The 144,179-nt window shown below is 45.4% G+C and overlaps 3 protein-coding genes across 6 annotated transcripts; 1 reads left to right on the forward strand and 2 right to left on the reverse strand.

Moving 5' to 3' along the window:
• The first annotated feature begins 1,940 nt into the window (after positions 1 to 1,940).
• Positions 1,941 to 7,936, forward strand: LOC120025241 (paraplegin-like). The gene is made up of 17 exons (XM_038969723.1): positions 1,941 to 2,357; positions 2,515 to 2,617; positions 2,703 to 2,795; positions 2,873 to 3,114; positions 3,535 to 3,674; positions 3,849 to 3,951; positions 4,043 to 4,168; positions 4,268 to 4,430; positions 4,550 to 4,723; positions 4,939 to 5,063; positions 5,158 to 5,260; positions 5,865 to 5,975; positions 6,090 to 6,205; positions 6,364 to 6,520; positions 6,601 to 6,764; positions 6,901 to 6,978; positions 7,136 to 7,936. The coding sequence occupies exons 1-17, from the start codon at positions 2,142 to 2,144 to the stop codon at positions 7,358 to 7,360; spliced, it is 2,439 nt and encodes an 812-aa protein (XP_038825651.1). The 5' UTR covers positions 1,941 to 2,141; the 3' UTR covers positions 7,361 to 7,936.
• Positions 7,937 to 9,205: 1,269 nt separating this feature from the next.
• On the reverse strand, positions 9,206 to 73,741 carry LOC120025052 (cadherin-15-like). The gene is made up of 14 exons (XM_038969489.1): positions 73,595 to 73,741; positions 13,811 to 13,975; positions 13,213 to 13,368; positions 12,663 to 12,807; positions 12,372 to 12,553; positions 12,073 to 12,201; positions 11,705 to 11,890; positions 11,037 to 11,281; positions 10,789 to 10,931; positions 10,458 to 10,691; positions 10,079 to 10,318; positions 9,819 to 9,964; positions 9,519 to 9,713; positions 9,206 to 9,406 (listed from the first exon to the last, which is right to left on the reverse strand). The coding sequence occupies exons 1-14, from the start codon at positions 73,739 to 73,741 to the stop codon at positions 9,206 to 9,208; spliced, it is 2,514 nt and encodes an 837-aa protein (XP_038825417.1).
• Positions 73,742 to 76,304: 2,563 nt separating this feature from the next.
• Positions 76,305 to 120,125, reverse strand: LOC120024984 (malonate--CoA ligase ACSF3, mitochondrial-like). Of its 4 annotated transcripts, none has more exons than XM_038969388.1 (10): positions 120,041 to 120,125; positions 118,609 to 119,407; positions 116,629 to 116,784; positions 99,644 to 99,798; positions 97,457 to 97,602; positions 89,869 to 89,966; positions 89,568 to 89,694; positions 79,214 to 79,348; positions 78,875 to 78,986; positions 76,305 to 77,023 (listed from the first exon to the last, which is right to left on the reverse strand). In XM_038969388.1, exons 2-10 carry the CDS (start codon positions 119,311 to 119,313, stop codon positions 76,906 to 76,908), a joined length of 1,752 nt encoding a protein of 583 aa, XP_038825316.1. In that variant the 5' UTR covers positions 119,314 to 119,407; positions 120,041 to 120,125; the 3' UTR covers positions 76,305 to 76,905. The 4 variants fall into 4 exon arrangements, with proteins under 4 accessions (XP_038825316.1, XP_038825317.1, XP_038825318.1 ...); XM_038969389.1 differs by having other exon boundaries at positions 120,036 to 120,057; XM_038969390.1 differs by lacking the exon at positions 79,214 to 79,348.
• Between the last annotated feature and the right edge of the window lie 24,054 nt (positions 120,126 to 144,179).

The following is a 144,179-nucleotide window of genomic DNA, read 5'->3' on the forward strand; positions in this document are numbered from 1 at the left end:
TGCACCGATTGAATAGCGGCCTCTGCTGGGCGGCAACATGACATGCACGGAAATGTAAGAAGAGCTATCATTGGTTAAGAGAAAAAATAAATATCCTGAATCTGTTTTCTCATTGGCTTATTTAAATGTTCGTCACGGTGATGGGGTGAGCCTTTATTTTGACTCTTTCAGAGCATAATTTGTTTTTAGGTCCTCTACAATATTAAATGGACATACACGTTGTACTGCATGCTTTTAGGAGGTATTTTTGTTTTGTTTTTGTGACATACTTTGTAAACAACAGGTGTGGACTAAAAGTGAAATGCTTGCTTACTTACGGGCCCTTCCCAAAAATACAAAGAGAAGGAAAATAGAAAAATAATAGTAAATAGTCATGTAAAACACATAATAATACAATTAATAATAGATACACAATAAGTTGATGTGCAGGGGTACGAGTTAATTGAGGTAGATATGTACATACAACTAGAAATAAAGTGACAGATAATAAACAATAGCAGCAGTGTATGTGATGAGTCAAAATACGTTTGTGCAAAAAGGGTAAATGCAGATAGTCTGGGTAGTTAACTATTTAACTAATCGGTACCGCTATTTGGTTACCAATTTAACTAATTGTTACCACTTGCCGTGTGGTAGCAGAGAGAACCGTCTATGACTTGGGTGGCTGGAGTCTTTGACCATTTTTAGGGCCTTCCTCTGACACTGCATAGTATAGAGGTCCTGGATGACAGGGAGCTTGACTCCAGTGATGTACTGGGCCTCACGCACTACCCTCTGTAACACCTTGCGGTCAGATGCCAAGCAGTTGCCATACCATGCAGTGATGCAGCCAGTCAAGATGCTCTCAATGGTGCAGCTGTGGAACTTTTTGAGGATCTGAGGGCCCATGCTAAATCTTTTCAGCCTCCTGAGGGGGAAGAGGCTTTGTTGTGTGACCTCTTCATGACTGTGTTGGTGTGTTCAGACCATGAAAGATCCTTAGTGATGTGGACACAGAGGAAGCTTTCAAACCGCTCCACTTCAGCCTTGTATTAGGCTACCACGAGTATATCATTTTTGGTATTACCTTAGTCTACCAGGCTATCAGATTGTATCTGGTATTTCTTAGGCAGGGCAGCTTTTACAATCACAATGTCATGCACAAACCTTTATGAACAAGAAAACAACAAAACTTTCCAAGCTGTTTCACCATGATTTTACTGCTAAAAGTAAAATATAAACACAATGAATCCTCTGGTGGCAACTTTGGTGGCTACAGCAGAGAAGTCCTTATAGACTTTATTTAACATACACGAGAGGCAGATACAGTAAAATACAATGATTTATCAGCGCAAATTGTCAATAATAAGTTTATTTTTGTATTTTCTGACAGAATAGATGCTAACTATGTGCCATTTTTATTTCAATAAACGTGTTTGCTGGATGTGAAAATCCTGCGCAGGTAGAACGCTCATGAAGCAACGTCGTGACGTAATCAGACAAGGGTTCAGTAATACCTTTTCTATATATATATTTAATGACAATAAATTATATATTTTCCGCAAATTGAAAGTTATGTCTATCTCGGCGTGAATATATATTCAATTCAGATATATAAATGCTCTTTGGTCAGACGAACTATAGCTCTTGGGGTTAAAGTTCGGGGTTCAGCAAATACTTTTTAATTGCGTCAGGATATGTATGTGCTTATTTATTCTCGTGGTCAGCTGAACAAGGAATTTGACCCATTTAATTCACTGACCTTGTTGTAATGATACAAAATCGTTACCAAAACAGAATGATGGGTACATCTACATTTCAGAGCATATCAAAGGATTTGTGAACGAAATCTTGTCGTATAAGATACAGAGACAGTTGTACATATACTGAGGACGGATCAGTGTGAGGAGTGATATGTCTTTAATGTAGCAAACCATCTTTATTATACTTGCCATGTTGAATAACAACATTTTTTGATAATAAAATACTGCGCTGACCACTACTGCAATCTCAAGATCGAAAGCCCATTGTCATTACTGACGTTTGCTAGCCAGGTAGTGAATGCACTGTTAATGGTGACTATGTCAGTTTTATTAGCTAGCCAGCTGTACTGTGGTTGTATCTAACCTGTGCGAACGTTAGGTAGCATAGCTTTCAGTGTAATGGCAGCTCTGCGACGTGCCAGTTCTTGTAGAAATTACAAGACCATAATATGGACCGTGTCGGGACGCAACAACTGTCAATTTGTCAACAAGCGTCCAAACAACGATTTCGCCAAACTGCAGCAATCGACATGTATGAACTGTAAAAGATTATCAGGCTCACTAAGTCCATTTGTGACTCAACCACATAATGGCCTCAACCCTGGACTCATTCAGGTTAGTTGCCTGTCTTTGTTTCCACCATGACAATAGCTGACTGTCATTAATATCACAATGGTCATGCCACTCCTCTGTTTATGTACTGAAGCTACTGTAACTGTGAGCAAAAGGAAAAGGTCCTAGTCTAATATTATGTTACCACTTCTTTCTCCAGCAACTGCTACACAGACCCATGAGTCCCAGATTGACAGCAATACGTACACTTCTGATCAAGAACAACTTGTTCAAAAACCCTGTTGGCCTGTGGAATGTTTTAGGTAAGCAGCCACCCCACCCACTAATTTCGAAGATGGTCTAATATTTCCCAGTCTGATGGCACTGACTCGTAATCTACCATTGCAGATTTCACAAATAATTTCAGTACATCTCAGTCTAACCAACAAGATAAAAAGAAGAGTGATGGACCTAAGGGGAAAAATCCAGAGGAAGATGAAGGTCAGTAAGAAACCTCCAGGTCAGTAAGAAACACAGGAGTTGTTAGCGGCCCCTCTTAATTCCCCATTGTCTTTCAGAGGAGAAGAAGCGACGGGAGCAAGAGGATCAGATGTACAGGGAACGTCTGCGCACTCTCTTCATCATCGCCCTCATCATGAGCCTCCTCAACTCCATCAATACCAGCGGGGGAAACATCTCCTGGAATGACTTTGTCAATGAGATGCTGGCCAAGGGTGAGGTGTCTCGTGTGCAGGTGGTCCCGGAGAGCGACATCGTGGAAATCTACCTCCACCCAGGAGCAGTCATCTTCGGAAGGCCTGTACGTTCCATTTCCTCATTCTAGAATCTGGACACTGATGTACAGTATACTACAAAGCAAAATCAAGGGGTTAGCCAGTTAACTTGCCTAAGTATTCAGATTTTTTTTTATTTTTAAAGATGAGCTTGAAATGGGCATGGTCTAATTGATTAAACAAATGAAAACGCATATCTAAATTTAGCTTTTTAATGAACCAGAAGATCAATAGTTATTTCTGGTTGCATATCAATGTTAGCTGGCTAACTCATTGATCCTACTTTGTAGTATACCCCTCAGTTTTTAGAGTGTTGATACATTACATTACATTAATTGATACTTTAATGTTGTGATGGCCATGTCACCTATTTATAAGCACAGGTATCTAGATGATCAGTGAAATATGCCCCCATTCACACGCTTCCTCCGTCCGTCTGTGTGCAGAGGCTGGCTCTGATGTACCGTATGCAGGTGGCCAACATTGACAAATTTGAGGAGAAGCTTAGAGCTGCAGAAGAGGAGCTGAACATTGACGCCAAGGACAGGATACCAGTCTCCTACAAGCGCACTGGCTTCTTTGGAAAGTTAGTTCCCTGACTCTCAACCAACACTTGCATCTGTGATGTGATCATGCAAAACTGAATATCACATGCATGCCATGGTTAGGTAACATGTAATATGTTTATACCTCAATCACATGTAATGTGTGTTTCCATGGCATTGGTACAATACTGCTTTTGTCTCTGTTTCTGTCACAGTGCACTTTATGCTCTTGGAATGGCTGCCATTGGGGTGGCAATCCTGTGGTATATTTTCCGCCTGGCTGGCATGGGTGGAAAAGAGGGCGGCTTCAGTGCATTTGTAAGTAGGGGCTGTTGAACTGTTTTTCCTTTGCTAATGGTCTTAGCCATTTTGTTGTGTTTCTCATGCTCATATGTGATGTGCTCGACAGAACCAGCTGAAAATGGCCAAGTTCACTATCGTGGATGGCAAGTCTGGGAAGGGTGTGAGTTTCAAAGATGTGGCGGGCATGCACGAGGCAAAGATGGAGGTGAAGGAGTTTGTTGACTATTTGAAGGTAAGAGGGTAAATTTGTAAAGAGGTGATATGTGTGATGATTATTAGCAATGTCAACAGGTACATCAGTGTCTTACTGACCCCTGATCTCTCTTGGCAGTGCCCAGACAGGTACCTCAAGCTGGGGGCCAAAGTCCCTAAGGGCTCCCTGCTGCTTGGGCCCCCAGGCTGTGGAAAGACTCTTCTGGCCAAGGCTGTGGCCACAGAGGCACAGGTGCCCTTCCTGGCGATGGCAGGCTCTGAGTTTGTGGAAGTCATTGGGGGTAAGATTGGCATTGCTTCCAATCAGAAGTCAAGTCAGTAATCAGTTAAGTTGTCCAAAGAAGACTGCAAGGTGGACAACAAGTCAAAGCAATAAAGTATATTTTGCCTGTAAGTGCAGGTCTTGGTGCTGCCAGGGTGAGGAGTCTTTTCAAAGAGGCGCGTGCCCGAGCCCCCTGCATCGTCTACATAGATGAGATTGATGCTGTGGGAAAGAAGCGCTCCAATAACATGTCTGGCTTCTCGAACACCGAGGAAGAGCAGACCCTCAATCAGCTGCTGGTGGAGATGGATGGTGAGGAGGGGGTTTGTTCTGAGTTAACCGAGATTAGGGTTACACAAATAGTTTCCCGCTACTTCGTCACGGTTATCAATCTCTTTATCATAACTGACATGTGAAGGTTTAAGTATTTTTTGGGGGGGGACATAATATACATATCTCATGTCTTTTTTTGGCTATTCAACAACATTGTTTGCACTTATATACTGTTTATTATCATTCTCCAATAGGAATGGGCACTACTGACCATGTGATTGTCCTGGCCTCCACAAACCGGGCGGACATTTTGGACAATGCTCTCATGAGACCAGGTAGACTGGACAGGCACATATTTATTGACTTCCCCACTCTGCAGGTACAGTGCCCTGTCCTCTGACAGTATCTATGTCCAGAAGATCTCCAACGTATTAAGTGTGCATGAGCTGTTTCCTTCTCCTTGTGCATTTCAGGAGAGGAAGGAGATCTACGAGCAGCACCTGAAGATACTCAAGCTCACCCACCCAGCCAGCAGCTATTCCCTGCGTCTGGCAGAGCTCACCCCAGGGTTCAGTGGTATGTACACACATGGCTGAAGTTACTCAGTGGGTCTCTCCCACACACTCTCCCACGTGTAACTCTGTGTTGTTGTTTTCTGTAGCACTGCTTTGCTTTATCTTGGCCAGGTCACAGTTGTAAATGAGAACTTGTTCTCAACTGGCTTACCTGGTTAAATAAAGGTGAAATACATTTTTAAAATTAAAATAAACACACAAATAGACTATTATAAACTGGGTGGTTCGGGCCCTGAATGCTGATTTGCTGACAGCCATGGTATATCAGACCATATACTTCAGGTATGACAAAACATGTATTTTTACTGCTCTAATTACGTTGGTAACCAGTTTATAATAGCAATAAGGCACCTCTGCGGTTTGTGATATATGGCCAATATACCACGGCTAAGGGCTGCGTCCAGGCTCTCCGCGATGCATCGTGCATAAGAACAGCCCTTAGCCGTGGTATATTGGCCATATACCACACCTCCTCGGGCCTTTTTGCTTAAATAGCACCCCGCTAAAACAACTATATTCACCTTCTTGTACGCTGTCGCTGAACATAGGCTCACAGTTTTCAGAATACATGGATTTACTAACGGGATTGTGTATTACTCTCTCAGGGGCAGACATTGCTAATATCTGTAATGAAGCAGCCCTGCACGCTGCCAGGGAAGGCTACAAGTCCATCGACACCTTCAACTTTGAGTACGCTGTGGAGAGAGTCCTAGCCGGTACGAGGTCACGACGATGTCTATGAATGTCTGCCCCCATGGAACTCGCCCGCCAAAGTTGTGATAGAGATTGATTTCGGGTCCCTTATTGACTTTCTCCAATTGTGTGTCCAGGAAGTGTGAAGAAAAGTAAGATCCTGTCCAAAGAGGAGCAGAGGATTGTAGCGTTCCATGAGTCTGGCCATGCCCTGGTTGGATGGCTGTTAGAGCACACAGAGGCACTCATGAAGGTGACACACCACCTCCATAGCTGTCTATCCACTGTCAGTGTGTCTTTGCTCAATGCGATATTGTTGAATACTATGGAGAAATGAACAGGACCAAAAACATAGTAGATAGCCATATATTGTACAAAGGTGATCTATTCACTGGTTGTCTTGTTTGCCAGGTGTCCATTGCCCCCAGGACCAACGCTGCCCTCGGCTTTGCCCAGATCCTGCCCAGAGACCAGTACCTGTTCTCCAAAGAACAGCTGTTTGAGAGGATGTGTATGGCTCTAGGAGGAAGAGCCTCGGAGGCCATCACCTTCAACAAGGTCACCACAGGTAGGGAGTCTGACCATTCATCACAACATACACACACCTATAGCATTCAGTGTGTGAAGACGTGTTGGTCTCTGCGCTAGGTGCCCAGGATGACCTGCGGAAGGTGACTCGTGTGGCCTACTCCATGGTGAAGCAGTATGGCATGTCCTCCAGTGTGGGTCAGGTGTCCTTCCCCGAGACGGTGGAGCAGGGGGCTGTCGGACGCAGGCCCTTCAGTCAGGGCCTCCAGCAGCAGATGGACCACGTAAGTCTGCACCTGCCCAAATACACTTTAGAGACGAAACAGTACAAGTAGTAGATTTCCCTGTTGTAAGTTTACCTGTAGTTCTGTTCATTAGAGATAACCTTGTGAAGTATGCCTTGCATTTTGGTTCTTGCAGGAAGCTAAGCTGTTGATAGCACGTGCCTACAGACAGACCGAGAAACTGCTTCTGGATAACAGAGACAAGCTGATAATGGTGAGATCCTCATTCCACATTTGTTAGTCATATTTTTGTGTGATGTGGTGTCTACATAGCTACCATCTTTAAACACTCATCATGCATTGTGTTCCATTGTCAAACATAACTTTGCATTCACAATTGGCTAACTGTCTTTCTCTGTGTGTATTTTCAGTTGGCTAATGCTCTTCTGGAGCGGGAAGTGGTGAACTATGAGGACATCGAGGCTCTGCTGGGACCCCCTCCCCACGGGCCCAAGAAGATGATTGCCCCTCAGAGCTGGATCGAAGCGGAGAAGGACAAGCAGGACACAGGGGAGGATGATGAGCCACGTCCACCTCCTCGTAGGAAGGACGATGATGAGGATAATGATGAACATCTGAACCTGAGGCCTGTATGACCCGGTCAGTCTCAACACTCCTCTGCAGGAATCTGTACACACACTCCTCCAGCAATATAATGTAGGAGGACCAGAGTGCCTCTCTGTGGGGCTGCACGTTTCCAGTATACAAATCACTATAAACAGTTAAGTGCCACCTCACCTGCTTTTCCTGGTGGATATCAGTTCAGTTTGTTGATCAATATCCATTCACTACAGAGTGAGGTGTAACTAGACGAGGTGTATCTGTTAGTATTAGGACTGTTATTGATGCGGAACAGTGAACTTGTAGACCTTTTAGGACCAAGGGTCCTCTTTCAGTTCCTTAGAGGGAACATTTGATGGGCCTTTTTTTAGGTTTGAAGAGTATTTCAACCATAGTCAAAGTGGCACTTACAAGGATGCTTCTGTTTGATTAACTTTGTCTGGGTCAGCCTTAACATGGCATAAATGGTATACCAATAAAGGTTGTTCATTGCTGCAGTGGATATGCAGTTCATTGTATTATGGGCAGAATCCTACCTTGAGTTGTAAAACTGCGCTCCAAAATCCCTGTGATGCTCAGGGGTGTTTAAATAAAGCTTTATTTGAACTGTCCTTGAGTTGCCAGCGCCGTCTTGTATTCTGTTTACCAAACTTCAATATGAAATTGTCCTTTATTTTTTTGAGTATTATAAAGGAATAGTAATATGAGAGACCACTGCTTTGAAACATTTTTTATGTATTATGTAAAATCTCAATTGTAAATAATTTATACATGTCAATCAAGAAAACAAATGTCACACCCAAACCATTGATTCTCACAGGAGTTTGAGTGTTACGTATGTTGGAAGTAAAACTGTCCACCAAGCCATATCTCCTCAAATGTAATGGCATTGCTTATTGGCTTCAAATGTTATAATTGTTGGTGTCAAACTGAAATGGCAGGAGAGTTAATTAACAAACTATCAAACGTGTGTATAGACCTCCAAGTGAATTTTGATTTAGGAGTTGAGGATTCATGTAATATTGTTAGGGAAAAAATTAAAGATAAATGGAAAATGTATGTACAAAATATTTATAAAAAAAGGAAAACACATTAACATCACTTAGAAAATCTAAATGTTTTCAAATGGTAGTGGTCACATACAGTATTAAACTTAAAACCAGACATGGGTAGAATCCCACAGATGTTCTGTTTCCCTTATAGCATGCTTAGCCCTTTTTGCTATCACTGTTCAATACATTCCTCCCACATAAAAAAACTTTCTACAAACCAAAAACGATTAGAAAAACCTCCAAGACAACACACCTGACTGGTAAGGCCACTGTGGTTAAAGTGACTCTATGGGTGAACTGACAGACTGGAGGACTACAGTGCATATTTCTCTTCTCTCGTTGGTATGCTCTACCATGTGTTTCCTTCCCTTCCTCTCCATTCTGCAGACACACGCATCCCACTCAGCAAAAGGTGAACCATTCATATGCTGCAGAATGTTGTCTGGTTATCTCATCAAACCTGTCAAACTCACTGAACTTGTGAGGAGAATATCAACAGTACCCAGGAAAGTCCCTCAAATGACAACGGTAAACTTTTACAGTAGCAAAGAGAGGGATTGGAGGAGGACAATATGTAGTGTCAAAAGAGCCAATAGAATTGAGCTAATGCACTGCTGGAGACAATTGGAAACATGAGAAGGAATAGGAACACAGAGATCTGCTCTAAACTTCTGCCAATCATTTCCTACCCTGTTCTACACCGAGAGGATATCAGGTTTCAGCTTCAAGCAGAATAGGGAGGATGTATGATTATGAATAGGGAGTTAGGTAGAGTTTAGGAGAAAATGGATGGCATCTGAGGATAAAAGCTCAGTAGGGCAAATCTCCTTAGCGTGGGTCGTACATGTTGGCCAGTTTCTTAAAGCGTGGTCCCCAGTCGTTGAGGTAGTCATAGTCCTGGTCGCCGTCTGAGCTGGCTGAGGCGATGGAGCTCAGGCTGCCTGCCAGGGAACCATCACTCTCGTAGTCATAGATCAGAGCTGTGTCATAGGGAGGGACGTTGGGGTCATGGTCTGCTGCCTCCAGGCCCTGAGGAGACACACAGGCAAGAAATACATTAGTTTCTCTCTGGGGATTTGGACCGTTCTTATTTCAACTGACTAACAATAGGCCAGGGCCATGATGGAATCCTCTCTCTCACATCATTGATGAAGTCCTCAATGTCAGTGGGGTCCGCTGGGGGTTTCCGTGGATATGAGGGGGAGGGCAGGTTGTCTGGGTAGTCTTTCCTGAGTGGCTGCTTTCCCCTGGGGATGCCAGAGATGGGAGGGTAGAAGGATGTTGGGAGTGGTCCCACATCCACTGGGTTCCACAGTAGGTCAATGTTGAAGGCATTCTAGTGAGAGTAAAGGAGGAGTATGAAGTGTCTATAGGACAAGAGAGGCGATGATGTCACCAGATAACTTGGTTCTGCCAGCTGTAACATGTTATGTTGTCTGACCTCATCCTCCTCTCCACCACCCTGCTCGTCATAGTTCAGGACGTTGTCACGGATGTCTTCGTCTGACTCCCCCACCAGCAGCCCCTCTCCTTTCTTCATATGATGCCGTCTGCAGTTACCCACGGCTACAGCCAGGAGCAGCAGCACTGAGAACACAGAGACCCATCTCACTGCACAGAAACATTTGGGAAAATGTGTGTGTTCATGTAGCGATGTGCTTTGTTCAGGTGTTGTGAGGGTTTACATGAGGTATAGCTTACATAGCAGGAGTGCGATGCTGGCCATGATGACCAGTAAGGCGATGAAGCTGACACCAACTCGTGTTCCGAATATGGCAGCAGCTTCGGTCTTACATTCACCGTCTTTCCCACACGGACACACAGTCACATTGACCTGAGCATATGCACTGAGACTAGGGGTGCCAGAGTCAGTCACCAACACAGTGACAGCATATTCCCCTGTCTCCAGCTCTACCAGGGGTCGCAGCGCTGCATGAGTCTCTGGAGAGAGAGAGCGACACACAAACACAGACAGAGGGCGAGGGAGATGGAATGAGAAGACATAGCGTACTACTCCATAACCCATTCTGCATGGACTTTAGGAGTATCTAGTCCTGTCCTTGCTATATATAGTCCTTACCATTGACCTGTATGATGGTCCAGTTGGCAGACACATTGATGTCTTGCAGTTGGAAGGTGAAGGGTTCAGCATGAGGGGGCAGGTCCTCATCCACAGCACTCAGGAACAGACCAGATGTCTCCCGAACTGACTCGCTGCACACCGTCCCCATCAGGGGGAACAGCTGAGGGAGGAAGTCATTGGTCTCCCGCAAAGTGATCACCAGAGACGCTGTGGTCGAGATTCCACCAGCATCTAGGAGGAAATGACATCATTATTCACTGTCACTTCCTGCTTGACCTGATGTCTCAAGTTATGTGAGGTGAAGCAGTGACTAACTCGGGATACTCACCTGTGTCTGTGACTCTGATGACTGCATTGTAAATGTTGTTCTTGACGTGAGGGGAGCGGACATTGAACGGTTTCCTGGCTGTGATTTCTCCAGTCTCGTGATTGATTATAAGCCATCCCTCAGGATCTCTGAGTATGTCATACCTGATGGAAATGACAGTAATGTTTTAGTTTCCTTTTTGATACACATACAGTACATAAACATATATATTGTTATGTATTCAGAGTTCTCCAGTGCACCAATCTTACTTGAGTTTTGCATTATCAGGATCGTAGGCGATGTTACTGGCCAGCACGGTGCCAGGGACCACAGACTCAAGAACCACGATCTCAATGGGGTCTTTATTGAAGCGTGGGGCCTCGTTCTCATTCACCACGGTCACCACCACTGTGGCACTGCTTACGGGGTCCTTGGGGGCCTTGATGCTGAGAGGGTTCACATTCTCCACTGTCAGAGTCAAAGTATACACCTCTTGGGTCTCGTAGTCCAGAGCCTGCAACAACAACAAAAAAAGGCAGAGGTTTTGAAAGACAACTTGGATAGCGTTGGTTTGACATACATGTTGAGAAATAACTAAACTACATACCGTTCCATATATTTGTTGTATTCGTTTTATGCATCAGTCACATCCTTGAAAATTCCAGCTACAGCCAGTGATATGTCACAGCACAGGACTCTTAACGGAATGTAATTATGTGACCCAGTGACTTGCAGTTCAGTTAGTCACCACTAGATGGGTTAACAGTGTCATGTTTCAAGGCCTGGCTCTGACCACTGTGTGATCACCTGCTCTATACTCTATATAGGCTCTATATAAACTGGATGAACTGATTGTCATGTTTGTCATTCTAACATGGAGCCAGAATGTCCCCCACACATTCCCTCCCGTCCTCCTGCCGGATGGAGAATAGCTTACCTTCACCACTGACAGAATACCCTCGTTGGTCACAGGGTCTGTGCGAATGGCAAAGTTCCTAGAGGGGTTGCCCTTGGCGATGGTGTATTTTGTCTCCCAGTTTCCTGTCCCTGGCTCATCATTGTCTGTGGCGTTGACCCAGCCAATCACGAAGTCTACTTTGTTCTCCACAGCTGACATAGTGTACTGTATTCAGGAAACAGAGACACAAAGCAGTTGTGTTTAGTTTATATAAACACATGTGAATGTGCATGTCTATATTTTGAAGCTGGTCTGAATGATGTGTCCATATTGTTTATATCATCTGATAAAAGTAAATTGATGGAAGGGAGCTAACAGCTTCTGAGAGATTAAACAGTGAAACTCACCAGGTCTGGGGAGAATCGTGGGGGATTGTTGTTGATGTCAGTCACATGTATGACTGCATTGGCAAGACTGGTTAACCCCATGCCTGACATGTCAGCAACCTGCAGTTTCAACCTAAAACCTTTAACCACCTGTAAGGAATGCACAGATGTTCACAGTCATTTATGGCACATACAGTATATTATTTGACATGAATTCGTTTTTTCTTTCAAACACCTTTCAAAATTTTGTGCTTCTGTTGAACCAGAAAGGGCATGACCTAAATAATGGGTCAATGAAAAGACAAAGGAAGAGCCCCTACCTCCCAGTCTAGACCCACGTCTCGTGTGTAAATGGCCCCTGTCTCGTTGTTTATGCCAAACATGGTCTTATTGATGCGGAGAGGCGGGATGCTCTCCTGGTCAATGATAGAGTAGCTCAGGATAGCATTGTCTGTGGTTGGGTCGTCAGCATCAGTCGCAGTCACAGACATCACAGATGTGCCTGTTAAAACAACATCAATCACTCTCTCAGTTCACTACCCAATCAGTTGGCATTTTGTGTACCGACTGCGTGTACATCCACAGCGTGTGTAGGTGATGCATGTGTTTACCTGGAACGGAGAATTCATAAACGGACCCAGCAAACTCTTTTTGGGAGAAGTTGGGCCGGTTATCATTTTGATCCAGCACTACGATCTCAATGGTGGAGGGGTTCTCCAGTCTCTCTCCACTGGGCGACAGGGCAAAGGCTTTCAGCTGTAGAGAACAGAAACAGGACATTACTCATATGTTTCTAGACATCGTCTTTCCATTCATAGTGTTTGCTGTTCTTACACGATTCTCAGCTTATTGACTGCGATTGATTTGGGTCTATATACAGCTGCTCATGTAGGCCTACGAAGAAGGCACCCCACTATAGTAACAGACGTGCTCACTATAGTAACAGACTTGTGCGCAACTTCCCTTCTCGCTCAACAATGACAGTCAATGTAATAAAATCGCAGTGGTAGATGTTTAGTTGAAAAACATTGAATGACATACTAACATTGATATTATGTCATGTGACATTCTTGTTACCCACACAAAAGAAGGGGTCTGGCTGACATATTATAATTTACATGTCAAAGGCAATGGTGCGCATGTCTCTCCTGTGAGTTGTACCGTGAAGCTTCTGTATTTCTCTCTGTCCAGGGGAATCATGCTCCTGATCCAGCCCGTTTTATCGTCTATCTCAAACAGGTACTTAGGGTCCTGGTCAACCCCTGGTCCTTCCAACTTGTAGATCACTTCTCCGGTGAAAATCTTGTCTGATTTGATCTGGAGGAACAAACAACACAGGAGGATGGCTGGGTGAGAATCTCATTGGAAGGGTGAGAGGAGAGTGAACTGAACAGAACAGCACATAGAGTACCAGATGTGAATGTGGTCACTGATGGGAACAGAGAGGGAGAGCAACAGCACATAACTGGTTCGTGGTTCTGGAGGTCAGAGAGGCCAGCGTGGCTCTTTCATGCTCAGTTTAAAGGGCTGTCTGTCTGGACAATAACCATGTTCACTTTAGTCTGAGAGCAGTGGGTTGTCTTGATCACATGTAACTGATCTTACATACCATGTTTTGTAAGATCAATTTCACTGGACCAAAAAGTGTCAGTGTTACCCTAACATTTACATCTTAGTCACTTAGCCAACACTCTCATCAGTTAATGTATGTATAGAGGCCCTAGCATCAGTATAGATATGAGATGACATGATTCAGTACCTGGACCAGGTTTTCGGGGACCTGCTTGCTGTTCTCCAGCACCCTGATTGGAGGGATGATCCAGTCCCTCTTCACCCTGCTCAGACCTCCACTGCTCCTCTGTCTCCATGGATACAGGACCGCTGGGTTAAGGTCCTCCCTGCCCGCTTGGCTGCTGCTCCTGACCTGTAGCAACAGAATGGGATTCATTTAAGAGCACCATTATACACGATTCATTCAATGGCAATTTCCATTTAGATGGTCTGAGTGAGGGCCATACATTTCTGGATGAATGAAGTCGTTTAAATCATGATTCATATTCTTCATGTCAAGGAGTACAGAACCCAAATACATTTTTATATTTTTGGTAGCCGTGTTGTGGCTACTAATATCAGTTGGTGAGGGTTGCAGCAGTTGGCCTCTCTCTGTGGCCTGGTGGTGGTTGAATGGTGACCCCCCCCCCGCCCGTCCCTAATGTGGAATCCACTGGGCTGCGGCGGGTGAGGGGGTGGAGAGGCATGGGTTCAAGTTTCATACACTACATCTCCAGTGCTTCATTTGTAAATTGGGAGGTGCCGGAACAAAAAGTGAGCCCTGGGTGGGGGGCTCTGAGGTATTGGAACACATGAAAAGAAATCACCTTTGTAATAAAGCAAGGTGCTGCGTAAGTTGCACACATGGGGATTTTTTTTTTGTAGCCTAGGACCCGGGAAAATGTTGGCCTTTTTCTACATAATTTTAGATGACTGGAGACTTTACCTCACAAATGATCTAAATGACAGGCTGCTTTTACAGTGAGACAGAATCTGGGATCAATCAATGACGACATTGTCTTGAATCCTTCAATAGCCTAGGCCTAGGTGTGTGGAGACATACACTGAGTATACCAAACATTAGGAACACCTTCCTACTATTGAGTCAAACCCCCCCCTTTGTTTTGGACTCAGAACAACCTCGACTCTACAAGGTGTTGAAAGTGTTCCACAGGGATGCTGGCCCATGTTGATGTCAATGCTTCCCACAGTTGTGTCAAGTTGTCTGGATGTCCTTTGGGTGGTGGACCATTTTTGATACACAGGGGAAACTGCTGAGTGTGAAAAACCCAGCAGTGTTGCAGTTCTTGACACAAACCGGTGCGCCTGGCACCTACTATCCAGCCTGGTCTCATAGACTTAGTAAATGTAAATCCTGGACACTCAAATTAGTATGATATGCTACGTTTGGCAGATGGTTACTTTAGGCAAAAATGAAATTAGGATGGTTGGTCGGGGTGGATGGGTGGAAAAACCTTAGCATTTTAGCTAATTAGCTACATTTGAACTACTTACTACTTTTTATCTACTTTACAACTACTTAGCATGTTAGCTAACCCTTCCCCTAACCTTAACCCTTTTAGTTAACCCTAATCCTAACCTTAACCCTATAACCTCACTTTTAAACTTGACCCTAACCTTAACCCCTAACCCCTAGCCTATCTAATGTTAGCCAGCTAGCTAATATTGGCCACCTAGCTAGAATTCGTAATATATCATACGTTTAGCAAATTTGTAACACAATGTACATTTTACAAATTCGTAACATATAATATGAATTGTAATTCATAACAAATCATACGAAATAGGTGATGAACATCCACAAATACATACATACCATACGAAGTGTAATATACCATACTAAATGGAGTATCTCGGATTCACGTACATAATAATATGAAATGGTCTGAGACCAGGTTGTACTACCATACCCCATTCAAAGGCACTTAAATATGTTGTCTTCCCTATGTCTTCCCTTTAAAAGTGCTTTCCTCACAATCTTAAAAAAGCATGCCCCGTTCAAAAAATGTAGAACCAGGAACAGATATAGCCCGTGGTTCACTCCAGACCTGACTGCCCTTGACCAGCACAAAAACATCCTGTGGTGTACGGCATTAGCATCGAATAGCCCCTGCGATATGCAACTTTTCAGGGAAGTTAGGAAAGCAAAGGCTAGCTTCTTCAAACAGAAATGTGCATCCTGCAGCACAAACTCCAAAAAGTTCTGGGACACGGTAAAGTCCATGGAGAATAAGAGCACCTCCTCCCAGCTGCTCACTGCACTGAGGCTAGGAAACACTGTCACCATCCGATAAATCCACAGTAATTGATCATTTCAATGAGCATTTTTCTACGGCTGGCCATGCATTCCCCATTTCTCCTTCACCCAAATCCAGATAGCTAATGTTCTGAAAGAGCTGCAAAATCTGGACCCCTACAAATCAGCAGGGCTAGACAATCTGGACCCTCTTTCTAAAATGATCAGCTGAAATTGTTGCAACCCCTATTAGTAGCCTGTTCAACCTCTCTTTTGTATTGTCTGAGATCCCCAAAGATTGGAAAGCTGCCGTGGTCATCCCCCTCTTCAAAGGGAGAGACACTCTAGACCCAAACTGCTTCAGACCTATATCCATCCTACCCTGCCTTTCTAAGGTCTTCAAAAGCCAAGTAAACAAACAGATCACCGACCATTTCGAATCCCACCGTACCTTCTCCGCTATGCAATCTGGTTTCCAAGCTGGTCATGGGTGCACCTCAGCCATGCTCAAGGTCCTAAACGATATCATAACCGCCATCGATAAAAGACAGTACTGTGCAGCTGTATTCATCAACCTAGCCAAGGCTTTCGACTCTGTCAATCACCACATTCTTATCGGCAGACTCAACAGTCTTGGTTTCTCAAATGACTGCCTCGCCTGGTTCACCAACTACTTCTCAGACAGAGTTCAGTGTGTCAAATCGGAGGGCCTGTTGTCCGGACCTCTGGCAGTCTCTATGGGGGTGCCACAGGGTTCAATTCTCGGGCAGACTCTTTTCTCTGTATACATCAATGATGTCGCTCTTGCTTCTGGTGATTCTCTGATCCACCTCTACGCAGACGACACCATTCTGTATACTTCTGGCCCTTCTCTTGACACTGTGTTAACTAACCTCCAGACGAGCTTCAATGCCATACAACTCTCCTTCCATGGCCTCCAACTGCTCTTAAATGCAAGTAAAACTAAATGCATGCTCTTCAACCGATCGCTGCCCGCACCTATCCTCTCGTCCAGCATCACTACTCTGGACGGTTCTAACTTAGATTATGTGGACAACTACAAATACCTAGGTGTCTGGTTAGACTGTAAACTCTCCTTCCAGACTCACATTAAGCATCTCCAATCCAAAATTAAATCTAGAATTGGCTTCCTATTTCGCAACTAAGCATCCTTCACTCATGCTGCCAAACATACCCTTGTAAAACTGACTATCCTGCCGATCCTTGACTTCGGCGATGTCATTTACAAAATAGCCTCCAACACTCTACTCAGCAAATTGGATGCAGTCTATCACAGTGCCATCCGTTTTGTCACCAAAGCCCCATATACTACACACCACTGCGACCTGTACGCTCTCGTTGGCTGGCCCTCGCTTCATATTCGTCGCCAAACCCACTGGCTCCAGGTCATCTATAAGTCTTTGCTAGGTAAAGCCCCGCCTTATCTCAGCTCACTGGTCACCATAGCAACACCCACCCGTAGAACACGCTCCAGCAGGTATATCTCACTGGTCACCCCCAAAGCCAAATCCTACTTTGGCCGCCTTTCCTTCCAGTTCTCTGCTGCCAATGACTGGAACGAATTGCAAAAATCACTGAAGCTGGAGACTCATATCTCCCTCACTAACTTTAAGCACCAGCTGTCAGAGCAGCTCACAGATCACTGCACCTGTACATAGCCCATCTGTAAATAGCCCATCCAATCTACCTCATCCCTATACTGTTATTTATTTTTGCTCCTTTGCACCCCAGTATCTCTACTTGCACATTCATCTTCTGCACATCTATAACTCCAGTATTTAATTGCTAAATTGTAATTATTTCGCCACTATGGCCTATTTATTGCCTTACCTCCCTTATCTTACCTCATTTGCACACACTGTATTTAGACTTTTTTTCTATTGTGTTATTGACTGTATGCTTGTTTATTCCATGTGTAACTAACTCTGTGTTGTTGTTTGTGTCACACAGCTTTGCTTTATCTTGGCCAGGTCACAGTTGTAAATGAGAACCTGTCTCCTCCCCTTCATCCACACTGATTGAAGTTATTAAGTGACATCCCTATGGGATCATAGCTTTCACCTGGATTCACCTGGTCAGTCTATGTCATGGAAAGAGCAGGTGTGCTTAATGTTTTGTATACTCAGTATATATTGTACAATGAACAAAAATATAAACGCAACATGCAACAATTTCAAAGATGTTACTGAGTTATAGTTCATATGAGGAAATCAGTCAATTGAAATAAATTCATTAGGCCCTAATCTGTGGATTTCACATGACTGGGAATACAGACATGCATACAGTGCCGTGAAAAAGTATTTTCCCCCTTTCTGATTTTCTGTACTTTTGCATATTTTTGATACTGAATGTTATCAGATCTTAAACCAAAATGTAATATTAGATAAAAGGAACCTGAGTTTACAAATAACCCCTAAAATATGATACTTATTTGATTTATTTAATTAACAGCAATGCAACACCCAATTCCTCTGTGTGAAAAAGTAATTGCCCCCTTACACTCAATAACTGGTTGGGCCACCTTTAGCTGCAATGCCTGCAACCAAACGCTTCCTGTAGTTGTTGATCAGTCTCTCACGTTGCTGTGGAGGAATTGTGTCCCACTCTTCCATGCAGAACTGCTTTAACTCAGCAACAGGGTTTTCAAGCATGAACTGCTCGTTTCAAGTCCTGCCACAACATCTCAATTAGGATTAGGTCTGGACTTCGACTAGGCCATTCCAAACCTAAAATGTGTTGCTTTTTAGCCATTTTCCCTTTATTTTGTGTTTTGGATCATTGTCTTGCTGTATGACTGGTCCGAAGAGTCAAAAGTATAACAAAAGTATAACTTTTTGGACGACACCGGTTCCATAATGCCTGGCGAAAACAATTACTCTCATGTTCATTCTCATTCTCTATCACGCACGCTCTGCCTTTATCTCAAGCACACACTCAGAAACACTCAGACACGTACACACCAGCTGTCACCTATGGATTTAGCTCCTGTGCTTTCCCACCTTCTCTCTTACTCACACTTACAGACTCCCGTTTATGTTCAACTCTGCACCTGACTAGGGGTTGGGGGGGTCACTTTACAAATCCGCTCTGATGACAGAATTCCTCACGCACACTCAAACACACATTCCTTAAGAGAAAAAGCTCAGCATTTAGTGGTAACAAGATGATCACAGATATTGGCAGATAAGTCTTGTCTATACACAAATTTGCGTGCTAAAAAGATACAGAAAAGATAACACCTTTTGTTCTCATTCAGCTTTTCATCATCAATCATAAAGTCTGTAGTAACAACTTGTAATTACAGAGTAATAACATGTTAATACAACTAAACAGAATATGGAACATTGACCATAGCCTATATTCCTCACATGGCTCTTTCCATACATAAAGACATTGATATGAGAAATACATTATTCGATTGAATCACTATTGTGTATTGTGACATGGTGGCCCTTCCCTGTCCCTTAGGCCTGGAGATATGGCACACTGGCACTTTGTCACGCTGCTGTAACGTACAGTCTGAGGAGAATGTCAACTATGAGTGCCATGTCCAGGCTGAGTTAGGAGCAGACTAATCTTAGAGTGCTCTATATTCCTGACCCCGACCCTAAGCCACTGGTGTAGTCCTCCCTACGCTCATACAGAGATGTTTACACTCACATACCAGGCTAGACAGCAAAGCCTTCTCACCTTCCACTATTGCTCTGATCACAGATCAGAGATCAAGCTACGGCCAGTCAGAGGCCAAAGGCCCTGTTCAATCAAAATCTGTAACTGGATGACGCGGTTAAGACTGAAACAACATTCCTGTTGAATTCCTGATTCAACATCTCTACTCAACAACAAAAACTTACTCTGCAACTTATGAATTCAAACGGGCTTTTTTGTTGTGGTGTTACTGGTTTTGATTGAATACCTCAACAGCTCAGGAAGAATAACTAAAGTAAAATAATAGCATATGCTATCAGAATTAGAGAAATAGATGTTGCGGTCTATCCTTGTGAACCAGAACTGACCACTGTGCTCCTGGTTAGTTTTGTGAGATCAGGTTGTTGAACGGGGCTTGAGGTCTACTTTGGAAGGAGCCTGCCACGTTCTGAAGAGGATCGGAAGACAGACCCAGTTAACATCAGTGTGTTGATCTCCTGTGGTCTCAACTCCATCTGGGTGGCAAACAAACCCAGGAGGGCTCTGTAATGTCTTAATCTCTTTTCCAGTTCAGCAGTGACTGGGCTACACCTAGGAGTCATCTTACCAATTAGCACCAGTCACCTCTGACATCTATGGTGAAGGACAGCAGGCCTCCTCTTTCTTCTCACCGATATTAACTGTTTTAGGGACTTTTCCCCAGATACTTTTACACCTTGGCCTCTCACCCTGTGGCCAGCAGTTGCCTGGTGCCTCTTGGGGGTCAACACCCCCGTTAACACAGTGTCCTCAGGAGTACTGCGCTCTGAGGTAGATAGGACTGTTCTCTGAAGTAGGTAGGTAGGACTGCGCTCTGAGGTAGATAGGTAGGACTGCGCTCTAAAGTAGGTAGGTAGGACTGTTCTCTGAAGTAGGTAGGTAGGACTGCGCTCTGAAGTAGGTAGGACTGCGCTCTGAGGTAGGTAGGTAGGACTGCGCTCTGAAGTAGGTAGGTAGGACTGCGCTCTGAAGTAGGTAGGTAGGACTGTTCTCTGAAGTAGGTAGGTAGGACTGCGCTCTGAAGTAGGTAGGACTGCGCTCTGAGGTAGGTAGGTAGGACTGCGCTCTGAAGTAGGTAGGTAGGACTGCGCTCTGAAGTAGGTAGAAACAGACGACTCACAAGTCCTCAACTGGCAGCTTCATTAAATAGTACCCGCAAAACACCAGTCTCATCGTCAACAGTGAAGAGGCTCCGGGATGCTGGCCTTCTAGTCATGGTTGCTGATAATGGGCCTCTGTACGCCTATGTAAATATTCCATTAAAAATCTGCCGTTTCCAGCTACAACAGTAATTTACAACATGAACAATGTCTACACTGTATTTCTGATCAATTTTATGTTATTTTAATGGACAAAAAATGTGCTATTCTTTCAAAAACAAGGAAATTTCTAAGAGGCCCTAAACTTTTGAACGGTAGTGTATATACATACATACACATACCCATATATATATATATTTATACACATAAACATTCAACAACAAGCTTGATATACTAACTATGCGCAGTACCTAAATAAATTGTATTTCAAAATCAGTGTGTATTTCACAATCAAAGCATCCAGGATCTTGTTCGCAGTGTTAGATAACGTTTACAGTCAAAAGGTTTGGGGCAACATTTCCACGTAATAATCGGTTGCTGTGACGAAAATACTGCTCAGACTGACCCCACACTGAGGAGCTGAAGCAAGACTGTCACACTTTCATGGATAGTGCCAGCAACAAGGACCCCTGGCAACTCTCTCAAACGGTTGTGTCTAAAAATAGCTTTGAAAGTGTGCCAATCATTTTGTGAATGAAACTTAGCTGCTAAGAGACCAACATCTGTCCCATGGAGTGGACAATTATTTACTGAAGCTTGGTAAATAGAACATTATGCTGTTGTCTACTATAGTATCCAAGGGTTAAATTATTCAAATTCATGCTGTTGAGTCAAGGGTGCTCAGTCTCTCTCTCACACCCACCCATCCACCCACCATGGGTGGGACATGGTGGGGGAGCATGACTGGATGCCCTTCCATAGAGTGAGAGTTTTATATCTTCAGAGCTATTACAAGCTTGCACCAACTGTATGAGGTATGTCATGAGAGTAGTAACTCTGTTTGAAATGTGTATTTTTGTTTTACAGTAGTAGCTGTTATGTGATAAAACACTTATTTTTGCTTAATTCACTCCATTTACCACAGCAGGTCATAGTCAGTGCAAGATACATATATTTACTGTTACTCATACATATCTAGACAGAAACATCAGGCTTTTACAATTAACAGTAAGTCATAGCTTTAGAGACCTGCCTCTCTAAAGTAGAATATAAAATAGACCCCTGAGTCAGCCATGTGCAAGCTGAGTGGAGGTACAGTCTGTCTATGTGAGCCAGCCAGAGTGCCACAGCATGAGCAGGAGGGGAGAGGGAGAGAATGCAGGCAGCATGCCTGACAATCCCTCTGGCCATGGGGTGGAGGGTCAGTGCCCTGTTCCCCTCATGGTCCTCCCCCGTCACTGTTCCAAAGGCTCTAAATGAGCAGTTCCAAAGTCTTGTAATGAGCAGCTATCTACCTCGCTTCCCACCCCCTCAGCTATGGCTGCTTGGGCCTCCTATTACTTGGGGGTGCTAGCCAGGGTTTCACAAGAGAGGTGTCTGAGCTTCATGACTGCTGACCTAATGGGGACAATGAGAGTTACTTAGGACTCCACTCCCAGAGTGTGGGAGTGAAAATAGCGCTTGTTAATTTGGCGTGGAATTGTATTAAAGCCAGAGGGAGGTTGTACCAGGACCGAATCCACTTCCTCATCTCATCATGTCCCCTTTCTTTCTCTCTTTCAGCTCTGGCTCAGGAGTCTTCCCACCACCCCTACCACCACCCCCACCACCCTTACCACCACCCCTACCACCACCAACACCCCTACTACCACCCCTACCACCACCAACACCCCTACTACCACCACCACCCTTACCACCACCCCTACCACCACCACCACCCCTACCACCACCCCTACCACCACCACCCTTACCACCACCACCCCTACCACCACCACCACCCCACCACCCCTACCACCACCACCACCCCACCACCATCCCTACCACCACCAACACCCCTACTACCACCCTTATCACCACCTCTACCACCACCACCACCACCCAACCTAACACCACCACCCTTACCAACACCACCACCCTTACCACCACCATCACTACCACCACCAACACCCCTACTACCACCCTTACCACCACCCCTACCACCACCACCACCCCCACTACCAACACCCCTACTACCACCACCACCATCACTACCACCACCACCACCACCCCTGCCACCCTTACCACCACCCCTACCACCCCTACTACCAACACCCCTACTACCACCACCACCATCACTACCACCACCACCACCCCTACCACCCTTACCACCACCCCTACCATCCCTACCACCCCTACCACCACCACCCCTACCACCACCACCACCCCTACCACCCTTACCACCACCCCTACCACCCCCACCACCACCACTACCACCACCACCACCACCCCTACCCCTACCCCTACCACCACCCCCACCACCACCACCACCACCACCCCTACTACCAACACCCCTACTACCACCACCACCATCACTACCACCACCACCACCCCTACCACCCTTACCACCCTTACCACCACCCCCACCCCCACCACCACCCCCACCACTACCACCACCACCCCTACCCCTACCACCACCACCATCACTACCACCACCACCCCTACCACCAAGACCACCACCACCACCACCATCACTACCACCACCACCCCTACCACCAAGACCACCACCAACACCACCCCTAATACCAACGCCACACCTACCACCACCACCACCCCTAATACCAACGCCACACCTACCACTCCTACCACCATCACCCCCACCTCTACCCCTTATTCACTCCAGGGTCAGTCCTCTTTCAGAGGGTCATGATAGAAGTCCAAGGAGAGACCATTACTGTGCCCATTAACACTACTGTTTTTGTTCCGTCAGCCTTGTCTGCCACTGCTATTCCCTTATCTCATTCAAAAGAAAATACATTACCTTTTGTGTCAGAGAGAAAACATCATTTGATGCAAGGCATCAGGTGCTCTGAATGAGATGGGATAACAAGTGTCCCATTTCAAAAATGTATTTTCCTGTTCCTTTCCATGTAATGTTTGTCACATCTGTTGTGAATGGAACATGAACACAAAGACTAAATGGAACCTGTTTTCTAACAACATGAAGAGTCCCTATCCGTTGAAGGGTCCACCCCTACCACCACCCTTACCACCACCACCACCACCACACATGGAACATGAACACAAAGACTAAATGGAACCTGTTTTCTAACAACATGAAGAGACCCTATCCGATGAAGGGTCCACCACCACCACCCCTACCACCACCACCACCACCACCACCCCTACCACCACCACCCGTACCACCACCACCATTACTACCACCACCACCACCACCACCACCCCTACCAACACCCCTACCAACACCACCACCACCCCTACCACCCCTACTACCAACACCCCTACCACCACCACCACCATCACTACCACCACCACCACCCCTACCATCCCTACCACCCCCACCACCACCACCCCTACCACCACCCCTACCACCCCTACCACCCTTACCACCACCCCTACCACCCCTACTACCACCACTACCACCACCACCACCCCTACTCCTACCACCACCATCACTACCACCACCACCCCTACCACCACTACTACTACCAACACCCCTACTACCACCACCACCATCACTACCACCACCACCACCCCTACCACCCTTACCACCACCCCTACCACCCCTACCACCCCTACCACCACCACCACCACCACCACCCCTACCCCTACCACCACCACCATCACTACCACCACCACCCCTACCACCAAGACCACCACCAACACCACCCCTAATACCAACGCCACACCTACCACCACCACCACCAACACCACCACCACCCCTACCACTCCTACCACCATCACCCCCACCTCTACCCCTTATTCACTCCAGGGTCAGTCCTCTTTCAGAGGGTCATGATAGAAGTCCAAGGAGAGACCATTACTGTGCCCATTAACACTACTGTTTTTGTTCCGTCAGCCTTGTCTGCCACTGCTATTCCCTTATCTCATTCAAAAGAAAATACATTACCTTTTGTGTCAGAGAGAAAACATCATTTGATGCAAGGCATCAGGTGCTCTGAATGAGATGGGATAACAAGTGTCCCATTTCAAAAATGTATTTTCCTGTTCCTTTCCATGTAATGTTTGTCACATCTGTTGTGAATGGAACATGAACACAAAGACTAAATGGAACCTGTTTTCTAACAACATGAAGAGTCCCTATCCGTTGAAGGGTCCACCCCTACCACCACCCTTACCACCACCACCACCACCACCACCACCACCCATACCACCACCACCATCACTACCACCACCAACATCACTACCACTCCTACCACCATCACTACCACCACGACCACCCCTACCACCACCCCTACCACCACCACCATCACCACCAACACCACCACTACCACCAACACTACCCACACCCCTACCACCCCTACCACCATCACTACCACCACCTCTACCCCTTATCCACTCCAGGGTCAATCCTCTTTCAGAGGGTCATGATAGAAGTCCAAGGAGAGACCATTACCATGCCCATTAACACTGCTGTTTTTGTTCCGTCAGCCTTGTCTGCCACTGCTATTCCCTTATCTCATTCAAAAGAAAATACATTACCTTTTGTGTCAGAGAGAAAACATCCTTTGATGCAAGGCATAAGGTGCTCTGAATGAGATGGGATAACAAGTGTCCCATTTCAAAAATGTATTTTCCTGTTCCTTTCCATGTAATGTTTGTCACATCTGTTGTGAATGGAACATGAACACAAAGACTAAATGGAACCTGTTTTCTAACAACATGAAGAGTCCCTATCCGTTGAAGGGTCCACCCCTACCACCACCCTTACCACCACCACCACCACCACACATGGAACATGAACACAAAGACTAAATGGAACCTGTTTTCTAACAACATGAAGAGACCCTATCCGTTGAAGGGTCCACCACCACCACCCCTACCACCACCACCACCACCACCACCACCACCACCACCACCCCTACCACCACCACCCGTACCACCACCACCATTACTACCACCACCACCACCACCACCACCCCTACCAACACCCCTACCAACACCACCACCACCCCTACCACCCCTACTACCAACACCCCTACTACCACCACCACCATCACTACCACCACCACCACCCCTACCATCCCTACCACCCCTACCACCACCACCACCCCTACCACCCCTACTACCACCACTACCACCACCACCACCCCTACTCCTACCACCACCACCATCACTACCACCACCACCCCTACCACCACTACCACCACCACCCCTACTACCAACACCCCTACTACCACCACCACCATCACTACCACCACCACCACCCCTACCACCCTTACCACCACCCCTACCACCCCTACCACCCCTACCACCACCACCACCACCACCACCCCTACCCCTACCACCACCACCATCACTACCACCACCACCCCTACCACCAAGACCACCACCAACACCACCCCTAATACCAACGCCACACCTACCACCACCACCACCAACACCACCACCACCCCTACCACTCCTACCACCATCACCCCCACCTCTACCCCTTATTCACTCCAGGGTCAGTCCTCTTTCAGAGGGTCATGATAGAAGTCCAAGGAGAGACCATTACTGTGTCCATTAACACTGCTGTTTTTGTTCCGTCAGCCTTGTCTGCCACTGCTATTCCCTTATCTCATTCAAAAGAAAATACATGACCTTTTGTGTCAGAGAGAAAACATCCTTTGATGCAAGGCATAAGGTGCTCTGAATGAGATGGGATAACAAGTGTCCCATTTCAAAAATGTATTTTCCTGTTCCTTTCCATGTAATGTTTGTCACATCTGTTGTGAATGGAACATGAACACAAAGACTAAATGGAACCTGTTTTCTAACAACATGAAGAGTCCCTATCCGTTGAAGGGTCCACCCCTACCACCACCCTTACCACCACCACCACCACCACCACCCGTACCACCACCACCATTACTACCACCACCAACATCACTACCACTCCTACCACCATCACTACCACCACGACCACCCCTACCACCACCCCTACCACCACCACCATCACTACCACCACCACCACCAACACCACCACTACCACCAACACTACCCACACCCCTACCACCCCTACCACCATCACTACCACCACCTCTACCCCTTATCCACTCCAGGGTCAATGTTTGTCACATCTGTTGTGAATGGAACATGAACACAAAGACTAAATGGAACCTGTTTTCTAACAACATGAAGAGACCCTATCCGTTGAAGGGTCCACCACCACCACCACCACCCCTACCACCACCACCACCACCCCTACCACCACCACCACCGCCACCACCCCTACCAACACCCCTACCAACACCACCACCACCCCTACCACCACCACCCCTACCACCACCACCACCACCATCCCTACCACCACAAACACCACCACCACCCCTACCACCACCAACACCACCACCACCCCTACCACCACCACCACCATTCCTACCACCACCCCTACCAACACCCCTACCAACACCCCTACCAACACCACCACCACCCCTACCACCACCACCCCTACCACCACCACCCCTACCACCACCCCTACCACCACCACCCCTACCACCACCCCTACCAACACCCCTACTAACACCACCACCACCCCTACTACCACCACCACCACCCCTACTACCACCACCACCACCCCTACTACCACACCTACCAACACCACCACCATCACTACCACCTCCACCACCCCTACCACCCCTACCAACACCACCACCATCACTACCACCACCACCACCCCTACCACCCCTACCACCACCACCACCCCTACCACCCCTACCACCACCACCATCACCACCCCTACCACCACCACACATGGAACATGAACACAAAGACTAAATGGAACCTGTTTTCTAACAACATGAGAACCTATCCGTTGAAGGGTCACTAATTGGTCAATGACTCAACTGGTGAAAATGGAGATAACACCAAAGCCCGTTACAACAGTGGCTCTTTCCCAATTCGTCTTTCCTTCATCTTCGTGTCCTTCCTCCTCACTTCACATTGGAGGAGAAGATCCAAGGCCCCTGCACTTAGATGTTTGAGAAAAAGGTGAGGCGAGTGGATGCCAGCAATCAAGGAAATATAATTGGGAAAGAGTCATTTGGAAAGATAATCTCTGGTAACAGTGCACAGGCAGAGTGGTTTTAATGTTGTCTGCCCCTGTAGTGGAGACCCTTCCTGTTCCTGAAACCCAAGTCTGTGTAAAACAGAAAGCATCCACACAGACAGAACAGGCCTGTGTTTCAGACACTGAGCATCTGTACTGAGTGATTTCTTCCAATGAGCATGAACTCAGCACCGGCTGCTGCTTTATGGACGGATTTGTCCCTGATTTCATGGTTTAGGGAGTGGCCGCCTCCTCTTTCCGCACGGGGATTACTGAGCAGGACAAATGGCATCAAGTACGCATCTGGGAACAGCTGCTGGCCAACATGACTGCCTCTATGTACAGAGCCCACGCTCTGTAGGCAGGCCAGTTCAATACAACCCTCTTTCTTTCCCAGGGATATTCTCAAAAGCAACACAGCCTTCCACCTATAGGGGTATACCGTATGTAGTAGGTGTTCGTGAAACCTCACCAGCCACTTTCCACTCACTGAGTTGTAACACATCAAACTCACATAGGTTAAACTTACACACAGAGCTAAAATAGTTATCTGATGTGCTGTATGTAACTTGAGTAACTAGGATCTCAGGTTTGAAAGATCTTGTTCTGTGGTTTTAGGTCTCTCACATTGGTCCATTCACAAATAGATTACTGGAAGTCTATGGATAATCCAAATCATGAATGTACGGTCCTTCAAGTGTAGAGTGGGCATTGGGCTATAGTCTATTGCTGGGGGTCCTGGTGTTCTTGTTTTTTGGTACGTGTTACACATTTTGTGGTGCAAGCTAAGCCCCATGGGTTGCGTCATCACATACATTTAAAGTCGGAAGTTTACATACACCTTAGCCAACTACATTTAAACTCAGTTTTTCACAATTCCTGACATTTAATCCTAGTAAAAATTCCCTGTCTTAGGTCAGTTAGGATCACCACTTTATTTTAAGAATGTGAAATGTCAGAATAATAGAAGAGAGAATGATTTATTTCAGCTTTTATTTCTTTCATCACATTCCCAGTGGGTCAGAAGTTTACATACACTCAATTAGTATTTGGTAGCATTGCCTTTAAACTGTTTAACTTGGGTCAAACTTTTCGGGTAGCCTTCCACAAGCTTCCCACAGTAAGTTGGGTGAATTTTGGCCCATTCCTCCTGACAGAGAAGGTGTAACTGAGTCAGGTTTGTAGGCCTCCTTGCTCGCACACGCTTTTTCAGTTCTGCCCACAAATCTTCTATAGGATTGAGGTCAGGGCTGTATGATGGCCACTCCAATACCTTGACTTTGTTGTCCTTAATCCATTTTGCCACAATTTTGGAAGTATGCTTGGTGTCATTGTCCATTTGGAAGACCCATTTGCGACCAAGCTTTAACTTCCTGACTGATGTCTTGATATATTGTTTCAATATATCCACATAATTTTCCTCCCTCATGATGCCATCTATATTGTGAAGTGCACCAGTCCCTCCTGCAGCAAAGCACCCCCACAACATGATGCTGCCAACCCCGTGCTTCATGGTTGGGATGGTGTGTCACGATCGTCTTTGGGTGAGAGATTGGACCAAGGCGCAGCGTGTGGAAAGTACATCTTCTTTTTAATTGGAAGAAGGACAACGAAACAAAACACTATACAACTAAACAAACAAAATAACAAACTGACGACCGTGAAGCTATAATAACAAAATGGTGCTGACACTGACCATTACATACTGACATAGACAATTACCCACAAAAACCTAGTGCCTATGGCTGCCTTAAATATGGCTCCCAATCAGAGACAATTAATGACATCTGTCTCTGATTGAGAACCCTTCAGGCAACCATAGACACAGCTAGACTTCTATACTAAACATAAACCCAACTACTCTAATAAACCCCCTAACCTTACAACCACCCTAGACACTACAAAAACACATACATTCACCATGTCACACCCTGACCTAACTAAAATAATAAATGAAAACAAAGATAACTAAGGCCAGGGTGTGACATAACCCCCCCCTTAAGGTGCGAACTCCGGGCGCACCAGCATAAAGTCTAGGGGAGGGTCTGGGTGGGCGTCTGTCCACGGTGGCGGCTCTGGTACTGGTCGTGGTCCCCACCCCACCATAGTCACGACCCGCTTTCGTAGCCTCCTCCAACTGACCACCCGCCAACTTAACCCCACTGGATTAAGGGGCAGCACCGGACTAAGGGGCAGCACCGGACTAAGGGGCAGCACCGGACTAAGGGGCAGCACCGGACTAAGGGGCAGCACCGGACTAAGGGGCAGCACCGGACTAAGGGGCAGCACCAGGATAAGGGGCAGCACCAGGATAAGGGGCAGCACCAGGATAAGGGACAGCACCAGGATAAGGGGCAGCTCCGGACTGAGGGACGGCAGCTCCGGACTGAGGGACGGCAGCTCCGGACTGAGGAACGGATCCTGGCTGGATGACGGCTCTGGCGGATCCTGGCTGGACGGCTCTGGCGGATCCTGGCTGTACGGCTCATGGCTGGCTGACGGATCTGGCTGCTCATGGCTGGCTGACGGATCTGGCTGCTCATGGCTGGCTGACGGATCTGGCTGCTCATGGCTGGCTGACGGATCTGGCTGCTCATGGCTGGCTGACGGATCTGGCTGCTCATGGCTGGCTGACGGATCTGGCTGCTCATGGCTGGCTGACGGATCTGGCTGCTCATGGCTGGCTGACGGATCTGGCTGCTCATGGCTGGCTGACGGATCTGGCTGCTCATGGCTGGCTGGCGGCTCTGGACGCTCATGGCTGGCTGGCGGCTCTGGCAGATCCTGTCTGGTTGGCGGCTCTGGCAGATCCTGTCTGGTTGGCGGCTCTGGCAGATCCTGTCTGGTTGGCGGCTCTGGCAGATCCTGACTGACGAATGGCTCTAGCGGCTCCTGACTGACTAACGGCTCTGACGGCTCGGGACAGACGGGCGGCTCTAATGGCTCGGGACAGACGGATGGCTCAGACGGCACTGGGCAGACGGATGGCTCAGATGGCGCTGGGGAGACGGATGGCTCAGATGGCGCTGGGGAGACGGATGGCTCAGATGGCGCTGGGGAGACGGATGGCTCAGATGGCGCTGGGGAGACGGATGGCTCAGATGGCGCTGGGGAGACGGATGGCTCAGATGGCACTGGGCAGACGGATGGCTCTGGCCGGATGAGGCGCACTGTAGGCCTGGTGCGTGGTGCCGGAACTGGAGGCACCGGGCTAAGGACACGCACCTTCAGGCTAGTGCGGGGAGAAGGAACAGGGCATACTGGACCCTGGGGACGCACATTAGGCCTAGTGCGTGGTGCCGGAACTGGTGGTACCGGGCTGGGGACACGCATCTCAGGGCTAGTGCGGGGAGCAGCAACAGGATGCACAGGACTCTGGAGACGCACAGGAGGCTTGGTGCGTGGTGCCGGAATTGGTGGTACCGGGCTGGAGACACGCACCATAGGACGAGTGCGTGGAGGAGGAACAGGGCTCTGGAGACACACTGGAAGCCTGGTGCGTGGTGTAGGCACTGGTGGAACTGGACTGGGGCTGGGAGGTGGCGCCGGAAATACCGGACCGTGCAGGCGTACTGGTTCCCTTGAGCACCGAGCCTGCCCAACCTTACCTGGTTGAATGCTCCCCGTCGCCCGACCAGTGCGGGGAGGTGGAATAACCCGCACCGGGCTATGTAGGCGAACCGGGGACACCATGCGTAAGGCTGGTGCCATGTATGCCGGCCCGAGGAGACGCACTGGAGACCAGACGCGTTGAGCCGGCTTCATGGCACCTGGCTCAATGCCCAATCTAGCCCTACCAGTGCGGGGAGGTGGAATAACCCGCACCGGGCTATGAACACGTACAGGAGACACCGTGCGCTCTACTGCGTAACACGGTGTTCGCCCGTACTCCCGCTCTCCACGGTTAGCCTGGGAAGTGGGCGCAGGTCTCCTACCTGCCCTCGGCCCACTACCTCTAAGCCCCCCCCCAAGAAATTTTTTGGGTTGACTCACAGGCTTCCTACCGCGTCGTCGTGCTGCCTCCATTCGCCGGTATCCCTCCTCGCACTGCGCCAGAGAATCCCAGGCGGGCTCCGGCACTCGCCCTGGGTCGATCGCCCACCTGTCGATCTCCTCCCACGTAGTGTAGTCCAGATTACGCTCCCATTGCCATTCCTCCTTGCGCTGCTCCTGTTGCCGCTTATCACGCTGCTTGATCCCGCATTGGTGGCTAATTCTGTCACGATCGTCTTTGGGTGAGAGATTGGACCAAGGCGCAGCGTGTGGAAAGTACATCTTCTTTTTAATTGGAAGAAGGACAACGAAACAAAACACTATACAACTAAACAAACAAAATAACAAACTGACGACCGTGAAGCTATAATAACAAAATGGTGCTGACACTGACCATTACATACTGACATAGACAATTACCCACAAAAACCTAGTGCCTATGGCTGCCTTAAATATGGCTCCCAATCAGAGACAATTAATGACATCTGTCTCTGATTGAGAACCCTTCAGGCAACCATAGACACAGCTAGACTTCTATACTAAACATAAACCCAACTACTCTAATAAACCCCCTAACCTTACAACCACCCTAGACACTACAAAAACACATACATTCACCATGTCACACCCTGACCTAACTAAAATAATAAATGAAAACAAAGATAACTAAGGCCAGGGTGTGACATGGTGTTCTTCGGCTTGCAAGCCTCCCCCTTTTTCCTCTAAACATAACGATGGTCATTATGGCCTAACAGTTCTATTTTTGTTTCATCAGACCAGAGGACATTTCTCCAAAAAGTACCATCTTTGTCCCCATGTGCAGTTGCAAACCATAGTCTGGCTTTTTATGGCGGTTTTGGAGTAGTGGCTTCTTCCTTGCTGAGCGGCCTTTCAGGTTATGTCGATATAGGACTCATTTTACTGTGGATATAGATACTTTTGTACCTGTTTCCTCCAGCATCTTCACAAGGTCCTTTGCTGTTGTTCTGGGATTGATTTGCACTTTTCCGCACCAAAGTACGTTCATCTCTAGGAGACAGAATGCGTCTCCTTCCTGAGCGGTATGATGGCTGCATGGTCCCATGGTGTTTATACTTGCATACTATTGTTTGTACAGATGAACGTGGTACCTTCAGGCATTTGGAAATTGCTCCCAAGGATGAACCAGACTTGTGGAGGTCTACAATGTTTTTTATGAGGTCTTGGCTGATTTCTTTTGATTTTCCTAATATGTCAAGCAAAGAGGCACTGAGTTTGAAGGTAGGCCTTGAAGTACATCCACAGGTACACCTCCAATTGACTCCAATTATGTCAATTAGCCTATCAGAAGCTTCTAAAGCCATGACATCATTTTCCAAGCTGTTTAAAGGCACAGTCAACTTAGTGTATGTAAACTTCTGACCCACTGGAATTGTGATACAGTGAATAATAATAATAAGTGAAATGATCTGTCTGTAAACAATTGTTGGAAAAATTACTTGTGTCATGCACAAAGTAGATGTCCTAACCGACTTGCCAAAACTATAGTTTGTTAACAAGAAATCAGTGGAGTGGTTGAAAAACGAGTTTTAATGACTCCAACCTAAGTGTATGTAAACTTCTGACTTCAACTGTACTTGTTCCTTTAACTCACAGTAAGACACATGTCCGTGGGGCCGGCGGCAAACTGTGACTAACTGGCATTCCCCATGGCTATTTCAATGATCTATTACAACCATCTTCTACAGCTGATGTCATTTACCATGTGGTTCTCGAATTGGATACACTAGTAAAGAAAATGTGACTCAGATAGTTGCCCTTACCCATTTCAGAACTTTGTCAGCATAAAAATATACAGTAGGCTACACACTTTGCCATCATAAATTCAAAGTCATTGCTTAAAACATTGTTTGAAGTCTTTCTATCCATACTTTTGGAGATTAATTTAGCTGCAAACCTGCAACATCCATAATAATTTCAGGCCATTCAACAGAAGAGGTTACTGAGGGATAATTGTCTAGGTCTCCAACCTGGGTTCCATTACATGTATAAACAGCCCTGACGGAATGAGTTATGTTAGTAAAATGTCTGTTTACAATGTCATCCATTATGTGTCTAATAATGGTGTTGATGACAAGCCTGCTAACAGTGGAGCCCCGATTTCCGCCTGATGTATAAAACATCAGCATTCATTGGTCGTTTACAAGAGTATTCATCATCTGATCTACGACGGTTCTGAAATGTTTAGATTAGCCAATAGCCACGTTCACCTCTTCACATGATGTGTATCACTTCTATTGATGAACATCTGTTTATGTTATGTCAACAAAGCATATCATTCAAATTAAAACATAAACTATAGATTTACTAAATAAACAGTGTCCCACCACAGCCCTAACTCCTGCACTGTGGAAATATAGGACAAACACAGCTAAAACTACTTCCACTTAAATCACATTTAAACTGCTTTAAATAACACATATACATCCAAGTTAAAGTCTGACAAGCAGACTGTGAGAAAATATCAAATGTAGCCCTTTGTAGCTTAGTTGGTAGAGCATGGTGTTTGTAACGCCAGGGTAGTGGGTTCAATTCCCAGGACCAGCCATACGTAAAATGTATGCACGGATAACTGTAAATCGCTTTGGATTAAAGTGTCTGCTAAATGGCATATATATTATAGCCTGAAGTTGAAATAGCTCCAACTCTGTGTGATTTAAGAAAGTGTAGGCCATAAAGTATGTAGAGTGACACCAGAGTAGTATGATATTTCCTACCTGACCAAGGCCAGCCACCAGCACACACAGCACTGCCAACCCCCTTGATGCCATCTCCTGTGCCAGCATGCGATCTTCTCAATGAACCCCAACACGTACTGTACCCAATGACCACAGTGGCACCTCTTTCTCAAACCAGTTTTAAGAGAAGCACAGGGTTTCTCACGGTACTGGGCAATGGAACCAAATTTCTCAAATCCAAACCCCCTGTGTGTCTCTCTCTCTCTCTGGGCAGTGAGTGCAGAGGCGATTGAGTGACAGCACATGTGCATGGGAGGGCTGAAGTCTGAAATTCTAACCCCTTAGCCCTCAGAGTCTCCAACTGGGACACACCCCAGCTATGGGAAGGGAAGTAGGGGGGTCACTAGATGCAGAGAGAGAGAGAAAGGCGAGAGAGAGAAAGATGGATATATTGAGATAGGAGATAGCAAGAGCAAGAGAGAGAGCGAGAGACAGAGAGAAAGAAAATTGTAAAGAGGGGAGAAAAAGAGGAAAGGAGAGATGGAGAGAAACAGGAAGAATAAGAGAGACAACTATATAGTGAGGGAACGAGAGAGAAAGAGGGAAATAAAGGAGTGTGGAGAGGAGAGCGGAAGAGCAGCTGGTGGCTGTGCTGTGTTGAGAGAGCCCTGGTGAAGGTCAGTCCTCAGCAGCAGTGTTCAGTCTGTCACTGCTCTGCTCTGGCCTGCCTGCTGTACCTGACCCTGGGCCACACAGCCCAGGAGGAGCCTCTACTGTATGTACACACTCACACTCAATACTGCACTCACCCTCAATGTACTAATGAAATATTCACTGTCGCAAACAGAACTCATGTCCAAATCTACGTCATCTGACTGAACTCCCTGAATTCACTTAGTGAAGCTCTTCTCTCTACCGTTCTGAACAGGTCATCTGCTTTTCACTAACTCTGTCACAGACACAAGCCTGTTGCCTAGCTGGAGGTAATTAAATGTCCTAAGGGTGCATATGGAACCTTTACTGTCTATGCAGTTCTGTTATGTGTATGTTGGGCGCTCAGAAAGACAGACCATTTTCCCAACACCCTTTCATCTTCAGCTGTTTGGAACACCATGTCAAAGCAGCGGGTGAAGAAGATCTACTGCTCTCTGTGCATTATAGTATGGCACTTCTTTTATGGCAGTGGGGAATCTTTCAATGTGCTGAATCTCTCAGAAAAGCATCCTTGAAGGGTGGCTGACTGCTGTTGTGAGGAATCTTTAAAGAGCAGCGAGGAGGAGGTAGTGTTGTTAAGTTTGTAGAGATGTGGAGCTAGGCATCTCACTCAGTCCAGACTGTTGTTTTTCTCCTCGGAGATTGCTGCTCACTTACTGATCTCTGTTTTTCACCCTCTGTGCTGACTGCTGATTGATATGAGGCGGCCAGAGGTGAGGAGAGGGGAGACTGAGGGAAAAACGGGGAAGCAGCGTGGGATCTGAAAACCAGACTGTTCTCCACGCTACTCTCAATGTTCATCACCCCTGTCTCTGTGTGTTCTCTAGGGTCTGAGGTTAAAATGGGTAGCTGGGAGTAAACACCATTACGACTTTACACCAGGCACTTGCACAGATAGTAGTCAACCTGTGCCCAGCACATTTCCCCTTGTCCTCCCACTCGCCAAGTGTCCTTTTGGAGGATGGTCTAATTTTTTTGTATAAAGTTTTGTCGTTGTTGTTCTGAACCCATTGCCCACAAGTCGTTGTGGCGTTGTCAAGTTCGCAACACCCCATCCGTTGGTTGCGCCTAATCTACACTGTACTGAAACACGCATGGCTTGAGATGCTGTCACTGGTCAAGTGTGCGTCGCTAGCTACCTAGTTTACATATCAACAGTACTGTCACAGCAGAATAATTAAGTAATAAAGCCCGAGCAGCCGGTGTTTGGAGGATATGTTGTTCGTCAAGGGCCTCCAAACACCGGCTTCGAGGGCATTATCACATTTATAGAATGGGTTACCAACATATTCAAATAATGATTGACATATTTTCATTAAAAACGTTATTTTGATGAATTTATTCATCAAGTCCCGACACAAATCTAGGGTTGCTACCCAAGCCGGCTGGTCATTCGTTCTATCGGTTTGGTTGCTAGAGACACGACCCAGTCGTTCAGTCTTTTTGTTCTGTATCTATGGATTTGATTGCATTTGTTTAAGCAGTCTTCTAGTGGCATTTATTTGGATACATCCATAACAATGAGCTAATGAGGCGCGATTTCGGCCTCGTTTCGTTTGACCTTTTTTCAATTTACATTTCTGTGTAGATATCCATACAAATTATGCCAGCTGATTCATAATTTAGACTGTCTGAGAAATGCTGCCTGCCTGTCTGTCTCATCCCGACTCCCGACATGTTCATTACTATGGGACAGCTGGAGATCGAATTTGAATATTGAAACAATGTTGCAAACGTCGGAGAGACAGACAGCAAGGTTTATACAAATCTCCACTGTTGAAAACTAAATGTTAGTCTAAAAGAAATGTGAGATAATGTCTTGATGCTTTTAATAGTGGAGATCAAGTTTATAAACTGCTTGGCTGATGAGACAGTGGATTGCTCAGATGGAACAGAGTAAATAGGTATTTTAAGTCATAGATTTAGCCGGTGGTAACTTGTGGAATAGACACCGGCTGGAATTCAGTTTTAACCAATCGGCATTCAGGATTAGACCCACACGTTGTATAACATTTGATTAACACTTAATATACTGTACATCATCAGTATATTAACATTTGGTCTGTTTGGCTGATATGTTCAGCAGAGAGAACCAGAATGACCGGCCTGGTCTCATAGACTAGATGTAACATAGTAAATGTAAATCTGGGACAGTCAAATTAGTATCATATGTTACGTTTGGTAGGGTTATATAAGACAGAAGGTTACTTAATTTACTGCAGCAGGGTAAATCAGGGTCACACAGAGTGTTTATTAGTAGTCTTAAAGAAATCTACTTGTAAACAAAAGTATACACCTCACAGACATGGTTATGGGCAACAACAACAAAAAGAAGACACTTGTACCATGTCAGATATAGAGTTGAAATGTATAAAAAAAAATGTAGTTTGCATCCCAATATAACACTCTAAATGCATCACAGAAGACTGAAATATAACTAAACCGTAAAAAAATATATATATATTTATTCATTATGAAATTATGAAAAAATGTATAACATTCCACCCATGAGGCCATTAGAGGGAGATTTGGTCGTTTGACTGCAAGAAAGGGCTACAGCAAAAATGAAAGGCGGGTGGCTGGTGGGGGTGGATTGGTGGACATATAACGCAAACGTCTAGCAACCCAAAGGTAAGCGTTAGCCACCTAGCTACCTAGCTAACGTTAGCCACAACAAATTGAAATTCATAACATATCATACCTATTGCAAATTCGTAACATATTGTACAAATTGTAATTCCTAACATATCATACGAAATGGATGATGGACATCCACAAATTAATACATAACATACAAAACGTAAAATATCATACAAAATGGAGGCAGACAGATTTACATTTACTATGTTACATTTACACCTGAGTCCAGGTTCCAGCGACAGAGGGGAGCGGCTGGATCAACGACCCTCCCTCCGACCCAACTCCATCCCTTCCTCAGTCGACAGCAGCAACACAGGTAGGCCTAGTGTATACTAAAATATCCACACAAGACACTAACCAGCCAGCCATATATCTTGAGTACAATTATTAAGTTATTATTTAAAAGCATCACAATCAGTAAAAAAAAAAAAATCGAGCTAGCTAAGATTTACATCAATCATCAACATCAATGATCAGCTGGTAGCCCACCCTCTTTTCCCAATGTCAATCATGTCTTTAGGAAGCACTGTTACTAGCTTGCTTACAATTTGTGATGAGTGTGTTGTTGCAGAAATAAATAGGCCTATGCCCTTTTTTCAGTTTGAGCACCTAGCCCCTGAAAGGTCTGTGCACGGCCCTGCATTACACCATGTTTCCCAATGTACTAAAGCTGTCCATCCAGCATGGTTCTGGGAGGCAAGATCCACAGTTACACTGTGGTTTAAAGGTTGTTTAAATCTACTTGTGTGGGGCAGTGGAATTATTATGGAAGAAATAAGGTGATTTGTAGCAAAAGTGTGAAACAGACTATTGAAACTAATGTAAAAGTTGAAGTGTGTTAAAGTTTAAGTATATACTGGGCACACTGGTTGAATCAACGTTGTTTCCACGTCATTTCAATGAAATTACTTTGAACCAAAGTGGAATAGATGTTGAATTGACTTCTGTGCCCAGTGGGTACAGTAGGCCTATAACAAGAGTGGAGATAGCTGGTGTGTTGGCTAACCCTGGTATGTGCGATGAATGAATGTCTGTCCATGAATGTGTCTCTATGTGTCTGTGGAAGTTCCTGGGCTGACTGAGGGATGAATGTGCAGCACCTGTCTCTGTCACGTTAGTGGAGCAGCTGGCAGGAGCCGTCCCATTCCCCATTCCTCCACCCCCGCATGCCCTTTATCATGCCTACAACACAAACTCCATCCCCCCATTCCTCAGCCAGACCAGGGGGGGTGGAGAGGAGGTGATTGGATTCCCTTCTGAACAAAGGGAAATAGTCTACTGCCCACTTCTGGCCATCCATGGTCTCACGCCAACTCTACATTTCTCGTTGCACTAGCTGAGTTCCAGTGCTTTCTCATTGTACAAAGTATAACCCCAATATGCCATTTTTTGTAAGCAATACAAAAAAACTGTTATTGTCACAGATAATTAAAAAAAATATTATTCTTTATTTGACTCTTTTCTACATTGTATAATACTAGTAAAGAGATCAAAACGATGAAAAAACACATATGGAATCATGTAGTAACTAAACAAAGTGTTAAATAACAAATATATTTTAGATTCTTCAAAGTAGCCACCCTTTGCCTTGATGACACTCTTGGCATTCTCTCAACCAGCTTCACCTGGAATGCTTTTCCAACAGTCTTGAAGGAGTTCCCACATATGCTGAGCACTAGTTGGCTGCTTTTCCTTCACTCTGCGGTCCAACTCATCCCAAACCATCTCAATTGGGTTGAGGTCTGGTGATTGTGCAGGCCAAGTCATCTGATGCAGCACTCCATCACTCTCCTCCTTGTTCAAATAGCCCTAACACAGCCTGGAGGTGTGTTTGGTCATTGTCCTGTTGAACAACAAATGATAGTCCCACTAAGCGCAAACCAGATGGGATGGTGTATCGCTGCAGAATGCTGTGGTAGCCATGCTGGTTAAGTGTGCCTTCAATTCTAAATAAATCACAGACAGTGTCACCAGCAAAGCACCCCCACACCATCACACATTCTCCTCCATGCTTCACGTTGGGAACCACACATGCAGAGATCATCCGTTCACCTACTCTGTGTCTCACAAAGACACGTCGGTTGGAACCAAAAATCTCAAATTTGGACTCATCAGACCAAAGGACAGATTTCCACCGGTCTAATGTCCATTGCTTGTGTTTCTTGGCACAAGCAAGTCTCTTCTTCGGTAACTCTGAATCTTCCTTTCCTGTGGTTGTCCTCATGAGAGCCAGTTTCATCATTGCGCTTGATTGTTTTGCGACTGCACTTGAAGAAACTTTCAAAGTTCCTTGAAATTTTCCGTATTGACTGACCTTCATGTCTTAAAGTAATGGATGGACTGTCATTTCTCTTTGCTTATTTGAGCTGTTCTTGCCATAACATGGACTTGGTCTTTTACCAAATAGGGCTATCTACTGTACACCACCCCTACTTTGTCACAACACAACTGATTGTCTCAAACGCATTAAGAGGGAAAGAAATTCCACAAATTAACTTTTAACAAGGCACATCTGTTAATTGAAATGCATTTCAGGTGACTACCTCATGAAGCTGCTTGAGAGAATGCCAAGAGTGTGCAAAGCTGTCATCAAGGCAAAGGGTGACTACGTTGAAGAATCTCAAATATAAAATACATTTTGATTTGTTTTACACTTTTTATTATACAATGTGGAATATAGTAAAAATAAAGAAAAACCCTTGAATGAGTAGGTGTGTGCAAACTTTTGACTGGTACTGTATGTATTAACTAAGAAGTAGTCAAGCATTTGAGAAGAACAGAAAAAGTCCATCAAAAAGATACAGAGAAAATGTCAAGCAGAAATGATGAGATCAGTCATTTCTGGTGTTAATCATGCTTGATAACTTTATTAAGAGTATGGCTCACCTCTACTCTCATCTGTCCTTGTAGAGCTTTTACATGCAATGCCCATGGGGGTGATAATAGTAAGAGCAGCCTGTGGTGGTTTGGTGCCCCTTCTCTATGTCTTTATAGACTCTGCCGGGGTGACAGGTGGCTCTGACCATTCTGAAGCAGCAATAAGAACAGTAACAAGCATAGCAACCTGTCTCCCCATCAGGCCCAGAGATAATGAGACAGCCGGTAAAGGGGTGTGTCATTAGAAAAACACTCTGGGTGTCCTCATTATAATTATACTGCCTTAGATGGATATGATGGTGCTGGAAATAAGAAGGCAATGTAAATGGACACTACGGTTTTGTGTTTGCTCTCTGGATTGATCTCTAGCAATTGTTCAATAAAACATGTCTTATCGGCTTAGAAAGTATTTTACGTTCTTCCATCCCTGTATATTTAATGTATTACCAATTCATATTCTGTGTTGTTATCATTAGGGGAGTTTGTACTAGTTGGCGAATAAATAATCAAGGAGGAGTTCATACTCAACAGAAGAGGGCAGTAGAAGATTACCTAACAGACACATTAGGCTTGCAGAGACACTCCTTCACTGGCCCTAACACATCTACTGCCTCCTTTTGCTTGTAGTTAAATCTGGATCTTCTTATTCCCTCCTCTCTTTCTCTATGAAGGATAATGTTAATCAGTGGTAATCTTCATCACCCCGTTTAGTTTCTTGTTTCACCTCAACTATGAGATACAATATTTAGGTTCAGCAAGCCCCATTTAGCATGAATGATGTGACCATTCATCCACAGCCTGTTGTAGGCATATACCCTAATGATCCTATTTGCAATCAACTGCAGATACAATAAAGCAGGGCTACTCAAGTAGGGGAGACCGGAGATGGTTGTAACACTTTTAGATTTTTTTGTCAATTTCTCAGAGATTGTTTGAGTTACTACATTCAAAATGTGATAGGAACGACCTCCATCTGTCTGCTACAAATTGGTATTGGTATTATCTCTCTAAATCAAACAGACAAGGTGTGACTTTGTCTCAAATACAAGGAGTGAAATGTTACAATTTACCCCACCTCTCGGGTCAGTTGTAAACAGGGCTTGGGGTGAAATGTAACAGTTTAAATCATGACATGCAACAAGAAATTGAAAGCCTTTATTGAGAACATGAGAACAATATTGCCATGTTTAACATTTTGTGTTGCAAAAATAAGGTCATAATACAAATCATAAAATGTATATTATTTTCACACTCCATTAACGGGCCCTTCTCAACTAAACAACAACATCTGTACTAAACAACTGAATGTGTGTGTGTGTGTATGTGTGTATGTGTGTGTGTGTGTGTGTGTGTGTGTGTGTGTGTGTGTGAGTGAGTGAGTGAGTGAGTGAGTGAGTGAGTGAGTGAGTGAGTGAGTGAGTGAGTGAGTGAGTGAGTGAGTGAGTGAGTGAGTGAGTGAGTGAGTGAGTGAGTGAGTGAGTGAGTGAGTGAGTGAGTGAGTGAGTGAGTGAGTGAATTTGAGAGCGATAGAGCGGTGGTGAGTGTGTGTGAATGTTGGACATGTTCACTCAATCAGAGTCACAGTTGTGACAGTGGGATGGTAATTCTGGGGCATATGCTTGGTGAAAATGACTTTCTTACTAAATCTGATATTTATCAATAAAATCTGCAGAGTTTATCGAAGGGTCTTGCTTCTTCACATGAGGGTTGAGGAATAAACTGAGCATGTGCACAATGGGTCATATGACTTTAGCTTGTTCCTGATTGGAGATATTGAGAGTCCCCGGTCTCCAACCATCCCCGGTGAGAGTCCCCAACCATCCCCGGTCTCCCCTACAGTACTTTTTGAGAAGGTCCGGTCACACAGATTTCCTAGGTGGCAAAGGTCCGAATGGATATTGTCATTTATCGGCGTAGTAACAAACCCTCACCATGTAACCCCAAACTGTTTACACCTCTTTTGTTGGCAGAGAGAAAATGTTGCAGATTTAAGGCAAATTTCCTGCATTTCTACACATTTTGCATGGGGCTGTGATTTTTTTGTTTTCGGTTTTAAAGCTAATTTCTGGCAATTCTACAAGTTTTTCCATGTCTTATGTGTGTGTTTATATGATACTAGGGGTCAAAGCCCGACCAAGTTTTTGTAGTCGGGAACCGCAGTCCGTATTGACCCCGTTCTGCCAGCTGAGTATGGAGCCAATAGAGATGTGATAGCTCACCAATAAATTCAGTTTGAGATTATTGGCATCACCCAACATTTAAAAAAGAACAAAGTGTTAGAATTCTGCAGTTTCATGTTGTTGAAGTTGAGTCCATTCTAAGGTTTCCAGGACAATCTGCCTGTTGATACTTATCTTTGTTATGAGAGCCCATTTAGGTCTATGGTCCTGAATGAGCTTAGCCGAGGTGCTGTCAATGTCTTTGTTAGATTCCCTTTTAGAAATGAACAAACGTTATAATATCTGTCCGCATAATACATAATTATCAATATCAGCATTAATTTGAATATGGTCTGTCATTAAGGCAAAGGGTGGCCAATAATTGTATGATTTTATAACATGATAATAAAGACTAAAAGGTAAGAAATAACAAAATATCATATGCCACAGATCTTCAAGTTAATATATATTGTTGATAACTAGAGGAGCCTCCAGTTTTGGAGAATAATTCATAAACTAATTTCAAATCAATCCTGCTCTGTGAAGTGCCAAATCCAGCGTGTGTTGGTGCAGAAGAAGAAAAAAGGTTTCTAGCAGTGAAACTAGATCAAAGTCTGTTTGTTTTGCTTTTTGATTCATCTCTTGCGTTCTCTGTATTCCATCTCTCTCTCTCACTCTTTATAAGACAGACAAGGCTATGCTTTAAGGGGTCTGAGAGTAGCCTACCCATCAGACCCCCTCTACCCCAGCGTGCAAACACACAGACCAACCACAACACAAACGGAGCAAAGACGGAACACAGAGAGGGGTGTTTCTAGACTGGTGAGGGTTAAAACCTACAGCCACCTGTCCAACCAGACATGTCCATTCTTCCTCCTTTAATGACCTCCCTGAACAGGAGAAGAGCGGAGTGAGAAAGGAATAGAGACACCCAGACCCAGGAAAGATCAGTCCATTCTGACATGAATCACTACCTATCTGAATAAGATCAGTCAGGATCAGGAGGGTCAAACAGCTATGGGAATTAAACACATGTAAAACCAAACTATTAACAATGACATGGGATGAAGCTGTGGGGTTTGAAGAGGGCGCACGGTTTTATTGAGAGACAGTGGTGGGCAGACAGACAGGGGAGGTTGAGCTAGCTGGAGCTCCACTAGCTAGAGCCAATTAAAGCTAACACATATGACACACTTGACTCCCTCGTTTGAACTGTGGGCTGGGATAATGGGCCTCTTCCTGCAGCTCAATCGATGACACCGAGTCCCTGGGCGGACATCTACCTCACTACACCGCACACACACACACACACACACACACACACACACACACACACACACACACACACACACACACACACACACACACACACACACACACACACACACACACACACACACACACACACACACACACACACACACACACACACACACCACCGCCGCGTCTACCGCCTGTCAGGAAGGCAAATGTCAGCTCTCTCTTGTACACGTGCACACAATCAATCAAATTCAATCAAATTTATTTATGAAGCCCTTTTTACATCAGCAGATGTCACAAAGTGCTATACAGAAACCCAGCCTAAACCCCCAACAGCAAGCAATGCACACACACACACACACACACACACACACACACACACACACACACACACACACACACACACACACACACACACACACACACACACACACACACACAATAAATTGTATGAAAACAGACGGACAGATAGACACACACAAATACATACTCACAGATAAACATACACAAATAACACAAGAGCCTTTCAGAAAGATGTTCCATTCTACAGCCAGTCATAAGCAACAAAGCATGCCTCCATCTATCCCCAGAGGGGATTCCTGGACTGTCTGAGGGCAGCCGTGTCATGGGGATTACACAAATATTAATGCATATGTAATATACTGTATATAAGCCTACTGCTATAGACAGGCCTCTGTCTGTGAGATACTGTTACTGACTGGGATCAGATACCTCTCAGCTGTTATTAGTCAAGACGCCGTCATATGGTAATGTAGTACTGTAGAGTAACCATACCATGCATACTCATGAGTCATTTTGAAATAGGCAAAATGAGAGGAAAACTAACCAAATCCAACTGAACCAGTGGTCAGTTTTTCCACAGTAACTCCAGGGCTGGCTAACAGTATTGTGAGAGCAATGTGACAGAAGAGTTGATTCGGGACTGGGGAGGTGTGCGTGTGTGTGTGTGTGTGTGTGTGTGTGTGTGTGTGTGTGTGTGTGTGTGTGTGTGTGTGTGTGTGTGTGTGTGTGTGTGTGTGTGTGTGTGTGTGTGTGTGTGTGTGTGTGTGTGTGTGTGTGTGTGTGTGTGTGTGCGTGCGTGTGCGTTTGCGCCTGCGCATGTACGTGTGTGTGTGTGTCAGTGGAGGACCATCCTCAGTGAATTTCATTTAAAAAATGTATAGAGAAACATTGAAAAAATTAAACTAAATATATTCATATGTCACCAAATAATTGATTAAAACACACTGTTTGCAATGAAGGTCTACAGTAGCCTCAACAGCACTCTGTAGGGTAGCACCATGATGTAGCCGGAGGATAGCTAATTTCCATCCTCCTCTGGGTACATTCACATTGACTTCAATACAAAACCTAGGAGGCTTGTAGTTCTCAACCCCTTCCATAGACTTACACAGTAATTATGACAACTTCTGGAGGACGTCTTCCAACCTATTAGAGCTCTTATAGCATGAACTGACATGTTGTCCACCCAATTAAAGGATCAGAGAATTAATCTAGCACTGAAAGCATAAGCTACAGCTAGCTAGCACTGCAATGCATAAAATGTGGTGAGTAGTTGACTCAAAGAGAGAGAAAAACAATAGTTCAACAGTTTTCAACAAATTAATTTCTTCAAAAAGGAAGGAGAAGCAAGAGAAAGAGAGCTAGCTGTATTTTGTTAAAAAAAAATTAAACTTTCACTTACTTAGCTAGGGAATGCAGCTAGCTTGTTTAGCCTACTCAAACACCCGGCTCAAACAGAGAGGGGTGCTATGTTAGTTAGCTAGCTATGGCTATCCAACACTGGAACTTTTCCAAGTCAAGGTAAGCTTTTGGTTCTATTAGTTTATTGCCACTGGGGTGCACCGATGTAACTGCTAAACTGTTTGCTGTACACTGTACTGCATGATTGTAGCGGGTTTACTAACGTGTTAGTTCTAGTAGCTATGTTGACTATGAGGTTAGCTAATATGGTGACAACGCTGCAGGCTGTGTGTAGCGGTTAGCGGTTATGATATCAAGGTTTGACTTGGAAAGGTTTTTTCGCCTGGTCACAGACAGCTGTTGTGTAGTGCAATTCAGTCCACAAGCGAAAGGAATAGGTGAGAGGAGGAGAGTGCGTAGATTCCAGAAGGAATTATACAATGAGCAAAGTGATCATCCTGTTTGTATGTGAACTGTATTTGCAGGTGATCAGGGGTATATTAATTCTGCCAATTCTGTAGAAAAACGTTTCTTAAAGGGAAGCAAACAGAACAAAACATACCTGCATTTGTCCAATAGACAATAGACTCTTGTTTGCAACTGTTTTGACTAATGATTACACCCTCGATCAACTAGATGCAGGCAAAAGTGTGCAAGGCGGTATTCAATCAATCAATCAATCAAATGTATTTATAAAGCCCTTTTTACATCAGCCGATGTCACAAAGTGCTGTACAGAAACCCAGCCTAAAACCCCAAACAGCAAGCTATGCAGATGTCGAAGCACCGCGGCTAAGAAAAACTCCCTAGAAAGGCCAGAACCTAGGAAGAAACCTAGAGAGGAACCAGGCTCTGAGGGGTGGCCAGTCCTCTTCTGGCTGTGCCGGGTGGAGATTATAACAGATCATGGCCAAGATGTTCAAACATTCATAGATGACCAGCAGGATCAGATAATAATAATCACAGTGGTTGTAGAGGGTGCAACAGGTCAGCACCTCAGGAGAAAATGTCAGTTGGCTTTTCATAGCCGATCATTCAGAGCTAGAGACAGCAGGTGCGGTAGAGAGAGAGTCCAAAACAGCAGGTCCGGGACAAGGTAGCACCTCCAGTGAACAAGTCAGGGTTCCATAGCCGCAGGCAGAACAGTTGAAACTGGAGCAGCAGCATGACCAGGTGGACTGGGGACAGCAAGGAGTCATCAGGCCAGGTCGTCCTGAGGCATGGTCTTAAGGCTCAGGTCCTCCGGAGAAGAGATAAAGAGAGAGATAAAGAGAGAGAGATAAAGAGAGAGAGAGAGAGAGAGAGAGAGAGAGAGAGAGAGAGAGAGAGAGAGAGAGAGAGAATTAGAGGGAGCATACTTAAATTCACACAGGACACCGGATAAGACATGAGAAATACTCCAGATAAAACAGACTGACCCTAGCCCCCCGACACATAAACTATTAGCCCCCCCACACCACTAGAGGGATATCTTCAACCACCAACCTTCTACACTGAGACAAGGCTGAGTATAGCCCACGAAGACCTCCCCCACGACACGAACCCGAGGGGGGCGCCAACCCAGACAGGAAAATCACGTCAGTGACTCAACCCACTCAAGTGACGCACCCCTCCTAGGGACGGCATGGAAGAGCACCAGTAAGCCAGTGACTTAGCCCCTGTAATAGGGTTAGTGTCACGCCCTGACCTGAGATATCTCTGTTTTCTTTATATTTTGGTTAGGTCAGGGTGTGACTAGGGTGGGTACGTTCGTTTTTGTATTGTCTAGGTTTTTTTATAAGTCTAGGGTTTTGTAGGTCTAGGTATTTCTATGTCTATGGTGGCCTGATATGGTTCCCAATCAGAGCCAGCTGTTTATCGTTGTCTCTGATTGTGGATCATATTTAGGTAGACATTTTCCTTTTGGTGTTCGTGGGTTCTTGTTCTACGTTTAGTTGCCTGTCTGCACTACTCATATTAGCTTCACGGTTCGTTTTGTTATTTTGTTTGTGTGTTCAGTGTTCGTTCTTATAATAAAGAAGAATGTACGCTTACCACGCTGCGCCTTGGTCTCCTCCTTACAACGGCCGTGACAGTTAGAGGCAGAGAATCCCAGTGGAGAGAGGGGAACCGGCCAGCCAGAGACAGCAAGGGCGGTTCGTCGCTCCAGTGCCTTTCCGTTCACCTTCACACCCCTGGGCCAGACTACACTCAATCATAGGACCTACTGAAGAGATGAGTCTTCAATAAAGACTTAAAGGTCGAGACCGAGTCTGTGTCTCTCACATGGATAGGCAGACCATTCCATAAAAATGGAACTCTATAGGAGAAAGCCCTGCCTTTTTTGCTTTAAAATTATAGGGACAGTAAAGAGGCCTGCGTCTTGTGACCGTAGCGTACGTATATGTACGGCAGGACTAAATCAGAAAGATAGGTAGGAGCAAGCTTTGTATGCTTTGTAGGTTTGCAGTAAAACCTTGAAATCAGCCCGTGCCTTAACAGGAAGCCAGTTGCACTGGAATAATATGATCACATTTTTTGGTCCTTGTCAAGATTCTAGCAGCCGTGTTTAGCACTAACTGAGGTTTATTTAGTGCTTTATCCGGGTAGCCGGAAAGTAGAGCATTGCAGTAGTCTAATCTAGAAGTGACAAAAGCATGGATTAATTTGTCTGCATAATTTTTGGACAGAAAGTTTCTGATTGTTACAAAGATAGAAAAAAGCTGTCCTTGAAATATTCTTGATATGTTCGTCAAAAGAGAGATCAGGGTCCAGAGTAACGTCGAGGTCCTTCACAGTTTTATTTGAGATGACTGTACAACCATCAAGATTAATTGTCAGATCCAACAGAAGATCTCTTTGTTTCTTGGGACCTAGAACTAGCATCTCTGTTTTGTCTGAGTTTAAAAGTAAAACATTTGCCGCCATCCACTTCCTTATGTCTGAAACACAGGCTTCCAGGGAGGGCAATTTTGGGGCTTCACCATGTTTCATCAAAATATACAGCTGTGTATTGTCCGCATATCAGTGAAAGTTAACATTACGTTTCCAAATGACATCACCAAGAGGCAAAATATATAGTGAAAACAATAGTGGTCCTAAAACGGAACCTTGAGGAACACCGAAATTTACAGTTGATTTATCAGAAGACAAACGATCCACAGAGACAAACTGATATCTTTCCGAGAGATAAGATCTAAACCAAGCCAGAACTTTTCAGGGTAGACCAATTTGGGTTTCCAATCTCTCCAAAAGAATGTGGTGATCGATGGTATCAAAAGCAGCACTAAGGTCTAGGAGCACGAAGACAGATACAGAGCCTTGGTCTGACGCCATTAAAAGGTCATTTACCACCTTCACGGGTGCAGTCTCAGTGCTATGATGGGGTCTAAAACCAGACTGAAGCATTTTGTATACATTGTTTGTCTTCAGGAAGGCAGTGAGTTGCTGCGCAACAGCTTTAAAAAAATTTTTTTTAAAGGAATGGGAGATTCGATATAGGTCAATAGTTTTTTATATTTTCTGGGTCAAGGTTTGGCTTTTTCAAGAGAGGCTTTATTACTGCCACTTTTAGTGAGTTTGGTACACATCCGGTGGATAGGGAACCATTTATTACATTCAACATAAGAGGTCCAAGCACAGGAAGCAGCTCTTTCAGTAGTTTAGTTGGAATTGGGTCCAGTATGCAGCTTGAAGGTTTAGAGGCCAAGACTATTTTCATCAATGTGTCAAGAGATATAGTATTAAAAAACTTGAGTATCTCCCTTGATCCTAGGTCCTGGCAGTGTTGTGCAGACTCAGGACAACTGAGCTTTGGAGAAATACGCAGATTTAAAGAGTAGTCCGTAATTTTCTTTCTAATGATTATGATCTTTTCGTCAAAAGATTAATGAATTTATCACTGCTGAAGTGAAAGCCATCCTCTCTTGGGGAATGTTGCTTTTTAGTTAACTTTGCGACAGTATCAAAAATACATTTTAGATTGTTCTATTCTCCTCAATTAAGTTGGAAACATAGGATGATCGAGCAGCAGTGAGGGCTCTTCGATACTGCACGGTACTGTCTTCCCAAGCTAATCAGAAGACTTTCAGTTTGGTGTAGGGTCATTTCCGTTCCAATTTTCTGGGAGCTTGCTTCAGGGCTCGGGTATTCTTTGTATACCAGGGAGCTAGTTTCTTATGACAAATGTTTTTTGTTTTTAGGCGTGCGACTGCATCTAGGGTATTACACAAGGTTAAATTTAGTTCCTCAGTTAGGTGGTTAACCGATTTTTGTACTCTGACGTCCTTAAGTAGGTGGAGGGAGTCTGGAAGGGCATCTAGGAATCTTTGGGTTGTCCGAGAATTTATAGCACGGCTTTTGATGATCCTTGGTTGGGGTCTGAGCAGATTATTTGTTGTGATTGCAAAAGTAATAAAATGGTGGTCCTGTAGTTTAGGATTATGAGGAAAAACATTAAGATCCACAATATTTATTCCACGGGACAAAACTAGATCCAGAGTATGACTGTGGCAGTGAGTAGGTCTGGAGACATGTTGGACAAAACCCGATGATGGCTCCAAAAGCCTTTTGGAGTGGGTCTGTGGACTTTTCCATGTTAATATTAAAGTCACCAAAAATGTTTATATTATCTGCCATGACTATCTCATTGTGGAGCAATAGGAGTTAGAGCTCTGTCTATGTTCATAGATAAGATGAGAGCACCCCTCCAGCTAGGATGGAGTCCATCACTCCTCAACAGGCCAGGCTTGGTCCTGTTTGTCGGTGAGTCCCAGAAAGAGGGCAAATTATCTACAAATTCTATCTTTTGGGAGGGGCAGAAAACAGTTTTCAACCAGCGATTGAGTTGTGAGACTTTGCTGTAGAGCTCATCACCCCCCCCCCCCCCCCCCCCCAGAGACAATTACTCGATGCCGACATCTTTCTAGCTGATTTACACGCTGAAGCTATGTTGCGCTTGGTGACCTCTGACTGTTTCATCCTAACATCGTTGGTGCCGACGTGGTTAACAATATCCCTATACTCTCTACACTCACCAGTTTTAGCCTTAGCCAGCACCATCTTCAGATTCGCCTTAACGTCGGTAGCCCTGCCCCCTAGTAAACAGTGTATGATCGCTGGATGATTCTTTTTAAGTCTAATGCTATGTGTAATGGAGTAGCCAATGACTAGGGTGTTCAATTTGTCAGAGCTAATGGTGGGTGGCTTCGGCATCTCAGACCCCATAACGGGTGGAGGAGAGACCAGAGAAGACTCTGACTCTGACTCCGACTAGTTGCTTAATGGGGAGAGCCGTTTGAAATTTTCTGTCGGCTGAATGAGCGACACCGGTTGAGGACTCCTACAGCATATCCTTCCAGAAGCCATGAGAAAATTGTCCTGCTGCGGGGACTGTGTGAGGGGATATATACTACTATCTGTATTTACTGGTGGCACAGACACTGTTTCATCCTTTCCTACACTTAAAAACTTCTTATGGCTGAGATCCCGCTGACAGGATCGATATGACAACAGCCAGTGAAAGTGCAGGGCGCCAAATTCAAACAACAGAAATTTCATAATTAAAATTCCTCAAGCATACAAGGATTTCACACCATTTTACACTTCTTGTTAATCCCACCACAGTGTCCGATTTCAAATAGGCTTTTCGGCGAAAGCACCACAAATGATTATGTTTGTTCAGAGCCAAGTTACAGAAAAACACAGCCATTTTTCCAGCCAAAGAGAGGAGTCACAAAAATCATCAGATGACACTCATAGGACTTAATGTTACACAATACATGTATGTTTTGTTCGATAAAGTTCATATTTATATCCCAAAATTTTCAGTATACATTGGCGCGTTATGTTCAGTAGTTCCAAAAACATCCGGTGATTTTGCAGAGAGACACGTCAATTTACAGAAATACTCATTATAAATGTTGATGAAAATACAAGTGTTACACATGGAACTTTAGATACACTTCTCCTTAATGCAACCGCTGTGTCAGATTTCAAAAAAGCTTTACGGAAAAAGAAACCATGCAATAATCTGAGTACGGCGTTCAGAGCCCAAACAAGACAAAAAGATATCCGCCATATTGTGCAGTCAACAGAAGTCAGAAATAACATTATAAACATTCCCTTACCTTTGATGATCTTCATCAGAATGCACTCCCAGGAGTCCCAGTTCCACAATAAATGTTTGTTTTGTTCAATAATGTCCATCATTTATGTCCAAATAACTCTGTTTTTTGGACATAAATAACTCTGCGGGCAGGTCCAGGCAAAAGTTCAGACGAAAAGTCATATTACAGTTCGTAGAAACATGTCAAACGAAGTATAGAATCAATCTTTAGGATGTTTTTAACATAAATCTTCAATAATGTTCCGTCCGGAGAATTCCTTTGTCTTCAGAAATGCGATGGAACAGAGCTCGCTCTCACGTGAACACGCATGGTCAGCGCATGTTCAGCTCATGGCAGACCTTACTCAATCCCCTCTCATTCCCCCCCACTTCACAGTAGAAGCATCAAACAAGGTTCTAAAGACTGTTGACATCTAGTGGAAGCCTTAGGAAGTGCAACATGACCAACCTCAGATTTCCCACTTCCTGGTTGGATTTTTTCTCAGGTTTTTTGTCTGCCATATGAGTTCTGTTATACTCGCAGACATCATTCAAACAGTTTTAGAAACTTCAGAGTGTTTTCTATCCAAATATACTAAACATATGCATATATTAGCAACTGGGACTGAGTAGCAGGCAGTTTACTCTGGGCACCTCTGGGCACCTTATTCATCCAAGCTACTCAATACTGCCCCCAGTCATAAGAAGTTCAATTACCATTGTCTAACGATTGCGTCTGAAGCTGGGCTTGCAGGATGGCTATCCTCGCCATAAGGCGATCGTTCTCCTGTATATTATGAGTACAGCGACTGCAATTAGAAGGCATAATGTTAATGTTACTTCTTAGCTTCGGCTGGTGGAGGTCGTGTAGAACCATGTCCAGATAAAGCATCCGGGGTGAAAAAGTTGAATTAAAAAAAGTTGAGCGAGGGAAAATTAAAAAATTATAAAAAGGTAATTAAAGGGTAAAACTGTAAAGTTGGCAGGTAGCAAAGAATGTTAGCAACAAACCGCACATCAGCATGTAAACAAGTTTCCCACCCAAACCGGATATTGAATGTGTTACTGTCTGTTACCTTGATACTACAATTGTTCTCTTGACCTGTGCACCTATGTTGTAAACTTTTATTATTGTTGTAGCAACCTCATGATGGGTATAGGGAAAAATAGAGTATCATGTAGTAGCCTAAACCTATTAATGTTAGATTGAGCTGGGTGAATGGAATATGAATGACAGTCATCCAATATGCTGTAATAGAAATAAGGCCATTTGTGTGTGTGTGTGTGTGTGTGTCTGTGTGTGTGTGTCTGTCTGTGTGTGTCATCAGTCACTGATTCTTGCGAGACTAGAGACTGCCATTTTACCTTATATTTATATTATCAGCATGCCTTGTTATTTTGCCATCATCTCTATATTTACGAGAGCCTTTCACTCACGTGAGCTGTGTGTTACAATGATTGCATTCACCCAATTTCTGATATCCTCACGTGTGAATTTGAATTGCATGAACTATTTGCTCACTTGCATGATGTGCTGTGATCTCCCCGATAGACATGAACTACATTGACTGGAGACAGCTTGTGCCAAGTCCCTAACACCTCCTCCCTCCCCAAACTAATTGCTATACGGGCTCAGAACTAGAGTTAAAAGGAACTGGAACTTACCTTCTGTAACGGCAGATTTCCTCCTCTTCGTCTGAAGAGGAGGTGTAGGGATCGGACCAAGACGCAGAGTGGAAAGTGTCCATAATTTATTATAAAATAAACTGAACACTACAATGAAACAAATTAACAAATAGAATCCAACCGAAAACAGTCCCGTGTGGCACGAATACTAACACGAAAGACAAACACCCACAAAACACACGTGAAACCCAGGCTGCCTAAGTATGATTCTCAATCAGGGACAACGATTGACAGCTGCCTCTGATTGAGAATCATACCAGGCCGAACACAAAAATCCCAACATAGAAAATCAACCATAGACAAACCCACCCAACTCACACCCTGACCAACTAAAATAAATACAAGACAAAGGAAAACAGGTCAGGAACGTGACAGAACCCCCCCCTTAAGGTGCGAACTCCGGGCGCACCACCATAAATTCTAGGGGAGGGTCTGGGTGGGCGTCTGTCCACGGTGGCGGCTCTGGCGCGGGACGTGGACCCCACCTTAACAATGTCTTTGTCCGCCTCCTTACTCGCCCCCGTGGCCTCCTCCTAACAACCACCCTCCATGTACGCAGCACCGGACTAAGGGGCAGCTCCGGACTGAGGGGCAGCTCCGGACTGAGGGGCAGCACCGGACTGAGGGGCAGCACCGGACTGAGGGGCAGCTCCGGACTGAGGGGCAGCACCGGACTGAGGGGCGGATCCTGGCTGGCTGGCTCTGGCGGATCCTGGCTGGCTGGCGGATCCTGGCTGGCTGGCTCTGGCGGATCCTGGCTGGCTGGCTCTGGCGGATCCTGGCTGGCTGGCTCTGGCGGATCCTGGCTGAACGGCTCTGGCGGATCCTGGCTGGACGGCTCTGGCGGGTCCTGGCTGGACGGCTCTGGCGGGTCCTGGCTGGACGGCTCTGGCGGGTCCTGGCTGGACGGCTCTGGCTGGTCCTGGCTGGACGGCTCTGGCGGGTCCTGGCTGGACGGCTCTGGCTGGTCCTGGCTGGACGGCTCTGGCTGGTCCTGGCTGGACGGCTCTGGCTGGTCCTGGCTGGACGGCTCTGGCGGATCCTGGCTGGACGGCTCTGGCGGATCCTGGCTGGACGGCTCTGGCGGATCCTGGCTGGACGGCCCTGGCGGATCCTGGCTGGACGGCTCTGGCTGGTCCTGGCTGGACGGCTCTGGCTGATCCTGGCTGGCTGGCTCTGGCTGCTCCTGTTTGGCGGAAGGTTCTGGCTGCTCCTGTCTGGCGGAAGGCTCTGGCTGCTCCTGTCTGGCGGAAGGCTCTGGCTGCTCCTGTCTGGCGGAAGGCTCTGGCTGCTCCTGTCTGGCGGAAGGCTCTGGCTGCTCCTGTCTGGCGGGCGGCTCTGACGGCTCGGGACAGACGGGCAGCTCTGACGGCTCGGGACAGACGGGCAGCTCTGACGGCTCGGGACAGACGGGCAGCTCTGACGGCTCGGAACAGACGGACAGCGCTGGGCAGGCAGGCAGCTCAGACAGCGCTGGGCAGGCAGGCAGTTCAGACAGCGCTGGGCAGGCAGGCAGTTCAGACAGCGCTGGGCAGGCAGGCAGTTCAGACAGCGCTGGGCAGGCAGGCACAGCTGTAGGGAGGAGACGGAGAGACAGCCTGGTGCGGGGGGCTGCCACCGGAGGACTGGTACGTGGAGGTGGCACCGGAATTACCGGACCGTGAAGGAGGACACGCGCTCTTGAGCACCGAGCCTGCCCAACCTTACCAGGTTGAATGATCCCCGTAGCCCTGCCAGTGCGGCGAGGTGGAATAGCCCGCACTGAGCTATGCTGGCGAACCGGGGACACCATTTGTAAGGCTGGTGCCATGTACGCCGGCCCGAGGAGACGCACTGGAGGCCAGATGCGTTGGGCCGGCTTCATGACACCCGGCTCGATGCCCAACCTAGCCCTACCAGTGCGGCGAGGTGGAATAGCCCGCACTGGACTAAGCACGCGTACTGGGGACACCGTGCGCTTTACCGCATAACACGGTGTCTGACCAGTACGACGCCCTCTCACTCCACGGTAAGCACGGGGAGTTGGCTCAGGTATCCTACCCGGCTTTGCCACACTCCGCGTGTGCCCCCCCCCAAGAAATTTTTGGGTCTGACTCTCGGGCTCCCAACCGCGTCGCCGTGCTGCCTCCTCATACCAGCGCCTCTCTGTCTTCGCTGCCTCCAACTCCTCCTTGGGACGGCGATATTCCCCTGGCTGAACCCAGGGTCCTTTGCCGTCCAGGATCTCTTCCCAAGTCCAGGAGTCCTGTTTTTTTTCCGCTGCTGCTGCTGCTGCCCTTTTCCACTCCGCTTGGTCCTTTGGTGGTGGGTGTTTCTGTAACGGCAGATTTCCTCCTCTTCGTCTGTAGAGGAGGTGTAGGGATCGGACCAAGACGCAGAGTGGAAAGTGTCCATAATTTATTATAAAATAAACTGAACACTACAATGAAACAAATTAACAAATAGAATCCAACCGAAAACAGTCCCGTGTGGCACGAATACTAACACGAAAGACAAACACCCACAAAACACACGTGAAACCCAGGCTGCCTAAGTATGATTCTCAATCAGGGACAACGATTGACAGCTGCCTCTGATTGAGAATCATACCAGGCCGAACACAAAAATCCCAACATAGAAAATCAACCATAGACAAACCCACCCAACTCACGCCCTGACCAACTAAAATAAATACAAGACAAAGGAAAACAGGTCAGGAACGCGACACCTTCAGGCGTCATTCGGACCGGGGACCTCTCAACTTGCGGACGTCCACATCGTTTTGCTGCTGCTCCTCTCCGCCTGCTGTGGGAAAAAGAAACAAATCACAACGCTCTCTATAGCACTACTAAAGGAAAGTGCTTGTTTCAAATGTCTGAGTGTGACTCCAATTGTTAGGCAGTACATTCTGTAATTGGATGTTTTGTGTCCCCCATGACTGCAGACACAGGGGAAACTGCGAGAGGCTACATCCAACACTACAACCCAGCAGGCCCGGCACAAATCGAGAGACAGACCAGCAAGCAGCCACCGGCAACCGATCCAGGCTACCAAGAGCTCAACTCTTAACGCTCTCCATAGCACTACTAAAGGAAAGTGCATATTTCCAGTGGCCAGTACATCCTCTAATTGTATGTTTTGTGTCCCCCGCGACTACACACTATATGCCCGACGCAGCTGCGAGAGGTTACACCCAACGCTACCACGCAGCCGGGCTAGTGTGGAGCGAGGGACAGCCGGCGACCTGCCATTGACCACAGAACCGGCCATCGAATAATGACCCCTGTTCGGAAGGAAGAACCGAACCCTGTTCGGGTAGAGCCGAACAAACGAACCCTGCTCAGAAAGAGACGAATGAACGAACATTGGCCTCCGCTCTGTGAGTGAATCGAAAACTGTTGCGTCAATTTTCCCCAGTGCTCATAGTTACCCTATAGCCCTAAATCCTAGCCGTTCGCCGACGTAACACGGAGTGCCTGGATGCAGCCCTTAGCCGTGATATATTGGCCATATACCACAAACCCCCGAGGTGCCTTATTGCTAATATAAAGTGGTTACCAACGTAATTAGAGCAGTAAAAAGAGACCAGGGCTCGAACCCCCCAGTTTACAATTGTATACAGTGCCTTCACAAAGTATGCACACCCCTTGACTATTTCCACTTTTTGTTGTTACAACTTAAAATGTTTTAAATTTAGATTTTTTTGGGTCACTGGCCTACACACAATACCCCATAATGTCAAAGTGGAATTATGTTTGTTTGTAGAAATGTTTATAAATTACTAGCTGAAATGTCTTGAGTCAATAAGTATTCAACCCCTTTGTTATGGCAAAATAAGTTCAAGAGTAAAAAGTCATATAAGTTGCATGTGCAATAATAGTGTTTAACATGATTTTTGAAAGACTACCTCATCTCTGTACACCACACATACAATTATCAGTAAGCTACCTCAGTCAAGCAGTGAATTTCAAACACAGATTCAACCACAAAGACCAGGGAGGTTTTCATATGCCTTGCAAAGAAGGGCACCTATTGGTAGATGGGTAAAAAAAAGCAGACATTGAATATCCCTTTGAGCATAGTGAAGTAATTAATTGCACTTTGGATGGTGTTTCAATATACCCAGTCACTACAAAGCTACAGGTGTCTTTCATAACTCAGTTGCCGGAGAGAAAGGAAACCGCTCCGAGATTTCACCATGAGGCCAATGGTGACTTTAAAACAGTTAGAGTTTAATGGCTGTGATAGGAGAACTGAGGATGGATCAACAACATTGTAGTTACTCCATAATACTAACCTTATTGACAGTGAAAAGAAGGAAGGCATTAAAGTAATAATGCAAAAAAATTGACAAAGCAATTCACTTTTTGTCCTGAATACAAAGTGTTATGTTCGGTGTAAATCCAATACAACACATTACTGAGTACCCCTTTCCATATTTTCAAGCATAGTGGTGGCTGCATCATGTTATGGGTATGCTTGTAATCGTTAAGGACTGGGGAGTTTTTCAGGATTAAAAAGAAATGGAATGGAGCTAAGTGCAGGCAAACCTAGTTTAATGTGCTTTCCACTAGACACTGGGAGTTGAATTCACCTTTCAGCAGGACAGTAACCTAAAACACAAGGCCAAATCTAGACGAGTTGCTTACCAAGAAGACAGTGAATGTTCCTGACAGGCCGAGTAACAGTTTTGACTTAAATCTACCTCAATCTATGGCAAGATCTGAAAATGGTTGTCTAGCAATGATCAACAACCAATTTGACAGAGTTTGACGAACTTGGAAAAGAATAATGGGCAAATGTACGAAAGTTCTTAGTCTTACCCAGAAAGACTCACAGCTGTAATTGCTGCCAAAGGTGCTTCTACAAAGTATTGACTTAGGGGTGTGAATACTTATGTAAATGAAATTTCTGTATATAATTTTCAATAAATGTGCTAAAATTATTATGGGGTATTGTGAAAAAAAATCCTGTATTTAATCCATTTTGAATTCAGACCGTAACACAATGTGGAATAAGTCAAGGTGTATGAATACTTTCTGAAGGCACTGTAAGTGTGTAGCTGCCTGCATGCTGAAATGGGGAGACAGAAGACAGTTTGGGGGTCAGTGCACAACCCTCCCATCTCGCTGCAGGGCAGGTGGAGGGGGCAGCGAGCAGCTTTTTGGGGTTGACAGTTGCCAGCGAGCGTGAGCCTAATCTCCTCCATCAGCTGTCAGAGCACGGGACATCAGGGCCAGGGAGGCTCCACTCCTCGCCTCCTCTCCTCGCTCTCTCACTCCACCGGCAATGTCATGTTGTCATCCCACATATGCTCGTCTGCACTGGGGGAGATGTGGGGGAGACATGGGGACACGGGCAGCTTCCGTCTTTTTCCTGTCGCTCCGAACTCATCTCCTCTATGCTCCAACGCGGCTGCTCGCTCTCGCCTTTAAGCCCTACGACTCTCCCCTCTCATGTTCTATCAATCCCTCTCTCCCTCTCTATCTGTCCAAAAACACTTACATTCACGCTAGAATAGTTCCTCTGCCATTCAGTTTACAGTACTTAGGTAAAAAAAAACAGCATTTCAAAATCACACTGATACCAGCTTTTCTGATATTAGTCCTAGGTTTTAAAACAACGTGAATAAAAGGTAAGTCTGTGTCCTAAATAACAGGAAGGCCCATATACCAATGACAGCAGACGGGCATATGTCTGTGTTATTTGACTAAGGCTGAGGCTGCCCCAGTGAACTACCAACCACAGGGGGGTAAAGGAAGCAGTGTCAATCACACAGAACACATGCAGAGCCCCTCCTTCAGTGCACAGGGCATTGGTGACTCATTACATATGAGCCTGGGATAGAGACACACATATGCCCTGATAATGTGTTTGTAGCCGTATGTAGCGTATATGTGCCGGAGCGCACAACATCTCTGTCTCAACATGCATGTTGAAATGAGTAATCCCATGCATCATGCGTGTTGGAAAGGTGCAGTGTAGCGTGTCACTGTACATGCTGTTATCATACTCCTCTGCAGCAGTGCATGGGTCACGTCCTTGTCTAGGACAATTCACATTCATGTGGTGTTTTAGATACTCTGATGAAGACAGCTTGGCTGTCGAAACGTTGGTAATTACATTTTTGCATCTGAGCTCCTAGAGTGTACGGCTCTCCTTTATTTTTAAGTGTTTTAGATGTTAACCAATATTTGGTCAACTATCACACCACCAAGCCTAGACAGCTCAGTTGCATTCTGTAGCAGAAATGTGCATCTTCTGGAAAGGAGGGGAGGAGAGGTCTTCATTCTAGACCTCATTCTACTGCGTCTACCCATCTAACTTTCATATTGTGATATGGTTGACAGAGGGTTTATTCATGTACTGCTAAGCTAGCTCATAAAGCTTTTCATCAATAACCGTACACACACACATACAAAGCAAGGTTATTATCTTAATATATATATTTTTCTTTTAATAGTTTGAAGATTTTTATTGGAAATGTATCATTATTTATTTTTTGGTATATGTTACAAGTTTGTTGTGCTTAAGATGCCAGACGTCATCTTAAAAGGATCCCCCACCTCAGAGGAAGTTGCTGCCACTATTTCAACATAATTTCCTGTCCTAGAGATGAAATGTACGTTTAGGTTCAGCATCTCCGACGAATGACAAAGGCTACTGAAACATATTCACCAATTGGGTCTATGAATTTCCACGTGGCGTTGATAAACATCAACAAATAGGAGGCTGACAGCTGTCAGTACAGCTAGCTATCTTGCTAACCTTATCTAGCTAGCTAATGTTATCAGTTGCAGTTGCTGTTGTACACCGTATTCAAAAGATTAGCCAGCTGGCTATGGCTGATTCTGGAGCTGGATTTGTCGTAAGCATTGATTTGGGGAAAACTTCAACACAGATGTATAAGGGCACAAGGCAAGACCCAAATGCAGACACAGGAAGCAGATGGTTGAGCTCCAATATTTATTACACCAACAAAAGGTGTAGGCAAAAGGCAGGTTGGGGACATGCGAGAGTTCATAAACCAGGTCAGAGTCCAAATAGTACCAGGCGATAGGCTCGAGGTCAGGACAGACAGGGGTTCAGTGAACAGGTCCGAGTCCAAACAGTACAAAGAGATAGGCAGGCTCAAGGTCAGAACAGGCAGAGTGGTCAGGCAGGCGGGTTCGGCGTCAGAACAGACAAGGGTCAAAACCAGGAGGGCTAAGAAAAAACCTGAGTCTGGGAAAAATAGGAGCTAGGAGAAACACTGGTTGACTTGGCAAAACAAGACAAACTGGCACAGAGAGACAGGAAACACAGGGGAAAATACACCGGGGACTAATGGGGAAAACAGGAGACACCTGGAGGTGGGTGGAGACAATCACCAAGACAGGTGAAACAGATCAGGGCATGACAAGATGGAAACCACTGGCCTATCTTTGACTTCGCCATCTATTGTTATCTCAAGTTTTGGAATCTTCCATAAATTGCGTCCGCAAATCTGCCATAGAAATAGTTAGAAAGAATAAGGTGAAGCTTCGCTAATGTGGATAAGAATAACTATTGAAAGATGGCTGATATGTGTTTTTTTTACATTGTAATGGGCAGGTGCAACCTTTGGTAGGCTGCTGGCAGGCTTCGGCTGCTGTACAGCAAAGCCAAGTCAGCCTGTGCTCATGGTTTTCATAGGGGAACTGAAATGATAGACTACAATGACTTTGCTCATGATCATGCCGCAAATGACATGTAACTATAAACAGTGGTGTAAAGAATTTAAGTAAAAATACTTTAAAGTACTACTTTAGTAGTTTTTGGGGGTATCTGTATGTAACAGTATAACTGTAAACCGTCCCCTCGCCCCGACCCGGGCGCGAACCAGGGACCCTCTGCACACATCAACAACTGACACCCACGAAGCGTCGTTACCAATCGCTCCACAAAAGCCGCGGCCCTTGCAGAGCAAGGGGCAACACTACATCTAGGTTTCAGAGCAAGTGACGTAACTGATTGAAACGCTACTAGCGCGTACCCGCTAACTAGCTAGCCATTTCACATCCGTTACACTCACCCCCCTTTCAACCTCCTCCTTTTCCGCAGCAACCAGTGATCCGGGTCAACAGCATCAATGTAACAGTATAACTTTAAACCGTCCCCTCGCCCCGACACGGGCGCGAACCAGGGACCCTCTGCACACATCAACGACGGTCGCCCACGAAGCATCGTTACCCATCGCTCCACAAAGGCCACGGCCCTTGCAGAGCAAGGGGCAACACTACATCTAGGTTTCAGAGCAAGTGACGTAACTGATTGAAACGCTACTAGCGCGTACCCGCTAACTAGCTAGCCATTTCACATCCGTTACATGTACTTTACTTTCCTATTTATATTGTTGGCAACTTTTACTTTTACTTCACTACATTCCTAAAGAAAATAAATAATGTACTTTCTACTCCATACATTTTCCCTGACACCCAAAAGTACTACATTTTGACAGGAAAATGGTCCAATTCACATACTTATCAAGAGAACATCCCTGGTCATCCCTACTGCCTCTGATCTGGCGGACTCACTAAACACAAATGCTTCATTTGTAAGTGTGCCCCTGGCTATCCTTAAATAAAATAAAAACAAGAAAATTGTACCGTCTGGTTTGCGTAATATAAGGAAGTTGAAATGATTTTTACTTTTGATACTTAAGTAAATTTGAGCAATTCCATTTACTTTTGATACTTAAGTATATTTAAAACCAAATACTTTTAGACTTACTCAAGTAGTATTTTACTGGGTGACTTTCACTCTTACTTGAGTCATTTTCTATTAATCTTTACTTTTACTCAAGTATGACAATTTAGTACTTTTTCCACCACTGACTATAAGTTCCTTGAATTTTCTTTTGCGGGTACTTTTTCTTAATCTGGATAGACACTTGTGGTTTCTAACTAACGCATTCACACGGAGTTGCACGAAGTGGGCAGTTCGGATTTGTCAGTTCGAGCCCAAATATATCATACTTTGACTAAAACGATGACTTATTGACTTAAAGCAACATAATGGGTAAACTCTGGCCATCGACTTTCAACTCAAAAAAGTGGTTTTCTACTGGTGTGTGCATTTAAGTTTAATAAAACATTTTAGATGTTGTTTTTATATTATTTACAGTAGTTTAAGTTTTACAACCATGTTGTTGTCATGTTGTGTTGCTACCATGCTGTGTTGTCATGTTTTGCTGCCTTGTTAGTCTCTCTTTATGGGCTGCAGGTAGCCTAGTGGTTAGAGTGTTGGACTAGTAACTGAAAGGTTGCTAGATCAAATCCCTGAGCTGACAAGGTTAAAAAATCTGTCGTTCTGTTCTTAGGTCATCTTTGAAAATAAGAATTTGTTCTTAACTGACTTACCTAGTTATATAAATGTAGTGATGTGTGTTTTGTCCTATATTTATATTGTATTTATTTTTTTAATCCCAGACCCCATCCCCGCAGGAGGCCTTTTGCCTTTTGGTAGGTCGTCATTGTAAATAAGAATTTGTTCTTAACTGACTTGCCTAGTTGAATAAAGGTTAAATAAAAATAAAATAAATTCAGTTTTATACTGAACAAAAATATAAATGCAACAATTTCAAAGATTTTGCTGAATTACAGTCCATATAAGGAAATGTAATTTGAAATAAATTAATTAGGCCCAATCTATGGATTTCACATGACTGGGCAGAGGCACAGCGATGGGTGGGCCTGGGAGGGCATAGGCTCACCCACTTGGGAGCCAGGCCCAACCACTGGGGAGCCAGGCCCAGGCAACCAGAATTAGTTTTCCCCCACATCTGTGGTATTGTGTTGTGACAAAACTGCAAATTTTAGTGGCCTTTAATTGTCCCCAGCACAAGGTGCTTCTTGATATGCCACACCTGTCAGGTGGATGGATTAGCTTGACAAATAATAAAATGCTCACTAACAGGGATGTAAACAAATTTGCAGTGGTGGAAAAAGTACCCAATTGTGATACTTGAGTGAAAGTATAGATAACATAATAGAAAGTTAAGTAAAAGTGAAAGTCACCCAGTAAAACACTACTTGAGTAAAAGTCTAAAAGTATTTGGATTTAAATATACCTTAGTATCAAAAGTAAATGTAATTGCTAAATTATACTTTGAAAGTAAAAGTATAAATCATTTCAAATTCCTTCCAATTAAGCAAAGCAGACGGCACCATTTTCTTGTTTTAAAAATGTACAGATTATCACGCCCTGGCCTTAGTTATCTTTGTTCTCTTTATTATTTTGGTTAGGTCAGGGTGTGACGAGGGTGGTTTGTGTGTTTTTGTCTCGTCTAGGGTGTTTGTACTGTCTAGGGGGTTTTTGTAGAGTAATGGGGTTGTGTTCATTGTAGGTGTTTATGTAAGTGTATGGTTGCCTAGATTGGTTCTCAATTAGAGGCAGGTGTTCATCGTTGTCTCTGATTGGGAACCATATTTAGGCAGCCATGTTCTTTGGGTATTTTGTGGGTGATTGTTTCCTGTGTCAGTGTTTGTGCCACACGGGACTGTTACGGTTTGGTCACGTTTTTGTATTGGTGTTTCATTGTTCAGTTTTCTATATTAAAACATGGACAGCTACCACGCTGCGTATTGGTCCGATCCTTGTTACACCTCTTCAGACGAAGAAGAGGAAGACAGCCATGACACAGATATCCAGGGTTTTTGTGTTTAGTGAGTCCGCCAGATCAGAGGCACTAGGGATGACCTCGTGTTATCTTGATAGAACGTGAATTGCACCATTTTCCTGTACTGCTAAGCATTCAAAATGTATCGAGTAATTTTGTGTGTCAGGGAAAATGTATGGAGTACATTATTTTCTTTAGGAATATAGTAAAGTAAAAATTGTCATAAAAATAAATAGTAAAGTACAGATACCCCCCCAAAATACTTAAGTAGTACTTTTAAGTACTTTACACCACTACAAATTTGTGCCCAAAATTTGAGAGAAATAAGCTTTTTGTGAGTATGGAAAATCCCTGGGATCTTTATTTCAGCTCATGAAACATGGGACCAGCACTTTATGTGTTGCGTTTTATATTTTTGTTCAGTGTAGTTTTAGTATTAGGGACAGAAAGAAACCTATGTGGGAAGCTAGGAGACAGTTTTTGTGTTTTTTGGAATGTCACTTTTTGCCACTGTGGTGCAGTAGTGCATAAGGTGATGGATCAGGCCATAGGGTAGGATAGGTTAGGTTTAAAGAGTGACTGCCCCTAACAACCAACTAATCCCTTTGAAAACGGCCCATGTGGCATCGATATGAGTCAGAAACATTTATTCTAGTGTCAAAATTGAGTACAAAGTGTAAATATGATCATTTTGGTCACAAAGTCAGTCTCGTCTAAAATGGAATTTGGAACCTGAGTGCGTCACAATTAGTAAATTAAGGCTGCGTTTGGTTACAATTATGTCAACAAATCGCTCCTTCACGTGCAAATCACCCCCTCCGCCCCACTTCACGTCCCTACGTGATCACGGCCGTCTGAGATCACAGCCATTTGAAACTGAAATGCCCTATACGGATTGATCATGCAGTGCATGCTTCCAGAAGGATACATATCCAAGAATATGGCATGCCCTGCCGAAGGAACCTATCACTTGGAATAGGTGGTTGGAGTTTGTTGGTTCCCAGTGGTGGTGAATATACCAGTAGTTCGACCATAGACTGCTGGTTATGTATATTGATAATCATTATCACTTACATCGCTAGCATAGCGGACATTAGCTAGCGAGCTACCTAACTAACTAGTTCGCTACCTAGCTAGCTAGCTGACTGGTAGCCTACCTTAAAAAAATTGGAAAATGTAATAGGAAAACCTTTTGTCATGATTGTGCTATGGTGGTACTAGCTAACTCATATCTGACTACAACAGTGTACTACTTAGCAGCAACAAATTCAAACCAACCCAGGGCCATAGCAAAACATGTCACAGTTGGTTGCATAGTGTAAGGCGTCACCGGTCTGAATCTAATCCAATCTGGAACAAGTCAGTCTACGTCTGTAAAGCATAGAATTAGCTTCCAAACGAGATTACGTTAATTCTCGAACTATGTTTATAATTGAGGGATGATGACAATCATCAACCCTGTTTTTGTGTTAGACAAAGTGTACAGTTGGGTGCCAGACCGATCTCCTGGTCATGAACTGATCCCAGAGGAAGCAAAGGTGGGCATCATAACATGTCCTGCAATGTGATTGCAATGGTTTAGCAACCTCCGAAACTCCTTTAATTTACTGTTCACTTGCTATTTTCACAGTTTGTCAGGCAAGACCTCAAAATAAAAGTTTGTCAGTACCCTTAACTCCTATGAAAGTCTCCCTCGACTTCTTTTAAAAGGACACGCAATCATGAGGCCTCTGATAGTGACCCGAGTTAATGCCCTGATTACACAGATGGCTTCATCAACAATGAAAGGTAATGTGTGTTAAAATAGTAGGCTAATTCCCCAGCCAAGCAGATACAAATGACTAGAGTCATTTTGGTTGGGAAGTGCATTAGCAAAAAGCTTTGTCCTTTAGAACAAAATGCAATGTACCACTTGGCTGCCTATTATATCGCCCTGTCACAGGCCCTCCCAGTCAACACCACCTTGTAAGATTGCCTGCTGCAGGGCCTCCCGAGTGGCGCAGCGGTCTAAGGCACTGCATCACAGTGCCAGAGGCGTCACTACAGCTCCGGGTTCGATCCCGGACTGTGTCGCAGCCGTCCGTGACCGGGAGACCCGGTGTTTTCTCCGATACATTGGTGCGTCTGGTTTCCGGGTTAAGTAGGCAGTGTGTCAAGAAGCAGTGTGGCCTGTCAGGGTCGTGTTTGAAAGGATGCATGGCTCTCGACCTTCACCTCTCCGGAGTCCTTACAAGCATTGCAGCGATGGGACAAGGCTGTAACTACCAATTGGATTTCACAAATATTGGGGAGAAAAAGGGTTAAAAAAAAATTATAATAAAAGATTGCCTGCTGTAGTTGTTTGAGAGATGTTCAGTTTGCAGCCAAACATGCATTATAGAGAAGACCAGCAAGGGGGCCCTTATCAGCATCATGCAGACAGGCCCTTGCTGTGAGCATTCCTATGAATAGAACAGTCAGCCACATGTTAGCAAGTATCCAGCCAGCAACCTTCACCTGTCAGTGGCAACAGCTTTCACAGGTTCACCATTTGTTCAAATACATAAGGTAAGCCTCTTCATTACTTTGATACATTTGATAACCCAATCGTGAATTTTAAATTATGTAACCTGACATTATTAGTTGCTTATTTTCTACTTCTTAGTTGCATATAATGTCCAGGGCATATATTAGTCTGGTGGAACCAGCCTGATCGCTGTGTTCACCATTCTATTTCACTTCACATTTTATCATATCTGTAGTAAAATTAAAAGGTGAATGCAGCAATCAGGTTGGTTCCATCAGGCCAATCATAACCACCATTGATAATGTAATCAGTGCTCTCTGTGTGTGTGTGTGTGTGTGTGTGTGTGTGTGTGTGTGTGTGTGTGTGTGTGTGTGTGTGTGTGTGTGTGTGTGTGTGTGTGTGTGTGTGTGTGTGTGTGTGTGTGTGTGTGTGTGTGTGTGTGTGTGTGAGAGAGACAGACAGACAGACAGACAGACAGACAGACAGAGACATACAGAGAGCGAGAGAGAGACACAGAGAGACACGGAGAGAGAGAGAGAGAGAGAGTGTGTGTGTGTGAGAGAGAGAGAAAGAGCAGTATCTTTGATGAGGGGCCAGGAGCTGATTTACGCTTCTATGGCTCTGGCAAAGACCTCGCCAATTTCCTGCTTACCAACGATCGTCGAATAGGAGAACATAATTAGGTAGGTTCAGTCTGACCTGTTCAAACTACCGTACCTATCCTAACTGCCAATGGTAATAGAACAGTGACCGTGTTCACAGAAACATGTATAGGGCCAGCAGGGCCAGACTTGCACGATGAAGTCCAGACTGACAGACAGGCTTGATACTGATGTCTCTGAATGGAGAGAGAGCTCGCACTCGGCATTCAAATTTTACCAACAACTTTTATTATTGAATGGTATCAGTCAATATGGGGAGGGAGAAACCCTGTGTATACTGAATCATGGGACTGCTGTTGTATATGGAACTCCACACAGGTACAGTTGAAGTCTGAAGTTTACATACACCTTAGCCAAATACATTTAAACTCAGTTTTTCACAATTCCTGACATTTAATCCTAGTAAAAATTCCCTGTCTTAGGTCAGTTGGGATCACCACTTTATTTTAAGAATGTGAAATGTCAGAATAATAGTAGAGAGAATGATTTATTTCAGCTTTATTTCTTTCATCACATTCCCAGTGGGTCAGACATTTACATACACTCAATTAGTATTTGGTAGCATTGCCTTTAAATTGTTTAACTTGGGTCAAACATTTCGGGTAGCCTCCCACAAGCTTCCGACAATAAGTTGGGTGAATTTTGGCCTATTCTTCCTGACAGAGCTGGTGTAACTGAGTCAGGTCTGTAGACCTCCTTGCTCGCACACGCTTTTTCAGTTCTGCCCACAAATACCCAATTCGATTTTTGTCCCACCCCAAAAACATGACATAAACATAATTCATGATGGTTTTTATTTTTGTTAGTTTTGGAGTCAAAGTTCATAGTTTCAGTATAGTTTTTTAAACAGGTTGTTAATTATTTTTATTTCAGTTTACTAAATTGTCATTATTTGTTTTCCTTTCAGTTTTTGTTTTTGATTACTATAACAACCTTAACACACAGACAGAAACACACAGAGACAGAAACGTGCACACACGGATGGGCCCTGACTATGAGCGCCCTTGCCCTGGGCCTGAAAACACTTCCTGCTGCCTCCTGCAGCCCTTCTGCTCCCAGAGATAGTGTTCTCATTGGTAGGGAGGCTGTCTACATGCTTTATGTGTGCTATAACAGAGTAATCATTGTCAAAGTGAAAAAGATTTGTCAACACCCAAGGCAATTTTCCAGTATACATGGATATTGGCCCATCCTGGGCCTATTTGTGGTTTCCTTTCTGGGAAACGATAGTACTCCTGTTGATTTCTCCCCCCTCTCTTAGATTGCCTCGGCTCTGTTTTATCCTCCTCCATGCGGTTTGAAAACAATAAAAGAAAAGTGATGTGTCTTGTTCAGTCACTAAATAGCTGTCTCGTTTCCCCACCTGAGGTGGCTGCACATCACTGCCTGCCCCATTTATCAGGTCCACGCAGGGCCCTCAAACTTTCAGGAATAAAGATGATAAATGCCTCACCCACTTCTGCCTGTACAGAGGTAAAGGGCAAGGAGAGATGGAGGGAGAGAAGGAGAGTGGGAGGGAAAGAGAAATGGAGATAGAGAGAGACCCTGAAAGTGGAACTAAAATGTCCTTAAAGCACACCTGCCTCCCCAGCGCTCAGCCTCCCTCTTCCTCCCCCCCTCCCCCTTCTGATTAAATAGCATTTTCTCCCTCCTTATCTGTCGCTGTTCTTGCATGAGCGAGCTATCTGCAGCCTGACTGACAGACGCCTGGCTGCTTGCTCTGATAGGATTCCACTTTGGTTAGATAAATAGGAACTTAACTGAACTGAAACAATTTAAACAGTCTAAATGCAGAGAGATTAAAACTGGTCAAACAGTGACTGAGCACACGGCAGCATCATTTTCAGGGCGGTTGCAGCATTGCCCGAGAGAAACACAAACATAGATACACTCTGACAGAACCAACACCAGAATAGCCTGGGAGACCTTGGATGTTTTTGAGGCCCTAGTGCCCCCTGATCCAGTTCCACTCCAGTTCATCCCCATGCCTGTCCATGTCCACCACCCCCATGCCCAAACACACAAAGGGAGAGGGGCAGGCAGGATGGACCGCAGGACAAGTTTCCGCTTGGACGCCCCACCACAGCCAGCTCTGGCCAGAGGCCTTCCCAGGCAGGCCGCTCGAGTGAGCGACCTACCCTGACTCTAACGCTGTGTGGCAGGGGGACCGAAAGACAGATGTTCTCTGCCACTGGCATGGTACTGGAGAGGAGATTTCAGCATGTGTGAGTGTGTGTGTACATGTGTGTGTTGCTTGGCTTGGTGCTTGAATGGCAGTGTGGTGAAGGGGGATGGTGGTGGTAAAAGAAGGAGAAATAAATCAAGTCAAAGCAATTTGTGCCCAGGACGGCTGCAGTGTCATTAGAAATCCTGTCACGCAGCCTTACTGACAGATCACGCTGCTTACGCAGGTCGACAGTGGGCCAAAGAGGAATTTTAATTTCCCCTCCAACACTGCCATTCCTGCATTAAATATGTCCTGGGCTAGATGGATGGGGTTGTGGAGACAGTGTTATGTAGAGATATGCATCTGTATATCAAAGATTGATCTATTATATATAATGCTTACGTACAAAAAACAACAAACACACACACACACTCCCATACAGATACAGGAATGCACATGCACATGAACAGTACCGAAACACAGGAGATGAGATTGACCAAAACCTTTGTTCCATCAGTGCTCTGGTACTGTGTGTGTGTGTGCGTGCGCGTGCACGTGCGTGTGCGTGCGCTCGTCCTGCATTGTGGAGAGGAGATTGTGGTAATGATCCTGGCTATTGCAGCACAATGCTGCATATTTCTCCTCCCAGCTGCCACTTTAATGAGCAGATAAAATGGGCGCCGCTGAATAATTAATACCCAGACCCATTAACGAGGCATTAGAATGCATTTTACCTCTTATTGATTTTCCTTTTCTTCTTATTGAAAAATAAAAACCGTTGACTTGGTCCGTGGTACACTTTGGGTCTGGTGCTGGGCTGGAGAGGAGAGGAGAGGGATGAAATATGGCTGGTCCTGTTTAAATGTCAGCTTTGTAATTACACATAGAGCGCCAGTGTGGCGATCTCAATGCCCCCTCTGATTTATGATCAGGACTAAACGACAACCCACCCGGCTCAGCACAGACACTCAGCTCAGCCTTAGTGGAGAGAACAGGCATGACATTACACATTAAAAGACACAGCCCATGACTCATAACCATGGACAGTCAAACAGCCAATCTGCACTAAGGCCTTTGACATTGTGAGACCCACATAATATCCTTGCAATTTTCTCGGGGAGATAATACTACTCATCCACATGCACCAATCCTCCATGTATCCCTTACCCCAGGCCTGCCTGAGCACCTTACTGAAGAGACTGTCCTGCCCCTGGGCTTACTGGCTGTATGTCTGAGGAACAGAACAAGACTAAACAGGACTGGGACTCCTGCATCATGCTCTGAGAGCAGGACCCATCAGTCAGATACCCCGCACAGGTAGCTGCACAGAAAATCAATCCATATCTGGATGGATGAAGACGAGAGGCCAGATCAATGTACAGATATTGATACACGCACCCATGCAAGGAGCTGCTACCTACATCCCCTCTACTCATTCTTCCTCCCTCAAATACAGATTGTGAATCTAGATGAACTGCTGAGTAAGGGAGGAACGGGTGTGAGAGAGAAGTAGAGAGAGTTGTGGGAGATAGATGTTACCAACACAGAGTTTAGTATCAGTGAAAACGGGTCAATAATGAATAGCTCCCTCCCATTTCTCCAGTCAGTGTGTGCGGCGTTACTCCAGCACCTGCTGACTCCCAGATTTACCAGCAGATTTGTCCTGTATCTATTCATCAGCCGACAATGATCCTCACAGTGGGCACCTCTGCTACACAGCAGCACACCCAGAGGCACAGCCACACAGCAGTCTAGCTTAACCACTAGAGAGAGAAACAAAATGACCGTTTCTTTCACACACTAAAAGGATTCCACACCACAGCCATCTGCCCAGCAGGTTGGTCTGTTTGTTTGTGAGGAGTTTTGATTGGACTGAAGAGGATACTGAGAGGACAGAAGCAACTCTGACCAGGCTAGCTCACCTTGGGGCTGGGGATGACGGGATAGCCAGGTGTTTTATAGTATTTGTGGCTGTGATCATCCATCAGAGCGATCGATCACGCTCCCAGCAGCTTTTATTAATGATCTTGTCAGCCGCCCAGCTCCTGGGTGCCTGCGCTTGTCCAGAATGATAGATCATTAGCTAGTCTGCCTGCTATTTATTCTCCCATGACCTTGTCTTTCCCCATTGTTGAGTAGACCGAGTTATGAGTGCTGGAACATGATAATTCGATATTGATCCGTTTTGCTCCTCAAAAAGTTTGCAGCCCAGATCCTCTGTCCATTACAGATAAAAACTGCAAACCCACACAGACGCATTCGGGCACAGAGGCACTTGCATACACACACCCACTTGAATGCTCACATGCAGAAAGGAGAAGTATGGAACTGGAAAAAATTAACCTCTAGAGACGGACGATGAAGAAAACATAAAAAACAAGATAATACAATTGTATTATGTATATTTGTATATTTTGTTACAGTATGTATATTTCGTTACAGTATGTATATTTCGTTACAGTATGTCTTTATGTATATTTCGTTACAGTATGTCTTTATGTATATTTCGTTACAGTATGTCTTTATGTATATTTTGTTACAGTATGTATTTTTCTCTACAGTATGTCTTTTCCTCTATCATTTTCAATCCCTTATAGAATTGATAGACTATTTCAAGACATTCTTAAATCAGGACACTTTATTATTGTAATAAAGTGTACTTCACATCCAATCCCCATGAGAGCTGAGTCAGTTGTAACATTGTGTCAGTGGTGACGAAGAGTCGATCGCTCTCTGTCCCTTTAAAAGAGATCCCAAGTCAGCAGGAGTTGAATGAAAACCAAGCCTTGGGCAGAGCCACAGAGGTAGAACAGAATAAACATTAGCATGCAAACAGCAGCACTGTACTGCCTGAGTGAGCTGGCTTCCACAGCACATAGCCCAAGCAGACACTGGGGGGTGAGCGGGGAGGTGAGGGGTGTGTGCCCCCACCATGTCCCGTGGCTGGAAAGCGGCTGAGAGACAACATGAGGCCTGTCATCCTTCCATCCCTCACTCCGCTACGTTTTATTAGCTCTGTCACATTAATCAATTAGCCACCGGCTTGGCACTCGGGCACTGCAATGTTCATTTGAACACAGCCTTTTGTTATTGTCAAAAGTGTGTACGTGTGCACGTTTGACTGTATATGTTTGCAGGCTGTTTTTTCCTCCTCTCCCTCCCTCTCTCCCAGTACATACCATCTATACACTATGTTTTTAATACATTTAATTCCCTGACTTATTCTTTGTTGTTTTCTGTATCTCACAATTACTTCAAACAGTCAGACCTGTTTACTCTGCAGTAGGAGTGTTCAAAGAAGATCCAGCATGAACCTCTCTCTCTCTCTGAATCATTTATGATGGATCGCTTTCATGTGCCGAGTGACTTAGAAGACTCAAAAGAGAGAAGTTTGAAAAAAGAAACATGGAGGGAAAAATGAAGAAACACCTTGAGCTGAGTGGAAATACAAAAGCTCTCAATTAGCCAGGTATCCATACAAAGCAGCAGGGCATTCTCTTTGAAAGCCCACACCCTTTCAAATATTAAACCGTCCTCGCTCATTTCAATTCCGTGTTAGATTGCGATGACATTTGGCTTGCTCTAGTCTCCTCCCTCTCTTTCTTCTCGCCGTGTGTTAGGGGAGAGGCTGTCTGTCTTTCTGCATGCAGCTATAGCATCATTCATTGCAGGCAGGCAGGCGTGCAGGAGACGAGATGAGCCCAGTGAAACGCGGCAGAGGCGGGCAGCGCTTGCCCTTCTCTCTGCCTCCTCTCCCTGGTGGCCCCTCTGGGCCCTGGGGCCCAATAAGCAGCCATCTGCAGACAACCTCGACCACCACGCTCCAGCGGCCACACAGCTAGTGGGATGGGGGTGTGTGTATCTGTGTGTGTGTTTGGGAGAGGAGGGGGGAAAAGAGGAGGAAGTAGTCCAAGGGCACAAGCACTCCATCACGCCAGAGTCCTGGGAGTGACCTCCCACCACCTGAGTGTTGGGCCCACCCTGAGTGACTGCCATGCTGGCCAGGCCCAGCCACGGTGTGGGCGCTGCGAGCACAGAGCCTGTCCACTGGTGCCCCAGCAATCCTCCCAGCACATCCATCCTGCCCTGCCAGCCCACAGATCGATAGACCTGCTCTTTTAATCAGGTCTCTGGTGACTGTGGGTGGAGGAGGAAGGCTCATTCCTTCCACTCTTTCCCCACCTCTTTACCACTCTCTTGTTTTCCTCTATTTTCCTCCCTTCCTGTCCATTTACTCCATACTTGTTTTATTCATATTTCTCCCCTTCTCGTCCTCCCTCTCTCCATGCTGTACTGTAGGTGTGTGTTGTCTTCCTCTCTCTACTGTACCTCTCTCTCCATGCTGTACTGTAGGTGTGTGTCTGTGTTAGCAGGTTGCCAGGTTTCAGGGAGCCAGTATCCCAGGTTTGCCCAGCAGCACCACTGGCTCCCAGCCTGATGCTGCCATGCTCCAGCCCTGCCTGCCTGCTGCTTGGCACACACATTGTAATTGTGCTGATTTATTGCTATGGAGCTGCGCCATACCGTAACATCATTTATACAAGATCACTCCCAAAGATGCAAACACAAAGAGAAGGAACGTTGGGGCTCTGATACATCGGCTAACTACACAGATATCCCCCTGCCTCCGACACCTCCAACTGAATTTTACTCTGCTATTTTCAAGGGTGTGTACAGACTATCAAATTGTATATTAAATGATATACAAACTCTATATTCAAATTTAACAGGATGTTGCCTCTGGCTGCTCTTAACAAGCCAACACATCAATGGTAGGAGTACTGTAGAGTCTGTCTTTCTCAGAATCCATGGAGTAATTATGCGTACTTGTATTTCTATAGACAAAAATATAAACGCAATATGCAACAATTTCAATGTTATTAAGTTACAGTTCATATAAGGAAATTAGTCAATTGAAATAAATAAATTATGCCCAATTCTATGGATTTCACATGACTGGGAGTACAGATATGCATCTGTTGTTCACAGATACCTTAAAAAAAGGTAGGGCCGTGGATCAGAAAACCAGTCAGTATCTGGTGTGACCACCATTTGCCTCATACAGCGCGACACATCACATTGTCCCACTCTTCAGTGGCTGTGCAAAGTTGCTGGATAATGGCAGGAACTGGAAGACGCTGTTGTACACGTCAATCCAGAGCATCCCAAACATGCTCAATGGGTGATGTCTGGTGAGTATGCAGGCCATGGATGAACTAGGACATTTTCAGCTTCCAGGAATTGTGTACAGATCATTGTAACATGGGGCTGTGCATTATCATGCTGAAACATGAGGTGATGGCGGCGGATGAATGGCACAATGGGCCTCAGGATCTCGTCACGGTATCTCTGTGCATTGAAATTGACATAGATAAAATGCAATTGTGTTCATTGTCCATTGCTTATGCCTGCCCATACCATAACCCCACCGCCACCATGGGGCACTCTGTTCACAACGTTGACATCAGCAAACCGCTCGCCCACACAACGCCATACACGCTGTCTGCCATCTGCCCGGTACAGTCGAAACCAGGATTCATCCCTGAAGAGCACACTTCTCCAGCGTGCCAGTGGCCATCGTAGATGAGCATTTGCCCACTGAAGTCGGTTACGACACCGAACTGCAGTCGTTCAAGACCCTGGTGAGGACGAAGAGCACGCAGATGAGCTTCCCTGAGACGGTTTCTGACAGTTTGCAGAAATTCTTTGGTTGTGCAAACCCAGTTTCATCAGCTGTCCGGGAGGCTGGTCTCAGACGATCCCGCAGGTTTCGAAGCCGGATGTGGAGGTCCTGAGCTGGCGTGGTTACGTGTCTGCGGTTGTGAGGCCAGTTGGACGTACTGCCAAATTCTCTAAAACGACCTTGGAGGCAGCTTATGGTAGAGAAATGAACATTAAGTACTCTGGCAACAGCTCTGGTGGACTTTCCTGCAGTGAGCATGCCAAATGCACGCTTCCTCAAAACTTGTGTTGTGTGACAAAACTGCACATTTTAGACTGGCCTTTTATTGTCCCCAGCACAAGGTGCACCTGTGTAATGATCATGCTGTTTAATCAGCTTCTTGATATGCCAGACCTGTAACATGGATGGATTATCTTGGCAAAGGAGAAATGCTCACTAACAGGAATGTAACCAAATTTACGTACAAAATTTGAGATATTTTTGTGCGTATGGAACATTTCTGAGATATTTTAGCTCATGAAACATGGGACAAACACTTTACACGATGCATTTATATTTTTATTCAGTGTAGTATATGAAATGTCACCATTCTGCTAAGAGGGAATGCTCAAGTTATCCGTTCTTGACACATGATGATGGTGTCAAACAATGAATGGCGTAGTCACTATCTCTCACAGTAGCCTGTAGGAGAGATGAAAAGAGAGGTGGATGATGGAGAAGAGAGGGTGGAGGATTCCCAGCTGTGGGACACTTCTCTATCTAGACTCCTTCCTCTCTGCCTCTAGGCTCTCATCACACCTGTGTAACCACAGCTGCACACCTACCCACCCACCCACCCACCCACCCACACACCCACACACACACACACACACACACACACACACACGATATGTCACCCCTTACACAGTAGCTGAATATTAACCAAGGCTGCAATCAATAAACCAAACACCAAAAACGGCATGTCCATACATCATCCATTTTATTACATTAAAATAAACTTCATCGCCAATTCAAGGGCATCCATCTGGATTGTAATTATGAACAATTTAAGAATGCACTGTATTCCCCTCTTCTTCTTCTTCTGTGTATAATGTCAAGGATCTCTTGCTGCTCTTATCGTTTTCACGGTTTCTTAATGTACTTGTGTGTTGGCATAATTATTCATGTCATGATCCCCAGTCATGCTAATGATCGCAGCACTCAGTCTTTAAAGAAGGCACCGCAGCCTTATCGTATTAAATCAGTTCTCTGTCATAGCAGCCAAACTAAATATATCTCTATAGCAGTTTAATCACGTGTAAGACAGCACTGTTGAGCTCAGTGCCTCCAGGCCCAGCAGTGAACAGTCCTACGGTAACTCAGAGCTGAGTGGGGTCAGCGGTGTAGTTAGTGGGATCCTCAATGAGGTCTCTTCATTCTTCCCCAGACCACTGTCTGATGAGTCAGTCACTTGGAGCTCATCTCAATGGTTTACTGTAGTATGAGGAGGGTCTATGCTCCTGCTGGAGGGAGGTGTCATGGAGGAGGTGGGCCGTGAAGGAGGTGCAGGCTTCTCTACTAGTTAGCTGGGGAAGAAGTGCTTGAGTAGGTCCTTCTTGTTGACCTTCCCCATCTGGTTCCTGGGCATCTCCTCCACCAGGACCAGGCCTGTAGGGATGGTGTATGGAGCCATGTGCTCTCTGAAACACAACACATGACAATTAACACACAGGACTGAAACACAACACATGCCAATTAACAGACAGGACTGAAACACAACACAATTAACACACAGGACTGAAACACATATAAAGGCATGCACATATTAACTCTTCTACTGCTTAACACACAGGCACGCACACACAGGCACAAAGCCACGAGACACTACTTGAGCGTACACACAATAACAATTACAGTGGAACAAAGGCTGAGCCTCTGGTGTTGCAGTCAGTTTGAGAGATAAGACAACGTCCTTCATACGCACTAGAGCGTCTCTCTCCCTCGGTAATATCCCCCAGACTGCTTCAAGACATTTCCTATTTGGTTAATACAAAACAATGTAATCAGCATGAAATAAAAACAAAATAGTCAAGGCAAAAACACAAGGCTGAGCTAATTAAATGTCTGCCATTTTGAATGCATGGTTGTTATGTCGAGCCGTGAAGCCTGAAGCGTTTTTATTATCTAATGGCTGTGTTGTGGCGATAGACAGAGAATAGTCAATCAATAAATCATACTTCTGTCCCTCGCAGCAGATGGGTCTGTCTCTCTCTCTCTCTCTGCATTGCTCTCTATACATATGACTGCATGACTGTGTCACACAACTATATGTGTGTGTGCGTGTGTGTGTCTGTCTAATGGGGCTTGTTCACACACCCATCTCTCGGAGACTCTGCCTGTTGTGTATGTATGTGTGTGTGTTAGTGTTTGTGTGTGTCTGCACTAGCTAGTGAGGAACACAGCGATTGACAGAGATACAGGGTGACAGCTGAAGCCGGGGCACTGAGGAGTGAGCATCCATGCACTTTTTTGTCCCACCCCTTTCTGTTCATCCTCTCCATCTCCTTCACCCTGGCTGGCCCTGCCTTGGCCCTGTGCTTTACCGCCCGCAGGCAGCACCTTTGGCAGACAGGCAGCGCTGCTAATCCACCATGCAGGACCAGCAGGCCACAGCAGTAGGGCCTGCACACCCCCACACCATATGGAGCCCACAGCGCGCACACACGGGGTGGGCAGAGAGCGATAGAGAGAAAGACAAAGACAGATGGAGGGAGAGAGACGGAGAGGGGGCATAAGGAGAGAGAGAGAGAGACATGCCCTGAGCCACTCCACAGAAAGGGACATGTGTCTTCTGCCAGTGTTGGGGGGCAAAATAAACCACAGTGACATTTAGAGAAAAAAAGAAGCCAAGACCGAAACAGCAACGGCTTGCCTGCCTGACAGACCTCCACCATCAAAATCCCTCATTTCCTCATCCTCCCTCTCTCTCTATTCTCTCCTCAGCTCCCTTCATCAGTCCACATCTGCCCTTGGCCTCTTCAGTTAAATGAGAGTGGTCTCTCTCTCTCTCTCTCTCTCCAGTAGTTAGGTTGCTATTGATTTTGAGGCTTCAGCAGCAGTTACTATAAACAAGTCTGGATGACTCCTCGGGGGACTGAGCAGTGAAGTCTTCCTCTAATTCAATAAATGCGGTGGACGCAATTCTATTTTCAAAAACACACGATTTAAGGTTTGTCGCGTGTTCCCAAAGAGTAAAGCCACAGAACCCTGAACACCAAATGTTTGATGGAATGGAGCATCATGACAAAGCACAGCTAGCTAGGAGACAGCTAGCTATAGAATATCTATTAGAATTCGGTCTGGCACACGTTTGTAATACAGTGGATCTACAATTTATAAGCACTTTTATGGATGTGGTACAATGAATGGTTTTGAAATAAATACTTCCACAGTTATTGGGAGTTATAGTGTTTATAAAATGGTTTTAATAATGCTGCTTTATGGTGCTATAAAACTAGTGTGACATTAATGTCCTTCGTGTTGCCTGTTACCTGGCCCAGGTCTTCAGCTCTGACAGGGTCATGCTCCGCCCCCTCTTCAGCTGCACCACCGCTGTCACCTTCTGTCCCCAGGTGGCGTCCCGAGCACCAATCACAGCCACATCTGAGAGGTCAAGGGTCACCACACATCAGCATAACACCCAGAAATAAGACACACCCTGAAAGCTACTGTAATATTTCAATGAGTAAAATGATGAATGTTGTTTAAACCCAACCAATCTAATGGTGCCAGCCATGGGAACACAAAAGCCTGAGTCTTCAGGCCAAGCGCCAGTGTAAGTCCCTGCAGTGGAAAAGCACCATAAAGGAGCCAATAGAGGGTGTGTTGACCTGTGATATCAGGGTGGGCTAGCAGGTGTCGCTCCACCTCCAGAGCACTGATCTTATAGCCTCCACTTTTTATGATGTCCACAGAGGTGCGGCCCATGATCCAGTACACTCCATTCTTATAGACCGCTGTGTCCCCTGCAGGACACCATACAAACACAGGGAGACTGGGCTTTAAGATAGGAGAAACACAGCAACAACAACAACAAAAAATGCTTAACAGTCCTCGTCTATCATAGGTATGCACATCTACCACGCACTGAAAAACACACACACACTCCATCATTCAACCCCTACTCCCACCGGGTTGTCACATGACTTGGCATATTGTGTGTAATACAGGCTTGTGTGTGCAGGAGGGAGAGAGGGTGGGTGGCATAATGAAGCAGGCCTGCTCAGTGTTTCAGAGAGTCACAGTACCACAACGCAGGCCTGCTTCATTAGTGTGTCAGAGACTCAGAGGAACCACAGTAAACATGGCCAGCACAGTCCACAGACCACAGTCCACAGACCACAGCAGAACAGCTGAGACTGAGAGCTCCATCAATCAGCAGGTGAATGGCAATATACTGGACGCCACACACACACACACACACACACACACACACACACACACACACACACACACACACACACACACACACACACACACACACACACACACACACACACACACACACACACACACACACACACACTGCTTTGCCTCTATCTCTTGAGCAAATAGCTGAGAGGAAGGAGAGAGAGAGAAGCTCAGCTGGAGTTCCCCTTAATTACCTCCCCCATGCCCACCACTGATTAGCAGCACAACGCCAAGACTCAGGTGTGCCGGGCCGTCTCTGTGGCACTGTAAAAACAGCAGCCTATATAATATAGAAAAACACAAACATCCGTGGACCATATCTGGGAGCTGGCTGACATCCAGGCCACCTGACACCTCATCACTAGGTAACACTTTCTCTCAGTGGAAATGCCACACCTACCAGCCAGGGCTCAGAGAGAGGCTGAGGAGAGGAACACTGACTGACTGTCATACTGTGACCTCAGACAGAAGAGCCATGATAGACACCTACTGGTGTGACCCCGGGGGAGTACTGGAGGGGTGTGTGTGTGTGTCTGTTTGGGAGTGGTGTGTGGAAGGGGGAGTTTATGTGTGTGTGTGAAGTGTGTGTGTGTGTGGGAGCTGGTTATTGAGTGTGATAAGGGGCTGGTTATTGGGTGTGATAAGGGGCTGGTTATTGAGTGTGATAAGGGGCTGGTTATTGAGTGTGATAAGGGGCTGGTTATTGAGTGTGAGGGCTCAGCTGGGGCTGGGGGATGATGAAGAGGGGAAGTGGGTCATTGTGGAGGATGAGTATGGGACTGAGATGTGGCGAGGGGGAGGTGTGGAGAGAAGGCGAGAGTTCTGGTGGATCATTACAGAGTCCCCAGCTGAGGCAGGGAGAGGGAAATGAAGGCTGTGTGAGAGGTGTGTGGGTGTATTGGGGTATGTGAGAGGTGTGTGGGTGTATTGGGGGGTGTGTGAGAGGTGTAGGGCTGTATTGGGGTATGTGAGAGGTGTGTGGGTGTATTGGGGTGTGTGAAAGGTGTGGGGGTGTATTGGGGTGTGTGAGAGGTGTGGGGTAAATTAGGGTGTATTAGGGTCTATTGGGGTGTGTGAGAGGTGTGGGGGTGTATTGGGGTGTGTGAGAGGTGTGGGGGTGTATTAGGCAGTGTGAGAGGTGTGGGGGTCTATGTGAGAGGTTGTATTGGGGTATGTGAGAGGTGTGTGGGTGTATTGGGGTGTGTGAAAGGTGTGGGGGTGTATTGGGGTGTGTGAGAGGTGTGGGGTAAATTAGGGTGTATTAGGGTCTATTGGGGTGTGTGAGAGGTGTGGGGGTGTATTAGGCAGTGTGAGAGGTGTGGGGGTCTATGTGAGAGGTTGTATTGGGGTGTGTGAGAGGTGTGGGGGTATATTGGGGTGTGTGAGAGGTGTGGGGGTGTATTGGGGTGTGTGGGTGTATTGGGGTGTGTGAGAGGTGTGGGGGTGTATTAGGGTGTGTGGGTGTATTGGGGTGTGTGAGAGGTGTGTGGGTGTATTGGGGTGTGTGGGTGTATTGGGGTGTGTGAGAGGTGTGGGGGTGTATTGGGGTGTGTGAGAGGTGTGTGGGTGTATTGGGGTGTGTGAGAGGTGTGGGGGTCTATGAGAGAGGTGTGGGGGTGTATTGGGGTGTGTGAGAGGTGTGGGGGTGTATTAGGGTGTGTGAGGGGTGTGTGGGTGTATTGGGGTGTGTGAGAGGTGTGTGGGTGTATTGAGGTGTGTGGGTGTATTGGGGTGTGTGAGAGGTGTGGGGGTGTATTGGGGTGTGTGAGAGGTGTGTGGGTGTATTGGGGTGTGTGAGAGGTGTGGGGGTCTATGTGAGAGGTGTGGGGGTGTATTGGGGTGTGTGAGAGGTGTGTGGGTGTATTGGGGTGTGTGGGTGTATTGGGGTGTGTGAGAGGTGTGGGGGTGTATTGGGGTGTGTGAGAGGTGTGTGGGTGTATTGGGGTGTGTGAGAGGTGTGGGGGTCTATGTGAGAGGTGTGGGGGTGTATTGGGGTGTGTGAGAGGTGTGGGGGTATATGTGAGAGGTGTATTGGGCAGTGTGAGAGGTGTGGGGGTATATGTGAGAGGTGTATTGGGCAGTGTGAGAGGTGTGGGGGTGTATTGGGCAGTGTGAGAGGTGTGGGGGTGTATTGGGGTATGTGAGAGGTGTAGCGGTGTATTGGGGTATATGTGAGAGGTGTGGGGGTGTATCGGGGTATGTGAGAGGTGTAGGTGTTTGGGGTGTGGGGGTATATGTGAGAGGTGTATCGGGGTATGTGAGAGGTGTAGGTGTTTGGGGGGGGGGGTAAGCAGGTGCTGGAGAACAGGGCCTGGCCCAGGGCTGGTGACTGGTGGAGGACAAGTGGAAGGTGCAGCTGTTGACACATCCACAAGGTCACCCAGCCTCTCTCTCACACATCTCAAGGTCACCCCTCCTTCATTAGAGATACAGCATCAGGAGAAGAGAACTACGACATGACCTTCTATTCAGTCTCACTTCTACCAGACGATATAGTCACCTCTACATTCTATGACTCATGTCAGTGTACATTATCATATGAATAGTACACACTTGCCATCGTATATGGTATCAGGGTAAGGAAATACTAGATAAAGACTTAAGCATAAATCAAAACCAGTTTAGTTAAAGTCTCTCATCTCCTCTCTATCACTCACACACTTAATCATCTCAACCTCCCAAAATACATTAATCTATCCTCTCAACATCCCTCTATCCATCCTGCCTCTTTCAGCACGCTCCTCTTTCAGTACTGCGACTCCTCCATCCCCTCCTCTCTATCTCCCCTTTCTCTCTCTCTCCTCCCCCCTCCTTCGTACAGTGTCTCTTCCTCTCACATTGCCTGCCCTCCTCCCTCTCCTCTCTCTCTCCTCCCTGCCTCCACCGAGCACAGCATCAATAGAGGGCCCATCTGTTCCCATACATCACGCACTTCATTTCAGTTTATTAGCCGGGATAAATCATAAATATTTCATTATACATCACGGGCGGCTGTCGCAGGGACGCCGCAATTTATCACCACTGCCCTCTCTCCCGGCTCCGCGTCGGAGCAATAAGCTTTCCAGTCTATTAAACAAGATTGATACAGTGTGTAAATTTAGATATTGGGAATTTCTTCACAGACCACTGCTCTGCACTGATAGACCGGGGCAACGGGGGAGGAGAGGAGGATTGGGGGAGAAGGGGGGAGCAGAGGAACTGGATAGGTGTTAACATCAGTAATAGTGTATTTACAGTTTCCCCTTCCTTCCCTTCGGTTTTAAGGAAGAAAACCCCAAAAGCCAGGAATAAATTTAGTCACAGGCGTGTAGCCCCGTTCTCATGTAAATAGAAAGTAGAATGAGAACATGTTTTACATGACTACAGATAAGTGGGATGCCATGGGGGTGGAGGGGAATATATGCATAGCTTTTCACTTCACCCCTCTTTACTGCTCAATGATGTCTGAGGGGAAAGGGGTCTACACTCACAGCAGACAGACATATTACTAACTTTGACACACTTGGTGCTCACTTGACGATGGCTGTTGTGACCTTATGTCTTTGAGGAACGGGAAAATAAGGAGAGAGAAACAGCGCCTGTTTGGAATGAGGGACCAGTGGGAATAGTGATTGGAGAAGAAACTGATAAAAATGGAGAGGGCGGCTTTTGGACACACTGAAGAATAGTTGTGATTTGACAACCCAGTCTCAGTCTGTACTGTTGTGGAGGACAAGCGGAGGAGGAGTGGAGATATGGATGAGTGGCTTTCTTAATTAAAACGATAAGAAGCCTAATTGCGCTGGGCTTTCATCTCCTTCGTAGGCATGAAAAAAAAAACGATGGATGGCACGGAAGAAATGAAAAACAATGGAATAGAATAGAAGATGGAGCGCAGAAAAAGTATCCTGGTCTGCAGTGGCATGTCTCCTCTCCTTTCTCCTCTCAGCACCTTGCCAGTGTCTGTCTCCCCCTGCCTGCCACCATGATCTCAAGCCAGGCTGGAAGTCTGAGACAGGGAAAAGGCAGGGAAGTGACAGTCAGCACCGCCCAAAGCCAAAACAAAAAACGCAGAGGCACAAACATACACCCACGCTCGTCTTTGGGTCTTTACACCGTGGGAGGTCTTGGTGAGGGGGGGCTCTAGAAAGGGCAGAGTGAGACAAATGACAAAGGCCACGCTCAGCGTCACACACACTTCTGTCAACTCCAGGCGCCGCTGCTCTAGGTGTTAGAGAGAGACACATGGAACACATGGTACAATTTCTGTGCCAGTTGCAAGTTTAAGGACATCAAGTTGGTCCTGTATCAGTCAATCAGCATTTTCACCTCACACAAGACGCCATCAACTAACTAAGTAGCGCAGTGATGAAGATAAGCCAGTAGCCATGTTCTCAGTGAGAACATCCAGCATCACAGCAAGAGGAGAAGGCCTTATCGGAGCTGGATGAATGGGGGGGGGGGGGGGGGGGTCTGCTACTCTGTTCACAGCCATCTCTCTATAAGAACAACATTCAACACAAAGCAGGGAGACATTAATATTAATGCCAACATTAAAACCCAGGCGGCTAAATGGAACAGCTAATGAGGATGAATAACAGACAACCGCTGACAAAAATCACCAGCTCTGATGTTATTTATCATCCTTAACTTTTGTCACAGCTCCTTTTTTGCGTAATTAATATCGTACAAGAAAGCGGCTTCGCACTCGGATGAGTGATCTAATTTGTATAGTACAATGCAATTAAAGGGAGAGAATTGCTTTATGTTAATGTTCCTGACTATGTTGCTCGCGGTTGATTGTCGTCTTGGCGAGATAGCGAGCAAACTTTTACGATTGATAACCTCTCCCGGAGATCTGGCGTGTACTTACACTAACTACTTGACTGCAGTTTGCATGGAACTGTTCACCATGTTGACGCACAGAGCCGGTGCAGTAGCAAGCACCCTAGAATCTAAACAGTAACCATTTATGCCAAGACATAGCAGAGATCAACATGGCAGCACACTGCCTACACTGAAGCGGTAATGCTGGTATGCCTATCAATGTACTGCAGGCATTTCCCTGCCTTATCAGCGAGTCTAAAAATACTTACAGGCTGTTCCTTCCATCCTACCTATACCTCCATCCTCTCATCTCACGGCCAACTCTATCAGAACAGCACAAAGAGGTCCCTCCATCCCCTTCCATCTGCCATCAGCCACAGCATGTCTACAGTTGACAGCCAGCTCAGAAAATATTCACTATTTATCTATCAGTCTTTCCGCTAAAAAGAGGAAATCAATGCCAAGACAAAAGTAGAGTAGGTCAATAAATCTCATGTGGGCTGTCTTTGTTTCTTCTTCGGGCACACAGAATGTTTATAGCATTTCAATGTAGAACTAGTGTTTACCACATATCCTGCTCCACATGTCAACACCTTGATTGGAACATTTCATTGGAATGGACGTGTAGCCTTACCATGGGGGAAATGGAACAAGGGGAGGCTGGGTGGTAGAGCCGTGAGGGGAATGTGACATTGGAGGGGCACCGCGTTGTGACCGGAGGTGAAATGTGACATTGGGGAGGGTGGGAGGGGAGAGGGAGGAAGGGAGAGGAGGTGAAGAACACTGCTGGGAGCAATGGAGGAATGCTTAAATCACTAGTGATGGCTGCCTGCCTGGAAAATAAGGCTGCTGACTGTCCTGCAGACACTAGTTTCACCTCAGCTGAGAGGTTAAGACTGACAAAACTTTAAAACCTAACACGCACTGAGCACACACACACAAATGTAAAAAATATTTGCAGGTTGAATGCAAAATCCGGCCACAGTACAAACTACACACAAAATCAACGGACCACAGACTAGTGATCGGGGGGGGGGGGGGGGGGGGGAATCGACACGAGAGTATTGCAATATTATTTTTGATGAAATTATATTGTATATACTTCAAGTATCATAAAACAAATCAAATATACAGTATATACAAAGTATTCAGACCCCTTGACTTTTTCCACATTTGTATACGTTACAGCCTTACTGAAAAATTGATTAAATAGTTTCCTACCGTTCATCAATCTACACACAATACCCCATAATGACAAAGCAAAAACTGGTTTTTAGACATTTTTGTAAAAATATATATATTTTTTACATAAGTATTCAGACACTTCACTCAGTACTTTGTTGAAGCACCTTTGGCAGCGATTACAGCCTTGGGTCTTCTTGGGTATGACACTACAAGCTTGGCACACTTGTATTTGGGGACTTTCTCACATTCTTCTCTACAGATACTCTGAAGCTCTGTGCAAAGATGAGCTCTGCCCTGAGATGAGCTCCACTCCTCTCCTCTCACCCTAGTTAGCATTCTCCCCACTCCCTCCAGTGGCCTGCACACCCACATCCAAGCCTGCCTGTTATTACGAGCACAGCAAGGCTAATGTGCAGTCCCCAAACAGTGCTTACCTGAGAACTGGCAACTTTTAGGACGCCTCCATTATTCATAGGTATGTGCACGCAGCATTTGGAAAATTGCTAATGCTTTCCCTCCCAGTCATCTTTATTTATTGATAGATATAATTATTTATTGTTTTTCAGCGTATAATCCATTCCCGGGGAAAAAGAGTGAGCTGTCCTGCTAGATTGCTGGACCAGCTGATCCCCACTTCTCTCAGTCTCTCCCTCTTTCTTCCTCTACCTCTCCCCCTCTCCATTTCTATCTCCGCAGCGCTACGGCTAATAAAATGAATGGTCTTGTTTACGAGGGACAGTCTTAAGGTCTGCACTGGCACAATGGAAAACCTTATTCGTTAGAGCCTAACCACACAGGCAGGCAGCCTGCACACAAACACCAGAGGCAGAAGAAATCTGACCACAGTCAATATTTTATGGAGGGAGTCAAAGATAACGATCCATCCACAACGCTGGTTATGAATTCATGATGGCGTTAGGCCTTGGCAGGATTCCTCACATCGTCTGGGTGCTTGTGTGTCACCATGGTTGTCCCGAGGTTGAAAAGATGTTAAGATCCTGATAGAGGGATGAGACTAGTGGAGGCAAGGTTTCAGTTACTATGTCCAGAGACTGGCTCATCATTAGTGCTGTATACTTGGGAGGCCATTGGCATGGTAGACCCCAGTCAAACAGTCAGTAACTCTAAACCAGTGTGAATGATCTGCTCAATAGGTGGCCTAGAGCCCCTGGCCAGTTAACGAGACTGACACACACTCTGTCCCCCTCCCTGGTAGGTAATCTAGCAGACACAGACAGCTGAAAGGGAGCTACTGAGGAGTACGTTTGAAAGCAGGGCAGATTGGAGGAGAGGAGAGGCCGAGCGAGTGAGTTGACACAAAGAGAAGTGAGGAAAATCAATGGGAACAAACGTGGTGTGGAGATGGGCGCAAAGTGAGCGCTCAACAGGGTGACAGCTTATCCATAGAGGTGCCAGTCAGGCTGAAGCAGGGCCACACTTACCCAATTAAAGATACCGCCAGGCAAACAGAAACCATGTTGACCTCTTGGCTCTCCCTGTTCTTTTCTCTTCATCTCCCTCGTCCTCTCTCCTTACCCCTCTCTCTCTGAGGGAGTCTGTGTGTATGGTAAAGGGTGAGCACACAGGGTAAAATCCAGAGTGGCGCAGCGGTCTAAGGCACTGCATCTCCGTGCTAGAGGCATCACTACAGACACCCTGGTTCAAAATCCAGGCTGTATCACAACCGGCCGTGATTGGGAGTCCCATAGGGCGGCGCACAATTGGTCCAGCGTCGTCTGGGTTTGGCCGGTGTAGGCCGTCATTGTAAATAAGAATTTGTTCTTAACTGACTTGCCTAGTTAAATAAAGGTTACATTTAAAAAAATGTAAATCCAATAGGAAGATGAGAGGGTTAAAAATTGAGATGGTGAGAGACAGACAGCTAGTTCAGGTGAGGGTAAAGAAAGGGAGAGAGGGAGGAGTGTTAGATGGAGAACTGAGCAGGCGGAGAGGGGGAGAGTGTAAGAGGGGGAGCAGGTGTGAGGGTGAAAAGGGTATGAGTGTGAGAGGAAGTCGGTGGAAGTGAGGGAGAGTGTAAGTAGTACTCGTCTTGAAACGCACACCTTTTCACCCTGCCTGCACACCAACAGAGTCAGGATCACACATAGTGACAAACAAAGAACCAGGCACTGGACAGGGAATAGCACTGTGAAAACTGACACTGTGTCATGAGATGATCATTACAGTAAGGACCTCTGCGCACATTCTCAAGCCTCCCTATTCAACTATATGAACTGGCCACAAGCCTTCAGATGAGGTGACATCAGACTCCTAACACCTCCAGTGTCAGGGAGGGGGGCAGCAGAATAGAGTGAATAGGCCTGGGCATATGAGGTATGTCAAAGTAAATGTAAAGTAGTGCTGTAGTGAGCAGAGGAGGCTGCTGGGACAAGCTACAGGAGGACAGGCTCATTGTAATGGCTGGAATGGAATAAATGAAACGGTATCAAACAAATCCAACATATGTTTGACTCCGTTCCATTAATTCCAGTCCAGCCATTACAATGAGCCTGTTCTCCTAAAGCTTGTCCCACCAACCTCGGCTGGTAGTGAGGATATAGCTGCCTATGGAGCTGGTGGATGCAGGGTCGCCATGGCAAGCAGGCTGCCTGAGGTGATGGTGAGTGTGACTGTGTGTGTGTGCATGTGTATGTAGGATGGAGCAGGCAGTCAGGCGGGTAGGGCAGGCAGGCAGGGTGCTTGGCAGTAGCAGTGGCTGGCTATGGGACTGACTGGCTTGCTGGTCTGTCTGCTGGGAGCTGATTGTGCTGGCTCTCATTATCCGGCCAGTGGGCCTAATGGGGTGTGACAGCAGCGTGCGGCGCACTGGAACTCTGTCCTTCCAGCCCTAAAAGCCAATTAAACCCACTCCTCCCTGCCAGCTCCCGCCTTCCTCCCTGCCAGCTCTCCCTGACTCTCTCCCTCTCTGCCCCTGCAGCCCCCTCTCCTTCCTCCCTGACTCTCTCCCTCTCTGCCCCTGCATCCCCCTCTCCTTCCTCCCTGACTCTCTCCCTCTCTGCCCCTGCATCCCCCTCTCCTTCCTCCCTGACTCTCTCCCTCTCTGCCCCTGCAGCCCCCTCTCCTTCCTCCCTGCCAGCTCTCCCTGACTCTCTCCCTCTCTGCCCCTGCAGCCCCCTCTCCTTCCTCCCTGACTCTCTCCCTCTCTGCCCCTGCAGCCCCCTCTCCATCTGTACCTCCTCCACTCTTTCTTGCCCACTTCTCTCCATCCTTTATCCCTGCCCATCTCTCTCTCTCTCTCTCTCTCTCTCTCTCTCTGAACAGCTCCTCTCTCCCTGTAGCCCTGTACTAAAGCGGGGCTCCTTAGGGGAATGTACTGGGCCAGAGAGGGCCTAGTCGGCTTCCGCACCACTGACAGCTCTGCTCTTCTTCTCCCCAACCCACAGAGGAGTCACAACCACTTAGAGAGGAGAAATGCCTCCCAGCACCAAAAACACACATCCTCCATTTATCACAAGCCAGTCACTGAAGGGGAGCGAGACGCCTTCTTCCTAAATGTTTAAATACAGCTCCTGGAGAAAGAGAGGTCATGACAAACATAGTTCTGACAACGTGCCTCGTCCAGTGTTCTGGGTGTGATTGGCGAAGTAGAGAGAACATGTTGAACCCCAGCCACCACAGACCATGTGAAACATTCACTAGTCTTTTGCAGCCCTCATAGTATTGTATCATCAGGCTGTCCCTCCAGTTATGAGCCCGTGTAGCTGCATACCAGTCAATAAATCATGAGATGACGGTGTGTTCCTGACAGACACTGTACTGTACCAGTTTTGAACCAGCCGTCCTCAGTGAAAGACTCCCTGGTGGCCTCTGGTTTGTTCCAGTACTCTGTGAAGACTTGGTCTCCTCGCACCATCAGCTCCCCCTCCTTCCCCTCCAACCCTGGACGCACCTAAAGACACACACACACACACTACAGTGGGTGGCTAAGACAGACAGGGTCCTGGACATGCTAACTGTATATGTTTTTTAACAACATGAATAAACTCTTTAGACAGATATTTTTCCACAGAATCTGGGAGTCCTAATGTATCTATGGATGTGAGTGTTTCTGACTGCTGAATACCTGAGTTTCTCTGCTGTTGCCCTCGGCGATGGTGGTGCTGGTTGCGTTCGTCATGACGATGCGAACCTCCACTCCTGGAAGAGGGACACCGACTGCACCTGCACACACACACACACACACACACACACACACACACACACACACACACACACACACACACACACACACACACACACACACACACACACACACACACACACACACACACACACACACACAAACAACGGTAAATACTCACATCATGTATACACAATGGAACTAATTACACTATCACAATTAATGCTAATGGTTGTAAATAAAACCATTTTCACCTCCAAAATATTTGCATCAACAAATTAAAATTAAAATATAGTGATTTAATGACAATCCTTCTCCTACACGTGACCACCAACACATATGAATACACTAGAGGTCGACCGATTAATCGGAATAACAATCGGAAATCGGTATTTTTGGACACCGATTTGGCCGAATTATTATTATTAAAAAATAATATTTAATCTTTATTTAACTAGGCAAGTCAGTTAAGAACACATTCTTATTCTCAATGACGGCCTAGGAACGGTGGGTTAACTGCCTCGTTCAGGGGCAGGACGACAGATTTTTACCTTGTCAGCTCTGGGGATTCAATCTTGCAACCTTACAGTTAACTAGTCCAACGCTCTAACCACCTGATTACATTGCACTCCACGAGGAGCTTGCCTGGTACGCGAATGCAGTAAGCCAAGGTAAGTTGCTAGCTAGCATTAAACGTATCTTATAAAAATAATCAATCAATCAATCATAATCACTAGTTAACTACACATGGTTGATGATATTACTAGTTTATCTAGCGTGTCCTGCGTTGCATATAATCGATGCGGTGCGTATCGTTGCTCCAATGTGTACCTAACCATAAACATCAATGCCTTTCTTAAAATCAATACACAGAAGTATATATTTTTAAACCTGCATATTTAGCTAAAAGAAATCCAGGTTAGCAGGCAATATTAACCAGGTGAAATTGTGTCACTTCTCTTGCGTTCATTGCACGCAGAGTCAGTGTATATGCAACAGTTTGGGCCGCCTAATTTGCCAGAATTTTACGTAATTATGACATAACATTGAAGGTTGTGCAATGTAACAGGAATATTTAGACTTATGGATGCCACCCGTTAGATAAAATACGGAATGGTTCCGTATTTCACTGAAAGAATAAACGTCTTGATTTCGAGATGATAGTTTCCGGATTCGACCATACTTCTTGTCAATATGGGGGCGCTGTTTCCACTTTGGAAAAAATCGTGCCCAATTTAAACGGCCTCGTACTCTATTCTAGATCGTACAATATGCATATTATTATTACTATTGGATAGAAAACACTCTCAAGTTTCTAAAACTGTTTGAATTATATCTGTGAGTAAAACAGAACTCATTTGGCAGCAAACTTCCAGACAGGAAGTGAAAAATCTGAAAACGATGCTCTGTTCCAGGGCCTGCCTATTCAATTGCTTAATATTTATGGATTTGCATGCACTGCATACGCCTTCCACTAGATGTCAACAGGCAGTGGAAGGTGGAATGGGGTGTCTAGCTTGATCTGAGGTCGAACAAGAGCTCTTGGAATGACGTGACCACAATTTCCTTTCTCTACCTAGGCGCGGGAAGGACATCAGCATTGGCTTCTGAAAAGCGTTCGGTATAGACGGTGGATGTCTCCGGCTCTGATTTTATTTGATAGATGTGATAAAAACATCATAAAGTAGTTTTTTTCAACCGAGTTGTATCAGTTTATTCAACGTTTATTGCGACTTTTGGCATTTTCCTTTCTTTGCGTCAGGAGAAGATGGACATGTTCGCGCCACATGGCTAGCTAAGGTTGCTAATTCGACAGGAGAAGAGGACATTCTAAAACCAAACAACGATTTATTCTGGACAAAGGACTCCTTGTACAAGATTCTGATGGAAGCTCAGCAAGAGTAAGAACCATTTATGATGTTATTTCGTATTTCTGTGGAAAATGTAGAGTTCTATTTTCCGCCCTTTTTGCGGGCGCTGTCTCGCTATAACGTAAGCTGTTTGTTATGGTAAAGTTATTTTTAAAAATATAACACGGCGGTTGTATTAAGAACTAGTGTATCTTTCATTTGCTGTCCAACTTGTATTTTTTAGTAAAGTTTATGAGTTCTTTGGTCAGATTAGGTGAGTGTCCAAAATATCTCCGGAGATTCTGGTGAATCGATGCTACATATTCACAATGTATAACCACGGTTTGCAGCTCAAAATATGCACATTTTCGAACAAAACATAAGTGTATTGTATAACCTGATGTTATAGGACTGTCATCTGATGAAGTTGGTCAAGGTTAGTGATTAATTTTATATATTTTGCTGTTTTTTTGCGATCGCTACCTTTTGCTGCTGATAAATGCATTTGTGTGTTTGGCTATTGTGGTAAGCTAATATAATGCTATATTGTGTTTTCGCTGTAAAACACTTAAAAAATCTGAAATATTGGCTGGATTCACAAGATGTTTATCTTTCATTTGCTGTACACCATGTATTTTTCATAAATGTTTTATGATGAGTATTTAGGTATTTCACGTTGCTCTCTGTAATTATTCTGGCTGCTTTGGTGATATTTTTGATGGTAGCTGCAATGTAAAACTATGATTTATACCTCAAATATGCACATTTTCGAACAAAACATAAATGTATTGTATAACATGTTATAAGACTGTCATCTGATGAAGTTGTTTCTTGGTTAGTGACTAATTATATCTCTATTTGGTCGGTTTTGTGATAGCTACCTATGCGGTAGAAAAATTGTGAAAATATGCGGTTGAGTCTTTTGCTATTGTGGTTAGCTAATAGAAATACATATTTTTCGTGTTTTTTCGCTGTAAAACATTTTAAAAATCGGAAATGATGGCTGGATTCACAAGATGTTTATCTTTCATTTGCTGTATTGGACTTGTGATTTCATGAAAATTATATGATATCCCTGTCGCGTTAGGCTAGGCTATGCTAGTCAGCTTTTTTGATGAGGATGCTCCCGGATCCGGGATGGGTAGCAATGAAAGGTTAATGACCTAAGGCTCGTATTTCTGTGTGTTATTATGTTACAACTAAGTCAATGATTTGATAGAGCAGTCTGACTGAGCGGTGGTAGGCAGCAGCAGGCTCGTAAGCATTCATTCAAACAGCGCTTTCGTGCTTTTTGCCAGCAGCTCTTCGTTGTGCTTCAAGAATTGCTCTGTTTATGACTTCAAGCCTATCAACTCCCGAGATTAGGCTGGTGTAACCGATGTGAAATGGCTAGCTAGTTAGCGGGGTGCGTGCTAATAGCGTTTCAAACGTCACTCGCTCTGAGACTTGGAGTGGTTGTTCCCCTTGCTCTGCATGGGTAACGCTGCTTCGAGGGTGGCTGTTGTTGATGTGTTCCTGGTTCGAGCCCAGGTAGGAGCGAGGAGAGGGACGGAAGCTATACTTCTACACTGGCAATACTAAAGTGCCTATAAGAACATCCAAAAGTCAAAGGTTAATGAAATACAAATAGTATAGAGAGAAATAGTACTATAATTCCTATAACTACAACCTAAAACTTCTTACCTGGTGTCGTAGCTGAATCAGAATTAGTTAGGTAACATAGATAAATAAGATGTTTTATTTATTTCATAATATGCAGAATATCAGAAAGGGAGAAGGGCTCCACTATGTCTGTACGCTAGTCACTCCCTTCTTTTCCCATTGGGGGGAGGAGTATGGCAGTGTCAGGAATCATTGTATTACCCCTCGGATGTGTTGATGAATCTTGAGATAGTATATGACCTAGAGGTTCACTCCCCTTAGTGAGCTTCTCCGGGGTGGGGCGAAGAGGGGGTGTATTTGAGATGGGAGTATCTAGAATTGACAATTGATATATGCCATTGGATGTGGTAATGTTTTGGTCCTAAGTGGTACTAAGTGGTAAAGAGACCAAACTGAACGATAATTTATAGCTAATGCTATCTGGATGGGATACTCCTCTTTCAAGTGAAAGGTTCTTTGTAATGTTCCTAAGATCTGTTATTTGTCATGTAAGATGAGAGGGGTGTATCTTTTCTATAAAAGATACTAAGAATTGTTTTGTAAGGACTCTCAGAGAATTCATTTATAGACATTGAATTGATCTGAGAGTCAAAAGGGCTATGGTGAAGCTCATATAATTAAAGATGGACTTTATAATATAACTATGACTTGTGTGTGGTTTGCTCTCTCATCACGTAGTAATACAGGAAATTACCACGACACTGGGAATATTGAAGACTCATGTTAAAAGGAACCACCAGCTTTCATATGTTCTCATGTTCTGAGCAAGGAACTTAAACGTTAGCTTTCTTACATGGCACATATTGCACTTTTACTTTCTTCTCCAACACCTTGTTTTTGCATTATTTAAACCAAATTGAACATGTTTCATTATTTATTTGAGGCTAAATTGATTTTATTGATGTATTATATTAAGTTAAAATAAGTGTTCATTCAGTATTGTTGTAATTATCATTATTACACATACATTTTTAAAAATCGGCAGATTATTTGGTATCGGCTTTTTTGGTCCTCCAATAATCGGTATCGGTATTGAAAAATCATAATCGGTCGACCTCTAGAATGCACACAGATTCCCCTCTCCTGAGGCATTTTCTCCGTCTGTCTGTGTGACCTATAGAGAGATAAACTCTAATGACTGCCACCGACAAAAGAGAAGGAAACCTTTGTGCAGCGCTCTCTCTCTCTCTCTCTCTCTCTCTCTCTCTCTCTCTCTCTCTCTCTCTCTCTCTCTCTCTCTCTCTCTCTCTCTCTCTCTCTCTCTCTCTCTGTCTCTCTCTCTCTCTCTCTCTCTCTCTCTCTCTCTCTCTCTCTCTCTCTCTCTCTGTCTCTCTGTCTCTCTCTCTGTGTGTGTGTGTGTGTGTGTGTGACACTGTGGGCCATGTCATTTCACAGGCCACTGCTCTCCCAATAAAGAACAGGGCAGACAAGCCATGATTGAAAAAATAACTCCCTGCTTCAAATTTATCTAATCAACTTTAGCCCTGATTGGCAATGCCAATCAAACACACTCCATTTCCACTTCATCAGCAGAGCGAGAAACACAGAGATACAAACTATCTTCCCATTGTTTCAAAACCAGAACAGCCTAGTTTATCTCTGTCTTCTCTCGAAAGTCACTTCCTGTCCTATCCCTCCTGTCACCGTCCCCTTCATTTGAGGGTTTTTTGTGTTACAGGATGACGTCCATCTCGGTCCCTGTCTTTTAGTTTTTCTCCCAGGGTTGTTTCCCAGTGTGCTGGGTAATCGTCAGCGTGTCCTCATTCCTCCTCACCCTCCAAACACAGCAGAAAGCTGCCAACGACGGGGTGATAAAAAGAGCTCTCTCTCCTCAATCACAAAACTAACCAAAATCCATTTATACTTGAGCCCGAGCAATCTCTCTCTCTTCCCCTCTCTCTCTCCCTCTCTTTTTCTCTCCATTCAGGAGGGAGGCCAGACATATTTTGGAGCCATGTAACATTCAGGTCACCGTTACTTTACTGAGAATTGAGATTGACTGCCACTTCAAAGGCTACAGGCAGAACAGAAAGACTGGAGGGGAATTACAAAAAGGGTACAAGGGCTAAACGAGTGACTAGAAACTCTAAATAGAAGACAGAAATATTACAGAGCAGTGTTCTACCCACATTCCACACAGGGTACAATTACTAACCATGCAGGGGAATGAGGACAGCATTGAGAGGGACATAAGGTCGTTGAGTGACAGCTGGAAACGGCTAATGAAATGATACGCCCAACAGCAGCCTTCTGCTGAAAATAGCAGAAATAATCAATTCAAACAATAACAACAACAACATTGCAGTGGTATTAGGAATAAGATAACATCTTATTATGATGATGTCCTCATTACTGCCCTTTTCTTCATGCCTATTAAAGCAGAGTTGAATTAATATAGCTTTATAGATATACAGTGTGTGTGTGTGTGTGTGTGTGTGTGTGTGTGTGTGTGTGTGTGTGTGTGTGTGTGTGTGTGTGTGTAGTGGAATGTAGCCGGCCCTGTGGCGACAGCCCTGTCAGAAACACAATGGCTCCCCTGACTGCACAGAGGCCCATTAACAAGGCTCCATCAGTGGGCCCATCTGAACCTCTAATTACGACTGCAGCATCAGCCATGCCAGCCAGCCACACACACAACCTGCCAGCTAGAGTTTTCAAATGAGACCAGCCAGGCAGAGAGGAGGAGGAAAAGGAGAGGCGAGGATGGATGGATGGAGGGAGGGAGAGGAGCAGAGAGCTGTGTGCGGTGCAGCTCCAAACCTGCCTTCCCCATGCATAATTCAGCAGCCTTCCTTCACGCTGTGCTCTCTCTGGGCTGCCCTGGGGAGCTGACAGCCCTGCGCCCCCTGGAGCCCTGCTGGAGCACTGCTGCTCAAACCCCCCAACAACCTCCCCACAACCTCCCCCAAACACAAAGCACAGGGAAGGGAGAAAGTGGGATGGAGAGGGGAGAGGAGAGAAGGGGGAGGGGGGAAAAGGTGTGAAGTGAAAGGGTGGGGGTTGAGATGCTCAAAGTCATTCTGCTGAAAGGGGACATGTGTCTCCTGCCAGGGCTGGTGTTAGAGGGGGGGAAACAAAAGAGGGGGGAAAAAACAGGATGAAAGAAAAAATACAAATGAGATGGAGGTGAATAGATTAAGAGAGAGATAGCTTTAGGGTATAGCCTACTCCTCAGTGTGAAGACAAACAGGAATCAAATTACAACCACCAACATGATACAAATATGACCATTATTCTTGTATTATTACACAACTGTGTGTATACTCACTCATAAAATAACAATACATGTCTTCAATAGATTGTCATAAATGAACTCATAATAAAACACTATTTGATTGGTTAACAGTTGACAGTTGTTTTGAAGGGGAGGAGTGCCGTGGAGGAAGAGTGTTCTTTTCTGAGAGCTCTGTGGTCGTTATTGATTTGTTTAACCTACTTTAAAAAGGCGACGGCATCACATACGCTCTTCCACAAGCGTCTCGTAGACTGCTGCTGGAAAGACGTCGATGCGACCGCAACGTCTCAGAGCTGGTCTTAATAACCACCTCCCAGGATTAAATAGAGCCTGCCTCTTTATTTCAAACAGGCGCTCACAACAACAGACACCGCATTAGCTGGGCTACTGACAGTCAAATTAGCCTGCCTTGTCATACCGCTGCTTTGAAGATCCTCCACTCAAAAGACGAGAAGGGGAACGGAAAAAGACTAAAGAAAGGAACACAGCCCTCCAGTCACCGGAAGATCGAACCAGAAACAACAACAGCAGCATAGAGCTTTGATACCTGGAATGAGAACATAGGTAAACCAGACAGAAATAGTCTGATCAACACCATGTTCCTCAGACAACTGAGACAACTGTCAGACAGGGCAAAAAGATAGCACTCCAGCAGAGCCTAATGACTGTCTGCATGTTGTAATATGAATTAAAGACAGTCTCACTGTCATTTGGTTTCTGGATGTGTGTGAGGTTATGACATCACTGTACAAAGGAAAATGGTGGTGGTCAATGGTGTGTGTACCTGGGATGCGAGGACCCTTCAGGGGGTTGGACAGGGCCATGCCTATCTCTGTCATGCCGTAGCGCTCCAACAGGGTGTGTCCTGTGATCTCCTCCCAGCGTAGCAGGGTGGGCTGTGGCAGGGCGGACGAGCCAGACACCATCAGCCTGGGGACAGAGGGGCCAGTCTGGGTCACACTCAGTAAAGGCCCAGGCTCTGATGAAGCCATCTCTTTTCAATGCCCTTAGCATTGACTGGAGTAGCTTCAGTCTGGCGTTGGGTTGCAAAGGGAGGGTATATTACTGTAAACTTTCTAAGTTTACCAGTCAACTACCAGAATTTTGGTGACTTTCAAGTTTTTGGGTGAATTTTACAAGATGACATCTAGTGGCCTTTTGGAGTACTTCAGATTATTACAGGTGTCTAATGATCTCTGGCCCTCTGTGTGGCCTTATCACATGTCAAATATATCAAATAAGATGTTTTCAACAACAACAACAATTTGACAAAGCTGTAAAACTTTAGCCCAAATCAGGATTCCCCAACTGGCAGCCTATTTTTTTTTAAATTAAAAAGCGATTGCCCTTAAAAAGCAACTTCTCGCTCTGAAAACAGCCCATGTGGCATTGATGAGTCAGACACATATATTCCAGTACCAAAATTGACTACAAAGTGTAAACAGGATCATTTTGGTCATAAAGTCAGTCTTGTCCAAAACAGAGATTTGTGAGATGATAGGATAAAATGTTATGTCACGGAATGATGGATACAGTAACAGTTTTCCTTGCGTTAGGTTTATTTTAATCTTGCCCAAATGCCCACAGCACACAAGTAATCATTAATTCGGAGAGCAGCTGCACGTGACCCAATCATAACGCCCATGGCCAATTTGGTTTGACGTTCAATATCCCTATGGGGCTAGTTAAGGACCATCAGTAAATTACACAATGTACATTGGACAATATTTGAAAATGACAAAACCTCAAACCAACTATAAATTGGAGAAATTCATATTCAATATTGAAAGCATTTAATGTGCAACATGATCATTTTGTCCTATTCACATTGTGTAATTTATTTGAAGGTCCCTAACTAGCCCCAGAGATAGGCTATCCAATGTCAAACCTACTTTGCCACGGTCGCACACCAGCCGGCTGAAGCTAATTGGAGAAAGAAGTTGGCTAGTACAAGCTAACCTAGGCGACTTCAAGACCTAGTTTGACTGTTTCAAGTTATCTAGAAAGGTGAGTGACTGCAACTGTTGTACTGTTTTGGCAGAGTGAATGTACAAACACTTGTCCCCTACATTAAACCACACCCAACCCTTGGTTGGCTTGTTTCAGTCAGTTCCGCTGCATTTCTTATCGAAAAACGAGCCCAAATCAGAGTGGGTTTCACCATGAAATATCAACAACAAAACAATTACACACACTTTTATTTATTTTACTATGTCAATATGTCTTTGTTGTAAATGTTTTGGCGCCAAACAGGTGGCAATTGTGAAAAAAGTAAATAGTTTCAAGAGTTGCAGAGTTCATTAAAAACAATGCCATTGTTGATTAGATGCTTTTTTCATTAATTAGGCCATTTTCTCTTGAACCAAATGGTCTATCCACTAGAAGCATAAAAACATGTATACTTTATATGAACATTTAAAAAAAAGTTATTCAATTATACATTATCAAAGTTACCTTAAATGTTCTGTTAATTACCAAAATCACAGAAGATTCAGGTCACTTTGGTAAATTACCGGTAGCTTTGCAACTTTAGGTTGGGGTAACATAAGTGGCTTTATATGGAGGCTTTATATGGAGTTTATAACTCTATTCCATCTGCCGCGTCCCACTGCTTTCTTCCCTCTCTCTTGAGCATAAGCCCTGGTACATTTGGAGAAAGCGTCCGTCACATCTCACTACAAAGCCCCGTCGCTCTTTAAAACCCATCCCTTTGATCTCTGACACATATCCCTTCCCCTTCAAACTATCTCTTCACTCTCTGATGGAATGAGAAACCACTGTCCAGATTCATGAGAACCCATTCGCTCTGAAGATGTCTTGTAAGAATGCAATTTCATCACAATAGATAAGCATTGAGCTTGTTAAAGATATTCGTCCCCTTATATGAATATTATGATACTGCTAATGATGGAGATCTACTCATTTTCTGTAGTATTGATACTAGTATAAGTAAACTATAACACTTTGTTACCTGATTCTCTCCTTGCAGACAGCCCTGACAAAGTCCTGGACGCGTGGCTGGGTGAAGTGCTGCTCATAGTGCTGGATCAGCTTGGAGTAGATGGTTGGAACAGCCATGAACACATTCACCATAGGAGCCTTGGAGCTGAGCAGGACCTCCCATACCTGAGGGGGAGGGAGGAAGTCAGAAACAGTCTCTTACATTGTACGTAGATGGATTAGCCACCCCATATGAATACAAACAAAACCATCACATCCAGATCACAATATGTAAAGCAGATGGATAGGGTGCCATGGTATTGTGTGTACATTATTTACAGTGAATGAAGAGTGAGGCGAGGGCCTGGCTAAAGATGAAAACTATCAATAGGCTAGTTTATTACAAAAACGTTGACAGGATCGGCAAAGGTCAGTCTTACAGCTTGTTAGAGAGGTATTCAACAGGAATGTTATTGAGGTCAGTCATAACGCTGGGTCACGTCGCCTTTTAAAAATACCTTTCGCCTGCATTTGTTTTTGTTTTTTTACAAATGTGTTCCAAGAGCATTTGCCCTCCTCCTCCTCTTTCTCAGTCGTACACAGATACGGACGCACATAAACAGAGAATAACTGATACATGGCTACACATTTATACCTAAGCGCCTCGCATACACTCACGCAAGGACAAAGCTACTTACACAGTATGTACACATACAAACACATACACACAGATATTACGAGTCCCTCATACACACCCCCGGCACGCCTGGCTGCACCCCCAGCACAGAGGGAGGATAGTGTGAATTAATTGAAGGTGAACGACAGATTCTCCTTGGCTCTGTCCCCCTTGGGAGGCACATGCAAGTCTCTCCCTCCTAGAACCTCCTCCCTCATTCTTCCTCATTCTCCCTCCCTCTCTCACACACCCTCACTTTCTCCATTTCATAATTTCCTGCTTCACTGCCCCTACTCTTATCAGTCTTCCTCTGTCTGTCCCTCACTCCATCACCCCCCCACACAGATTCCCTCCTCATCTGCCACCAATTTCTCAACTTCCACTCCTCCTGTCCTCTTAACTCACCTTCTTTTACTTCCTACTCCCTTTAACTTTCTCCCCCTTCTCAACTTACCTGCTTCGTCGCTCCTCTTCCCTTCATCAAGCTCTAAATATTGCAATATCAAAATAGATTAAGGTTTAAAAAAATAGATTAAGGTTTAAAAATGATGTATTAAATAAACAGGCAGAAGTGTGGACTATCCCACAGAGACCCATCTATTCACACAAACTCACAAAACTTTATCTATCTGCTCAGCCACACACATCCACAACCACGCGCACACACGGACAGACTAGATAGCGGGGTTCAGAGGGGAATATTATTTCCTGTGTCTGTTCTGGGCATTCTGGGCCGTGTCTATCAAGCGCAGTGGAGCGCTTCCCCCAGCAGCCACTCAGGAGGGGGGAAAAGCCAATTTATGTCCGTCAAAGGGCTGCCCTCCACCTGGGGGAGTGTATGTTGGAGACCCTCGGCTGCAGCCTGCATCCCAAACAGCCCTTAACCCAGCAGCACCCAGCTACTTTCTACTAGCCCTGTAGCCAGTACCTTTTCTCCACCACCACCACACAACGCTGCAGTCAGTTCAGTTGTGTGAGGATGGATCATGAACTCTCAGCCATTAACCTCAGGTCCTCTGCTCTCCTGGCCTCCATGACTCCAGTCCTGGTATGTTCTGTTATCTCTCCTACTGTACTCATGGCTGGAGCCCACTGACATTAAAACCAGTAGATAGTGCTAGCACTGACGTCATCCACGTATTCCTATGGAAAACACCCGATGGCGCACGAAGCCAGAAGTATTTGAAGCACGCCATATTGCTGAATGAGGCTGAATGGCACCCTACAAAAAATCGCTAAGAATCATGGTTAAAGTGACCATAACTAGCAAAGGATCATGGTCGATGTAGTCGTTTTAATCCTGCCTGAGAGAGTCAACCTTAATGTCTATGGCATTTAAAAAATATAAATATTTTACCTTTATTTAACTAGGCAAGTCAGTTAAGAACAAATTCTTATTTTCAATGACGGCCTAGGAACAGTGGGTTAACTGCCTTGTTCAGGGGTAGAACGACAGATTTTTACCTTGTCAGCTCAGGGATTTGATCTTGCAACCTTTTGGTTACTAGTCCAACGCTCTAACCACTAGGCTACCTGCCACGAGCCTCCTGATAGCCTGTCGAACCATAATTGGTCTGTGTCAGCCCGCAGTGTTGCCAACTCCTCAGTAAGGAAAGTAGCTATTGGCTGTCCTAAAAGTCGCTAAATAACGTCATAATCTAATTTGCATAATTGGCCATGTGCATGTAATTGTGATGGACGCTGTAGGAGAGAGAAATAACGTCGTGGGAGAGACAAAAAGTGAGTAAAAAACACCCTAAATATGTTTAGAACTACAAATGAACTTTCTTCTGTCGATTCTTGTTTTTTTTTATGTCACAATTCCAACCCTCCTCGTTTATCCGGGCTTGGGACCGGCAAAAGTGATCCAAAAGAGACACTCTGGCGGAGTTACTTCGTTTTTTATTTTAAAAAATATTTAATTAAAAAAAAAAAAAAATTGTTTTTTTGTTTAGTTTTCTAAATTTGGTTTGGTTTTTAACCTTATGGTCCACTTAGGAGCCTACAACAAGTCACAGTAAAACATGAACATTTTTAACCATAAACATTCTTTACATTTTTTTGTATACAATCTACATTAACAATCTAAATGGACCAAAACGAGACAATAGAAAAAACTGTCAATGGCAATGTGAGAAAATTATGGTAACTAGTCTGGCCCTAATTCAGGTTAATAGCTTTTTTTCCAGACCCCCCTCCACACACACACAGGCTGTGCTGGCTCACAAAAAGAGTGGGCCATCGTCATTTTGGTCAAGGCTCTCTATGGCAGGTTCAGCAACTGAGGGAGCTGACTTAAATGACTAAGCAGCTGATGTGTCAAAAAGCTGCAAAACATTATCAGGCAGCTGGTGCTCATAGCAAGCCTCACCAGACAGCTTCAGTCCATATCGAATGTACAGGATGGAGTTAAGGGTCTGCAAGGACATCTGATTTCTAAGTTTTCTTTTTACCACACTAATCTGTCTGAATACTCTCTCCACTTCAGCATTTGAGTGTGGCAAGAACAACACAGACACAGCAGCCATGGCAAGTTCTTGAAACAGGTTGATATCAGCTGCATCCCTGAACTTCCAAATCTCACTCCAGAAGCCCAGTGTGTTTTTTGTCTCTTTCCATTTACTAAGATGGATGGCATGCCATTGCTGGACAATCTTGTCTATCTCTGCAGGGGAGTAGCCAAGGAGCTTGGCTATTTGTTCTATTTCTCCAGGGCTCTTATTGTGCTTTAGAGTTTCCTCCACATTGAAAACTGACATGTACTGCAATGCTTCGATGTTGTCCGGCAGTCTCACCCTCAACTCATTAGTGAGGGAGATGGTGAAGGCTACACACTGCTTTTGGACATTGTTTTCTTCCTCAGGCGCAAGGTGGAGCTCAGCTGCCTCTGACTCAAAAAGGTAACGGTTTGGGACTGATGTATCCATCTATTGGCCATTTGAGTACATCAACATTTGCCAGTGGATTCAGCACCCTGCTGCTCACAGACTTGATCAGGCTAACCAAGCTGTCAAGTAGCTTAAGAGGATCTACTTGCTCTCCTTCAAAAGCCTTGAGGGCCAACTGTACCTCACCCAGCACTGACTTCAAAAAAGTCAGATACAATATGTTTTGAGGATCACTGTACATGGAGTATAAAACCTCAGCCATGTAGCAGTGTTCACTGGACTTGGTGACTGCGAAATGCAGCCTAAGCTCCTCCCACTGGTCAAAAATGCGTGAAACCGCGGGTTCAATGGAGAGCCAACGTGTGGCACACACCTTGGTTATCTGTAAAGGTTTCTCCCCACAGTTGATGGTCTCATATATGGCCTTGTAGGCCTCCCTGCGCTTTGGAGACACTGAAAACCAGTTGTAAGTCTCTCGTACCAAGTACTCCACACTACGGGGGATGGTGTCATTGGAAGCATGACTTACAGCAAGCTGCAGAGAGTGGCACACACAGCGAATAAGAACCAGATATTTGAGGCCATATTCCTCCTTCAGCACTTTATGGACCCCATTGTTAATCCCGTCATAACAGAGGCATTGTCAGTCCCTATCCCCAGGGGTTTCTCTTTTTTAAGACAACACTTCTCGAGGAAAGCCACAACAGCACGGGCTATAGATTTGGCATCTCCTCCCTCCAACTCAACAAGCCCCAGAAATGTTGATACAATTGTCTGCTTGGTGTCACTAAAGTACCTTATCACAACCCCCAGGTACTTAGAAACTATTACATCCGTGGACTCATCGAGGAGGAGGCTGAAACGCTGGTCACCCACATCTGCGACCAACTTTTTCAGAAAGTATGGTGCTAGAACACCATTAATCATTTCTGTGCACTTTGAAGTGGGTAGCAGCAATGGAGTCTGAGAAAGCAGCTCTACATGCTTCTCCAATGTGATCACATGCCAGCATGGAACAGTGTTCAGCGATAGCTAATGCCATGGTGGCCTCAGCCTTTTTTGCAGTCTATTTTTTTAACCATAAATGGCAGCTTGTTTTGGGTGGAACTGTTATAAGGCTTTGCCTTTTGAGTATGTTTTTGAGTTGTCATGTGTTTTTTTACATCACTAAGTTTGGCCTAGAAATACAATACCTTACAATACAGGCAGTATGCCCGTGTATCATCTCCAATAAATGGCTTCAACCAGCCTTTGAATTCAGGGTTTGATTCCCACTCCTTTCTGTATTTTTGAGTGTACAGTTTAGACTGAGACTTGATGAGCTAGGCAGCTAGATGTTTAGCTTATGTCACATAGAGGCACACACACAGTGGACAAGGTGAGTAAGAGACTGTGTGAGTCAAATGCAGTGATTTATTTTTGTGCAGTGATTTATTTTAGACAAAGAAATTTGACATTTACATCCCGCCCTGAATGTAAACCAGGGCAGGATCAGCCAGCGGCGGCTTCCCGCATGCGCGATTCATTCGCAGTCTGGACGTGGAGGGGTGAACATCTCCTGCTCTGACTGCAGCTGGGAGGGACTGCTGCGCAAGGACCAGGGCCGCCTGTGAGTGCTTTGGGACTGGGGTGGGGCCCACGGCAGCACCCGCTGCTCGTTGAGAAGAGTAAGAGCGATACGTGCTTTCACGTCAGAGTCTCCAAAAAACCCCAATAACACCACAAAAAGTCGCTAGATGTGTCGCTAGTCGATTTTTTGAAAATGTGTCGCTAGAGGGGTCTGAATACTCTCTAAATATACCGACAAAGTCACTAAGTTGGCAACACTGTCAGCACGTGATCCTATGTGATGACAAATGTAGTAGTCAGAATATAAAAATATCTTGATTTGTTGCGAATTTGCGAAAAATAATTCACCGTAGGGGCGATCATAATTTACATAGGCTTTTTAAGGCAGACCAGGGCTTTTGGTAACGACCAGCAGAGCTCGAGATTTCACGCTCCAGACCAGACACTGGGGGCCTGCTGGAGCCACACACCCACTCCTCTGCTTGATCGACCGAGCAGAGCACTCCTTCCTCTGGGGTCAAAGACAGTCATGCACAGGGACCTCCAACCATCCCTCCATCCACTCACTCACACAGACACACCAGGGTTTCCGTTAGGAACATGTTGCGCCGGACAACGTGACCGGGAAGATTTTAATTTACTGGCCATTTGAGAAATTTACCAGACCTATATGAATTGGTTGTGTAACCAATTAGGGTGTCCACCCACGGTGCTCAGAATGAAATAAATCACATTTAGATTATGGTAATTCATCTGAACAGAACATGCAATTTCTGTAATGAAGAAGCCAATAAAATATTTGCCAAAATGCAATTCGTGGGAAAACACCATTCTAAACAGTTCACCTGATGAGAGCTGTTCCATATGTGATAGGAATGAAAATCTCTGTTAGAAACTTAGAGGGGGAATCTAAAGATGCAACAACTAGGATGGGTTGTTAATATGACTAGGATTGTGCTTTTTGCATCTGCATGGACAAGAAAATAAAGTTGATATGAAAACCAGTTGAACGGGAAAGAAATGGCAAATACATTTGTCAAAATTAGGCTATATAGGCCTATTTACTCCTGTCTATACAGAAATAAATAAAATCATTCAAAATACCTCACCAGAAAGCATGACTTAGACACAGAAGCGTCGAGGATCATTAGCTTCTTAATTTTTTTTTGCTGTCGATTGTTTCAAATCATAAGCTTTTATAAGGCCTCTGCCTATTTGGGAAGCCCGCAATTTGGGCAGCGCACATGGCAATAGGCCTAGTTGATTAATGAGTTGCGGCTGTCAGTGAAAAGCAACTAAAATATGTGTGAAGATAATGTGTCTTGAGTATTATTTAAAATGTTGAGACAAGAAGGGAGAAGTGTGTGGCGAAGACATGGGCGAGATCCTTTTAACACGTACATTTGGATAGCCACGCTTGCTTCGCCCTCATGTTGGTGCTAGCAAGCAGGCTAGGTAGTGCTAGGTATCAACAGCCAATCCAGTAGTGGCTGGAAACTATAGTGAGCTACGATTGATCAATAGCAACGTGATTTCTCTGAGTATTAGTATAAAGTTAAACTTTCCCCAACTGTGGTTCCGGCCCTGTTCACATCCCCTGCCCATGCTCGCATCGCCCAACGGTCCCCATGCCCACTTCGCTTCCTTAATTGAAAATGAGTGGACTTCCGTTGTTTCATCATCCCCAACGTGATAGAAGTACCTGGCCTGCTGCGGGGAAATGTAGGAAAGTGCCCATTTGGGGATGTCTGATTGTCTAAACTCACCAGGTCAACCACTATTAAGTTGAGCTACTAAGTAATTTTTTCTTCACCTCACACAGTAAGTTAATTAAGTCTGTTTATTTAACATCCATTGCTAATGATAATATATTAAAACCAGGGGCGCAACTTTCACTGGGGACGGGGGGGGGTCATGTCATCCCCACATTCTGAAATTGCATTTTTGTCCCCCCCAGTTTTAATGTGCTTTAGGACCATGCGGACGCCTCAGAGCGGTTGGCTGGATTTAGGACCACGTGGACACCACAGCGCAGGCTGTCAGAAGGAAAAGCTTCTGGTAGGCTGGCTGGACCAGCACAGGAGAGTTGAGCATAGTTCAGTGTGTATGTGTTGCGCTCTTTCACCAAGTTGTAAAAGCAAGAACTGGCTACTCTTTAGTTTACTGATGTAGCTGGCAAGGTAACTGTTGTTTAACTTAACAGGAAAGAACTAAACTAGTGTTTATTCGCAGTGCTGACCTAGTATTGTAACTGACATGTACAGTAATGTTAGCTAATGTTTCATCCCCTCTTGACTGAGTTGAATTAATTAGCTACTCTAGCCAGCTATCTGTCAGGTAGTAATAATAGCCACCTCATATCGCTATCTATAACAGCTATTTTGTATGGAAATGTTTTGTAGCCATTATTTTGTCCCATTTCAACAGAAGTAAATGAACTTGGCTTTTGTAAGTTTATGTACCATTGAGCGCTTGCCAAAAGTTGGCTAACGTTATTTTTGCCTCAATCACACTAGACCTGAATCAAACAATAAAACCAAACGATTGAAGACCGATATTCTGATGTTTTTTCAATGCAATGTGAGTTTTTATTATTCAGTACGGCATGTAATGTTATTGATCTGTCAGTTTCCTTAGCTAATTCTCTATTTTTCACACTGACACATTAATAAACAGCTCTAACTTACAGGCTTCACTGTTATGGTGCACAGTAGAAGTCTGCGCAGAAACAATTTCGCCATCCTGCTCCCGTCAGCATCCGCAGCTTTTCATACCTCACTCCGCCCACACCCACTGGCTTTCTGTCTGACTCTCACCTGCTACCGCAAGAACCGGATCTTAAACCCAAGAGCAGTACCGCAATGTTATTTTAGGTGTATGTGACGCAGCTCTTTTGCCATCCATGATTCAAGCAATTATGCGCCCTATAGGCAATATCAAATGCGCAAAAATAACTTAAGAAATAGGTTAAATTACCAGAGATTCTCACATGGTCCTTATATTAGACTATCGGTATTACAGGGGCTATATCAACCAATATGATAGATGTAGTTTGAAGAGAGCAGAGTTGGAGGGACTTGAGCTATTTTCATAGCATACCTTTTAGGAGAGGGAAGATTTTCAGACGGAGAAATATATGTGATCAATATTTACATCTACGCAATGTAGTAAACTATACCCTAATCATATAACTATTTAGGAAGTAAATTTTCTTGGACAGATAACTGCCCCGTGCTTCTCTGCCCATTTTGATTTGTTTAACTACATGATTCCATATGTATTACATGTTAGCCAGCAGCATACCACCCTGCATACCAATGCTGGCTTGCTTCTGAAGCTAAGCAGGGTTGGTCCTGGTCAGTCCCTGGATGGGAGACCAGATGCTGCTGGAAGTGGTGTTGAAGGGCCAGTAGGAGGCACTCTTTCCTCTGGTCTAAAAAGTATCCCAATGCCCCAGAGCAGTGATTGGGGACGCTGCCCTGTGTAAGGTGCAGTCTTTCGGATGGGATGTTAAACGGGTGTCCTGACTCTCTGAGGTCATTAAAGATCCCATGGCACTTATCGTAAGGGGTGTTAACCCCGGTGTCCTGGCTAAATTCCCAATCTGGCACTCAAACCATCACAGTCACCTAATAATCCCCAGTTTACAATTGGCTCATTCATCCTGTAGCTATTCCCCAGGTCGTTGCTGTAAATGAGAACGTGTTCTCAGTCAACTTACCTGGTAAAATAACAGATATAAAAATGTGTTGTTTTGATGTCTTCACTATTATTCTACAATGTATTAAATTGTACAAATAAAAACCCTTGAATGAGTAGGTGTGTCCAAACTTTTGACTGGTACAGTATATATATATATATATATATATACACTACCACACTACAATTCAAAAGTTTGGGGTAACTTAATAATGTCCTTGTTTTTGAAAGAAAAGCACATTTTCTGTCCATTAAAATAACATCAAATTGATCAGAAATACAGTGTAGACATTGTTAATGTTGTAAATAACTATTGTAGCTGGAAACGGCAGATTTTTAATGGAATATCTACACAGGCGTACAGAGGCCCATTATCAGCAACCATCATTCCTGTGTTTCAATGGCACGTTGTGTTAGCTCATCCAACTTTATCATTTTAAAAGGCTAATTGATCATTAGAAAACCCTTTTGCAATATGTTAGCCCAGCTGAAAACTGTTGTGCTGATTAAAGAAGCAATACAACTGGCCTTCTTTAGACTTGTTGAGTATCTGGAGCATCAGCATTTGTGGGTTCGATTACAGGCTCATTAGAGTGTCTAGTTTGAGAAACAGAATCCTCACAAGTCCTCAACTGGCAGCTTCATTAAATAGTACCCGCAAAACACCAGTCTCAACGTCAACAGTGAAGAGGCAACTCCGGGATGCTGGCCTTCTAGGCAGAGTTGCAAAGAAAAAGCCATATCTCAGACTGGCCAATAAAAATAAAAAATTAAGATGGGCAAAAGAACACAGACACTGGACAGAGGAAGATTGGAAAAAAGGTGTTTTGGACAGACGAATCTAAGTTTGAGGTGTTTGGATCACAAAGAAGAAAATTCGTGAGACGCAGAAAAAATGAAAAGATGCTGGAGGAGTGCTTGGCGCCATCTGTCAAGCATGGTGGAGGCATTGTGATGGTCTGGGGGTGCTTTGGTGGTGGTAAAGTGGGAGATTTGTACAGGGTAAAAGGGATCTTGAAGAAGGAAGGCTATCACTCCATTTTGCAACGCCACGCCATACCCTGTGGACGGCCCTTAATTGGAGCCAATTTCCTCCTACAACAGGACAATGACCCAAAGCACAGCTCCAAACTATGCAAAAACTATTTAGGGAAGAAGCAGTCAGCTGGTATTCTGTCTATAATGGAGTGGCCAGCACAGTCACTGGATCTCAAACCTATTGAGCTGTTGTGGGAGCAGCTTGACCGTATGAAGTGGCCATCAAGCCAATCCAACTTGTGGGAGGTGCTTCAGGAAGCATGGGGTGAAATCTCTTCAGATTACCTCAACAAATTAACAACTATAATGCCAAAGGTCTGCAAAGCTGTAATTGCTGCAAATGGAGGATTCTTTGACGAAAGCAAAGTTTTGTTATTGTTTCAATAAAAATAATTATTTATAACCTTGTCAACATCTTGACTATATTTCCTATTCATTTTGCAACTCATTTCATGTATGTTTTCATGGAAAACAAGAACATTTCTAAGTGACCCCAAACTTTTGAAGGGTAACACTCACACTACTGGTCCAAAGTTTTAGAACACCTACTCATCCAAGGGTTTTTCTTTATTTTTACTATTTTCTACATTGTAGAATATTAGTGAAGACATCAACACTATGATATAACACATATGGAATCATGTAGTAACCAAAAAAGTGTTAAACAAATCAAAATAGATTTTATATTTGAGATTATTCAAATAGCCACCCTTTGCCTTGATGACAGCTTTGCACACTCTTGACATTCTCTCAACCAGCTTCCAACAGTCTTGAAGGAGTTCCCACATATGCTGGCTGCTTTTCCTTCACTCTGCTCATCCCAAACCATCTCAATTTGGTTGAGGTCAGGGGATTGTGGAGGCCAGGTCATCTGATGCAGCACTCCATCACTCTCCTTCTTGGTAAAATAGCCCTTACACAGCCTGTAAGTGTGTTGGGTCATTGTCCTGTTGAAAAACAAATGATAGTCCCACTAAGCCCAAACCAGATGGGATGGTATATCGCTGCAGAATGCTGTGGTAGCCATGCTGGTTAAGTGTGCCTTGAATTCTAAATAAATCACAGACAGTGTCACCAGCAAATCACCCCCACATCATAACACCTCCTCCTCCATGCTTTACGGTGGGAAATACACATGTGGAAATCATCCGTTCACCCACACCGCGTCTCACAAAGACATGGCGGTTGAAACCAAAAATCTCAATTTGGACTCCAGACCAAAAAAAACATTTCCACCGGTCTAATGTCCATTGCTCGTGTTTCTTGGCCCAAGCAACTCTCTTATTATTAGTGGTGTCGTGGGTTCTTTGTAGTGGGTTCTTAGTAGTAGTAGTAGTGGGTTCTTTGCAGCAATTCGACCATGAAGGTTTGATTCACAGTCTCCTCTGAACAGTTGCTGTTGAGATGTGTCTGTTACTTGAACTCTGCGAAGCATTTATATGGGCGATTTCTGAGGCTGGTAACACTAATGAACTTATCCTCAGCAGCAGAGGTAACTCTGGGTCTTCTATTCATGTGGAGGTCCTCATGAGAGCCAGTTTCATCATAGCGCTTGAAGGTTTTTGCGACTGCACTTGAAGAAACGTTCAAAGTACCTTGAAATGTTCCGTATTGACTGACCTTCATGTCTTAAAGTAATGATGGACTGTCGTTTCTCTTTGCTTATTTGAGCTGTTCTTGCCATGATATGGACTTGGTCTTTTACCAAATAGGGATATCATCTGTATACCCCCCCCCCCACAACACAACTGATTGACTAAAACGCATTAAGAGGGAAAGAAATTCCACAAATTAACTTTTAACAAGGCACACCTGTTAATTGAAATGCATTCCAGGTGACTACCTCATGAAGCTGGTTGAGAGAATGCCAAGAGTGAGCAAAGCTGTCATCAAGGCAAAGGGTGGCTATTTGATTTGTTTAACACTTTTTGGTTACTACATGACTCCATGTGTGTTATTTCATAGTTTTGATGTCTTCACTATTATTCTACAATGTAGAAATTGTAAAAAATAAAGAAAAACCCTTGAATGAGTAAGTGTTCTAAAACTTTTGACCAGTAGTGTGTGTGTTCATATACACATCTGACAGGTGTGACATATCAAGAAGCTGATTAAACAGCATAATCATCACACAGGTGCACCTTGTGCCAGGGACAATAAAAGGCCACTATAAAATGTGCAGTTTTGTCACACAACACAATGCCACAAATGCCTCAAATTTTGAGGGAGAGTGCAATTGGCATGATGACTGCAGGACTGTCCACCAGAGCTATCGCCAGAGAATTAAATGTTAATTTCTCTACCATATGCTGCATCCAACGTCATTTTAGGGAATGTGCCAGTACGTCCAACTGGCATCACAACCGCAGACCATGTGTAACCACACCAGCCCAGGACCTCAATATCTGGCTTCTTCAACTGTAGCATAGTCTGAGACCAGCCACCTGGACAGCTGATGAAACTGAGGAGTATTTCTGTCTGAATAAAGCCCTTTTGTGGGGAAAAACTAATTCTGATTGCCTGGGCCTGGCTCCCAAGTGGGTAGGTTAATGCACTCCCAGGCCCAACAATGGCTGCACTCCTGCCCAGTCATGTGAAATCCATAGATTATGGCCTAGCTAATTTATTTCAATTACTGATTTCCATCTATGAACTGTAACTCAGTAAAATCGCTGAAATTGTTGCATTTATATTTTTGTTCAGTATACAGTTGAAGTCGGAAGTTTACATACACCTTAGCCAAATACATTTAAACTCAGTTTTTCACAATTCCTGACATTTAATCCTAGTAAAAATTCCCTGTCTTAGGTCAGTTAGGATCACCACTTTATTTTAAGAGTGTGAAATGTCAGAATAATAGTAGAGAGAATGATTTATTTCAGCTTTTATTTCTTTCATCACATTCCCAGTGGGTCAGAAGTTTACATACACTCAATTAGTATATGGTAGCATTGCCTTTAAATTGTTTAACTTGGGTCAAATGTTTCGGGTAGCTTTCCACAAGCTTCCCACAATAAGTAGGGTGAATTGTGGCCCATTCCTCCTGACAAAGCTGGTGTAACTGAGTCAGATTTGTAGGCCTCCTTGCTCGCACACGCTTTTTCAGTTCTGCCCACAAATTTCCTATATGATGAGGTCAGGGCTTTGTGATGGCCACTCCAATACCTTGACTTTGTTTTCCTTAAGCCATTTTGCCACAACTTTGGAAGTATGCTTGGAGTCATTGTCCATTTGGAAGACCCATTTGAGACCAAGCTTTAACTTCCTGACTGATGTCTTGAGATGTTGCTTCAATATATCCACATCATTTTCCGTCCTCATGATGCCATCTATTTTGCGAAGTGCACCAGTCCCTCCTGCAGCAAAGCAGCCCCACAACATGATGCTGCCACCCCCGTGCTTCATGGTTGGGATGGTGTTCTACAGTTTGCTAGCCTTCCCTTTTTCCTCCAAACATAACGATAGTCATTATTTTTGTTTCATCAGACCAGAGGACATTTCTCCAAAAAGTACAATCTTTGTCCCCATCTGCAGTTGCAAACAGTAGTCTGGCTTTTTTATGGCGGTTTTGGAGCAGTGGCTTCTTCCTTGCTGAGCGGCCTTTCAGGTTATGTCGATATAGGACTCGTTTTACTGTGGATATAGATACTTTTGTACCGGTTTCCTCCAGCATCTTCACAAGGTCCTTTGCTGTTGTTCTGGGATTGATGTGCACTTTTCACACCAAAGTACGTTGATCTCTAGGAGACAGAATGCATCTCCTTCCTGAGCGGTATGACGGCTGCGTGGTCCCATGGTGTTTATACTTGCGTACTATTGTTTGTACAGATGAATGTGGTACCTTCAGGCATTTGGAAAATGCTACCAAGGATGAACCAGACTTGTGGAGGTCTACAATATTTTTTCTGAGGTCTTGGCTGATTTCTTTGATTTTCTCATGATGTCAAGCAAAGAGGCACTGAGTTTGAAGGAAGTCCTTGAAATACATCCACAGGTACACCTCCAATTGACTCAAATTATGTCAATTAGCCTATCAGAAGCTTCTAAAGCCATGACATCATTTTGGATGTAAACTTCTGACCCACTGGAATTGTGATACAGTGAATTATACATGAAATAATCTGTCTGTAAACAATTGTTGGAAAAATTACTTGTGTCATGCACAAAGTTGATGTCCTAACCGACTTGCTAAAACTATAGTTTGCTAACAAGAAATTTGTGGAGTGGATGAAAAACAAGTTTTAATGACTCCAACCTAAGTGTATGTAAACTTCCGACTTCAACTGTATATATATCATTGTAATGGCTGGAATGGAATAAATGTGGTTTTCACATGTTTGACACCATTCCATTTCAATGAGCGCGTCCTTCAATAGCTCCTCCCACCAGCTCCAATAAAATATATATATATATATATATTCGGAATGGAAAAATGTTTTCAGAGTAAACTTAAACAACTAAAACCAGATATAAAGAATGTAGAAAAGATAGACCTATATATATTTTTAAATAAGATAATCTTTGAGAACTAACAATCGCCAAAATAAAAGTTAGACAGTCAGGGAGAATCAAAAATGTTATGCAATTATGCATTCAGGAGTGTTTTTGTCATGGCATGGGGCCCCCATTGATTTTGTTATAATGTTTGAGTCACTCAGATAGCATAAGCCATGGCAAAATGTGTAGAATTGCAGGAAATTAGCTTTAAAACCGCAAATGTTCTCTCAGCCCAAAGGTAAGATGTGTAGAATTGCTGGAAATGTGCTTTAATTCTCAGCCTCATGGCAAAACGTGTAGAATATCAGGAAATTAGCTTTAAAACAGATACATTTTGTCACTGCGGCCTACAAGAGGGCCTCTAAAATTTCCGAATAGCGACCACACCCACCAGCTATGCCCCACTATGATCCAGAAAAAGCCCTGCACACACAAACACACACTACCTCAGTCAGTCAGCACTCAATGTCCATGTCTAGCCTCCCTTCTCTGTCTCCTTGTCTGTACTGGTTATCCTTCATCTAGTTCCAACCACAGGTATGTCCATTAGAGGCAATAATGCATGTATTTTTCACAATTATCATACACTACATGACCAAAAGTCTGTGGACACCTGCTCGTCGAACATCTCATTCCAAAATCATGGGCATTAATATGGAGTTGGTCCCCCCTTTGCTGCTATAACAGCCTCCACTTTTCTGGGAAGGCTTCCAACTAGATGTTGGAACATTGCTGTGGGAACTTGCTTCCATTCAGTTACAAGACCATTAGCGAGGTCGGGCACTGATGTTGGGCGATTAGGCTTGGTTCGCAATCAGCATTCCAATTCATCCCAAAGGTGTTCGATGGGGTTAAGATCAGGGCTCTGTGCAGGCCAGTCAAGTTCTTCCACACCGATCTCGACAAACCATTTCTGTATGGACCTCGGGGGCATTGTCATGCTGAAACAGGAAAGGGCCTTCCCCAAACTGTTGCCACAAAGTTGGAAGCACAGAACCGTCTAGAATGTCATCAAACTTTACATTTGGCACTCTGCATTGGGCAGGTAGTGTTCTCCTGGTATCCGCCAAACCCAGATTCGTCTGTCGGACTGCCAGATTGTGAAGCGTGATTCATCACTCCAGAGAACGCGTTTCCACTGCTCAAGAGTCCAATGGTGGCGAGCTTTACACCTTTCCAGCCGACGCTTCGCATTGCGCATGGTGATCTTAGGCTTGTGTACGTACAGCTGCTCGACCATGGAAACCCATTTCATGAAAGTCCATACTAACATTTCTTGTGCTGATGTTGCTTACAGAGGCAGTTTGGAACTCTGTAGTGAGTGTTGCAACAAAGGACAGACAATTTTTACACGCTACAGTACATGTTTCAGCGGTCCTGTTCTGTGAGCTTGTGTGGCCTACCACTTCGTGGCTGAGCCGTTGTTGCTCTTAGATGTTTCCACTTCACAATAACAGCACTTACAGTTGACCGGGACAGTTCTAGCAGGGCAGAAATTTGACCAACTGACTTGTTGGAAAGGTGGCATCCTATGATGATGCCAGGTTGAAAAACACTGAGCTCTTCAGTAAGGCCATTCCACTGCCAATGTTTGTCTATGGAGATTGCATGGCTGTGTGCCCGATTTTATACACCTATCAGCAATGGGTGCGGGTGAAATAGCCAAATCCACTCATTTGAAGGGGTGTCTACAAGGTTTGTAAATATAGTGTACTCTCAGTAAAATGTCTAACCGGTCTATCAGACAGTCACTCAGAAAAAGCCTGGAGCTACATTAATATATTACAGTATATCGATTTGTTTCTCATTATGACTTCAAGAAAATGAAAGAAAAATCTACAAGGCGTCCTTAGGGGTGAGAGCAAAGCGTCTGCTGTCTATTTTGTACACAAGGTCAGGTTAGGTACAAAGAAAGTGAAATGCTCTGATACTACAGTAAACCTCCTCTTTATTGGTTGTCCTCTACAGCCCTTACCTGTCAATCATACCCTTGACTCCCATTAAGTTCTCCTAGACCTTAAAACCCCTCTGACACCACCCCCCTTACATACTCCACCACCACCCCTCCAAACAAGCACTATCATCCTTCAATGTCACCTCATCGATTGATCTGGCTCTAAAGCCTGTGCTGTGAGTTGGCGTGGTCAGATACAAAGCCACACAGGGCAATCCATCACCCAGCCCCAAACGCTTAGTGTGACAGTCTGGGGGGGAGCACTGCCTGCCTGCCTGCCTGGCTGCCTCTACCCCTGACCCCCAGCGGCCCAGCGGGATAAGGCAGAGGGGGCATCATGGAACTGTCCATGTCAGCTCAGCGCCAGGCTCTGTTATTGACGCCTCCGGCCCGGTGCTTTCAGCACAGCAACCCTGCTACAATTAGCACCAATTGCTGACAACTAGCCGATAAGGTTGAACAGCAGCCCCCGTCTACTCCCCACCCGCCTCCCACCCCGGTGTGTCTCCATTGTTCAGGTCTGTGGAGTGGATCCCCGCAAGTCTCTTACAGAGCACTACTTACTGCTAACACACACAAGGCAGACTGCAGTAGAATACCTGACAGCACACAGACAGGACATGAGGTGGGAGTCAACTGAAACAGCATGTTAGAAGTAGTAGTAGCAGTAGTAGTGTACTATAGTTGCAATGTACCTTCTGAGGTTGGAAGGTAGGCAGCATGACGGTGGTGGCACCCACCCAGAGAGGGCAGAGCAGCTTGTTGACGATGCCGTGGACGTGGTGCAGGGGCAAGATGTGAAGGATGACATCATCTCTGGACCAGCCCCACTCTGACACCAGACCCTGAACCTGGGAGACATGAGAGATCCACTGAGCTATTTGGTCATACAATGTTTTCCTTACAGTTCTTTGGACATTTCCTTTCTATATAATGATGGGTAACTCACTCAAAAGCTTTCATGGTGGTCCTGCCTGAAGGTTTCTTTCACTCCTTATCAAACATACCGGTACGTATTAATGTAACCACCGTGCAAAAAGAGAGTAAACCCCTGTCTTTAGTGAGCAGGGCCAGATAGCTGGAAGGAGCAGGGGGAATGGATAGTGTCCCTAAGCGCTCAACCTTCCAGGAACCTTCTCTCCCTCACCGAGCTCCCTCCCTGGGCTTGTCATTTCAAAATGAAGCTCCTTAATTGAGGGTGATCTAATTTTCCACTCTATTGGACATGCAGGTCAATTTTGGTTGAAAATGTACCAAAATAAATCCTCCACAGCCTGAAGTGCCCCATGTAATGAAATAATTTGGCCGATTATTCAGAAAGCTCATGTGGAACAAAAGCAAAACGACACTGTGTCCGTCGTATGTGTAACCCCCGCCAACCCACCCTTACGTACTACCAAAGGGCTACAGAAAACTGTCTCAACAGAACCCCTATTAATACTTCAAGAGAAAAATACTTCTCTGAAGTTCACAGTACCGACACCAGGAAATAAAACATAAAAAAATACTAACATTAACTACGTTTCCATCCAATTAGTGACAGGTTTTCATGCGAATATATTAAAAAATACTTGTATAAAAAAACAATATGAGTTGTGTTTCCATCTAATTGACTTGTTGCAGATAAAAGGCTGTGCGTGATGACGTAGTACATATAAACACATTTTTTGAGGTTAAATTTCCATGTACCAAATAAAAATTAAGTTAAATGGGTTTCCATCGCATTTTCAACTCTACTGACAGTTGTCTCAAAACATTTTGCGTTATAGCCTACACGATGAGATTATTATGGAAAAAAGAGCGATATTTATTTTGATTTGTCAAACGGCAGCCAAGCATCGATGATCATGTCAGAAGAATAAGACCCTCGATATTTAGCATTGAAAGCAGCATCAAGCTCATCACCTTGCACTTTCACCACCCTGTGAAGTTCATCATAACTTATTTCATCTGAAGCTTAATAAACTGCATGGTTTCCCAACGAGTTGTAGTGGGATGCCCACACAACATGTCATCACGTGACTCCAAGTTTACTTTGATATGATGATTTTTATTTCAATATTTAATCAGAACAGCGTTTCCACCTACATTTGTTGCATTATTCATTTTACCGACACCTTTTCTAGCGTATTTTGTTTTGTCGATGTTTGGAAAGTTTACCGAAAAATGTTATGTTTCCATCAGGACTGTCATGACATTCTTTTATCCGATACGTACTTTACTCTAAATTGTTATTTTTTATTTTATTTAACCTTTATTTAACTAGGCAAGTCAGTTAAGAACAAATTCTTATTTACAATGACAGCCTACACCGGCCAAACCCAGACGACGCTGGGCCAAATGTGCGCCGCCCTATGGGACTCCCAATCACGGCCGGTTGTAATACAGCCTGGATTCGAACCAGGGTGTCTGTAGTGACGCCTCAAGCACTGAGATGCAGTGCCTTAGACTGCTGCGCCACTCAGGTGCCCTAAAAAGGTTGGATGGAAACCTGGTTAGTATCAGTAATGAAAAAAAGCTGAAGTTTAACTTTCAAAATTCAGTCCAACCTTCAGACTGATCAAATATTCAACATGCCTCAGTACATCATTATGATAAAAAGCAGTGTACAGAATAACATAGTATTCATCTTATGCTCACAATTAATGCATATAACAACTGAATAATCAATTTACCATGGCCTGAATGTTGCTGTGAGTGTGGAGAACCCCTTTGGGCCTGCCTGTGGTGCCGCTGGTGTAGATGATCATGGCAGGACGCTGGGCCCAGTCTGTGATGCCAGGCTCAGGCTGGTTCTCTGGGGCTTCCAGCAGGGAGCTGAGGCTGGAGGTGGGGGGCAACTGCAGGTAGGGCAGTCCCAGTCTGTGGGCCAGGGGCTCCATGGTGTCTGCGTACGGCTGCCCAGCCACCAGCAGGGAGCTCTGGGAGTCAGAGATGATGTACTCCAGCTCAGACGGAGGGTGCTTCCTGTAGAGAGGCACGGCCGTGCCGCCACACATCCAGGATGCCCACTGGGCTACCGTGTACGAGGCATCGTTGGCGCACAGGAAGGAGATGCGCTTCCCCTGCAGGTCCCCAGAGGGACAGTCCAGAGCTGCCTTGATACGCGCAGCCAGGCCCCTACTACTGCCATACAAGTCCCTGTAGCTGTGGCTCCCACTGTCGTCCACTATGGCCAGCTTGTCCTTGTACACTTGGGCTCTGGAAAACACAGGGGCACTGTCCCCTGCTGCAGCATGCCTTGCTCTTGTAGAGGTGTAGGCTCTCCTCAGTACCTGTCCCAGCAGCCATCTCCCTGGCCCTGCCTCACACTGCAAGCAGCCAGAGGCCAAAGCAGAGCGCCACAGAGGGACTGAGTGACGTACTGCCCCTGGCAACATGATGGGAGACTATGCTGCTCAAAGCCACCAATGTTATCCTCATAAAAAGTCCATCCTCATGATGTCAAGCCACACAATGGTCGCATTGGAATACCTGTTCATTTTGAGAGAGATTCATAATTAACATAGGCTAAGTGAAATTGTTTTCATAAGAATAGACGCTATCCCTGCTATAGTGATATGACTGTATTTCTGACAGGCTTGCAGTTAGCCTTTATCCACAGTGACACCTCTATGAATACTGTGCAGGCTAGACTGCTGGCAAATATCTTGCTATGCCAAGCTGTTTATTTTGAAAGGACAAATCCTTCAGGGACAGGCAGTGGCACAGAATAATAATCAGTTTGTGGTGTGAGCACACTGTTGGTTTTTGCTTCATTCACTTTGGTATACAGTTCAGCTTTTACAGATACAGTGAAGTAGCTCTGCAACTTCAGCAAACAGTCTGTCACCTGACTTGATCTTTGGACATGAGGGTAATGGTGCAGCTAACTGGCTAACTAACGTAACACCACTCAATGAATATGCTCATAAATAGCAGCTAGCTAACTTAGCTAGCTAGATCATGCTGGTGAAGACTCCGTGATTTCTAGCGAGAAAACCCGACTGTGTTTTACATTCTAACATGCGATGTTAGTATGTTTAAACGATATCCGTTTTCTCAAAGAGCGCAATGTTTGCTAAGCTGGTAATTCAAACCTACTGCTAATGTAAATATTCACCTTACCCAAACACCGGTCATTCTTGTGACGGTGCGTCACAATAAAACTCCGAATGGAAACTGAAGCTAGAGTTTAGGGTTCTGGTTGTGAAACACGGAACAAAGCAATCTGGGACTGAAAATCCAGGTTTTGTTAAATTTGCAGGATAAATAAACAATAGTACAAAAAAGTCCTTTTCGTACTTCAATGCTTGACTACTTTAAAACAAAGATGTATCTGTGCTTTATTATGATGTTAGGCTACACTTTCCAGGAAAAGGTGTGGGGTAGGAGGAGATGCTACTCCACTTTAACACAAAAGAGCCAATAACCTCTTGCTAGATTGTTGTACATTTAATTGAGTTATGTTTATGCAATTTGGTAATTCTATTTTATTTTGGGGGGGGATTTGTTTTCCTGGATCAAGAGTGGTGAGGAATCAAGTGGTAGAAGACTTGACTGACCTCTTAATATAACCTCTATGACTATCAGTAACCCATTCATTACTGTAAACTATGTCAAATCTCAATGTTTGGAGTTTGAAAACTTGAATCTCTTTCCACCTCCTCTTGCCTCAACCTGGTGGCATCTGTTGTTGAGAATCTCACTAAGACTTCTGTTGTGAACACGTGTCAATTCAAACTGAGACATGGGCCATGAGGGAGATGGAAGAGGAGAGAAAGTGGGATATGCACCACACAGAGTTGTTTTGGCATTAGATCACTCTATGCCACTTCTCCAGTGTGCCAACTAGCTTGGCATCATCTCACAGAGCCGGGCACATTCAGCCACCAGCTGGCAGTCGCGGGCCTCAGATAAGAATTGTTCAGACATGGCACTCATTCAAAAAGTTTTCACTTCCCTGAACCCCTACATTGCAAACGAGGATGGCATGTTCCTATGAAACTGGAGGCTTTGTCTCAGAAAAACTCCCCTCCAGTTTCAGAAGTAGTATCGTCAAAGGGAGAGCCATTCCATTCGCAGAGGAAACGCCAGTCGAGAAGATGCCACCAGCAGCTATATCATCTTCATAGAGCATCCCTTTATCAGAATATTGGCTCAGTAATTATTCATGCAGATGACACCGCTATACTGATACGACCTAAACTGTCGAATGTGGATACATATTTTTGTTTTCTACGCTTGTACTTTGGTCACAAAGACCATGTTTGTTTTGGATTAAAACGGCTTATTTGCGGCTGTCGAGGTCAACCATGTTGCTGACACATAGCATAAGGCAGATCTGGAATTCCAGCCACTCAGCACTACACATGGAGCTGCTCTGGAGAGACATACTGGGATGGACACAATGGGGGGCATGGTGACCTGGCGAACAGACGCTTGGCACTCTGCTCTCCTCTCAGGATGCCAGCCAGCGCCTGCCGTCTTGACGGAGCTCCGGAGCGGGCGTGCAACTTGGCCGGCAGCGGGCGCCAACTCCCCTTTCGGTTGGCACAGGACTGGCATAAGACTTCAGACAGGAGAGAGTGTGTGAGAGAAGACCCCCTCATATCTGAGGGAAGGAGAGGAGCGAGCTGGGAGAAGAAACCGTCAGGAGTGCCAGAACATGTGTCAGGTTGGCACCATGTGAGAATGATCTTGGCAAGCGCCTCTACTCTCCCCCTCTTGCCCCACTTGGAACACATGGTACGTCGGCAGTGGCATCTGGCCGCGTTGACTCTCAGCAGCTGCGCTTTGTCTTCGCCAGTTGGGACGCTTGGCACTGCCACTTCATCAACTACCTGTGGATCCTCCCGGGCGTGGAGGGGGCGATGAATTATTCTGAGCTGCAGCTGCAAACTTGACTTCCATCCAAGAGATGCAGCACTGTAAACATATGACTATCTCACACCACCCACATACTAACCACCATGGCCGGGACCACTGCGTTTGGGCTATGCCCAAGCTTACTGGGATATGTCTCCTTGGGCGATGGTTTATTCTAGGTGAAAGACAGAGATACTGTTTTTTTTCTTGTTGGGAGAAGTTGTTGATGCTTTCAAAAGCCAGCTGAGGATTTTTCTGTACAAAGCTAACAAAAATGCATTAAATCTTTTGCTAAGGAATGATTACGATTGAATGGATGACCTTTCCACTCTCTTTTGAGTCTTTTCAAAATGATCGATGCGGCGGAACCGAGGTCATTTGTTAGAAAAGCTCTTAGAAATATTTTCAACTCAGAGGAAATAAATAACAGAACAAGAGACACTCTCCTTGGTTAACACAGTGTTTATCTTCTTACAGAGCTGTCTGGAGAGGAATTGTATCACATGCTTTGCTATGACTGGATAGCTGTGCTCCATACACTCTTTGGGACTTGACTGGGACCTCACTGATGCCTAATGCTCCCCATCTGTGCAAAAACATGTTTGGTTTATGCTGAACCGTTAATTAAAATGTCTACTATGAAAGGCCCACATGCTAGCTTTCTGGGGCAATTCCCTGAGCTTTACTACTGTACCCTTTTCCAAACGTCAGCAGTTCCATCTCCTTCGGTGATTACAGAGTCCTCACACCAGTTGTAAGGGATATACAGTGTCTCTTCTCAGGATAACTCTGTCATGTTCTTTCAAAGTAACATGAAAGGAAACCTCTCGAGTCTCGACTGAAGTGTAAAACAACTTTTTTTGTTGTTGCATTAACCACGTATTTGAGATCTGACATCAGGTAGAGGATTTTGACAAAAGCACATCTTCTATTATATTTAAGAGATCCAGACATCCAGATGACTTTGGAGCCTGGGGTTCGCACCTAGCAAGCTACGTGACCTAATTTGGATTTCAAGTGCTTGTTTCGTTCTGGATGGGGGTTTTAATACAGCGAATAATACTTTGTAGGCGAACAGATAATTTCTGTCAAGATTCAAAGGCAGTTATTTTTCGTGTTCTGCTGATAGTGACCCACTGGGAGTTTGGCTCCATCTGTGTCGCTCTGACCCAGTTTAGCCCTCGGCCACGTCCAACTGTTCCGCATCCCAAACATGTGTGCTGTGGTGGGGGATAAGCAATCATCACCACTCGGGACTCTGAAACACACACTGCAGATATGACACTGGACCCATCTCCTGTCTGCCCATCTTCCCACAGCATATGTCATCAATGCTGGCCCCCAAGAATCCCACTCACTCTGGAGGTGGATTTGGAAAAACCCTCCTGCTTCTGAGGGGTATTCCTTTGTGTGGCAACTGCTAAAATTAGATTATGGCGGGTGTGTGGTGGGGGTGTATATGTCTCTCTCTCTCTATCTTTGTTTGTACAGTATGTGTTTGTATGTTTATGTGTGTGTGATGTTTTGCCAATCTAGTATCGGCTATAATGTGTGCATTGTCATTGGCCCAGCTGCTCAATACCTGACCTCTGACACCCCTGTCTCCCCACCTTCCAGTACTGACCTGGCCAACAAACAACCATGGGGTTGGCAGACAAGCCATGCAGCTCACTAGCCAGGGCAGAGACTTTAAAAATGCCCTTTGTTGGCAAACAGGCATGCAGACAGTATCATTGCACAGGGCTGAGGCCCACTGGGGACCTTGGTGTGTGAGGCACATATGGAGCACCAGGCTGGTGATGAGCTGCTTATGTGAGCTGCTGATGGCCTTGGAGAGCTGCTCCGTCTGCATGGGGGATTAATGGCTCTCTAGCCTACTACCTACTTACTGTATATGAGCTTGGACTCAATCAAAGTGACCCAACCCAGGCTAGGTCAGGCCAGGCCAGGACTGAGATGATAGCCTTGTGGCAGGTGGGAGCTGCTTCCTCCAGGTCACACAGTGACAGTATGTTGACTGTACAGTTATGCACCAGGTAGAAACAGTAAGAAATCTGATGAATAGGAGTGTGATAACTAGTGAAGGTTCCTCCAGCAGGTATCCTCAACCAATCAGACACTGAGGGGCTTGCTCCACTGGCTTTATTATAAACTTCATAGAGCAATGGACCGGCTGATGGTTGCCCACTAATGACTTATAGATTCCCTTCTTTCCCTTTCAACATCCTTCCAAGGAAATGGAAACAATTGAGCAGGACCGACAATCAGGACTTTTCCCAAATGTACTCCCAGACTAACTCTAACTTTCAGAGATATATGTCATTTAGCAGACGCTTTTAGAGTTGAGGAATCACCGCAAGCCACCACACAAAATGTCTTGCTCTGTTTGGGGTTTGCACTTGGAAACGTTATATTACATCCAGATGTCAACTTTGATTCTTTAATCTAATCCATATACGTCCTCTTTCACAATATGTTCCTAATTTAAGGAAAATTGCCAAATTCCTTCCTAAATTCAAATGGAGGGATTGTGTTTATTATGTCTAAGGCATTGCATGTGTTTGCAATACATGATGTTTATGGTTTATGTGGACATGAGAGAAATAAATCATCTGAAACATACATCCCCCTCTTTTAACACGGAGCAATGTTTTTATTTCCCCTATCCTATTTCTCTGCACAAAGCTTGACATCCGTCTGTCTTCCTCTTCACTCTTCTCTCATTACATTACCCACCTCCTCCCCTCTCTCTCCCCCTCTATCTGAGACTGGCACTCTGCTTGGGTGGTGTGTTCACAGAGACACAGTGCCATATGCTGTCTAGCCTCCCAGGGAGAACGTAACAGTACCAGCTCTGCTGCAGTGCTCTGGCTGGGGCTGTGGCTGTACATGGAAGAGTCTATCATCACAGAGCTTATAGGCTCTCTGAAGGCTCATACATGCTTAACAAGTAATCAAGCATTATAACTTTTTACTGTGAAGTGTTAACCCAAGGGTATATTTGTTCGGGGAATAGTCTTATCAATATCCAGGATTTCTTGGTAATGATCTGACATAATCAGTCAAACATAGATAACTTTTCCCTCCATCCAGAAACGTCACACGCCGTATCTACAGAGCCCCTCTCTAATCCCACAGTGGATCTTCATCATTGTCCTCTAGTTTTGTGTCCTCACCTTCTCTATGTAGCTGAGGGCAGACTCCTCTGTGTAGCTGTGTACTGTGACTGCACCCTCAACTGTTATTGTCTTCATTCTGTGAGCTGCCAGCTCCTGACAGACCTGTCCCATTTTTCAACAAGGGAGCCTCAGAAAGCCCTCCATACTAGTGAACACTTCACGCCTGTCGTAAACAACCAGAGAGCTGTTGGGATTGATTCTTGAAAATAGTCGACCTTGTAGCGAGTGGACCTGTCAATGCCTCCCCACAGCTGCAAATATGAAGTCTTCAAAAATTAATCACAGGCAGTGATGTGAAATATGAAAAGCTTTTGTTCAGAGGTGCCATATCTCAAGTCTTAAAGAGGCTCTGAACTTTTTTTTCCCTCTGTGTACTTTGAGTGGTGGTAGTGGTGGGGGAGGAGGATGTGTAGGTAGAGGATGTGAGTGTGTGTGTTTTGAGGTGGATGCGTGTTCAGAATTCATCTGGTCTGTGTATTCATTACCACTTTGCATTTCAAGCAGAGGGGTTCAGTGCTCCACTAAATCGCAGGAAGGATTGTTAGGCACGTGTGTTATTAATTTTTTCAAGTCCCGTGGCGTCTGTATGAATCTTAATGCTGCTGACTGGGCTGGTGCGCTATCGACTTTCTTTAAAATATGAGGAAGCTTGCTGGAAGCGCCCAGGGTCATTAGCTGAAGAGTGGGCGCAAATCCCTCTCTCAGGCATTCTGGCTTCACCGTGTTAAATGTGCTCTTAAAATATTCATAATCATACTCGTGCGCACGCACACACACACACACACAATGCACTGGGGAGAAAGGGGGCGGTGAAAATCAATATTAAAATGTATTCCTGTTTTCACGTCTGGTTAATTAGCTGTAGTTCTTAAGCCATGAAGTTTGTGAACAGATTAAGAGTATCTATTTCAGTGACAAGATAACGTATTCCATCAGAGCCGACCCTGTTGAATTAGATAGCAGTAGTTGTGTTGATCAAAACAGATGATAATATAAATGGTATGAATTACATCGTTTCTGTCACGGAGGTTGAAAGAACTTGACCAAAGTGCAGCGAGCGTACATATTCCCTTTTATTAGGTGATGACGCTGACAAAACAATACCAAACAACCATGAAGCTTAAGGCTAAGTGCCACAAACAAAGTTAACTTCCCACAAAGACAGGTGGGAAAAAGGGCTACCTAAGTATGGTTCTCAATCAGAGACAACGATAGACAGCTGTCCCTGATTGAGAACCCTACCCGGCCAAAACATAGAAATACAAATAATAGAACAAAAGAACATAGAATACCCACCCCAAATCACACCCTGCCCAAACCAAATAGAGACATAAAAAGGATCTCTAAGGTCAGGGCGTGACAGTTTCTTATTTCACGTCTTTTTTTAAAGTCTCTTCAGATAATAGGTAAAAACAAATTGTTTTCCACAGAATTATGCGTACACAGACACATTAGTGCGGTTTCTAATACACTCATGTTTGTTTTTGTGTGCTTGTGTAATTTGTAATGTACTGTAAAACTGCATGAAGTAATCACAGATTGAGTATTAACAGAAAGCTGAGCACACATTGCTTAAGTAACTGTCTGTGACAAGCATACTTTATTATGTGTCCCTAGGATATGCCCTCACAAACTTAACAGAAAGGTATGTCATTCTAAAGAGGTGGAGACTGTTGTGTTGTCAGGTGAATGATCCTTTTAATGCTGATATGTAGCATGCTCCAAACTGTGCTGTAAATAATAACAACGATGCTTTTACCGTATGATGGGTATGATCTGTTGTTGTTGCGTCCTCCCCACATACATTTAGGAAAAAGAGCTCCATAGGGGTTCTTCAGCTGTCCACATAAGAGAACCCTTTTGGGTTCCAGGTAGAACCCTCTGTGGAAAGGGTTCCAGCTGGAACCAAAAAAGGTTCTAGCTGGAACTAAAAGGGTTCTAGCTGGAACCAAAAAGGGTTCTTCAAAGGGTTCTCCTATGGGGACAGCTGAAGAACCCTTTTAGGTTCTAAATGGCACCTTTTTTTTCTAAGAGTAGGTACAATAAATCCTTTGGTGATCGCTGATCTTATTACATATTAATTAACCTTATGATGTGACAACAGTTGGATGGATATGGATATCTCTTAATACTGTCTACCCCTGGTTCAGTTATTTATTTATAGTCTCTAAAAGCACTGTGATGGCAAACAACAAGAAAACACTTCGCTTTTCATGTGACATGCTTGTGTGTCAGCCACACATTGTTACATCGCACGCACGCACGCATGCACGCACGCACGCACGCACGCACACTCACAAACAAACAAACAAACACACACACACAGAGAGAAATATGCTCCTTTGAATTAACATGACATTCTTAGGCATGTCTTCCCCTCTATTTGCTATCTGTCTGGTTTTGTTAAAGGGCCAACATTCCAAAGTATCCCTTTTATCTACTTTCTCAAAGTCAGATTTTTTTTTTTTTTTTTTTTTTTTCACCTTTATTTAACCAGGTAGGCTAGTTGAGAACAAGTTCTCATTTGCAACTGCGACCTGGCCAAGATAAAGCATAGCAGTGTGAACAGACAGCAACACAGATGAACTCATGGATACCATTTTTATGTCTCTGCATCCAGTATGAAGGAAGTTAGAGGTAGTTTAGCTAGCCAATGCTAACGAGCGTTAGCGCAATGACAAAGTCTATAGTGTCTACTAGCATGCTAGCCGTTACCACATACTTCCAGTCATTGTGCTAATGCTAGTTAGCAATCGTGCTAATGCTAGTTAGCAATCACGCTAACGCTAGTTAGCAACTTCCTTCAAAAGGCACTCAGAGACATAAAAATGGTATCCACGACCACAAATTCATCTGACTCTGGGGAAGTAGATAAAGGGCTTCATTGCTAAAATCCTGAAATATCCCTTTTAAGACATTTGTGGTGGTGAGATGCTTGAAAGGGCCTAATGAATTGGCCATTAATAGATCTTTGATGGGCTGGGTTAATGAGGTCATTGGTTTCATCTCACCACTCTACAGGCAACAGGGTCCCATGGTAACGGCCTGGTCACAGCACCGTGACATGTAGCAGCAACTGAGGAATCAGGGGTCATAGATTCAGTCCTACTGGTGAGGAACTAACAGGTAAGGAGAGCTCATAGGTTCCCATATAGAGGTACATAATGACATTGCAATTCAGCAGTGTAGCATGTATTATGTACTATTGTGTGTGAGTGCACATGACCGTTTCTGTGAGTTTGTAATCAATCTGTGTGTGTGTATGTGTGTGTGTGTGTGTGTGTGTGTGTGTGTGTGTGTGTGTGTGTGTGTGTGTGTGTGTGTGTGTGTGTGTGTGTGTGTGTGTGTGTGTGTGTGTGTGTGTGTTTTTGTATATATGCATGTGTGTTTTTCCCTTAGTGGATTTGTGTTTGAGGAAGGTACTACCACATGGTTCCTCTTTAAGAAGATTGGATCCAGCCCACTGCCTGGCTTTCATTATGCAATCACCGCTCTGTACTTCCTGCATCCAACCCACAGACTGACTAACTAGCCGTTGGGGACTTCCACTTCCAGCCACAGGACACCCGTTGGACCCAGAGATGGACCGGCCACAGCCTGAACAACAATGCTCTTTTCTGGGACACAAACTTGGGGTGTAAGGCATGATGCTCCAGTCGTGCCCTCTCTCATTAAAGATCCTCATTGAGGATATAGAATGTCAAATACAACAAAAGAGAGGGTGCCATTTCCATCTTTCTATCTAACTATTCATTTTAAGTATTCATGAGATGAGTCATTTTTTGTAGGAACTAGACATGTGCAGCGTGTGCTATTTATATCGTAATAATTTGAGAGGGGTTAAGTTATGGACCCATCAGTGGGCTGAACATGTGTGAGACAGGTGCTTCGATGGAGATCTGCCCAAAACAATCACGTTGCTACAGAAAGGACGTCTGCCTAATTGAGCTCTGTTTGTGTGGCATGGCGCTGAACAATGGCTCATGGCTGGCAGATGCAAAGCCCACAGAACAATACCAGCAGGAGGATAATGGAGGGTTACTGCAGAGAGCAGAGATGACAGGAGCAGAGGAAACGATACAAGAATTAAATATGAAATGGCATTTCTAGTTTTTCACGACTGGCTTATCTCCAGTGATGGCACGAAAACGGAAATCGACTAACAAAATTAAAAGCGAGAGTTTTGTCTGGACACCTCCCTGCAGCAATTTCTGAGATACTGGTGTTCTGAGTTGATGTACCTGTCTGGCTCAAGGGGGAAAGTCGTGCCCTAATTCTATACTGTACTCACAGACTATGGGGGAAACATGTTCTGTTTCATTTCACGAAAAATAATGTCCGAAACTCTGGTTTGCTCCCATGGTGACTGTAACAGATGCACAAAAAAGTCAACGTATTGATCCGAGTTGGATCTGCGTCAGGTCATATGCCACTGTGAAACACACCTACTTAAATAACCTCGAGAGGCATGTTCATCCAGTCATTTGAATACATATAGTACATTCATGTAACAATGCATTTTACACAGTAGACATATATGGAAAAAACATGAATACATGTTGGTTTGTATATCCATGTCAAGTAGTATAGGTGTGCAATAGACTAAAAACAGGTGAGACAAATGTGTCAATAATTTTGTATACAATGTTTATAGAGGGAAAATGGAAACCCTGTGAGCGGTTTTGACTAGAAGGGATACAGCTTATGTCAGAATTGACTTTTCATAGCAGGTTAGGAGAATTAACGTAGCAGGCTAGGATATTTGGGTTAAGTTTAGGGTTAGCTAAAACGTCCCAAAAATCTACTTTAGACGTCAAATTGACATAAGCTGTATCTTATATAGCCATGAACCCTGTGAGCAGAACACATTTTATAGAAAAGGTTTTATATCTAGTTCCTCTTGGAAACAGTGTTGAGGGAATGTATCCAAAAGGACTCTTGTCTCCGCTAGAGGTTATTTAAGTAGGTGTGTTTCACAGTGGTGTATGACGAAGATCAAACTCGGATAGATACGTGGTCTTTTTTGTGCGTCTGATTAAATCACCATGCCCATTTCTTTTTTCTTTGATACGTTCCTCTGTCCTGCACCTGTTAAGTGCCCAATTTTTCTCATTTTTTCTACTGTTTCATTTGACCCCATCTACAGTATAGGACAATGTGACCCTAGCTTTCTGAAGTGTTATCCCCATGGTGGAGTGGTGAACATGAGCACTTTGTTAGAACTCTACTCCCCGAGGCCAGCACTTACATCCCCCTCAAATTGTTTTATCTCGCTATGTATTGATCTAGGTGTATTTTTTATGTTAGTCGTTATGGCGAGTTGCGGTCAGGCAGGCTTGTGAAGGACTACTTACTTACTCCAGGGCACTGCCATAACAACTTTATCAATCCATTACTTTAGATGTGTACTGAAACTGTGGTCACTTGCCCCTAATGATTATATATGGCTGTAGATTGAACAATTTAATTTGCAAGGCAGTTATGGGATCATGTAAACCCCAGATAGAGATGAATGTCTTCTCTTCTAGTCATTATGTGTTACTTCCATACATTAACATGAAAATGGGACATTAGGCTATGAGTCAATTAAAGACCATCCAAAACAGCCATGGTGCAGAAGTCGGTGAGTGGGTGTGTACGTACGTGCCTGCCTGCCTGCCTGGCTGTATGTGCATACTTGCGTGCGTGCGTGTGTGTGTGTGTGTTTGTTCTCACACACAACAGGCTCAGAGCCTGGGAAAGAGAGAGCATATTTGGTTTGGCCTCCTGTCTTCTGTTCCGGGGGACTGTGAAATCTGAAATTAAATGCATCGCCATCGTGAAGCAATTCAGCCTTATAAGTCATCCTCTCTGGTAATTGTTTGTTTATTGGAGCTTGTTCAAATGCAATATTGTTGAGGGAGCCAGTGTGTGAGTGTGCTGGTGGGAGGTCACGCTGTTTCAGTTAGAAAGGGGGGGATAGAGAGCAGGGATAGAGAGAGAGGACGTGAGACTGAACTAGACAGGCAGACGGTCAGGGATGGATGCAGGGGGAGATCGGGAGTGCTGGGCGATGGGGGTGGGCGGCTGGTAGTCTAGTGGTTAAGAGTGTTGGGCCAGTAAATGAAAGGTCACTGGTTCAAATTCCTGAGCCAAATAGGTGAAAAATGTGTCTGTGTGCTTGAGCAAGGCACTTAACCCTAATGTCTCTGCTAAATGATGAAAATGTCAAATGTAAATGTATGGCCTGGCAGGTCTAAGAGGTCGGGGGTCAGCTGTGTGTGGTCAGACCAGACAGATGGTCTGAGAGGAGTTGACCAGAGATGGTGCCTAGACAGGGCAGGTACATGCTAACTGGCAGATAAGGTCATGACCCCACTGAACCTTTGACCTCGCTCTCTTTTATGCCTGGTCTGTCTTTTCATTCTTACCAGTGCTCACTGGGAGACATACAAAAACCCAAAACATGTAGAGACTTGAACACCATGATTAATGAGTTGAAAGGGGTTGCGATCTGTTTCGATCAGTATAGATTACTGCTGCCTTCTCATGTGCACCACACAAAGATCAAATGCAAATATTAGAAGTTGTAATGTATTAATATATTGTATTTGGCAGTATCTCCACAATTGTATTTATTTATGGTTTATTTGAATAGGGACAGAAATCAACACATTGCCACACTAACAAAACGTCATCAGAAACGTTGTCGCGCCACAGTGTGAATGTTTACGCAAATTTTCAACAGCCAGTGTCTGTACAGTATGTGGCTGTATAGTACAGTATGTACTGCTAGTGTGCCGTATTCTGACCCGTAACAGTAGAGTGACATGGTGAGAGGGGGACTGTGGCAGTAGGAGCTGGAGGGGGGAGTAGTAGGAACCATGAGGTGGACCATCGCTGCTGAGGTATTCATCTGGTTAATGTAACCCCAGTCAGACTGCCCAGGCCCTGCCCAGCCAGGGGTATGGTCTATTTAAAAGCACCCCTGTCTCCCTCTGCCCTAACAGAACACGCTCCATATGCCATCTGTCAATCCCCTCCTCCTCACCTCCTCCTCACCTCCCCCCTATTCCCCAGTCAGCCTGTGAAGCCCAGTAATGAGAGGATTAACCGTGTGTGTGCTGGAGGAGGAAGCAGCCCTGTAAAGCAGGTCAGCGGTAGTCTTCTTAACAACAGATGGAGAGAAGACTGACAGAAAGAGAGAGGGAGAGAGAAAGACTGAGGCAGAGAGAGAGATATGGATTTGATCCTCTGTATCGGGGCTCCATTGTTCTCCCTTGCCTGGCGGGGGCAGCGTGTGTGTGTTGACAGGGCTGACTGACAGCTGCAGGGTTGGAGAGCAGGTGTGACGGCAGAGCAGATCAGGGGAGACAACGGGGCCCAATTTAGCCCTACACTTCTGGTGCTAACGAGGACGCGCCCACTGCTACCCGCCCTGCCCGCCACTATCATCTGTTTATGTGTGTCCAAACCTCTGGCTCCTGCCTGGGTTGCTACATGAGGACACACCCAGAGAACTGTCACTCACATCAAGGAGAGGATGTCAATGACACAATGAATACATCAACTGAAAAATTGTGTTTAGAGGCCTGATGATTAAACTGTAATCTGATTTTTATACAGTGATCTGGCGTAGTACTGTACACATCTGAAAGATGGACACTCCGTCTGGATGTTCAGAATTTGGACAGGGGTATTTTCCCATTGCGTATTAACATTAGAAACTGTGATTTCACCCATACAGTATGTGAGAATGAAGCATTGCTCTGACAACTAGCATGTTTGTGAAACATGGATGATTCTCACAGATTATTTTGGTTGTGCAAAGCATAATTTACACATCCCTTTGTTTCAACTTCCACATCCAAGAGAAAGATGTGTGAGACCAGGGAGCAATTTTCTTCCAAAACAGATTCAAGGCAGCGGAGTGAGCAGATGTAGGGAAAACAATCTGTCCAAGTATTTCAAGTTACCAATCAATGTTGAAAGTAATTGGCAATAAGTTTCCAAATTTGCTGTAATAGGAATAGAAAACCACTTCCCTCCATGATTGTGGCTTTATCAATGAAGCGTGTCTCCTGAATATCTCACTTGAATAAGCAATTAAACAAGCCAACAGTGAACTAAAAGACCAGAATGCATATTGATGCGATAGATCAGCCAAAATGAATCAATGCCCTCTAATTATCTTGCAGTGTTAAAACCAATGCCGTCCATATTCATTGTGTCCTTCATAACACCCAAGGCCACGCATGTTAATTCGTTATTGTATCACACAGCCGCAGCCTTTTGAGCATTAAACCATATTGTCCTTGGGTCTGTGTTGGATGATGCTGTAGAAACCAGAGGAGACAGACAGACAGACAGACAGACAGACAGACAGACAGACAGACAGACAGACAGACAGACAGACAGACAGACAGACAGACAGACAGACAGACAGACAGACAGACAGACAGACAGACAGACAGACAGACAGACAGACAGAATGCCTGGCCCTGGGGCTGTGATCCCATAGAATACAAACAGGACTCAGTGAGCAGGAGAGGTGTTGCACTGTAGCCGCCCGCGTGTTTGTCACTGTGTGAACGTAGAGTTAGGCCATGTGTTTTACCATACGGCATCCATTGTGTTTATTTATGTGTTGTGGTTGGCGGCAGTTTGTGTGTTTTGCTTGAATTTATGCAATGTGTGTGTTTCTGGGTGGCTGTGTTTGGATGAAGATTGGTGCGTACATGTACGTGTCCAGAGATAACACAGGGTGTGTGGGTGGGAGTAGGCAGTCTGTCAGAGAGGGTAGTGTAGTGAGTGGGCAGCAGATGTCAGACCTCTCAGCCCTCCCCCGCCCAGGGAGAACCTGTTGGGTCGGGGGCCATCTGGAGGCTGAGACCTATTACTGTGTGTGTGTGTGTGTGTGTGTGTGTGTGTGTGTGTGTGTGTGTGTGTGTGTGTGTGTGTGTGTGTGTGTGTGTGTGTGTGTGTGTGTGTGTGTGTGTGTGTGTGTGTGTGTGTGTGTGTGTGTGTGTGTGTGTGTGTGTGTGTGTGTGTGCGTGCGCGTGTGTGTGTAGAAAGGGGGTTGGAGGCGTTATGCCCAGCAAGGCCACACCCCAATGATACACTCTACACTGACCTGCATGACACTGCACTTCTCCAGACCTCCACATCCCTCTCGCTCTCTTGCGTCACTTTCCATCAACCCCAAACCGTCTCTCTTTTGTCTTTACATCTAAAACATCTCCTATCTTCCGTTACATCTGGTTCTATCAGAAATCTTCAGAGGCCCTGCTCCCTCAATGTGAGCAAGACAAAGGAGATGATCGTGGACTACAGGATAAGGCGGGCCGAACAGGCCCCCATTAACATCGACGGGGCTGTAGTGGAGAGGGTCGAGAGTTTCAAGTTCCTTGGTGTCCACATCACCAACGAACTATCATGGTCAAAACACACCAAGACAGTTGTGAAGAGGGCACGACAACACCTTTTCCCCCTCAGGAGACTGAAAAGATTTGTCATGGGTCCCCAGATCCTCAAAAGGTTATACAGCTGCACCATTGAGAGCCTCCTGACCCATTGCATCACCGCCTGATGTGGCAACTGCTCGGCATCTGACCGTAAGGCGCTACAGAGGGTGGTGCGTACGGAGCCATGCTTCCTGCCAACCAGGACCTATATACTAGTCAGAGGAAAGCCCAAAACATTATCAGTGACTCCAGTCACCCAAGTCATAGACTGTTTTCTCTGCTACCGCACGACAAGTGGTACCGGAGCACCAAGTCTTGGACCAAAAAGCTCCTTAACAGCTTCTACCCCCAAGCCATAAGACTTCTGAACAATTCATAAAATTGACTTTTTACATTGTTTATTATCTATGCATAGTCACTTCACCCCTACCTACATGTACAAATTACCTTGACTAACCTGTAAATTGACTCGGTACCGGTACCCCTTGTATATAACCTCGTTATTATTTTATTGTGTTGCTTTTTATAATTTTTTACTTTTGTTTATTTGGTAAATATTTTCTTAACTCTTTCTTGAGAGTCTCACTGTTGGTTAAGGGCTGTAAGTAAGAATTTCACAGCGCGTGTGACAAATAAAGTTTGATTTGAAAAGTACATACATTAACAATTCTCACTGCCTAATAGAAAAGATAAGACATGAAGATCAGACAGTGTCAGTGACGCCCCAGGTAGAATGCAGCTGTAGCTCTGCCACACGAAGGGTGAGACAGAGGTGTGTATCACTGGTAGGGTTGCAATTCTACCGGTAATTTACCAAAAATTACTGTAATTGTAACGGCATTCTTCCTCCTCTTCATACGAAGAGGAGGAGTAGTGATTCGACCAAAGTGCAGCGGGTTGTGAATACATAATGATTTATTAAAGACAAGACAAAAAACGAACTATACTTGACTAACTAACAAAATAACAAAACGGAGTGTAGACTGACCTAAACCATGAGAACTTACAATTAACACGAAGCACGTAGGAACAGGTACAGACTATAACAAACGAACGAACAAACGCTACAGTCCCGTGTGGTGCGCAGACACAGACACGGACGACAATCACCCACAAACAAACAGTGAGAACAACCTACCTTAATATGACTCTCAATCAGAGGAAACGTCAAACACCTGCCTCTAATTGAGAGCCATACCAGGCAACCCAAAACCAACATAGAAACAGAAAACATAGACTGCCCACCCAAAACTCACGCCCTGACCAATAAACACATACCAAACAACAGAAAACAGGTCAGGAACGTGACAGAACCCCCCCCTCAGGGTGCGAACTCCGGGCGCACCCCTACAACTCAAGGGGAGGGTCTGGGTGGGCATCTGTCCGCGGTGGCGGCTCCGGCGGTGGACGAGGACACCACTCCACCACTGTCTTTGTCCCCCTCCTTAGCGTCCTTTGAGTGGCGACCCTCGCCCCCGACCATGGTCCAGGAACCTTCACTAAGGCCCCTCCTACATAGAGGAGACAGCTCAGGACAGAGAGGTAGCTCAGGACAGAGAGGTAGCTCAGGACAGAGAGGTAGCTCAGGACAGAGAGGTAGCTCCGGACAGAGAGGTAGCTTAGGACAGAGGGACAACTCTGTACTAATGGCAGCTCCGGACTGGGTGGCAGCTCCGGACTGGGTGGCAGCTCCGGACTGGGTGGCAGCTCCGGACTGGGTGGCAGCTCCGGACTGAGTGGCAGCTCCGGACTGAGTGGCAGCTCCGGACTGAGTGGCAGCTCATGACTGAGTGGCAGCTCCGGACTGAGTGGCAGCTCATGACTGAGTGGCAGCTCATGACTGGAGGGCAGCTCATGACTGAGTGGCAGCTCATGACTGAGTGGCAGCTCCGGACTGAGTGGCAGCTCATGACTGAGTGGCAGCTCATGACTGGAGGGCAGCTCATGACTGGAGGGCAGCTCATGACTGGAGGGCAGCTCATGACTGGAGGGCAGCTCATGACTGGAGGGCAGCTCATGACTGAAGGGAAGCTCATGACTGTAGGGCAGCTCATGACTGTAGGGCAGCTCATGACTGTAGGGCAGCTCATGACTGTAGGGCAGCTCATGACTGTAGGGCAGCTCTGGCAGCTCCTGACTGACGGACGGCTCTAATGGCTCGGGACAGACGGACGGCTCTAATGGCTCGGGACAGACGGGCGGCTCTAATGGCTCGTGGCAGACGGATGGCTCAGAAGGCGCTGGGCAGACGGATGGCTCAGAAGGCGCTGGGCAGACGGATGGCTCAGAAGGCGCTGGGCAGACGGATGGCTCAGAAGGCGCTGGGCAGACGGATGGCTCAGAAGGCGCTGGCCAGACGGATGGCTCAGAAGGCGCTGGGCAGACGGATGGCTCAGAAGGCGCTGGGCAGACGGATGGCTCAGACGGCACTGGGCAGACAGATGGCTCAGACGGCACTGGGCAGACGGATGGCTCAGACGGCACTGGGCAGACGGATGGCTCAGACGGAGCTGGGCAGACAGGCAGTGCAGAAGGCGTTGGGCAGACGGCCGACTCTGACCCGCTGAGGCGCACAGTAGGCCTGGTGCGTGGTGCCGGAACTGGTGGTACCGGACTGGAGACACGCACCTCAAGGCTAGTGCGGGGAGCAGGAACAGGGCACACTGGACTCTCGATGCGCACTATAGGCCTGGTGCGTGGTACCGGAACTGGAGGTACCGGGCTGAGGGCACGCACCTCAGGGCGAGTGCGGGGAGAAGGAACAGTGCGTACAGGGCTCTGGAGACGCACAGGAGGCTTGCTGCGTGGTGCCGAAACTGGAGGCACTGAGCTTGAGACACGCACCACAGGAAGAGTGCGTGGAGGAGGAACAGGACTCTGGAGACGCACTGGAAGCCTGGTGCGTGGTGTAGGCACTGGTGGTACTGAGCTGGGGCGGGAAGGTGGCGCCGGATATACCGGACCGTGTAGGCGTACTGGCTCCCTTGAACACTGAACCTGCCCAACCTTACCTGGTTGTATGCTCCCCGTCGCCTGACCAGTGCGGGGAGGTGGAATAACCCGCACCGGGCTATGTAGGCGAACCGGGGACACCATGCGTAAGGCTGGTGCCATGTAAGCCGGCCCAAGGAGACGTACTGGTGGCCAGATATGTAGAGCCGGCTTCATGGCACTTGGCTCAATGCTCAATCTAGCCCTACCAGTGCGGGGAGGTGGAATAACCCGCACCGGGCTATGCACACGTACAGGAGACACCGTGCGCTCTACTGCGTAACACGGTGTCTGCCCGTACTCCCGCTCTCCACGGTTAGCCTGGGAAGTGGGCGCAGGTCTCCTACCTGCCCTAGACCCACTACCTCTTAGCCCCCCCCCCAAGAAATTTTTGGGTTGTACTTGCGGGCTTTTCGGGCTTCCGTGCTAGACGCGTCCCCTCATAACGCCGGTTCCTCTCTCCGGTTTCCTCCGCTCTCCGAGCTGCCTCCAGCTGTTCCCATGGGCGGCGATTAACTCCAACTTTAGCCCATGGTCCTTTTCCTTCCCTGATCTCCTCCCAAGACCAGAAATCCTGCTTCGTGCGCTGTCCGTTAACCCGCTGCTTGATCCGGGTTTGGTGGGTGATTCTGTAACGGCATTCCTCCTCCTCTTCATACGAAGAGGAGGAGTAGTGATTCGACCAAAGTGCAGCGGGTTGTGAATACATAATGATTTATTAAAGACAAGACAAAAAACGAACTATACTTGACTAACTAACAAAATAACAAAACGGAGTGTAGACTGACCTAAACCATGAGAACTTACAATTAACACGAAGCACGTAGGAACAGGTACAGACTATAACAAACGAACGAACAAACGCTACAGTCCCATGTGGTGCGCAGACACAGACACGGACGACAATCACCCACAAACAAACAGTGAGAACAACCTACCTTAATATGACTCTCAATCAGAGGAAACGTCAAACACCTGCCTCTAATTGAGAGCCATACCAGGCAACCCAAAACCAACATAGAAACAGAAAACATAGACTGCCCACCCAAAACTCACGCCCTGACCAATAAACACATACCAAACAACAGAAAACAGGTCAGGAACGTGACAGTAATCTTCAGTAATTTTGGTAATTAACAGAAAATCTATGGCAATCTATTTTAACTTTGGCAATTTATACTTTAACTTTCTTTTTAATTATTAATATGTAGTATTCCTTTATTTATATCTGTGTCCATATTGTCCATGAGTTTCTAGTAGGTAGTGTCACGTTCCTGACCGGTTTTCTGTTATTTTGTATGTGTTTGACGGTCAGGGCGTGAGTTTGGGTGGGTAGTCTATGTTATGTGTTTCTATGTTTGTTAAAGGGTGACCTGATATGGTTCTCAATTAGAGGCAGGTGGTTTTCATTTCCTCTGATTGAGAGCCATATTAAGGTAGGTGTTTTCACATTGATTGTTGTGGGTGGTTGTCTCCTGTGTCTGTGTATGTTGCGCCACACGGGACTGTTTCGGTTTGTTTGTTTGTTTGTTCGTTCGTTCGTTTTGTGTAGTCTGTTTTTCCTGTTCGTGCGTTCTTCGTTACATGTAAGTTCTTACGTTCAGGTCAGTCTACATTCGTTTTGTTATTTTGTTTAGTATCAAGTATAGTTCGTTTTTTGTCTTGTTTAAATAAATCATGTCAAACTACCACGCTGCATATTGGTCATCTGATCCGTCTCTCCTCTCCTCGTCCGAGGAGGAGGAAGAGCTAGAGAATCGTTACAGAACCACCCACCGAACCAGAACCAAGCAGCGTGAGTTCGAGCAGTGGCCTACGAAACAGGAATCCTGGACATGGGAAGAAGTATTGGAGGGAAAAGGACACTGGGCTCATATTGGGGAATATCGCCGCGCTCGTGAGGAGATGGAAGCAGCGAGAGCCCAGGAGCGGTGGTATGAGGAGGCAGCAAGGAGACGTGGCTGGAAGCCCGCGAAGAAACCCCAAAAATTTCTTGGGGGGAGGCTAAGAGGTAGTGGGCCGAGGGCAGGTAGGAGACCTGCGCCCACTTCCCAGGCTAACCGTGGAGAGCGGGAGTACGGGCAGACACCGTGTTACGCAGTAGAGCGCACGGTGTCTCCTGTACGAGTACATAGCCCGGTGCGGGTTATTCCACCTCCCCGCACTGGCAGGGCTAGATTGAGTATTGAGCCGGATGTCATGAAGCCGGCCCTACATATCTGGCCACCAGTGCGTCTCCTCGGGCCGGCTTACATGGCACCAGCCTTACGCATGGTGTCCCCGGTTCGCCTACATAGCCCGGTGCGGGTTATTCCACCTCCCCGCACTGGGTGGGCAACGGGGAGCATTCAACCAGGTAAGGTTGGGCAGGCTCAATGCTCAAGGGAGCCAGTACGCCTGCACGGTCCGGTATTTCCGGCGCCACCTCCCCGCCCCAGCCCAGTACCACCAGTGCCTACACCACGCACCAGGCTTCCAGTGCGTTTCCAGAGCCCTGTTCCTCCTCCACGCACTCTCCCTATGGTGCGTGTCTCCAGCCCAGTGCCTCCAGTTCCGGCACCACGCACTAAGCCACCTGTGCGTCTCCAGAGCCCTGTACACACTGTTCCTTCTCCCCGTACTCGTCCTGATGTGCGTGCCCTCAGCCCGGTGCCACCAGTGCCGGTACCACGCACCAGGTCCATAGTGCGTTTTGAGAGTCCAGTGTGCCCTGTCCCTGCTCCCCGCACTAGCCTGAAGGTGCGTGTCCTTAGCCCGGTGCCTCCAGTTCCGGCACCACGCACCAGGCCTACAGTGCGCCTCATCCGGCCAGAGCCATCCGTCTGCCCAGTGCCATCTGAGCCATCCGTCTCCCCAGTGCCATCTGAGCCATCCGTCTCCCCAGCGCCATCTGAGCCATCCGTCTCCCCAGCGCCATCTGAGCCATCCGTCTCCCCAGCGCCATCTGAGCCATCCGTCTCCCCAGCGCCATCTGAGCCATCCGTCTGTCCCGAGCCATTAGAGCCGCCCGTCTGTCCCGAGCCGTCAGAGCCGTTAGTCAGTCAGGAGCCGCTAGAGCCATTCGTCAGTCAGGATCTGCCAGAGCCGCCAACCAGACAGGATCTGCCAGAGCCGCCAACCAGACAGGATCTGCCAGAGCCGCCAACCAGACAGGATCTGCCAGAGCCGCCAACCAGACAGGATCTGCCAGAGCCGCCAACCAGACAGGATCTGCCAGAGCCGCCAACCAGACAGGATCTGCCAGAGCCGTCAGCGAGCCATGAGCGTCCAGAGCCGTCAGCGAGCCATGAGCGTCCAGAGCCGTCAGCCAGCCATGAGCGTCCAGAGCCGTCAGCCAGCCATGAGCGTCCAGAGCCGTCAGCCAGCCATGAGCGTCCAGAGCCGTCAGCCAGCCATGAGCGTCCAGAGCCGTCAGCCAGCCATGAGCGTCCAGAGCCGTCAGCCAGCCATGAGCGTCCAGAGCCATCAGCCAGCCATGAGCGTCCAGAGCCGTCAGCGAGCCATGAGCGTCCAGAGCCGTCAGCCAGCCATGAGCGTCCAGAGCCGTCAGCCAGCCATGAGCGTCCAGAGCCGTCAGCCAGCCATGAGCGTCCAGAGCCGTCAGCCAGCCATGAGCGTCCAGAGCCGTCAGCTAGCCATGAGCGTCCAGAGCCGTCAGCCAGTCATGAGCTGCCCCTCAGCCCAGAGCTGCCATTTATCCAGAACTGCCCCTCAGTCCAGAGCTGTCTCTCTGTCCGGAGCTGCCCTTCAGTCCGGAGTTGCCCCTCTATCCTGAGCTACCTCTCTATCCTGACCTACCTCTCTGTCCTGAGCTACCTTATCCCGGTGCTGCCCCTTGTCCCGGTGCTGCCCCTTATCTTAAGGTTACCATTTAAATTAAGTGGGTGTAATATGAGGGTGGTCATTCTAAGGGGGAGACGTAAGCTGGGATTGACTATGGTGGGGTGGGGACCTCGCCCAGAGCCTGAGCCACCACCGTGGTCAGACGCCCACCCAGACCCTCCCCTAGACTTTTGGTGGTGCGTTCGGAGTACGCACCTTGAGGGGGGGGGTTATGTCACGTTCCTGACCGGTTTTCTGTTATTTTGTATGTGTTTGACGGTCAGGGCGTGAGTTTGGGTGGGTAGTCTATGTTATGTGTTTCTATGTTTGTTAAAGGGTGACCTGATATGGTTCTCAATTAGAGGCAGGTGGTTTTCATTTCCTCTGATTGAGAGCCATATTAAGGTAGGTGTTTTCACATTGATTGTTGTGGGTGGTTGTCTCCTGTGTCTGTGTATGTTGCGCCACACGGGACTGTTTCGGTTTGTTTGTTTGTTCGTTCGTTCGTTCGTTCGTTTTGTGTAGTCTGTTTTTCCTGTTCGTGCGTTCTTCGTTACATGTAAGTTCTTACGTTCAGGTCAGTCTACATTCGTTTTGTTATTTTGTTTAGTATCAAGTATAGTTCGTTTTTTGTCTTGTTTAAATAAATCATGTCAAACTACCACGCTGCATATTGGTCATCTGATCCGTCTCTCCTCTCCTCGTCCGAGGAGGAGGAAGAGCTAGAGAATCGTTACAGGTAGACCATATGGTTCAAGAGAAAATAACCTAATTAATGAAAAAAAACATCTAATCAACAATAGCATTGTAACGGGTGTCATCGGAAAGAAGAGACCAAGGCGCAGCGTTCTTTGAGTTCCACATAATTTAATAATGAAGTGAAACTTAGAAAGGACAAAACAATAAAGAATAACAACAACTGAACAGCTTCGATGTGCAAACTCCCTGCACACAAACAAAGAACAAGATCCCACACAGAAGGAGGGAAAAGGGCTGCCTAAGTATGATCCCCAATCAGAGACAACGATAGACAGCTGCCTCTGATTGGGAACCACACTCGGCCAGAAACAAAGAAATACAAAACCTAGAAATAAAGTACATAGAATGCCCACCCAAATCACACCCACACAAGCATTATTTTCATTTAACTCTGCAACTATTCCAACTATTTACTTTTTTCACAACTGCCACCAGTTTGACGCCTAAACATTGACAACAAATTCTTATTGACACAGTAAAATAAATACGTTTGTAAAGAAAATAAATACATATAGAATATTTAATGCTGAAACCCTCATATTTAACACCAATGGTATTCACTAAGTTGATGGTTTATATTTAGGATAATGTTTTACAGCTTTGTCATTCCATATATATATTTTTTTAAATAATCTTATTCAATGATTTAATATATTTTACACGTGATACAGCCGCACAGAGGTCCAGAGATAATTACAGACACCTGTGATAATCTGAAGTAGATGGCTGATAGATTACATAAAATCCATGAAAGATACCAACATTCTGGTAGTTTACTGGTAAACTTTGAAAGTTTCCAGTAATATACCCTCCCTTTGCTACCCTAATCACTGGTTATTGTATCTCTGCTCTGTAGCAATGCTGCATCTCCTCTCCTGCTCCAGCAGATGTGGATCCCCATGGTGACAGGAGAAAAACACCAGAGAGCACTGCAGATGGATGAGTTACACGTCACAACAAGGAGGAGACAGAATGACAGAGTATGTGTTTGTGTTGCTGTGTGTGTGGTGTGCATGTGAATGTGCGTTTGTAAAAGCAGGTGTGAGTGCACACATACAGCGTGTGCATGACTCCATGTACACAAATGTATATATCTGGGCCTGTATTTTGCTAATATATCAAATCAAATCAACTTGTATTGGTCACATACAGTACACATGTTTAGCAGATGTTATTGCGAGTGTAGCGAAAATGCTTATTGCTTCTAGATCCGACAGTATCTAACAGTTAATATCTAACAATTTCACAACAAAACCTAATATCTAACAAATTCCACAACAAAACCTAATACACACAATCTAGTAAAGGAATGGGATGAGAATATATAAGTATAAAATATATGGATGAGCAGTGACAGAGCGGCTAAGATGCAAATAGACAGTAAATAATAGATAGTGTAGTATACAGTATATACATATGAGATGAGTAATGCGAAATATGTAAACATTCTTAAAGGGGCATTTATTAATGTGACTAGTGCTCCATTTATTAAAGTGGCCAATGATATCAATTGTGATATCAAGTCTGATATCAAGAATGATATCAAGAGGCAGCCGCCTCTCTGTGTAGTGGTGTCAGAGTGAGAGACAGACAGACAAAGGCAGAGAGAAAGCTCTCAATTCAATATTTGTTCAATTTGCCATATCTACTGAACAAAAATATAAACACAACAATTTAAACAATTTTACTGAGTTACGGTTCATATTAAGAAATCGGTCAATTGAAATAAATTCATTAGGCCCAAATCTATGGATTTCACATGACTGGGCAGGGGCGCAGCCATGGGTGGGCCTGGGAGGGCATAGGCCCACCCATTTGGAGAGCCAGGCCAAGCCAATCAGAATGGGGTTTTTCCCCACAAAAGGGCTTTATTACAGACAGAAATACTTTCATCAGCTGTCCAGGTGGCTGGTCTCAGATGATCCCACAGGTGAAGAAGCTCTGGAGGTCCTGGTTTGCTGTGGTTACACATGGAAATGCGGTTGTGAGGCTGGTTGGACATACTGATAAATTCTCTAAAATGACATTAGTAGAGAAATTAACTTTCAAATTAACATTCAATTATCTGGCAACAGCTCTGGTGGACATTCCTGCAGTCAGCATGCCAATTGCACACTCCCTCAAAACTTGAGACATCTGTGGCTTTGTGTTGTGTGACAACATTTTAGAGTGGCCTTTTATTGTCCCCAGCACAAGGAGCAACTG

This window comes from Salvelinus namaycush, chromosome 30 (genome assembly GCF_016432855.1).
Source record: "Salvelinus namaycush isolate Seneca chromosome 30, SaNama_1.0, whole genome shotgun sequence".
Lineage (NCBI taxonomy): Eukaryota > Metazoa > Chordata > Actinopteri > Salmoniformes > Salmonidae > Salvelinus > Salvelinus namaycush.

Coding starts and splice junctions, on each gene's coding strand:
- LOC120024984 (XM_038969388.1), bottom strand. CDS start 119,313: ATGTTGCCAGGGGCAGTACGTCACTCAGTCCCTCTGTGGCGCTCTGCT. Junction 78,987..79,213: donor AGCCCACCCTGATATCACAG/GTCAACACACCC, acceptor TTGACCTCTCAG/ATGTGGCTGTGATTGGTGCT. Junction 77,024..78,874: donor GAGCTGAAGACCTGGGCCAG/GTAACAGGCAAC, acceptor GTTGTGTTTCAG/AGAGCACATGGCTCCATACA.
- LOC120025052 (XM_038969489.1), bottom strand. CDS start 73,741: ATGGATGTGCTGGGAGGATTGCTGGGGCACCAGTGGACAGGCTCTGTG. Junction 11,891..12,072: donor CACGATTCTCCCCAGACCTG/GTGAGTTTCACT, acceptor TCCTGAATACAG/TACACTATGTCAGCTGTGGA. Junction 9,714..9,818: donor GTGGTGGAGAGGAGGATGAG/GTCAGACAACAT, acceptor TACTCTCACTAG/AATGCCTTCAACATTGACCT.
- LOC120025241 (XM_038969723.1), top strand. CDS start 2,142: ATGGCAGCTCTGCGACGTGCCAGTTCTTGTAGAAATTACAAGACCATA. Junction 4,169..4,267: donor AGTTTGTTGACTATTTGAAG/GTAAGAGGGTAA, acceptor CTCTCTTGGCAG/TGCCCAGACAGGTACCTCAA. Junction 5,064..5,157: donor TTGACTTCCCCACTCTGCAG/GTACAGTGCCCT, acceptor TGTGCATTTCAG/GAGAGGAAGGAGATCTACGA.